Source organism: Bufo bufo, chromosome 8 (genome assembly GCF_905171765.1).
Source record: "Bufo bufo chromosome 8, aBufBuf1.1, whole genome shotgun sequence".
NCBI classification, from domain to species: domain Eukaryota; kingdom Metazoa; phylum Chordata; class Amphibia; order Anura; family Bufonidae; genus Bufo; species Bufo bufo.
The window spans coordinates 7817512-7961690 of NC_053396.1; the positions used below are offsets into that span (position 1 = coordinate 7817512).

General features: G+C 46.4%; 6 protein-coding genes across 14 annotated transcripts in view; 4 read left to right on the forward strand and 2 right to left on the reverse strand.

Moving 5' to 3' along the window:
* Window positions 1-19538: 19538 nt before the first annotated feature.
* On the reverse strand, window positions 19539-23124 carry TMEM141 (transmembrane protein 141). 2 transcript variants are annotated; one of them, XM_040405216.1, is made up of 5 exons: window positions 23012-23124; window positions 22578-22644; window positions 22174-22257; window positions 20109-20216; window positions 19539-19604 (listed from the first exon to the last, which is right to left on the reverse strand). In XM_040405216.1, the coding sequence occupies exons 1-5, from the start codon at window positions 23063-23065 to the stop codon at window positions 19546-19548; spliced, it is 372 nt and encodes a 123-aa protein (XP_040261150.1). In that variant the 5' UTR covers window positions 23066-23124; the 3' UTR covers window positions 19539-19545. The 2 variants fall into 2 exon arrangements, with proteins under 2 accessions (XP_040261150.1, XP_040261151.1); XM_040405217.1 differs by lacking the exon at window positions 22174-22257 and having other exon boundaries at window positions 23012-23119.
* A 2702-nt stretch (window positions 23125-25826) lies between these two features.
* TRAF2 (TNF receptor associated factor 2) lies at window positions 25827-74958 on the forward strand. Of its 4 annotated transcripts, none has more exons than XM_040405206.1 (12): window positions 25827-25993; window positions 39560-39758; window positions 60761-60969; window positions 61137-61232; window positions 64338-64518; window positions 69965-70126; window positions 70211-70285; window positions 70666-70740; window positions 71653-72018; window positions 72521-72698; window positions 73105-73253; window positions 74597-74958. In XM_040405206.1, exons 1-12 carry the CDS (start codon window positions 25941-25943, stop codon window positions 74813-74815), a joined length of 1962 nt encoding a protein of 653 aa, XP_040261140.1. In that variant the 5' UTR covers window positions 25827-25940; the 3' UTR covers window positions 74816-74958. The 4 variants fall into 4 exon arrangements, with proteins under 4 accessions (XP_040261140.1, XP_040261141.1, XP_040261142.1 ...); XM_040405207.1 differs by having other exon boundaries at window positions 25831-25993; window positions 61137-61215; window positions 64420-64518; XM_040405208.1 differs by lacking the exon at window positions 25827-25993 and adding an exon at window positions 36074-36172.
* Window positions 74959-86190: 11232 nt separating this feature from the next.
* Window positions 86191-99306, reverse strand: FBXW5 (F-box and WD repeat domain containing 5). Of its 5 annotated transcripts, none has more exons than XR_005773871.1 (10): window positions 99201-99306; window positions 97393-97613; window positions 97116-97273; window positions 96866-97040; window positions 96273-96421; window positions 95755-96199; window positions 94252-94399; window positions 93874-94086; window positions 90681-90991; window positions 86191-86355 (listed from the first exon to the last, which is right to left on the reverse strand). XR_005773871.1 is itself a non-coding variant. In XM_040405213.1 (10 exons), the coding sequence occupies exons 2-9, from the start codon at window positions 97583-97585 to the stop codon at window positions 90760-90762; spliced, it is 1713 nt and encodes a 570-aa protein (XP_040261147.1). In that variant the 5' UTR covers window positions 97586-97613; window positions 99201-99306; the 3' UTR covers window positions 86720-87403; window positions 90727-90759. The 5 variants fall into 5 exon arrangements, 4 of the variants coding, with proteins under 4 accessions (XP_040261147.1, XP_040261144.1, XP_040261145.1 ...); XM_040405213.1 differs by lacking the exon at window positions 86191-86355 and adding an exon at window positions 86720-87403 and having other exon boundaries at window positions 90727-90991; XM_040405210.1 differs by lacking the exon at window positions 86191-86355 and having other exon boundaries at window positions 90398-90991.
* Window positions 99307-103443: 4137 nt separating this feature from the next.
* Window positions 103444-113201, forward strand: C8G (complement C8 gamma chain). Its single transcript, XM_040405215.1, has 7 exons — window positions 103444-103645; window positions 110419-110570; window positions 110687-110760; window positions 111739-111846; window positions 112047-112148; window positions 112251-112289; window positions 112969-113201. Exons 1-7 carry the CDS (start codon window positions 103511-103513, stop codon window positions 112980-112982), a joined length of 624 nt encoding a protein of 207 aa, XP_040261149.1. The 5' UTR covers window positions 103444-103510; the 3' UTR covers window positions 112983-113201.
* A 10166-nt stretch (window positions 113202-123367) lies between these two features.
* On the forward strand, window positions 123368-127061 carry LOC120977143 (lipocalin). The gene is made up of 7 exons (XM_040404919.1): window positions 123368-123587; window positions 124656-124795; window positions 124979-125055; window positions 125362-125475; window positions 125556-125657; window positions 126730-126755; window positions 126944-127061. Exons 1-6 carry the CDS (start codon window positions 123492-123494, stop codon window positions 126750-126752), a joined length of 552 nt encoding a protein of 183 aa, XP_040260853.1. The 5' UTR covers window positions 123368-123491; the 3' UTR covers window positions 126753-126755; window positions 126944-127061.
* A 10175-nt stretch (window positions 127062-137236) lies between these two features.
* The window catches only part of LOC120977515 (olfactory protein-like), a 7045-nt gene continuing 102 nt past the window's right edge, over window positions 137237-144179 (forward strand). Inside the window, exons 1-7 of the mRNA XM_040405502.1 lie at window positions 137237-137600; window positions 140589-140725; window positions 140820-140890; window positions 141217-141327; window positions 142025-142120; window positions 143374-143399; window positions 144171-144179. The exon at window positions 144171-144179 is cut by the window's right edge and continues 102 nt beyond it. Coding sequence (XP_040261436.1) covers window positions 137508-137600; window positions 140589-140725; window positions 140820-140890; window positions 141217-141327; window positions 142025-142120; window positions 143374-143393 — 528 coding nt within the window. The 5' untranslated portion in view covers window positions 137237-137507 and the 3' untranslated portion in view covers window positions 143394-143399; window positions 144171-144179. The remainder of the gene's footprint in view (window positions 137601-140588; window positions 140726-140819; window positions 140891-141216; window positions 141328-142024; window positions 142121-143373; window positions 143400-144170) is intronic.

Below are 144179 nucleotides of genomic sequence, written 5' to 3' on the forward strand. Positions count from 1 at the left end.
CAAAAAAACATCAGGGACAGATTGATCTTCTGCAGAAAGTATGGTGAATGGACTGCTGAGGACTGGGGCAAAGTCGTATTCTCCGATGAAGCCTCTTTCCGATTGTTTGGGGCATCTGGAAAAAGGCTTGTCCGGAGAAGAAAAGGTGAGCGCTACCATCAGTCCTGTGTCATGCCAACAGTAAAGCATCCTGAGACCATTCATGTGTGGGGTTGCTTCTCATCCAAGGGAGTGGGCTCACTCACAATTTTGCCCAAAAACACAGCCATGAATAAAGAATGGCACCAAAACACCCTCCAACAGCAACTTCTTCCAACAATCCAACAACAGTTTGGTGAAGAACAATGCATTTTCCAGCACGATGGAGCACCGTGCCATAAGGCAAAAGTGATAACTAAGTGGCTCGGGGACCAAAACGTGGACATTTTGGGTCTATGGCCTGGAAACTCCCCAGATCTTAGACCCATTGAGAACTTGTCAATCCTCAAGAGGCGGGTGGACAAACAAAAACCCACTAATTCTGACAAACTCCAAGAAGTGATGATGAAAGAATGGGTTGTATCAGTCAGGAATTGGCCCAGAAGTTGATTGAGAGCATGCGCAGTCGGATTGCAGAGGTCCTGAAAAAGAAGGGCCAACACTGCAAATACTGACTCTTTGCAGAAATGTCATGGAATTGTCGATAAAAGCCTTTGAAACGTATGAAGTGCGTGTAATTATATTTCACTACATCACAGAAACAACTGAAACAAAGATCTGACAGCAGTTTAGCAGCAAACTTTGTGAAAACTAATATTTGTGTCATTCTCAAAACTTTTGGCCACAACTGTATACACAAAATCCCGGTGACAGGTTCCCTTTAAGATCCAGTCATGCTAAATAGGATTTTTTGCCATTTTTCAAGTGGTCTTAAACTTTTGATCAGGACTGTATTATTCGATGTATATTTTAAAAGTTATCCCCTATCCATCACTGACCGCGTGAATCTGATTGTTAGACCCCTACTGATCCTTATAATGGGGGTCCCGTTCACCTGTCCTGAGGGAGGGGACAGTCAAGCATGCCCCCCCCCCCCCCCCCCACTCCATTCATTCACTATGGATTGCCGGAAATAATCTGCTGCCTCCCCTAGAAAATGAATGGAGCGTCAGGCGCGTTTTCAGGCGCTTCCTATGGACAGAGATCGGTTGTTGTAGTGTAGGTGTAGCCCCCGCCGAATTCAGAGGAATGTGAGGACGTGGAGTGGATGTGAGAGACTTACCGAGCAGCAGCACCTGAGCGCACCTCATCCAGCACACCGCCCTCCTGGCTTCATTCATTTTAAGGGACAGTCTTCTGCAGGTCCTGATGCGGGGGGCTGCGCTCTTTACCCCCTGGTACTTTGTCCTGTCAGATGAGAGTATGTGCTTCATACGGGGAGTGATTCGTGTAAGGCAGGACAGGAAGCGAGACCCGAGGCAGAACCCACAGCGGAAGAACTCATAGTGGTAGTGAGAACATCACCTACCTGACTGATTGTGTGAAGTATCCCTTTGAAGGGGTTTCCGGGTTAATGATATTGATGACTGACGGCTGATTAATGGTGTATCGGGGTATCGGACCCCCACTGATCTGATATTACCTGTCATGAGGGATAAGGGACTGGTGACATCACTGATTTATTGGACAGAAGGGTGATACATCACTATCATAAAGGAGGCCGGTGACATCACTATATTACAGGAGGCTGGTACTGGTGACATCACTATATTACAGGAGGCTGGTATTGGTGACATCACTGTATTACAGGACACAGTACCAGTGACATCACTACATAACAGGAGGCTGGTACCAGTGACATCACTATATTACAGGAGGCTAATACTGGTGACATCACTATATTACAGGAGGCTAATACTGGTGACATCACTATATTACAGGACGCCGGTACCATTGACATCACTACATTACAGGAGGCCGGTACCGATGACATCACTATATTACAGGAGGCCAGTACCGATGACATCACTATATTACAGGACGCCGGTACCGGTGACATCACTATATTACAGGAGGCCGGTACCGGTGACATCACTATATTACAGGAGGCCAGTACCGGTGACATCACTACATTACAGGAGGCCAGTACCGGTGACATCACTATATTACAGGAGGCTGGTACCAGTGACATCACTATATTACAGGAGGCCGGTACCATTGACATCACTACATTACAGGAGGCCGGTACCGATGACATCACTATATTACAGGAGGTCAGTACCGATGACATCACTACATTACAGGAGGCTGGTACCGATGACATCACTATATTACAGGAGGCCGATACCGATGACATCACTATATTACAGGAGGCTAGTACCGGTGACATCACTACATTACAGGAGGCCGGTACCATTGACATCACTACATTACAGGAGGCCGGTACCGATGACATCACTATATTACAGGAGGTCAGTACCGATGACATCACTACATTACAGGAGGCTGGTACCGATGACATCACTATATTACAGAAGGCCGGTACCAGTGACATCACTATATTACAGGACGCCGGTACCAATGACATCACTACATTACAGGAGGCTGGTACCGGTGACATCACTATATTACAGGAGGCCGATACCGATGACATCACTATATTACAGGACGCCGATACCGGTGACATCACTATATTACAGGAGGCCGGTACCGGTGACATCACTATATTACAGGAGGCTGGTAAAAGGTACATCACTATATTATAGGAGCTGGTACCGGTGACATCACTATATTACAGGAGGCCGATACCGATGACATCACTATATTACAGGAGCCTGGTACCGGTGACCTCACTATATTACAGGAGGCTGGTACCGATGACATCACTATATTACAGGAGGCCGGTACCGGTGACATCACTATATTACAGGAGGCCGGTACCGGTGACATCACTATATTACAGGAGGCTGGTACCGGTGACATCACTACATTACAGGAGGCCGGTACCGGTGACATCACTATATTAAAGGACACCGGTACCGATGACATCACTATATTACAGGAGGCTGGTACTGGTGACATCACTGTATTACAAGAGGCTGGTATTGGTGATATTACAGGACGCCGATACCGGTGACATCACTATATTACAGGAGGCCGGTACCGGTGACATCACTACATTACAGGAGGCCGGTACCGATGACATCACTATATTACAGGAGGCTGGTACCGATGACATCACTATATTACAGGAGGCTGGTACCGATGACATCACTGTATTACAGGAGGCTGGTATTGGTGATGTTACAGGACGCCGATACCGGTGACATCACTATATTACAGGAGGCCGATACCGATGACATCACTATATTACAGGAGGCTGGTACCGATGACATCACTGTATTACAGGAGGCTGGTATTGGTAATATTACAGGACGCCGGTACCGGTGACATCACTATATTACAGGAGGCCGGTACCGGTGACATCACTACATTACAGGAGGCCGGTACCGATGACATCACTATATTACAGGAGGCTGGTACCGATGACATCAGTACATTACAGGAGGTCGGTACCGGTGACATCACTACATTACAGGAGGCCAGTACCGATGACATCACTATATTACAGGAGGCTGGTACCGATGACATCACTATATTATAGGAGGCCGTTACCGGTGAAATCACTATATTACAGGACGCCGGTACCAATGACATCACTATATTACAGGACGCCGGTACCGGTGACATCACTATATTACAGGAGGCCAGTACCGGTGACATCACTACATTACAGGAGGCCGGTACCAATGACATCACTATATTACAGAAGGCCGGTACCAGTGACATCACTATATTACAGGACGCCGGTACCAATGACATCACTACATTACAGGAGGCCAGTACCGATGACATCAATATATTATAGGAGGCCAGTACCGGTGACATCACTATATTACAGGAGGCTGGTACCGATGACATCAGTACATTACAGAAGGTCGGTACCGGTGACATCACTACATTACAGGAGGCCGGTACCGATGACATCACTATATTACAGGAGGCTGGTACCGATGACATCAGTACATTACAGAAGGTCGGTACCGGTGACATCACTACATTACAGGAGGCCGGTACCGATGACATCACTATATTACAGGAGGCTGGTACCGGTGACATCACTACATTACAGGAGGCCAGTACCGATGACATCACTATATTACAGGAGGCTGGTACCGATGACATCACTATATTATAGGAGGCCGGTACCGGTGACATCACTATATTACAGGACGCCGGTACCGATGACATCACTATATTACAGGACGCCGGTACCGGTGACATCACTATATTACAGGAGGCCGGTACCGGTGACATCACTATATTACAGGAGGCCAGTACCGGTGACATCACTACATTACAGGAGGCCAGTACCGATGACATCACTATATTACAGGAGGCCGGTACCGGTGACATCACTATATTACAGGAGGCCGGTACCAATGACATCACTATATTACAGAAGGCCGGTACCGGTGACATCACTACATTACAGGAGGCCGGTACCGGTGACATCACTACATTACAGGAGGCCGGTACCGGTGACATCACTACATTACAGGAGGCCGGTACCGGTGACATCACTATATTACAGAAGGCCGGTACCAGTGACATCACTATATTACAGGACGCCGGTACCAATGACATCACTACATTACAGGAGGCTAGTACCGGTGACATCACTACATTACAGGAGGCCGGTACCAATGACATCACTATATTACAGGACGCCGGTACCGTGGCCCTACGTGACGGGCTCTATCACCTCTTCCCTGCTGCTCTGCATTGATTACATTTTCTAGTAGGATTTGTGGGACAGATAAACTGATGCGCGGTCCGTGTAGAAATATCAATTATTGTCTGGTCTTTAGACCATAAGGCGTCTTTTTTCATGCACTGCTAATTTACAATCACTTTTATTTTATTCTTCTTAGATGAAGTGCTTCATGCTACTTCTATTTCCAAACATAACTGAGGCGGTGTGATATATTCAGCAGAACTAGAGCCGTCAGCCATAGGCCTCTTTCACACTACAGTATGTCCATTTCAGTGTTTTGCGTTCCGTTTTTAACGGATCCGTTGTTCCGTTTTTTTGTTCCGTTGTGTTTCCGTTTCCGTTCCGTTTTTCCGTATGGCATATACAGTATACAGTAATTACATTGAAAAAATTGGGCTGGCCATAACATTTTCAATAGATGGTTCAGAAAAAACGGAACGGAAACGGAAGACATACGGATGCATTTCCGTATGTGTTCCGTTTTTTTTGCGGACCCATTGACTTTAATGGAGCCACGGAACGTGATTTGCGGCCAAATATAGGACATGTTCTATTTTTCAACGGAACGGAAAAACGGAATGCATACGGAACACATTCCGTTTTTTTTGCGGAACCATTGAAATGAATGGTTCCGTATATGGACCGCAAAAAAACGGACCGCAAAACGGAAAAAAAAAACGTAGTGTGAAAGAGGCCTTAGTGGATTCATCAAGAGTGTGTAAGGTGTTCTGTTCTGTTTCACAGCAACACTCCGCAACTTTGTAGCAGTAGACCGCAGCGTCGAAGTAGCGGAGCGCGGAGGTGACTGATCGGTGGCCGGTCCTAAACCACATCCTGTACAGGCAGGGGCCACGCTGCTCTCTTCAGTTATACAGACCCCGTGGGCCGACGTGTAAGTGGCAGAAGAATAATCAGTAGTGGGTGTAGTGTCAGCTGTGCGGAAACCCTTCAATCTGTGAAATTCCTCTAACCCGGCATCCAGTAATCCGGAAAATCCAGCAGTGAAGACTTGTTTTATTGGTGTTCAGGATAACCGATCTACCCCTGGGGAGCTGTCAGAATTCAGATCTCAAGGACACGGATGTAGCAGTGCTGAATGGTTCATGCACATCCACTTCTGTATATTCAGGACGCGGTCAGTCCCAGCACCGCACCATGATACAAAACGAGCGTAGAGTGAAAAGAAAGTGATTTCATGGACACAGACGAGGTCCGAAGGTGGGGGGCAAAGGAGGTGTCAGGTGTGATACAGTCTGCTGAGCTGTGTATCTAATCCTATCCTGTGATACAGTCTCCTGGGTTGTGTATCTAATCCTATCCTGTGTGATACAGTCTGCTGAGCTGTGTATCTAATCCTATCCTGTGTGATACTGTCTGCTGAGCTGTGTATCTAATCCTATCCTGTGTGATACTGTCTGCTGAGCTGTGTATCTAATCCTATCCTGTGTGATACTGTCTGCTGAGCTGTGTATCTAATCCTATCCTGTGTGATACTGTCTGCTGAGCTGTGTATCTAATCCTATCCTGTGTGATACTATCTGCTGAGCTGTGTATCTAATCCTATCCTGTGTGATACTGTCTGCTGAGCTGTGTATCTAATCCTATCCTGTGTGATACTGTCTGCTGAGCTGTGTATCTAATCCTATCCTGTGTGATACTGTCTGCTGAGCTGTGTATCTAATCCTATCCTGTGTGATACTGTCTGCTGAGCTGCTGTATCTAATCCTATCCTGTGTGATACAGTCTGCTGAGCTGCTGTATCTAATCCTATCCTGTGTGATACAGTCTGCTGAGCTGCTGTATCTAATCCTATCCTGTGTGATACAGTCTGCTGAGCTGTGTATCTAACCCTATCCTGTGTGATACTGCCTGCTGAGCTGTGTATCTAATCCTATCCTGTGTGATACTGTCTGCTGTGCTGTGTATCTAATCCTATCCTGTGTGATACTGTCTGCTGAGCTGCTGTATCAAACCCTATCCTGTGTGATACTGTCTGCTGAGCTGTGTATCTAATCCTATCCTGTGTGATACTGTCTGCTGAGCTGTGTATCTAATCCTATCCTGTGTGATACTATCTGCTGAGCTGTGTATCTAATCCTATCCTGTGTGATACAGTCTGCTGAGCTGTGTATCTAATCCTATCCTGTGTGATACTGTCTGCTGAGCTGTGTATCTAATCCTATCCTGTGTGATACTGTCTGCTGAGCTGTGTATCTAATCCTATCCTGTGTGATACTGTCTGCTGAGCTGTGTATCTAATCCTATCCTGTGTGATACTGTCTGCTGAGCTGTGTATCTAATCCTATCCTGTGTGATACAGTCTGCTGAGCTGTGTATCTAATCCTCTCCTGTGTGATACTGTCTGCTGAGCTGTGTATCTAACCCTATCCTGTGTGATACTGACTGCTAAGCTGTGTATCTAATCCTATCCTGTGTGATACTGACTGCTAAGCTGTGTATCTAATCCTATCCTGTGTGATACTGTCTGCTGAGCTGTGTATCTAATCCTATCCTGTGTGATACTGTCTGCTGAGCTGTGTATCCAATCCTATCCTGTGTGATACTGTCTGCTGAGCTGTGTATCTAATCCTATCCTGTGTGATACTGTCTGCTGAGCTGTGTATCTAATCCTATCCTGTGTGATACTGTCTGCTGAGCTGTGTATCTAATCCTATCCTGTGTGATACTGTCTGCTGAGCTGTGTATCTAATCCTATCCTGTGTGATACTATCTGCTGAGCTGTGTATCTAATCCTATCCTGTGTGATACAGTCTGCTGAACTGTGTATCTAATCCTATGCTGTGTGATACTGTCTGCTGAGCTGTGTATCTAATCCTATCCTGTGTGATACTGTCTGCTGAGCTGTGTATCTAATCCTATCCTGTGTGATACTGTCTGCTGAGCTGTGTATCTAATCCTATCCTGTGTGATACTGTTTGCTGAGCTGCTGTATCTAATCCTATCCTGTGTGATACAGTCTGCTGAGCTGCTGTATCTAATCCTATCCTGTGTGATACAGTCTGCTGAGCTGTGTATCTAACCCTATCCTGTGTGATACTGCCTGCTGAGCTGTGTATCTAATCCTATCCTGTGTGATACTGTCTGCTGTGCTGTGTATCTAATCCTATCCTGTGTGATACTGACTGCTGAGCTGTGTATCTAATCCTATCCTGTGTGATACTGTCTGCTGTGCTGTGTATCTAATCCTATCCTGTGTGATACTGACTGCTGAGCTGTGTATCTAATCCTGTCCTGTGTGATACTGTCTGCTGAGCTGTGTATCTAATCCTATCCTGTGTGATACTGTCTGCTGAGCTGCTGTATCAAACCCTATCCTGTGTGATACTGTCTGCTGAGCTGTGTATCTAATCCTATCCTGTGTGATACTGTCTGCTGAGCTGTGTATCTAATCCTATCCTGTGTGATACTATCTGCTGAGCTGTGTATCTAATCCTATCCTGTGTGATACAGTCTGCTGAGCTGTGTATCTAATCCTATCCTGTGTGATACTGTCTGCTGAGCTGTGTATCTAATCCTATCCTGTGTGATACTGTCTGCTGAGCTGTGTATCTAATCCTATCCTGTGTGATACTATCTGCTGAGCTGTGTATCTAATCCTCTCCTGTGTGATACAGTCTGCTGAGCTGTGTATCTAATCCTCTCCTGTGTGATACTGTCTGCTGAGCTGTGTATCTAACCCTATCCTGTGTGATACTGACTGCTAAGCTGTGTATCTAATCCTATCCTGTGTGATACTGACTGCTAAGCTGTGTATCTAATCCTCTCCTGTGTGATACTGTCTGCTGAGCTGTGTATCTAATCCTATCCTGTGTGATACTGTCTGCTGAGCTGTGTATCTAATCCTCTCCTGTGTGATACTGTCTGCTGAGCTGTGTATCTAATCCTATCCTGTGTGATACTGTCTGCTGAGCTGTGTATCTAATCCTATCCAGTGTGATACAGTCTGCTAAGCTGTGTATCTAATCCTATCCTGTGTGATACTGTCTGCTGAGCTGTGTATCTAATCCTATCCTGTGTGATACTGTCTGCTGAGCTGTGTATCTAATCCTATCCTGTGTGATACTGTCTGCTGAGCTGTGTATCTAATCCTATCCTGTGTGATACTGTCTGCTGAGCTGTGTATCTAATCCTATCCAGTGTGATACAGTCTGCTAAGCTGTGTATCTAATCCTATCCTGTGTGATACTGTCTGCTGAGCTGTGTATCTAATCCTATGTGATACAGTCTGCTAAGCTGTGTATCTAATCCTATCAGGTGTGATACTGTCTGCTGAGCTGTGTATCTAATCCTGTCCTGTGTGATACTGTCTGCTTAGCTGTGTATCTAATCCTATCCTGTGTGATACTGTCTGCTGAGCTGTGTATCTAATCGTGTCCTGTGTGATACAGTCTGCTGAGCCGTGTATCTAATCCTATCCTGTGTGATACTGTCTGCTGAGCTGTGCATCTAATCCTATCCTGTGTGATACTGTCTGCTGAGCTGTGTATCTAATCCTGTCCTGTGTGATACTGTCTGCTAAGCTGTGTATCTAATCCTATCAGGTGTGATACTGTCTGCTGAGCTGTGTATCTAATCCTATCCTGTGTGATACTGACTGCTAAGCTGTGTATCTAATCCTACCCTGTGTGATACTGTCTGCTGAGCTGTGTATCTAATCCTATCCTATGTGATACCTCTGCTGAGCTGTGTATCTAATCCTATCCTGTGTGATACTGCCTGCTGAGCTGTGTATCTAATCCTATCCTGTGTGATACTGTCTGCTGAGCTGTGTATCTAATCCTATCCTGTGTGATACAGTCTGCTGAGCTGTGTATCTAATCCTGTCCTGTGTGATACTGTCTGCTGAGATGTGTATCTAATCCTATCCTGTGTGATACTGTCTGCTGAGCTGTGTATCTAATCCTATCCTGTGTGATACAGTCTGCTGAGCTGTGTATCTAATCCTGTCCTGTGTGATACTGTCTGCTGAGCCGTGTATCTAATCCTGTCCTGTGTGATACTGTCTGCCGAGCCATGTATCTAATCCTGTCCTGTGTGATACTGTCTGCTGAGCCGTGTATCTAATCCTGTCCTGTGTGATACAGTCTGCTGAGCTGTGTATCTAATCCTGTCCTGTGTGATACTGTCTGCTGAGCCGTGTATCTAATCCTGTCCTGTGTGATACAGTCTGCTGAGCTGTGTATCTAATCCTGTCCTGTGTGATACTGTCTGCTGAGCTGTGTATCTAATCCTGTCCTGTGTGATACTGTCTGCTGAGCTGTGTATCTAATCCTGTCCTGTGTGATACAGTCTGCTGAGCTGTGTATCTAATCCTGTCCTGTGTGATACTGACTGCTGAGCTGTGTATCTAATCCTGTCCTGTGTGATACTGTCTGCTGAGCCGTGTATCTAATCCTGTCCTGTGTGATACAGTCTGCTGAGCTGTGTATCTAATCCTATCCTGTGTGATACTGTCTGCTGAGCTGTGTATCTAATCCTGTCCTGTGTGATACTGTCTGCTGGGCTGTGTATCTAATCCTATCCTGTATGATACTGTCTGCTGAGCTGTGTATCTAATCCTCTCCTGTGTGATACTGTCTGCTGTGCTGTGTATCTAATCCTCTCCTGTGTGATACTGTCTGCTGAGCTGTGTATCTAATCCTATCCTGTGTGATACTGTCTGCTGAGCTGTGTATCTAATCCTATCCTGTGTGATACTGTCTGCTGAGCTGTGTATCTAATCCTGTCCTGTGTGATACTGTCTGCTGAGCTGTGTATCTAATCCTATCCTGTGTGATACTGTCTGCTGAGCTGTGTATCTAATCCTATCGTGTGTGATACTGTCTGCTGAGCTGTGTATCTAATCCTATCCTGTGTGATACTGTCTGCTGAGCTGTGTATCTAATCCTGTCCTGTGTGATACTGTCTGCTGAGCTGTGTATCTAATCCTGTCCTGTGTGATACTGACTGCTGAGCTGTGTATCTAATCCTGTCCTGTGTGATACTGCCTGCTGAGCTGTGTATCTAATCCTGTCCTGTGTGATACTGCCACTCACTGCTGTTGTGGTCGTACAGTAAGGCCGCCTTCACACGCTCCGTTCACCTGTAAACTGCAGGAATCCGGGTTTTCTGCCCAATTAAAATGAATGGATCTAATTTTTACTCAGGAAATTTTCTGCAACTAAATCTGCAGCGTGTGAAGGCGCTGCTCCCGTCCGGTGAAGTCAGGATCTACTTTGGGGCCCCCCCAGGAGTTACTAATGCTATAGCACAGTATAGCGCCATCCTCCACCATACTTTATACTGCATGTCCTGAGCTGACGGTGGATACAACATCTCTAGGTGGACGGACTGACCCTCTGAGACTCTGGTCCCCCCCCCCCCCAGATTAGGATGGTATCTCCTATATGCACCAAGATGGAGGATCTGAGTGGTGAAGGTGACTGCAGAATACAAGATGTTCCATCTCGTAATTTCTATGTAAAGAAGGAAGGAAGAGACGGGTCATTAATACAGGAAACACAACTGCGGGTACTTGACCACAGCCGCTGTGAAAACTAGCCTGGTCTCACTTTCCCTTTAAGTCATGATTCTTAAAGGGCCAGTAATCATTATATTGTGCACTATTATCAGACTTGGAAAGCTGGATGATTACCGGTGTGGTTATGATTTTACCAGGGCTTATTACTCCTGATTGGCGTATTCGTGTCCATACCTCCTACGACCACCAGAGGGCGCCCCATCCCTGTACACAACCACAAATCACAGATTTGGTGCCAGATATTAGCGTGTAGGAAAAAAAGTACACATTCCTCTAATCCAGAATATCTGGTCGCCCGGCATTGGAGCCCATATATACCTGTCAGAAGGAATACTACTAGAGTATTAGACCAGTGTGGCCCTCCCGCTGTAGTAACAGTACAACTCCCAGCATGTACGGACAGCCGCAGGGCCCAGTAAGTACCAGTAAGATCATAGGTATCTTGTGGTGTGGACAGGGCCCCTAAATGCTGAGGGCCCCAGATCCACCTGGGACATGTCTATTATCACACGACATTATAGTCGCCCCCTAACTGTTAGCAGATTCACCCCTGACTGGGCGATAGGAATCCTGCAGATGTAGCAGAGCTGAACCTATCACTATAATCGCTGGTCGTGCACTTGGGGGCCGATGCTTTTCCTGCCTCTGCTTTGAGATTTGAAGCGCCACAAAATTTTCTGTGCCGAATTAAAATCGGATGTTGTTAGGTCACTGATGATAACGTACTGAGGGATTGCTCTTTAAGCAATAATCTACAATAATCCATTTTACTGCATTCTGAAGAACAGCCACAAGGTGGCGCCAGTCTTCATCCTTTCATTGCTCCAGGTATAAAATGCTTCTATTGTTGGGGATTTGGAGGGGAGTGAAATTTGCACCCAACGCAGGAGGGAAGATCTGCGAGGTGCACCCCCCTCCGCTACAAAATACCTAATAAAATGTGCATTTACCCATGAACCTCTCTTCCCTGCAGGTGTTTTACAGAAGAAGCTGTAGATTTCAAGCCACAACTGGAAACTTTGCAAGAAGAATTAGAAAACTGTCAAGAATTTCTTCTGGGGAATGAGCATACGCCGACATCAACAGGTAAGTGTTTTTCTTTACGCCGACATCAACAGGTAAGTGTTTTTCTTTACGCCGACATCAACAGGTAAGTGTTTTTCTTTACGCCGACATCAACAGGTAAGTGTTTTTCTTTACGCCGACATCAACAGGTAAGTGGTTTTCTTTACGCCGACATCAACAGGTAAGTGGTTTTCTTTACGCCGACATCAACAGGTAAGTGGTTTTCTTTACGCCGACATCAACAGGTAAGTGGTTTTCTTTACGCCGACAGCAACAGGTAAGTGGTTTTCTTTACGCCGACATCAACAGGTAAGTGTCTTTCTATAACTTAAAAGGGTTTTCCAAGATTGCTCTGGATAGGTCATCAGTATCGGACCGGTGGGGGTCTGACACCCAGGACCACTATGACCGCTCATCAGTCGTGTGGTCTCGGAGCAGCTCAGCCCCATAGAAGTGAATGGGGCTGAGCCCGATACCAAGCACAGCGCCGTACATTGTATAGTGGCCGTGCTTGGTATCGCGCTCAGCCCCCATTCACTTCTATGGGGCTCAGCTGCTCCGAGGCCACACGACTGATGAATGTGTCGTCACCGGCCAAGGAAAAGCTGAGAGAAGGCCACGGCACTCACAGAAGTCCCCCTGATCAGCGGGGGTCCCAGGTAGTAACCCCCGTGGTAGTAAAGTCTCGGAAAACAGCTCTAAATACCTGAGGGTCACTGCCTCCTGAAATAATCTGTGTTGCTGGGGAGCCCTGCTTCTTCCATCATTTAGTCTGTGGCCACCCCTTTGTCTCCACGACCCCGTTTACATGCGGCTCCATCCGCACTGACATCAGCATGCTCCTCCTGAAATAAATCAATATAAATATAGGCTGGCTCACAGTATTTTTGCTTTAAAATTTATTAATACATTAAATCACAACAGGCTAACTGTGTCAGTATCAGCGTACATATATAGACAAAAATGTGTAAATAGGTATATAAGTGCGGAGCTCACGCACAAAACCTAAATAGACGGAGTAGTCCTAGGAATAAGACCTAATGGCTAAAGTTGGGCTGCAAGGGGTATTCTGTTGGACCAATCATATGTTCATGCTTTCAAATATCAATTTGCCGTGTAGTTGGAACTGGAGATTTTGCTTTGTCCCGATTATATTTTTCTCACAGAAGGACTCTGTGTTGAGATGTTGTCTGACAAAATAGAAACCGCACTTGTTCCACTTAGTAGGGCTCCACTTACTTATTGTTAGCGGAGCAAACCATCAGAGCCGCTCTCTCAGCGTCCCACGTGTCCAGCCAGGTAGTCGATCGCTGGTTTGTGACGCAGGAGTCTGAACCGTCAGACCAGCGGAAGCTGGTACAGCTGAGTTGAACCGGTATTGTCTGAACTCGTCAGGTCAGAAAAAGTGAACAGGATTTACCTTGTATTTGCGGCAATGCCAGATATAGCAACACAATGTCAGTCCACTTGGTGAGTCCTTAGTAGATAAGATCTTTTGCAGCGGTGTGGGAAAAAATAATTGAAGAAAGTCCTCTTGCGTTTTTTTAAAAAACCGCACTAATAGCCAGGTCTTAATACACACTAGACGCGTTTCGGAACCAAGTTCCTTCCTCAGTAGATAAGTGTATAATGCTGAATACAGACACAGGTTGTTACTTTATATACCCTGTTTGGGTTTGTTAAAAAATGTGGGTCGGATGGCGGACTGGGCTGAACAGCACAGCCGTAATCTTCACCTTCAATGACAGACACAACTTATCTACTGAGGAAGGAACTTGGTTCCGAAACGCGTCTAGTGTGTATTAAGACCTGGCTATTAGTGCGGTTTTTTAAAAAAACGCAAGAGGACTTTCTTCAATTATTTTTTCCCACACCGCTGCAAAAGATCTTATCTACTAAGGACTCACCAAGTGGACTGACATTGTGTTGCTATATCTGGCATTGCCGCAAATACAAGGTAAATCCTGTTCACTTTTTCTGACCTGACGAGTTCAGACAATACCGGTTCAACTCAGCTGTACCAGCTTCCGCTGGTCTGACGGTTCAGACTCCTGCGTCACAAACCAGCGATCGACTACCTGGCTGGACACGTGGGACGCTGAGAGAGCGGCTCTGATGGTTTGCTCCGCTAACAATAAGTAAGTGGAGCCCTATTAAGTGGAACAAGTGCGGTTTCTATTTTGTCAGACAACATCTCAACACAGAGTCCTTCTGTGAGAAAAATATAATCGGGACAAAGCAAAATCTCCAGTTCCAACTACACGGCAAATTGATATTTGAAAGCATGAACATATGATTGGTCCAACAGAATACCCCTTGCAGCCCAACTTTAGCCATTAGGTCTTATTCCTAGGACTACTCCGTCTATTTAGGTTTTGTGCGTGAGCTCCGCACTTATATACCTATTTACACATTTTTGTCTATATATGTACGCTGATACTGACACAGTTAGCCTGTTGTGATTTAATGTATTAATAAATTTTAAAGCAAAAATACTGTGAGCCAGCCTATATTTATATTGATTTATTCCTCTTTTTCAGCTGGTAAACTGAAAGGCTGTGCTCCAGTAGGTTGCTGGTGGAGCCTTTTCTAAATATTTGTTATTTCCTCCTGAAATACTCTGTGCTGCTGGGGTCCTATTTCCAATCCATACCTTTGGTGACACTGTCCCTGTCACATGCAGCCTTTTCCAAACTGACGTCCAAAAAGATCGATGATCTGTGTTCAAGATATCTGATCGGTGGGGGTCCGACTCCCAGGTGGTCGTAGGGGCTGCGACACTAGTGCAAGCGATGCGAGGTCTTCCTCGGCCTGTGATGTCATGGCTGTCGGTCACATGGCCTTAGTGCTACTCAGTCCCATTCAGGTGATGGGATTGAGCTGCAATACAATGGACAGCACACGTCTGAGCACTGCGGACCCTGACAACAGCTGATCAGCGGGGGTCCCTGGTGTCTGACCCCCACTGTTCTGAAGATAGGTCATCAATATTTCATTCCCACAAAATCCCTTTAAGGGAGTAATTAAATATTAGATTATATTTTATTGATTAATTGTTTTCAGTGGGAACAGAAACAAGGGGGTCGAGATGACAATCCCTGAGATTTGATAAAATACTTTGTTGCAGTATCACTTGTGGCCATTAGGTGGCAGTAGAATTCTATTATATGTTGTACATACGAAGACGTTTTCCTCTGATTTAGGAGACATTTTTTTTTTTTACTTATATTTGTAATTTTACAACTGTGGCAAATGTAAAATAAAATAAAATCCTGTTGAGTAAATTTCTGACATAAGTCGGTCACGTGGCCTAAGTGCGGCTCAGAGCCATTCATATGAATGGGACTCAGCTGCAATACCAGGCACAACCACTATACCATGTATGGCGCTGTGCTTGGTAGAGGATCACTGGGGGTGCGGGGGTCGGACCCCCGTTGGTCTGATATGGATGACCTATCCTGAGCATACGCCATCAATATAAGAATCCTAGAAAGACCCTTTAAAGTAATGGAGGGTCCTACTGGTTGCTGTTGTTAATATTCATCTTCGTCTCTTCCCTGGACTCGAGCCCATGTCCACCTCCTGATGGTTCACCTAGAAAATTCTATCCATTCAGGTTTAAGGTATAACCACCAAGATCCCTTCAACATCTCAGAGCCGTTATATCTGGTGCTAAAATGTATATTGTTGGAATATTCAAAATAGAAAAATAATATCTCCCCCCCCCCCCCCTAAATAAAAAAAAATAGGCCACAGCAAAATCTTAATTTATTCCCCCTCTAAGTTCCTCCTGCCACTAGGGGGAGCGTGTGAGCGCACGAGTTACCATTGAGAAGGATTGGAGCATTATACCTTCATGTGCAGTGATCGCCCTCTAGTGGTGGCTGCTGGCAGAACGTTATCGTGGTGTGCACTGTTTGTTTTTGCATTCTCAGGGGAGCAGCGGTACCTGCCCCGACCCCTCACACTGGAAATCACTGAATAGCAGGGGCCTAACCGCCATCCTGAGGAGGATGCAATTTATAATTCTGCTTAAAGGAAACTTTGAACCTTTGCTTCAATAAAATATATAAAAAAAAGAAATTGCACTGTGGCCTTCTCACGAATTTTACGGATGACCCACAGGACTTCTGGGGAAAACATTCTACTGTTTGTGGCTGGTGGAGGGAGCGCCATGGTTTGTATTATAGCAGTTATATTCTTGTACATAGGAGTATTATAGTAGTTATATTCTTGTACATAGGAGCAGTATTATAGTAGTTATATTCCTGTACATAGGAAGCAGTATTATAGTAGTTATATTCTTGTACATAGGAGCAGTATTATAGTAGTTATATTCTTGTACATAGGAGGTAGTATTATAGTAGTTATATTCTTGTACATAGGAGCAGTATTATAGTAGTTATATTCTTGTACATCGGAGCAGTATTATAGTAGTTATATTCTTGTACATAGGAGCAGTATTATAGTAGTTATACTCTTGTACATAGTAGCAGTATTATAGCAGTTATATTCCTGTACATAGGAGCAGTATTATAGTAGTTATATTCTTGTACATAGGAGGCAGTATTATAGTAGTAATATTCTTGTACATAGGAGCAGTATTATAGTAGTTATATTCTTGTACACAGGAGCAGTATTATAGTAGTTATATTCTTGTACATAGGAGCAGTATTATAGTAGTTATATTCTTGTACATAGGAGCAGTATTATAGTAGTTATATTCTTGTACATAGGAGCAGTATTATAGTAGTTATATTCTTGTACATAGGAGGCAGTATTATAGTAGTTATATTCTTGTACATAGGAGCAGCATTATAGTAGTTATATTCTTGTACATAGGAGCAGTATTATAGTAGTTATATTCTTGTACATAGGAGGCAGTATTATAGTAGTTATATTCTTGTACATAGGAGCAGTATTATAGTAGTTATATTCTTGTACATAGGAGGCAGTATTATAGTAGTTATATTCTTGTACATAGGAGCAGTATTATAGTAGTTATATTCTTGTACATAGGAGCAGTATTATAGTAGTTATATTCTTGTACATAGGAGCAGTATTATAGTAGTTATATTCTTGTACATAGGAGCAGTATTATAGTAGTTATATTCCTGTACATAGGAGCAGTATTATAGTAGTTATATTCCTGTACATAGGAGCAGTATTATAGTAGTTATATTCTTGTACATAGGAGCAGTATTATAGTAGTTATATTCTTGTACATAGGAGCAGTATTATAGTAGTTATATTCTTGTACATAGGAGCAGTATTATAGTAGTTATATTCTTGTACATAGGAGCAGTATTATAGTAGTTATATTCTTGTACATAGGAGCAGTATTATAGTAGTTATATTCTTGTACATAGGAGGCAGTATTATAGTAGTTATATTCTTGTACATAGGAGGCAGTATTATAGTAGTTATATTCTTGTACATAGGAGCAGTATTATAGTAGTTATATTCTTGTACATAGGAGGCAGTATTATAGTAGTTATATTCTTGTACATAGGAGCAGTATTATAGTAGTTATATTCCTGTACATAGGAGCAGTATTATAGTAGTTATATTCTTGTACATAGGAGCAGTATTATAGTAGTTATATTCTTGTACATAGGAGGCAGTATTATAGTAGTTATATTCTTGTACATAGGAGCAGTATTATAGTAGTTATATTCTTGTACATAGGAGCAGTATTATAGTAGTTATATTCTTGTACATAGGAGCAGTATTATAGTAGTTATATTCTTGTACATAGGAGCAGTATTATAGTAGTTATATTCCTGTACATAGGAGCAGTATTATAGTAGTTATATTCTTGTACATAGGAGCAGTATTATAGTAGTTATATTCTTGTACATAGGAGGCAGTATTATAGTAGTTATATTCTTGTACATAGGAGCAGTATTATAGTAGTTATATTCTTGTACATAGGAGCAGTATTATAGTAGTTATATTCTTGTACATAGGAGCAGTATTATAGTAGTTATATTCTTGTACATAGGAGCAGTATTATAGTAGTTATATTCTTGTACATAGGAGCAGTATTATAGTAGTTATATTCTTGTACATAGGAGGCAGTATTATAGTAGTTATATTCTTGTACATAGGAGCAGTATTATAGTAGTTATATTCTTGTACATAGGAGGCAGTATTATAGTAGTTATATTCTTGTACATAGGAGCAGTATTATAGTAGTTATATTCTTGTACATAGGAGCAGTATTATAGTAGTTATATTCTTGTACATAGGAGCAGTATTATAGTAGTTATATTCTTGTACATAGGAGCAGTATTATAGTAGTTATATTCTTGTACATAGGAGCAGTATTATAGTAGTTATATTCTTGTACATAGGAGGCAGTATTATAGTAGTTATATTCTTGTACATAGGAGGCAGTATTATAGTAGTTATATTCTTGTACATAGGAGCAGTATTATAGTAGTTATATTCTTGTACATAGGAGCAGTATTATAGTAGTTATATTCTTGTACATAGGAGCAGTATTATAGTAGTTATATTCTTGTACATAGGAGCAGTATTATAGTAGTTATATTCTTGTACATAGGGGCAGTATTATAGTAGTTATATTCTTGTACATAGGAGGCAGTATTATAGTCGTTATATTCTTGTACATAGGAGCAGTATTATAATAGTTATATTCCTGTACATAAGAGCAGTATTATAGTAGTTATATTGTTGGATATAAGGAGTACTATTATTATGGGACTTTTTCTTGTCACATATTGAAGAACCCCCTCTTCTTTCTAATAATACACATATGACACATACTGGGAAACAGATTTATATAAATATAGAGTTACGGTATTCACACACACACATATATGACAGGTATAGCTATGTATTCATCACTCCCTACTGTATAGGGACTTTTACAGCAGTAATTATATTCCTTCTTTTGAACTTCCTTATCACTTGTCCTCTTGGAGGAAGTCCTGTAGGTGAGAGGATTATTTTGGGATTTCCTCGCTGTTTGTGCAGAATTAACAATGAGGACCGTTTGCAGATTTCCCATCTGTGATCAGGATGTAAATCGCTCTTTGATTTGTTCCCCGTGTTTATTTCTGCAGTATGAAAAGTCCCTAGATTTTTTGGGGGGGATTTATTCGATTGTGTCGCCATATTTGTTCTGCTTTGTGGTATCTGATATCTGCTGTTGTCCTAAAAGAAAAAATAGAGTGAAAATCAATGCTGTCCCGGGGTGTAAAGCACTTACTGACTGTGGAGCGAGGCCAATACACCAGAATTCCGGGGCATTTTGGTTGTAAATCTGTCCCTAGCGCAGGGTCTTAGGGGGATGGAGCCGGATCCAGGGGTTCAGATACAAGCAATGAAAGAACTGCTGTCATGCTTCACCCCCTAAGGTCCTGCCCTTTGCACAGTACAGTGTATACATTTTCCTTGTACTGTTCCTTTAAATTAGAGTGCATTTAAAGGGCAAGGTCCCATCAGTGATCAGCGCCAAGAACAAGGGGTGTTGTGTCTGGTTGTAGTGCACTGAAATGAATGGCAGGTTTAGACCCAGGGACCCTCCTACTGAAACCAATAGGGCTGTGTGATGCACATATGACAGATTTATACCCCTGTGCTCCAGGTCAGTGAGCTACGTCAGGGCATGTGCTCCTCCAGCAAGGCGCATAGGGGCGCCTATATCTATACAGCTACCTGCTTGATGTAGCTGAGATATCTGCCCCTTCTCCAGGTAGATCCACAGGTCAGTGCACTTCTCCGTTTCTCTCTTGGTCACTACGTAGCTGGCCACCGACCCTGCAACTGAAATCGGGTTCAGATTTAGGAAAGGACGCCATCATGGAGGCGAGCAGCAACACCACCACCACCGCGGGCCGTAGGCTGGAGCTTCCTGTTCGGCTGGATTCACATGACTGTTATTCATGGCTGTTTTGCATCCAGGTTGCAGCAGTTTTTTTTTTAATTGCCATTAAAAATGGATGAATTTAATATTTATATATATATTATTATTTTTTTAAACCCTAGTATACATGCCCCCCCATAGCATCTCCTGGACACCCAATGGCTCCCATAGTGCCCCCCAGTAAATGCCCCGTTAGAGCCTGTCAGTATAAGTAATACTCCCTTGTCTTGGTGCCTCCCATTATCTAAAATGCCACCCCCCTGTAGTTCTCTCCAAAATGTAAAGTGCCCCCCTTAGTGCCTCCCAGTATAGGTAATGACCCCCCTTAGTGCCTCCCAGTATAGGTAATGACCCCCCTTAGTGCCTCCCAGTATAGGTAATGACCCCCCTTAGTGCCTCCCAGTATAGGTAATGACCCCCCTTAGTGCCTCCCAGTATAGGTAATGACCCCCCTTAGTGCCTCCCAGTATAAGTAATGACCCCCCTTAGTGCCTCCCAGTATAGGTAATGACCCCCCTTAGTGCCTCCCAGTATAGGTAATGACCCCCCTTAGTGCCTCCCAGTATAGGTAATGACCCCCCTTAGTGCCTCCCAGTATAGGTAATGACCCCCCTTAGTGCCTCCCAGTATAGGTAATGACCCCCTTAGTGCCTCCCAGTATAGGTAATGACCCCCCTTAGTGCCTCCCAGTATAGGTAATGACCCCCCTTAGTGCCTCCCAGTATAGGTAATGACCCCCCTTAGTGCCTCCCAGTATAGGTAATGACCCCCCTTAGTGCCTCCCAGTATAGGTAATGACCCCCCTTAGTGCCTCCCAGTATAGGTAATGACCCCCCTTAGTGCCTCCCAGTATAGGTAATGACCCCCCTTAGTGCCTCCCAGTATAGGTAATGACCCCCCTTAGTGCCTCCCAGTATAGGTAATGACCCCCCTTAGTGCCTCCCAGTATAAGTAATGACCCCCTTAGTGCCTCCCAGTATAAGTAATGACCCCCCTAGTGCCTCCCAGTATAAGTAATGACCCCCCTAGTGCCTCCCAGTATAAGTAATGACCCCCCCTTAGTGCCTCCCAGTATAAGTAATGACCCCCCCTTAGTGCCTCCCAGTATAAGTAATGACCCCCCCCTTAGTGCCTCCCAGTATAAGTAATGACCCCCCCTTAGTGCCTCCCAGTATAAGTAATGACCCCCCCCTTAGTGCCTCCCAGTATAAGTAATGACCCCCCCCTTAGTGCCTCCCAGTATAAGTAATGACCCCCCTAGTGCCCCCCCATTCTGCTGGTCCCGATAAAAAACTAAAATACTTGTATCATCCACCTGCGTGCGCAGGAGCACTGGGTTCTGGAGGCAGCAGGACCTGCCACTCCCAGTGTCATCATGTGATGTCATCGCGCTGGTAATGCAGGTCCTGCTGCCTCCAATGGGGAGCGAGTGTCCCCTCGTGTTCAAGTGGCTGAAGTATCCCCCCCCCCCCCCCGTCTAATCGGCCGTTAAAAAGCGCAGGGTCCGCCTGGCCTGGTCCGATGTGAACAGCTTCATAGACTTTAATTGGTTCTAAAAACAGCCATTATAAAAACCCAGCAATGTGAATGAGCCCTTACGGCGCCTTTTCGTCTGTATGAGGGGGCAGCATGAGATGCTAGCTGTTGGTTCGCCAGTAGGGGGCGCCTATGATGGGGGTCCTCACCGCTCTTTGTACCCTGCTGTGATTACGGTTCACCCGATCGCGGTCATTGCTCACAATGACTTGGCCGCTAGGGGCAGTACCCACAGTTTTGCACTTTTCGCTTCCCCCTCTGTGCGCCTCTAGGTGGCGTCGCGCTGCGGACGTCTATAGTTTCAGCTCTGTTCTGGCTTACCCACGGACAGGAGTATATTCCACTGCAGGGGATACGGAAGGCGTTTTTTGAACACACTCTGGAGCACCAGTGCGGCACCTGTCCCTGGGAACACAGACAGGAAGAGGTTAAAACAAGACGATGATGGCGGTGGCCCAGGGGCCCCCTCTGCTAGCCCCCATTCCCGTTGATCTGTAATAACCCGTGTGCGGATACCCGAAGTCATTGGGAAATCCGGAAATGGTTGTCTGTGTGTGGTTTAGGGAATTGCCGGTTGTGCGATTGCCTAAATGTCTTTCCTGCTTTACAACAGAACTGCATTTTCCCCTCTGAACCATTCCAAAATCCTGACATGCGCCAAAGAATCGCCCCACGTGGGGTTAACAGGCGTGAACCGTGGCTCCTGCGTCCGTGTTAGGAGTTACCTGTGATGAAGGTGACCACCCCCTTCATGAACGCCTGCGACTGGCACGCTGCGTACCCTTGTAAGCCCTAAAAAAAAAAAAAGACAGGTATTATTGACCCCCATCCGGAAAATTCCTCCCCAGCGAGTCGCGCTGCCGCTCCCGGTGAGTCAGCCATTCCGCGTGTCTGAACGGTGACTTAAAGCCGAGTCACACAAGGGACTTCCAAGCCGAATCATTGTCTGATGAAAAGCTGTGCAACAAGTCTCCTCTGCTTGCTGTCAGTGAATAGGAGCCTGCATGCCCGACTGGTCAGTCCCATCAGCAGCAGGAACCTTTCTGCTGATTGATACAGTCTCCTTGTATCAGAGTGGAGTCACAGGGGATTGTCTAGACTGGATACAATTGTAACAAAGCCTCAGCTGTGAGAAGGTAAATGCTAGCTCAGGACTCACTGGGTGCTTTGCAGCCAGCTGGTCGTCCACTCTGGAGAGTCCGAGGTTCACCATCGCGCTCCCTCCAGCGTCAGTACTTCCGGGCACAGGCGGTCTCAGCAGCGACACCTGGTGGCGAGGAGGACAGAGGCAGCCAACATTGTCTTAGAGGGCAGCTTATTGTCACTGGGGGTCATTGTCACTGGGGGTCATTCACACTGGGGGTCATTAACACTGGGGGTCATTTACACTGGGGGTCATTAACACTGGGGGTCATTAACACTGGGGGTCATTAACACTGGGGGTCATTTACACTGGGGGTCATTTGCACTGGGGGTCATTTGCACTGGGGGTCATTGACACTGGGGGTCATTAACACTGGGGGTCATTCACACTGGGGGTCACTAACACTGGGGGTCATTTACACTGGGGGTCATTTGCACTGGGGGTCATTGACACTGGGGGTCATTAACACTGGGGGTCATTTACACTGGGGGTCATTTACAACGGCGCAACGCCTGTTTTTGGCATAAAAAAAAGTTGCCTTTTTTAAATTTTTTGAGTGTAGAGGCGGCCGACTTCCAAATTTATCAGCATTTACGCCTGGAAACAGGACAGGATACGGACCGCCGCCGGTGGTGATGCACCTGCGTTAGGGCTCGTTCACACGAACGCGCGCTGCCCGTTGCCGTATTGCGAAACCCGTTCCGTGTGCATTCCGCATCACGGATGCGGACCCTTTCACTTCAACGGGTCCGCAAATCCGGGGAGATGCGGAACGGAAGCACCACGTAGTGCTTCCTGGGGTTCCGTTCCCTGCCTCCGCACCGCAAAAAGATAGAACATGCTCTATCTTTTTTGCGGAACGGAAGGATCGCGGACCCATGCGGCTGGGCTGCGGTCGGTGCCCGTGAATTGCGGACCGCAATTTGCGGTCCACAGCACGGGCTTCACACGGTCGTGTGAACGAGCCCTCAGGCCTCTTACACGTGACCGTGTGGCTTTTTTTAGTATTTTACTGTACGCAAAAAACGGATCCACAAAAAATACGGATGACGTCCGTGCGCATTCTGTTTTTTGCGGAACGGAACAGCTGGCCCCCGATAGAACAGTCCTATCCTTGTCCGTTATGCGGACAATAATAGGACATGTTGTATCTTTGAACGGAAATACGGAAACAGAAGTCATACGGAGTACCTTCCGTTTTTTTGCAGAACCATTGAAATGAATGGTTCCGTATACAGAATGCAAAAAAAGGAACGTAAACGGAACTTAGGCCTCTTTTTTTTTTCCATTTACGGGCCGTTTTTTGCGTTCCGTATACGGAACAATTTATTTCAATGGTTCCGCAAAAATAAACGGAATGTACTCCGTATGCATTCCGTTTCCGTATTTCCGTTCCGTTGAAAGATAGAACATGTCCTATTATTGCCCCGCAAATCACGTTCCGTGGCTCCATTCAAGTCAATGGGTCCGCTAAAAAAAAAAACTGAACACATACGGAAATGCATCCGTATGTCTTCCGTATCCGTTCCGTTTTTGCGGACCCATCTATTGAAAATTTTATGCCCAGCCCAATTTTTTCTATGTAATTACTGTATACGCCATACGGAAAAACGGAACCGGAAACAAAAAACGGATCTGTTAAAAACTGACCGTAAAACGCTCTTTGTAAAGGGCCCCCACTGTGAAGTATTGTATCTCTTCCTCCATTCACATCCAGAGCTGCCTTCAAAATTCTGCTAATTGCCCCTGGAACGCATAGATGGGCTGTAGGGCGGGAGCTAAACTGCTGTCTGTTTCCAAGGGCAATCAGCAGAATTTTGAAAGCAGCTCTGGATGTGAATGGAGGAACGGACACAATACTACACAGGGTCAGTAGGGTGCCCTCTACCCTTCATAGTGCTGGGTGGGCATTCTTCACTGAAACTGGAAGACCCCTTCAAGCTGTTCCTTTATACAATTTTGCAATATACTTTCTGTACTCAAGATCTCTGCTTGCTGTCATTTTGTTGCAGAATTTTATACGGCGAGAATCTACCTTGAAAATGACTTCTTTTGCCCCTTTTCTGAGTTATAAGATGTTTCGTTCTCTGTTCGCATCTAAAGCAGTGCATTGTGGGAGCTCAGGTGACAGATGCAGAGTTAGTGCCGGGCTGTCACCTGGGCTCCCACAATGCACTGCTCCCCGGTAACCAGCAGGATTCCGGATTTCGCTTTAGATGTGAACAGAGAACAAAACGCCTTGTGTGACTGAGGGGCAAAAGAAGTCACGTTCTCACTCCATAATATTTTGGGACAGGGTCCTACTGAATGACAGCAAGCAGTGATCTTGAATGTAGAAAGTATATAGCAAAACTGTACAAAGCAAGGATGTCAAACCCGTGGCCGCCAGCTGTTGCAAAACTATAACTCCCATCATGCCTGGACATCCTACAGCAGGGATCAGAAACCTTAGGCGCTCCAGCTGCTGTGAAACTACAACTCCCAGCATGCACACTTACTTGCCTGTTCCTGTAACTCCCATAAAAGTAAAAGGAGGATACTGGGAGTTGTAGTTTTGCAACAGCTGGAGGGCCGTGAGTTTGACACCCATCGTATAAGGTAATCGGGTTCCAGTGAAGTGTCTTCCATGGAGGATCTGGAGGCAGGTTGTGCAATCCTCCCTCGCAGCGCTTTCAGCACCGGCGGCTGCGTGTTTTCCGTATGTGTCACGCGTTTTGCGTCACTTCCCTTGCGACGGGAATAGTCATAGATTTTGCTGCTTATACGCGGCCGGCAATGGCGTGCTCTGCTCATCGTACGCGGTTATTACTAAGGTGTGATGGAAACACGGCGTTATCTGGTACGGAGCGGGCGCGCTGCAGCTCAGCTCTGCTGCATCTGTTAAGAAGTGTTTGTCACCGACGGCTCGTCAAATCGTTGGAATTTCTTGTACGTTCTGGAAAGTATGGTGTTAGCGGACGTCCCTGCGCGTGCGCTCTGCCGCAGCTCTCGGGGGAGGTAAGTTCCCCCAGGACCATCTTCCACGAAGTGAGGCGCGAGCCTTGGGCTGGGGTCTGTGGAGGTGACGCATTTTATAGCACAGAATGGCGGGGGGGGGGGGGGAGGTGTAGGCGAGGGAAGAGGAGTCACCTGGATGACAGCATGGCCGCTATGAGGTGTCTACAAAGCGGTTGTCAGTTCCCAACCCCCACACAGTGGGACCGGCACATAGCTCACCCAGTCCGGGAGGGTCTGCGTTAGGTTTGGGGGGGGAAGGGGGGGGTCTGGTTTTAAAAAGTCGCAAAATATGTTTGCAATCTTACGACAGACCTGACGATGCACAGCGGGCGCCTGCTAATCCCCTCGTAATAAGTCTCCCCCGGGGGCTCAGCACAGTATCACACGGCAGGCTTAGATACAGCCGACAGGAATGGATAAGATAGACTTAGATACCTGCTCAGCAGGCAGTATCACACAGGATAGGATTAGATACACAGCTCAGCAGACAGTATCACACAGGATAGGATTAGATACACAGCTCAGCAGACAGTATCACACAGGATAGGATTAGATACACAGCTCAGCAGACAGTATCACACAGGATAGGATCAGATACACAGCTCAGCAGACAGTATCACACAGGACAGGATTAGATACACAGCTCAGCAGACTGTATCACACAGGATAGGATTAGATACACAGCTCAGCAGACAGTATCACACAGGATAGGATTAGATACAGGGCTCAGCAGACAGTATCACACAGGATAGGATTAGATACACAGCTCAGCAGACAGTATCACACAGGATAGGATTAGATACACAGCTCAGCAGACAGTATCACACAGGATAGGATTAGATACAGGGCTCAGCAGACAGTATCACACAGGATAGGATTAGATACACAGCTCAGCAGACAGTATCACACAGGATAGGATTAGATACACAGCTCAGCAGACAGTATCACACAGGATAGGATTAGATACACAGCTCAGCAGGCAGTATCACACAGGATAGGATTAGATACACAGCTCAGCAGACAGTATCACACAGGATAGGATTAGATACACAGCTCAGCAGACAGTATCACACAGGATAGGATTAGATACACAGCTCAGCAGACAGTATCACACAGGATAGGATTAGATACAGCAGCTCAGCAGACAGTATCACACAGGAGAGGATTAGATACACAGCTCAGCAGACAGTATCACACAGGATAGGATTAGATACACAGCTCAGCAGGCAGTATCACACAGGATAGGATTAGATACACAGCTCAGCAGACAGTATCAGACAGGATAGGATTAGATACACAGCTCAGCAGACAGTATCACACAGGATAGGATTAGATACACATCTCAGCAGACAGTATCACACAGGATAGTATTAGATACACAGCTCAGCAGACTGTATCACACAGGATAGGATTAGATACACAGCTCAGCAGTCAGTATCACACAGAATAGGATTAGATACACAGCTCAGCAGACAGTATCACACAGGATAGGATTAGATACACAGCTCAGCAGTCAGTATCACACAGGAGAGGATTAGATACACAGCTCAGCAGACAGTATCACACAGGATAGGATTAGATACACAGCTCAGCAGACAGTATCACACAGGATAGGATTAGATACACAGCTCAGCAGACAGTATCACACAGGATAGGATTAGATACAGCAGCTCAGCAGACAGTATCACACAGGAGAGGATTAGATACACAGCTCAGCAGACCGTATCACACAGGATAGGATTAGATACACAGCTCAGCAGACAGTATCACACAGGATAGGATTAGATACACAGCTCAGCAGACAGTATCACACAGGAGAGGATTAGATACACAGCTCAGAAGACAGTATCACACAGGATAGGATTAGATACACAGCTCAGCAGACAGTATCACACAGGAGAGGATTAGATACACAGCTCAGCAGTCAGTATCACACAGGAAAGGATTAGATACACAGCTCAGCAGGCAGTATCACACAGGATAGGATTAGATACACAGCTCAGCAGTCAGTATCACACAGGGTAGGATTAGATACACAGCTCAGCAGACTGTATCACACATGATAGGATTAGATACACCGCTCAGCAGACAGTATCACACAGGATAGGATTAGATACAGGGCTCAGCAGACAGTATCACATGGGGTAGGATTAGATACACAGCTCAGCAGACAGTATCACACAGGATAGGATTAGATACACAGCTCAGCAGACAGTATCACACAGGAGAGGATTAGATACAGGGCTCAGCAGACAGTATCACACGGGGTAGGATTAGATACACAGCTCAGCAGACAGTATCACACGGGGTAGGATTAGATACACAGCTCAGCAGACAGTATCACACAGGATAGGATTAGATACACAGCTCAGCAGAAAGTATCACACAGGAGAGGATTAGATACACAGCTCAGCAGACAGTATCACACAGGATAGGATTAGATACACAGCTCAGCAGACTGTATCACACAGGATAGGATTAGATACACAGCTCAGCAGTCAGTATCACACAGGATAGGATTAGATACAGCAGCTCAGCAGACAGTATCACACAGGATAGGATTAGATACACAGCTCAGCAGACAGTATCACACAGGAGAGGATTAGATACACAGCTCAGCAGACAGTATCACACAGGATAGGATTAGATACACAGCTCAGCAGAGAGTATCACACAGGAGAGGATTAGATACAGTAGCTCAGCAGACAGTATCACACAGGATAGGATTAGATACACAGCTCAGCAGACAGTATCACACAGGACAGGATTAGATACACAGCTCAGCAGACAGTATCACACAGGAGAGGATTAGATACACAGCTCAGCAGACAGTATCACACAGGATAGGATTAGATACAGCAGCTCAGCAGACAGTATCACACAGGAGAGGATTAGATACACAGCTCAGCAGACAGTATCACACAGGATAGGATTAGATACACAGCTCAGCAGACATTATCACACAGGATAGGATTAGATACAGCAGCTCAGCAGACAGTATCACACAGGAGAGGATTAGATACACAGCTCAGCAGACAGTATCACACAGGATAGGATTAGATACAGGGCTCAGCAGACAGTATCACACAGGATAGGATTAGATACACAGCTCAGCAGACAGTATCACACAGGATAGGATTAGATACACAGCTCAGCAGACAGTATCACACAGGAGAGGATTAGATACACAGCTCAGAAGACAGTATCACACAGGATAGGATTAGATACACAGCTCAGCAGACAGTATCACACAGGAGAGGATTAGATACACAGCTCAGCAGACAGTATCACACAGGATAGGATTAGATACACAGCTCAGCAGACAGTATCACACAGGATAGGATTAGATACACAGCTCAGCAGACAGTATCACACAGGATAGGATTGGATACACAGCTCAGCAGACAGTATCACACAGGAGAGGATTAGATACACAGCTCAGCAGACAGTATCACACAGAATAGGATTAGATACACAGCTCAGCAGACAGTATCACACAGAATAGGATGAGATACACAGCTCAGCAGACAGTATCACACAGGATAGGATTAGATACACAGCTCAGCAGACAGTATCACACAGGACAGGATTAGATACACGGCTCAGCAGACAGTATCACACAGGATAGGATTAGATACAGGCCGGCTCCAGGTTCACGTGGGCCCCCTTTTGGCATTTTGCAGAACACATCTGGCAATGAAGCTCCATGTGTTATAGATGGTACCAAATACAATAGACAGAACCCGCTGCAGAGCGGATATGTGTGAATCAATCCTTATGCCCCTACTTTTTAGCCCCTCAGGTCTACTCAGTATCCGTCTTTATTGTAAACCCTCTAAAGAGAAACAGACGTTGAATATGAAAACAAATTTCAATATGGATGCTGATAGCACTGTGCTGCTGCCCGTCCCTGTGCCCCAATATGGATGCTGATAGCACTGTGCTGCTGCCCGTCCCTGTGCCCCCGATATGGATGCTGATAGCACTGTGCTGCTGCCCGCCCCTGTGCCCCAATATGGATGCTGATAGCACTGTGCTGCTGCCCGTCCCTGTGCCCCCAATATGGATGCTGATAGCACTGTGCTGCTGCCCGTCCCTGTGCCCCCAATATGGATGCTGATAGCACTGTGCTGCTGCCCGTCCCTGTGCCCCCAATATGGATGCTGATAGCACTGTGCTGCTGCCCGCCCCTGTGCCCCCAATATGGATGCTGATAGCACTGTGCTGCTGCCCGCCCCTGTGCCCCCAATATGGATGCTGATAGCACTGTGCTGCTGCCCGCCCCTGTGCCCCCAATATGGATGCTGATAGCACTGTGCTGCTGCCCGCCCCTGTGCCCCCAATATGGATGCTGATAGCACTGTGCTGCTGCCCGCCCCTGTGCCCCCAATATGGATGCTGATAGCACTGTGCTGCTGCCCGCCCCTGTGCCCCAATATGGATGCTGATAGCACTGTGCTGCTGCCCGCCCCTGTGCCCCAATATGGATGCTGATAGCACTGTGCTGCTGCCCGCCCCTGTGCCCCCAATATGGATGCTGATAGCACTGTGCTGCTGCCCGTCCCTGTGCCCCTAATATGGATGCTGATAGCACTGTGCTGCTGCCCGTCCCTGTGCCCCCAATATGGATGCTGATAGCACTGTGCTGCTGCCCGTCCCTGTGCCCCCAATATGGATGCTGATAGCACTGTGCTGCTGCCCGTCCCTGTGCCCCCAATATGGATGCTGATAGCACTGTGCTGCTGCCCGTCCCTGTGCCCCCAATATGGATGCTGATAGCACTGTGCTGCTGCCCGTCCCTGTGCCCCCGATATGGATGCTGATAGCACTGTGCTGCTGCCCGCCCCTGTGCCCCCGATATGGATGCTGATAGCACTGTGCTGCTGCCCTACTGCGATCAGCAGTGCAGCAGCCTCAGGTTTGCACGGGCAGTGTGGAGGAGAATCCGAGTAAGGCCTCCTGCACACGAACGTGTGAAGCCCGTGCTGTTGACCACAATTTGCGGTCCACGGCACGGGCACCGTCCGTGGGGCAGCCGCTTGGGGATCGTGGACCCATTCACTTGAATGAGTCTGCGATCCCTCCATTCCGCAAAAAGATAGAGCATGTTCTATCTTTTTGCCGCGCAGAGGCACAGAACGGAACCCCAGGAAGCACTTCGTAGTGTTCCGTTCCACATGTCCGTATTTGCGGACCCTTTGAAGTGAATGGGTCCGCATCGGTAAAGCAGACTGTACACGAAACTGTGCCTGTGTATTGCGGATCCGCAAATGCGGTCTGCAATACGGCAACGGGCAGCACACGTTCTTGTGAACGAGCCCTAATTTAGTACCTGCACACACAGCTCCTGCCTGTCATTACTGATTACCACAGGGCTGTACTGGGAGAGGGTATGGAAGAGAACTACAAACATCCCCAAACATGGCGCCCGCTCGCACGTGCAGTGGGCGCCATTGTCGCAGGGTTTCTGCTATTTTAAATACACGCACCCCTGAACCCTGACCACCGCACTCTGTCATACACACACCCCTGACCAGCGCCCCCTGCGTTACACTCACCCTTGACCACTGCCCCCTGCGTTACACTCACCCCTGACCAGCGCCCCCTGCGTTACACGCACCCCTGACCAGTGCCCCCTGCGTTACATGTACCCCTGACCAGTGCCCCCTGCGTTACGCGCACCCCTGACCATCGCCCCCTGCGTTACACGCACCCCTGACCAGCGCCCCCTGCGTTACACGCACCCCTGACCAGCGCCCCCTGCGTTACACGCACCCCTGACCAGCGCCCCCTGCGTTACACGCACCCCTGACCAGCGCCCCCTGCGTTACACGCACCCCTGACCAGTGCCCCCTGCGTTACACGCACCCCTGACCAGTGCCCCCTGCGTTACGCGCACCCCTGACCAGCGCCCCCTGCGTTACACACACCCCTGACCAGCGCCCCCTGCGTTACATGCACCCCTGACCGCCGCACCCTGTCATACAAGCACCCTGTCATACACGCACCCCTGACCGCCACACCCTGTCATACACGCACCCCTGACCGCCGCACCCTGTCATACATGCACCCTGTCATACACGCACCCCTTGACCGCCGCAACCTGTCATACACGCACCCCTGACCGCCGCACCCTGTCATACACGCAGCCCTGACCGCCGCACCCTGTCATACACGCACCCCTGACCGCCGCACCCTGTCATACACGCATCCCTGACCGCCGCACCATGTCATACACGCACCCCTGACCGCCGCACCCTGTCATACACGCACCCCTTGACCGCCGCACCCTGTCATACACGCACCCCTGACTGCTGCACCCTGTCTCACACGCACCCCTGACCGCCGCACCCTGTCATACACGCACCCCTGACTGCCGCACCCTGTCTCACACGCACCCTGTCATACACGCACCCCTGACCGCCGCACACTGTCTCACACGCACCCCTGACCGCCGCACACTGTCATACACGCACCCCTGATCGGCGCACCCTGTCATACACGCACCCCTGATCGCCGCACCCTGTCATACACGCACCCCTGATCGCCGCACCCTGTCATACACGCACCCTGTCTCACACGCACCCCTGACCGCCGCACCCTGTCATACACGCACCCCTGATCGCCGCACCCTGTCATACACGCACCCTGTCATACACGCACCCTGTCATACACGCACCCTGTCTCACACGCACCCTGTCTCACACGCACCCTGTCTCACACGCACCCTGTCATACACGCACCCCTGATCGCCGCACCCTGTCATACACGCACCCTGTCTCACACGCACCCCTGATCGCCGCACCCTGTCATACACGCACCCCTGATCGCCGCACCCTGTCATACACGCACCCCTGATCGCCGCACCCTGTCATACACGCACCCCTGATCGCCGCACCCTGTCATACACGCACCCTGTCTCACACGCACCCCTGATCGCCGCACCCTGTCATACACGCACCCCTGATCGCCGCACCCTGTCATACACGCACCCCTGATCGCCGCACCCTGTCATACACGCACCCCTGATCGCCGCACCCTGTCATACACGCACCCTGTCTCACACGCACCCCTGATCGCCGCACCCTGTCATACACGCACCCCTGATCGCCGCACCCTGTCATACACGCACCCCTGATCGCCGCACCCTGTCATACACGCACCCCTGATCGCCGCACCCTGTCATACACGCACCCTGTCTCACACGCACCCCTGATCGCCGCACCCTGTCATACACGCACCCCTGATCGCCGCACCCTGTCATACACGCACCCTGTCATACACGCACCCTGTCATACACGCACCCTGTCATACACGCACCCTGTCATACACGCACCCTGTCTCACACGCACCCTGTCTCACACGCACCCTGTCTCACACGCACCCTGTCTCACACGCACCCTGTCTCACACGCACCCTGTCTCACACGCACCCCTGACCGCCGCACCCTGTCATACACGCACCCTGTCATACACGCACCCTGTCATACACGCACCCTGTCATACACGCACCCTGTCTCACACGCACCCTGTCTCACACGCACCCCTGATCGCCGCACCCTGTCATACACGCACCCCTGACCAGCGCATCCTGAGTTACAGGAAGTAGGTAGGAAGTGGGCGGCTGTGTAAGATTGCTGCATGGTAAGTAGTATTAGCCGCACACACGAACAGCACCCACAGGGTTATTTCACAAAAGGGTGAAGAGTTTGGAGAAGTGAACAATATAGGAGAACGTGGCTGATTTGAAAGAAACTCCAATTCATCTCACCTTCCGATTCAGTTCTGTTCTCCTAGATTGTTCCCTTCTCCAAACTCTTCACCATTCTGTCAATAAGGGCTCATTCACACGACCGTTGGTGTCCCGCGCCCGTGCTGTGGTCTGCAATGCACGGGCACCGTCTGTGGGGCAGGCGCATGGTGATCGCAGACCCATTCTTTGGAATGGGGTCCGCGATCCCTCCGTTCCACAAAAAGATAGAGCGAGTTCTATCTTTTTGCAGTGCGGAGGCACGGAACGGAACGAAACCCCAGAAAGCACTCCGTAGTGTTCCGTTCCGCATCTCCGGACCCATTGAAATGAATAGGTCCGCATCCGTGATGCAGAATGACAACGGAGCGGTGCCCGTGTATTGCGGATCCGCAAATGCGGTCTGCAAACTGTGCAGGAGGCCTTAGTGGTGAAAATTATTAGCGCCCCCCCCATTTTTGACTGTGGTATCTTATGTGCCCCCCCCCTATATATTGTTCCTAGAGTCGCCACTGCTGATCGCATACATCTTAGGCTTCTTTCACACGGGCGTGTGCTGCCCGTTGCCGTATTGCGGACCGCATTTGCGGATCCGCAATACACGGGTGCCGTTCCGTGGGCATTCCGCATCACGGATGCGGACCCATTCACTTCAATGGGTCCGCAAATTCAAGTGAATGGGTCTGCGATCCGCTGCGGCTGCCCCACGGTTTACGCGTTTCGATCAATACTTGGTCTTAATCAGTTATGATTCAGACCAAGTAGTGGTCAAAACGCGTAAACTCAAGGGGTGCCATTGTGCAGAGGGGTACACTGTATGTGATTCACATTTTTGCCAATAAAGTCAGAGCTGCAATCCCTAATGCATTCTGAATGGAGAGCGATCCGTTCAGGATGCATCAGGAGGTCTTCAGTTCCGTCCCTTTTACGGTATTTGGCCGGAGAAAATACTGCAGCATGCTGCGGTATTTTCTCCGGCCAAAATACCGGTACACTTGCCGGAATGTCGGAGCCGGCATTGATTTCCATTGAAATGTATTAGTGCATTAAAATTACTGCATTAACGGATCCGGTCTTCCGGTCTGCGCATGCGTAGACCTTTTAAAATGTGAAAAAAAAAAATATACCGGATCCGTTTTTCCGGAAGACACTGGGGAGACGGATCCGGTATTTCAATGCATTTGTCCGACAGATCCGAATCCGGATCTGTAGACAAATGCAATCCGTTTGCGTCCGGATTTCCGGCAACGGAACTGCTTGCCGGAATCCAACAACGCAAGTGTGAAAGGGGCCTAATTACATCTCTGCTTGAGGCTTCTGTGACTATTAGGAATATACCAATACAGGCCACTAGGTGGCAGCATTGCACTGCTATATTCCAAATGAAGTGTTCAGTGATGGCTAGTGTCACCCAAAGCGACTTCAAAAATGTTTTTTAAAAAAAGTTTTTACAAATATAAAACATTTTTTTTTTCAAATCACCCCCCTTTTCTTAAAATAAAAATACTTAACCAATATAAAAAAATAAACATCATGGGCATTGCACAATTAAAATATAACAGTATTAATAATGGCATACGGCAAATGGTGTAACGGGAAAAAAATAAAAACAGCCAATTTGCCATTTTTGGTCACTTCAACTACCCAATAATTTTTTTTTATAAAAAGTGATCAAAAAGTCGCACACACCTCAAATTGGTATCGCTGAAAAGAACAGTCGTTGGGCGGAGTCAGGGGTGTGGCTTAGTGTAACTGACAGTTGAAGGCTGCTGTTACCCCTCCTCCGGAGTATGTGGGGTCCGTTGTAGATCTCTGTGGGGGGGATCTGTTCTAGGTCTATCTCTGTGTGGGGATCTGTTCTAGGTCTATCTCTGTGTGGGGATCTGTTCTAGGTCTATCTCTGTGTGGGGATCTGTTCTAGGTCTATCTCTGTGTGGGGATCTGTTCTAGGTCTATCTCTGTGTGGGGATCTGTTCTAGGTCTATCTCTGTGTGGGGATCTGTTCTAGGTCTATCTCTGTGTGGGGATCTGTTCTAGGTCTATCTCTGTGTGGGGATCTGTTCTAGGTCTATCTCTGTGTGGGGATCTGTTCTAGGTCTATCTCTGTGTGGGGATCTGTTCTAGGTCTATCTCTGTGTGGGGATCTGATCTAGGTCTATCTCTGTGTGGGGATCTGTTCTAGGTCTATCTCTGTGTGGGGATCTGTTCTAGGTCTATCTCTGTGTGGGGATCTGTTCTAGGTCTATCTCTGTGTGGGGGTCCGTTCTAGGTCTATCTCTGTGTGGGGGTCCGTTCTAAATCTCTGTGTGGGGATCCGTTCTAGATCTCTGTATTTGCAGGTTAGGCTCCTCCCCTTCCGGCTGCCCCGCCCTTCCTCCTTCTTTACTTTCGCTTCTCCCGTCACTGCTCCGGTTTCTCCGCCGACATTCGGTGAGTCTCTGTGTTTTCTCCCGCCTGGTTTGCGGTGTGTGGAGGCCGCGGAGCCTCGGGCTGGAGTAGCCGGTCCCCGGGAAGCTGAGGAGACGGGCGGCCCCCCCCCCCCCGCCACTACGACTCCTAGTTTCCACGTAGCTGCTTTCAGTTTCTGTCATATTTTTGCACTGTAACTACAACCCTCATCGGGAAGCTGGTGACCTTGGTCGTTCCCTGTCACCCTGCACACTTGTGGGACTACAGTTCTCAGCATGCCTAGTATTTTTCACTACAACTCTCAGCAGGCGCTGACGGACTTATCCTGCACACCTGCGTGGATCTACAATTCTCAGCATTCATCCTTTTTTTTTTTACTTTTGAAGACCATTAACTACAACTCCCAGCAAGTCTGCACACTGTGGGACTATTACTCCCAACATATCCAAAATCCTGTGGTAAATTTGTCTTTTAGCTTCTACCTTGGCAACTCCCAATGTCCACTGCTGGCTGTCAGAACATGTTGGGGGTTGTAGTGGCATGTTAAAGACCATAACCTACCATGAGGTGTTGGGGATGATGGCAGTTGTAGTCCCATGGTGAATTGTCATAAGTGGAGTTTTCTGGCTTCGCCGCCGCTTATCTCCGCTCACCTTGGACCCGGTGGCATAAATGGTTGTGCAACAAGAGATAAGGGGTTCTCCGAGGAGATAAGTGGCACCTGGTGGAACTTACCTCCCCTGACAGCCAATGTTTCCCATTGAAAACACATGCATGCTCAGCCGAGCTGAGAGTGCATGTGTGCTGCCCGCATCTTCTGCGGCCCTGTTGAAATGAATGGGTCCGCACCCGTTCCGCAAAATTGCTCGTTGCTTTGCAGACGGCCGCCCCCGTCCCTCCCCCAAGTGTGGGGAGACCACACTTTTTTTGTCTTGCGGAAATGTGCAAAGGAGGAACCTCTGGTTATAGCAAGTCTTCGTTCTGATGCACAGAGCCGCCTGGTGACCTGAAAGGGGGGACCCCGACTGTGTGATGTACGTATCCTCTGATATGGCAGGGTTTGTCCTGAGGAGACTAGTGTATTACAGGGGACCGTCAGCAGTTGTGACCATGCTGAACTGCTGACAGCACTGAGCTGGGGAGAGCAGGACAGATGGCGCTTTTATTATAAGGAGTAGTGTGCATATGAAGGTTTATTCTGCTTCTGCAAGTGCCCAGGGGGCGGAGCTCTCTGTAGCATCCCACGAGCCTGGCATGTACCAGCCTGACCAGTCCCTATAGACCAGTGTTTCCCAACCAGCGTGCCTCCAGCTGTTGCAAAACTACACCTCCCAGCATGCCCGCACAGCCAAAGGCTATCCGGGCATGCTGGGAATTGTAGTTTTGCAATAGCTGGAGGCACGCTGGCTGGGAAACACTGCTATAGACGTCCTGGGAGCGTGCCCCTCGCATTGTGCTCAGATCGTGCTGTTTTTACAGAAATACAGCTTTGCTTTTTTTTCTTTCTTTTTTTAAATAACTGATTGCGATGTGTGTAGATGTCCCGACGCTGACTGACGCTGTATTTCCCCTTCCTTTCTCCATTGCCCCCGTCTTCCTGATGACCGGCATGTGATTTGCATGTCTTATGACTTGTCCTATGACTTATGGTGTTGATGGTTTCTATACAGTGACTGAGGCTCAGGAGACGCTCTAAAGGAGCGCAAGACTTGTACAGACCACATACTTCTCACAGCTGAGGGTTTGTTGCAGTTGTATCCAGTTGAGGCAGTCCTCTGTGAACTTAAGACCTGCATCTCTTGTCAGTTCCTAACATTTAACCTGCACCGATACATTGCATCAGCCCCCTTTAAATTGGACGGAGTGTCGCCGATCCATTCATTTCTATGGGAGTTCTTGACATAGTCCATAGAAGTGACCGGAGCGGCGGCCACGCATTTCCCACCAGTCGCTCTGTGCGGGTCTGGGGCCCCTGTTCTTGTGATCGGTGGGGCTCCCAGTGATAGAACCCCCACCTATCTAATAGTTATTCCCTGTCCACTGGATAAGAGAGAACTTTCTGTAACCGGAATAGAGCCCCCGAGGCTTCTGTCTCCAGAAGATTTAGCACAGGAAGAAAGCATGGCTGCAAACTGTTTGTAGTCTGTTACCATGGAGACCCATAACTCTGAAGAGGAGCTGTGTAGTCAGAATGAAGATTTAGGCTATTTTCACACTTGCGGCAGTGTGATCCGGCGGGCAGTTCAGTCGTTGGATCCGCCGATCTGGACGTAACTGAAAGCATTTGTGAGACGCATCCGGATCCGTCTCAAAAATGCATTGCAAGAACGGATCCGTCTTGCATTTTTTTTTCACATTTTTAGACGCCCCATGCTCCCATTCATTTCTATGGGGCAGACGGCAATAGCTCGGCTATTTTCGGCGGCCCCATAGAAATGAATGGAGGGCGGCTGCACATGCGCAGTGCGCTCTCCTTTGCTTTCGGGGCTCCGTTCTCGATATAGGTGGGACCCGCACCTATAAGACAATGGGGGCATATCCTAGCGATATGCCCCCATTGTACATGATGAGACAACCCCTTCAAAGGGGTTTTCTTCCTTGCTACGAAGTCTCGGTAAGCGCGCCCCCTAACCGTCCCCTCTTTTGTTAGATTGACAGCCTGCAGCGCGGCCGGAGTGGCACAAGTCTCGCGCCGGAGTGCAACAAGTAACAGCGGCAGCCAGAGACAGGATGGCGCCTTACCAAGGAGCGCACAGTGCATGCGCGAGACTTAAGCGATCCCGGCCGCGCTGCAGGCTGACAATCTAACAAAAGGGGGGGGCGGTTAGGGGGGGCGTGCTTACCTAGACTCGAAGCAAGGAAGCTCCCGCGAGATTGTATCTGTAGCGGCGTTTCTTAGACTCTTCTCTGGTCAAGCATGTAAGATATGACGCTTTTCTGTTAATTGGCATAAAAGGCGGGAAAGCGTTATAGGGCGATAAAATAGGACAGGTTAGTCGGAACAGACATTTATAGGACACTTCATCATTATCCCAAATTCTTATGAAAATATATTCAGCACATACTGCAAAGAACTAACTGTACCAAGTTATTATATGTTTTTTGAGTCTGTCGGTCCATTTTATAACGACTCCGACTCCACCGGAGAACCGTCCCTTTAAATCCCCACCCCCTGCCCATTGCTGTACTCTGGACTACGGGACAGGGCCATGCTTTAGTCCGCTTTTTGTAATATTATTGTCCCTGTAGAAGCCCCAAAAATCATTCAATCACAGGGTCACCCAGGCTTCCTGGAACTGCATAGCCCCCGCGGGGAATCGGATACAGCATAGCCCTTCGCTACATCTCCCCCCTCTCATATATATATTTTTCATATTTTGATAAAAACATTTTTTTGTTCTTTTGCAGATTGTCGGCTCATATAAGGGAATGTCTCAGAATTATTCCTGGAAACGCTGACACATCCACGTGCCACATGGAGCATCTCACGTATATAGAACACATGAGTGGTAGATCACATCTTCCCTTATCAGAAGGTCCGAAGAACCATTACTTATCCATCTGCCTGAAGACACGTCGCAGGACAAGGAGTGAACCGGCCTCGGAGGTAATGGGAAGCTTGCTGGGCAAAATGGTTGAATAAAATGGCGTTTGATTGGATGACGTGACCCGGTGTCATGGATGCCTTCCCGTATGTCCTCGCGTGCACGGCTGTACTACAGCTACGTACGGCGTCCAAGATGGTACCCGTGGCAATCTGCGTGGGTCACTGTTTCGCTGAACGTTGTCTTTTCCGTACAGTCCGTAGTTCTAGGGGTTAAATGTCTTCAAGCATCCAGATATCCCAGACCTAGGCTGACCCTATTTTTTAAACCTTGCTGTGTCATGCTTCCTTTGTAAATTGCAGCTTCTGAATCATTGAATGACTATGCTCAGAGTCAGAGGGGGCGGGGTCACTACAGGATATCCTGGCAGTGTCCAATCAGCACGGGTCAGATCAGAGCGACCCCTGCTGATTGCTATAAGGAAGAGGTGCATAGAGAACAGCATGACCCATCGTCTGCTGTCGGCTCCATTCCCCCAGCTGTGAGTATCTCTGGATGGAAATATGCATGTTCATTGACAGCAAGCAGAGATCTTTGTTTTAATTGTCACTGTCTATTACCTGCTAATCTTATGTTGTGAATTGCTGTGGAATATGTTAGTGCTATATACAAATATATATATATATATATACACATACACCCCTTAGTGACCAGCCTGTTTTGGGCTTTACTGTTTTTATTTTTTCATTGTCGCCTTCTAAGAGCTATAATTTTTTTATTTTTCCATCTATGTATCCATATGTGGGCTTGGTTGTATTTTTTAATGGCGCCATTTTGGGGCAGACATAACTCTCTGATTAACTTTTATTAACCCTTTCGGGGAGGGGGATAGATACTGGTAGCACTTTTTGATAGCTTTTTGTTCCATTTTTTTGGTGGCGAATAAACTAAAAGAAGCAATTCAGTTTTTTTTTTACGGTGTTCGGGATAAATTACATAATTGTGTAGTGTGTGTCATTACGGACATGGCGATACCAAAACTGTGGAGGAGATTTTATTTTTGCAATTTTTTAAATGGAAAAAAGCATGTTTTTTTAAAAAAAAACTTTTAAACTATTGAATAGTCCCACAAGGGGACTGTAATAGACTATCTTTTGAACACTTCCTATTCCTTTAGGTCTCCTGCAAACGAACATGTGCTGCCCGTTGCCGTATTGTGGACCGCATTTGCGTATCCGCAATACACGGGCGCCGTTCCGTGGGCATTCCGCATCACGGATGCGGACCTTTTCATTTCAATGGGTTCACAAATCCGGACATGTGAAACGGAAGCACGGAACAGAACCCTACAGGGTCCCATATCCCGAGGGTCCCTATTAGGGCGTGTGATTTGATTCAAGAACCCTACAGAAGCACTACGGAGCGCTTCCGCGGGGTTTCATCTCGTACTTCCATTCTGCAAAAAGAACATGTCCTATCTTTTTGCGGAACGGGCAGATTGCGGACCCATTAAAGTGAATGGATCCGCTGCGGCTGCCCCACGGTCGGCCACAGGGCGCACACGAACAGGAGGCCTTAGGGCAGGAATGCCCAACCTGCGGCTCTCCAGCTGTTGTAAAACTCCCAACATGCCCTGCTGCAGGCAGTACTGGCATGCTGGGAGCTCATTTTTTGCAGGATGTGTTGACTTTTTGATAACTTTTTATTCAATTTTTGAGGAGGTGAAGTGATTAAAAAATGGCGATCCAGCCATTTAGTGTTTATTTTTTTTTTAATGCCATTCGCGATATGGGATAAATATTTTAATAGTATCAGTGTTTTTGGATGCGTCAGTGCCTATGATTATTATAATAATTTTTTTTTTTAACAAAGCGTGATCTGAATTTTAGTTTTTATTATATTTTTAGAAAATTTGTAAGTGCCTTACATCATGCAACATCATTGCTGTTTCTATTTATCAATAGAAATAAATCCATGGACAAATAGAAGATTGTGTGTATTGCTGTGTAGCGCTGCCACCTGCAGGCCTGAATTGGAATATACCTGTAAAAGGCCTCGGAGCCTCAGCACGCTCCGGTCTTTCACTGACAGAACTGCAGCGCTTCCGAGTTTTGCTCTTTCAGATGCGGTAATCACATTTGACAGCTGCATCTGAGGGTTTAAACGCCTGTGATTAGCATTATCGCTGATCGCAGCCATTAGCCTCTGGTGTCTTGTCTATTAAACAGCAGAACCCCCGCAGCTGTGGCACCTGCTGTACTTGTGAGCGGGTGCAATTTTTAAAGACCAGATGCTCCATCATGTATGGCAGAGGTCCGGCAGAAACTGTGGCGGCTTTTTCCAGTGTCTAAATCTGAACATCGTCTTAGGCCTCATTCACACGATCGTATTTCATACCAGTGTCTGTGGATTGCACATGGACCCTTTCGTTTCTGTGGGTCCGCCAAAAAAAAAAAAAAAGACTGCACATGCAAGGTATCCGTGTGCTGTTCGCATCTGCGAGTTCTAGTTCTTGTCCGTATTGCAGTCAGGCATCTTCATTTCTACTGCAGACTGCACACGGAAGGTGTCCTTTCTTTGTGGATCCGTGGTTTGTGGACTGCATGAGGCCTAAGAGTGTGCGAGGAGGTATAGTGTGAATAGCCACAGAAGGGGGGGAAGGAAAACAAAGACCAGCGCTCGGGGAACCCCCCCCCCAGAGCCAGACATAAGAATGGAAAAGTGGTTGAAAACCAGGTGTGAGGGCTGCGGATCGCAAAAACAGATAAAAAACAGAAGTTCTATATATATCATGTAAGATGGGGGGGGGGGGGGGGGTCTCAGTGGCCAGACCATTGCTGATTCTGTGAATAGGGGTAAGTTGCTGTAATGGGACAAACCCTTTCATAATCTGGACCACCATGGGTGCAGGTACATTCTGTGCAGGGTTGGTTTGTAGTCTGTTGCCATGGAGACACGGGTTTGCTTGTGAGCTGTAGACTTAAAACGGCTAGAGTCTTCATTACAGGGTATGGAATCATTTTAACAGACCTGTTTTGATAAAAAAAATAAAAACAATTTTAGCATATGCTACTGCTGCAGCAGCATTACGCAAAAAGCAATCTTTAGTTTCTTCACATAACTTTTTCCCTTAGTTACTGCTGTTTAAACATTTACAATATGAGGACCTTCTCAAGATAGCTCCTCTGCCAGTTCTCTGAGGCCAAAACTGCTTTCCCTCACTTCCCATACACACTTGCTGTAGCCAGCAGCTCCCTGCCAGCCAATCAGATTGGATTACTGAGACACGCCTCCTCACTCTGAAGCCTAATGCAGGCATGCAGTGTGGAGGACCTCCCCTCCGTCTTCCTGTCTTAGCTGGAGACAGACAAGCCCTAGCAACTGTCTTTTAAGGGAGACATGGAAAGGGACAGGGGACATTAACGCTTTCGCTACGTCGCTGGAGCGATGTGAAAACATGGCGCCTGCTCGCACGTGCAGCGGGCGCCATGGCCGACAGGTGTCTGCTGTTTCATACAGAAGAGACCTGCGGCTAATTACCGTGACCGGCAATAATGCCGATTGTGGTAATTAATGGCTTTAGATGCCGTGATCAAGCGAGATCTTTTGGGTTATTGTTCCCTGTCTGCAATTTTGCCTATTGTACACCCGGGGGTCTGTTTTGCCTATTGTACACCCGGGGGTCTGTTTTGCCTATTGTACACCCGGGGGACACCGATTCGCTTCTTAAAACTATCAGGGCTACTATGAACATTGAGCAGTCCAAAGAACCGCAGTCAATTCCAGATCAAATGTTCAGGGGCCTGGCTGATAAGAAAAGACGTGTTTTCCCAGTCCATGAAAGCATAAAAAAATTAATTGCAGATGAATGGAAGGACCCTGAGAAAAGATCAGGAGTCTCTAGGGTGTTCAAACGTAAATACCCATTTAGCAAGGCGGATTTGACCCATTGGGATAAGACCCTCAGGGTGGACGCCCCAGTCGCCAGAATTTCTAAGAAGTCCTCCCTCCCCTTTGAGGATATAGGCCTCTTACGGGACCCAATGGATGAAAAATGCGAGTCTATTCTGCAAAAATCCTGGGAAGCATGTACTTCCATGTTAAGACCCAGTATTGCTGCCAGAACCCTGTCGCTATGGCTATCTCGGTTAGAGGAACATCTACTTGCAGGTACTCCTAGTGAAGATATCCTGGCCTCCCTTCCAGTTCCTATCAGATGCCTCGGTTGACCTGATCAAGCTTTCCGCCACATCAGCGGTCCTGTCAAACTCAGCCAGGAGGTCATGGCTGGGGGATAATACTTCAAAAAACAAGCTTTGTAATATTCCCTGTGAGGGCGACAGACTTTTTGGTTCGGTTTTAGATGACATCTTAGACAAGGCACCTGATAGAAAGAAGGGCTTCCCGTCAGAGTCCAGGTTCTTTCAGCATCCTCGTTCCTTTCGTACCCAGCGAAAGGGCAGGCCTGACCAGAGAAAGAGAGAGGGCTCGGGTTCCTGGCAGCCATCTAGGGGCAGAGGAAGGGGTTTCCTATTTAACCCTGACAAATCAATGACGCCAGGGAACAAGTGGGGGGGGGGGGGGGGGGAGACTAAAAAAAATTCTTTCAGCGTAGGAAGGAATTTCAAAATCCCCCTGGGTTCTAGATCTGATACGTTACGGTTACAGAATAGAATTCTCTCCCCCCCCTTCCCTCCAAAGAGGTTCTTACTAAACAAAAGAATGAAGGAAAGAAATCACTTACTTCTAGAATCCCAAATTCAGACTCTATTATTAAAACAGGCGATTATTCCTGTACCTCCGGATCAGGAAAAGAAGGGCTACTATTCACCAGTCTTCCTGGTGAAAAAACCGAATGGCACCTATAGAGCCATTATAAACCTGAGAGATCTAAACAAACATGTCAAATACAAAAAAATTCAAGATGGGAACAATAAGAAAACGACCTGGTGGACTTTGAGCAGAAGACCTCTAAAGTCAGGGGAGTGGTCCTTAAACAAGAGGATATTTCAATTGATATGCGACAAATGGGGGGTCCCAGTCCTGGACCTCTTTGCCTCCAGAATAAACAGACAGGTGGATCAATTCTTCTCCATATCTTTCGAGGACAGTCCGCTAAGGGTGGACGCGTTCGCAGGTCCCTGGCCGAAGGGCCTGTTGTATGCTTTCCCTCCAATATCCCTAATTCCCGTAACCTTGTCAAAGATAAGGGAGGACAAATGCCGGGTAATCCTAATAGCCCCATACTGGCCCAAAAGAACATGGTTTCCCCTTCTGCTAGTCCTCTCGGGCGGGAAATTCTGGTCTCTTCCTCAGATCCTGGACCTTCTTCTTCAGGGCCCGGTCCATCATCTGGATGTCCGACAACTAATTATGACAGCATGGATGCTGAACGCTCCATTCTGAGAGCCAAGGGACTGTCAGACGCCGTTATTAACACCCTACTAAATAGTAGAAAGCCGGTCACCTCTAAAATGTATCTGAGTCTGGAATGCCTTTCTCTGTTTCATAAGACACCTGGGATCCTGCTGCCTTGCCAGACGTGAAAATAATCCTCGACGACTTCCTACAGAAAGGTCTAGAAGACAGATTAAGGGTCAGTACTCTAAAGGTCCAGGTGGCGTCCCTCTGTGCTTTTCTGGAAATTAAGCTAGCTGACGAAGATTTAATCAGACGTTTCTTTAAGGGTGCCCATAGATTAAACCCAATGTAGTTCTTTCGGTACCGATGCCTCTAAGTGAGATCCCTCTTAGTTTACTCTCCCTGAAAACAGCCTTAATTGCGATCACCTCAGCGAGGAGAGTGGGAGAGATCCAAGCCTTGTCTTGCCGTCCGCCATATTTAACGATTCTGGATGACTGAATAGTTTCGAAACATGAACCTTCCTTCCTGCCTAAGGTTTTTCCAAAATTCCATTACCTACCTTCTGTCCACAGACTAGGTCCAACAGGGAAATTAAATACTTGATATACTTAAAATAAATACTTGAAATAATAATCTTGATATCGGAAGATGCGTCTTGGCTTACCTAGAAGCCACCAAGGACATAAGAAAATCGAATAGCCTACTAGTCCAGTATGCAGGATAAAACAGGGGCCAAGGACTGGGTGGATTTGATTTAAATCACTAGTCAGTAAGGCTTGATTTAAATCATAGTTTTCTGCATAAAGACAAATTTTTGCTGGTATAACTTATAATATGCAAGTAGATGAAGATTTAAACAACTTTTCATATTAGTTTGATTAGGTTGATTCTGCGTTCAGAGGTTTATAGAAGTTAGGATTAAGGTATTTTTCTCAACTCTGTTCATGTTATAACATTTTTGCTGTGAAGAGGCGGCATGTGATCTCTGCTGAGTCAAATTCAGTTTTGAGAACTGCAAAAGTAAACCAGGCATCTGTGATAATATCTTGTAGGCAGAGAAACTGCCCAATAATCTTACAAAAACCTCTGGAAGAGCATGACATTGTGAATGGATTAATGGAATTTATTTACCAAAAAAATTAAACATATTCAGCCTTATTCTACATAATTAAAAAACTAATCTTTATTTTATGATGCAATAACCTTTGGATGGTAATATATATTTTCCTCCAAAAAGCATTTTATATAAAATCCAATTTAAAATAAAAAAAAATCCAATTATATATATTTTTAAATCATTGATTTTTATCCACCCTGGCCAAGGAGCTTCGAAAATAACTTTTGCCCGCTGGATTAAGATGACCGTTGTCAAAGCATACAGGGAGAGGGTGTTACTCCTCCCTTGCAGTTGAAGGCCCAAACTCAACCAGGGCAATTTCTACCTCCTGGGCGGAAGGTGCCTCTCTGGCCCAGATATGTCAGGCTCCCACCTGGTCCAGTCCAAGTACCTTCTTCAAACATTACAGACTGGATGTTATCTCCAATAGGGACCTTTCCTTTTGGTTGTAAAGTTTTTTTTTGTCTGCCGTGGTCCTCCTCCCTAATATTTTTTGGTTACTCTTAGTCCTCCTGCTTAGTGCCGTTGGGGAGGCGTATGGAAAAGATTATAATTCTACTTACCGGTAATTGAATTTTCCATTTAGCCTCCACAAAGGCACTGGGATTTCCCGCCCTTAAGTTGAATTATTATAAATCCAGGTTTGTTTTTTGCTTCGTTTTTTTGTTGCTATGTTCTATTCCCTTTTTCTTCTCTTGTTAAAGGAAGCATAAATAAATTTGCCTGTTCAGCATCATCTTGAGTTTCTTGGATACTGGACAAGGTAAAGGAGAGGAGGCTTTTAAATGAATGTCTTCCACATTGTTTCCTGTCCCTGGGAGGCGGGGGGACCTCCCGCTTAGTGCCTCATCTTTTCATATAATAAAAAATAAATACCTAAATAACAATAAATATAAACATGGGTATCATCGCAGCTGAAAACACCCATACTATTAAAATATAATAAAAAAAATTCCAGTATGGCGTAACGGAAAAAAGGGTAAAAATGGCCAATTTGCCATTTTTTCATTGCTTCTCTTACCCCAAATTTTTTTTTTATAAAATGTGATCAAAAAGTCAGGCACTCTAAAATGGTATCAATAAAAACTACCCATTGTTCCGTAAAAAATTAAATCAAAGTTTAAATTTATTTTTACACTATTTAGACATAAAAAAAAACTACACATATGGGTTATCGTTGTAATCGCACTGACCCAGAGAATGAAGGGCACGAGTCAGTTGTGCCGTAAACGAAACGCCGTGGGAACTAAACCTGTAAAACGGAGGGATTGCGTTTTTTTTTTTCCAATTCCACCCCATTTGGAATTTGTTTACCGCTTCCCACTACATTTTATGCCATAATTAATGGTGGCATTAGAAAGTACAAACTGTCCAGTAAAAAATAAGCCCTCGTACAGTTATGTGACCGGAAATATAAAAAAGTTATGGCTCAAGGAAAATGGGGAAGAAAAATGGAAACTAAAAAAACCTCCTGTTGCCTAAGGGTTAATGAAAGCTGTTTTAAGGTCTTTTGACAATCAGGCAGGTTATATGCCTCGCTCTAATAAACTAGCAAATAAAAATATGACAGTTACACTTTAACGGCTTTTGAGTGGGTGCAGGAGCAGAGACCCCCACCCGCTGTCTGCTGGGCTCTCGCCGAGCCCTGCAGCCCGTTCTTCTCAGTCGGGTCTCGGCTTCTAGGCCCCCAACTTCTGAAGCGTCGCTATGGCAGGTGAAATGTCTGTTACACTGTTAGGGCCAAGCCCCCCCCCACCCCCCCCCCACATCCCCATTTAGAAGATTTGTCTTACTTTATATTTTAGATGCGTAGTCACAATTGAAAAGATGATTGCAAAAGTATTTCCCCTTGAAATACAGGACTTTCTGCATCCCTTCCAGCAGTAAAGTGCATTGCTCAAGAGCTGATCCCAGAAATGCACGTGTGTGAACTGTGCGCTGTGCTAATCTTATCGGACCACTTCCTGGAGTGTGGGGGTCGGACCCGGGCGGGCGGTCATTGATTGCTGCTGAGCGAATCTACCTGTCCTATAGTCGGCTTCTTCCCAGATAAAGCAATGGTGAACCTTCACCCGTCGGCCTCTCCCAGCTTCATGTGGCTGATGACAGCGAGCCTCCGAAGCACGATAGCCGAGCCGCGTTTCCTTCTAGCTCAGATGATCGGTCTGGACTTTCCTGGCCCTGTTATTTGCATGTTTTATATCCTCATTATTTGAATGAATACAGGATGATTTGGCTGCTATTCTGAGAAGGGTATTACAAAATTGATGGGGATAGTAGTCTGAGACCTCTTCCTGCACTCACCACTTAGCCTGTACGTGACTAGGTCTGATGGGTGTCCTGAACTTACCTCTATAAAGCAGACCGAGGTGGAAGGGAACGAGACGTGTATACGGTATGCCGCGGGGGGAGGGAGGCGTACGCGCTGCAGAAGGGTATGCCGCGGGGGGGGGGGGGGGAGGAGGCAGGCATACGCACTGCAGAAGGATATGCCGCTGGGGAGGGAGGCGTACGCACTGCAGAAGGGTATGCTGCTGGGGAGGGAGGCGTACGCACTGCAGAAGGGTATGCCGCTGGGGAGGGAGGCGTACGCACTGCAGAAGGATATGCCGCGGGGGAGGGAGGCGTACGCACTGCAGAAGGATATGCCGCTGGGGAGGGAGGCGTACGCACTGCAGAAGGGTATGCCGCGGGGGGGAGGGAGGCGTACGCACTGCAGAAGGGTATGCCGCTGGGGAGGGAGGCGTACGCACTGCAGAAGGATATGCCGCGGGGGAGGGAGGCGTACGCACTGCAGAAGGGTATGCCGCGGGGGGAGGGAGGCGTACGCACTGCAGAAGGGTATGCCACGGGGGAGGGAGGCGTACGCACTGCAGAAGGGTATGCCGCGGGGGAGGGAGGCGTACGCACTGCAGAAGGGTATGCCGCGGGGGGGAGGGAGGCGTACGCACTGCAGAAGGGTATGCCGCAGGGGAGGGAGGCGTACGCACTGCAGAAGGGTATGCCGCGGGGGGAGGGAGGCGTACGCACTGCAGAAGGGTATGCCGCGGGGGGAGGGAGGCGTACGCACTGCAGAAGGGTATGCCGCGGGGGATGGAGGCGTACGCGCTGCAGAAACGGTACACTGCAGGGGATGGAGGTGTATGCGCTGCAGAAGGGTATGCCGCAGAGGAAAGAGGTGTACGTGCTAAAAAAAAATCCTTGTGGGGGGAGGGGGATGTTGGAGTACACCCTGCAGAACGGTACACACGTCCCGCAGAATGGCACACACAGCGGGGAGAGAGGCATTACGCCCTGCAGAACGGTACGCTGCAGCGGATGGAGGCATACACGGCGGGCAAGTGAAGCATACGCGCAGCAAAGTCAATGAGATTTGCACAAATCTTTCCTCCTCCATAATTTGCTGCAGAACTAAATGCAGATTTTTCTTGTGGATTTTGCTGTGGATTGAAAGGGAATTTTGTCCACTGCATGGGCGGGTGGTTGAGACCCTCCAGGACTGCTGAAGATGGAGCGCCTCCCTCTGCCATGTCCAGCAGAGATGAATGGACTGGTAGCACTCGACCGCAGCTGCTTTTATATAGAGAGACACGAGACCCCTGTTCTTGTGATCGGTTTTGTGGGGGTCACAGCATTTGGACCCCCATCTATCAAACTCTTGTCCCCACATTCCTGGGATAGGGGAGAAGTTTAAATCTTGGCACATTCCCTCTAATGTATGAGATTAAAGTCCAAGGAAAGTGTGGGTGCAGCTGTGAGGGGGGTCTCTATGGAAAATGATGTGACCCTGAGAAGTCGGAGGTTGTGGTTTCCGGAGCTCCGGTGCAGCACAAGAGGGTCCTGGAGGCGGAAACTAGAGGTTCAGACACCATTCTGTGTGTTCATTGACGAGGTGTCCTGTCTGATCCAGGAAAACAATATAAGGGATCTTTTACATGAGTGGATGCTGTGCGGGTAATCCGCTGCGTGAAAGAGAGCCAAGCCCCGCTCCGGACAGCAGAGACACGGAGCAGTAACGTGATTGATGATGCTCTGCGCCTCTCTGTGATCTTTTTACTACAAAATCACAATGACCACTTTATCTCACTGTGATTTTGTAGTAAAAAGATCAGAGGCGCACGGAGCATCATCAGCCATGTTAATGCTCCGTGTCTCTGCTGTCCGGAGCGGGGCTTGGCTCTCTATCACGCAGCGGATTACCCGCACGGCATCCACTCGTGTGAAAGAGCCCTCGGTGTCCTGCCCGGAGGCTGGACGGCCGGGACGGGGACATCATCTGCTTTCTGTTTCAATTTGAGCGTATCTCCAGCCTCGTATGAGATGTTCTACTTTCTCTTTTCTTTTTCCTACAGATTGTTGGTTGAAGCTGTGGAATCTCCTATACATGAGTAAGTAATATCTCCTGATGTCTGCCCTCGTATGATTGTGTGTCCTTATTTCTCACTGCTCGTTTAGTTGCTTGCAGTTTATAATCATTCTTCATGAGCTTGTGCACATCAACTAATCTGAACAAGCACAGCTGCAGTGTAAAGCATGGGTGTTTAGAAGGGCTTTTTCAGGTAGCTGTTAGACTCCAGTTAGACAATGTGGCCAATCTGCAGTATGTGTGCAGTATATACGGTTTGTTGAGATGTTAGAAAATACCATGTGACACTCTTTCTCGCCTTCTTCCCCTCCCCTGCAACGCTCTCTAGACTGCTCTCCCATAATGCCTTCCCAGGGTCCACGCTCTGTCGCCGGGCTCCCCCTCCCCGCGACGCACGCGCTCTCTGTCGCCGGGCTCCCCCTCCCCGCGACGCACGCGCTCTCTGTCGCCGGGCTCCCCCTCCCCGCGACGCACGCGCTCTCTGTCGCCGGGCTCCCCCTCCCCGCGACGCACGCGCTCTCTGTCGCCGGGCTCCCCCTCCCCGCACTTTATTTTTTATATATATTTTTTTTTTACTTGTCAACTTGTACTTAGTGGAATGAATGGGAGTAACAGGCATTGTGACTGATAATTTCATGATTTTCCTATTCCATGACGTAAAGTCATGATTTTATTAAAGACACGGAGGCTCCTATTGCTATAACTTCCTTTACTGTTACCATAGCAGCAAAGAATGAATATGTCAATCACAAAAGAAAACCATAGTAACCGACTCCTCCCCACCATCCCAGCATATAATGACTCCACGCTCTGGGATCATCCTCTTTCTTTGAGCAGCTATTCCAACTGCAGAACTCTCCGGAAACTGGACATCCCGGACCCCAACCGACATTCTTTAACATTAGAACCAAACTCTTCAACAGAAGGAGAAACGGTCGTTGATGGTATAACGAAACCAACACCGTACTCTGAACCGGAATTGCAGAGAAAGCGACAACTCAGCCTGTAGGATGAAAAACATACCGAAATAGAATCACAAGGCAATGGAATGAAAATCAAAACATTAATTCCAAATCAGAAATAAATAGTACAGGAACAAGGTCATAAACATAGCAATGGAAAAATAAATACACATTAAGACAAACCAAGTCAGGGTAGGAAGGGCGGGCAATACTCGCCTCCGTGTCTTTAATAAAATCATGACTTTACGTCATGTAATAGGAAAATCATGAAATTTTATCACAAGACACGGAGGCTCCTATTGCAAGTTTAAAGCTGAGAAATGACAGAATTAAAAGCATGCGTAGCGGGACGAAAATAAAATTCACGAAAAGTGGAAACCCTAGACCAGTCCGCCAAACGCATGACGTCCTCCAGACGGGCTCCTGAGACCGACATAGAGGTAGCAAAGGCACTGCGGACAGAATGAGCCGTAAAGATATTGGTGTCAATACCTGCCTGACTCATGATCTCTTTGACCCAGCGTGACAGGGTCACACTGGAGACAGGAGCATAGGGTCTCCTAAAAGAGATAAACAGATTAGGAAAAGTAGAGACACGCAGGGAAGCAGTATGAGATTCATACTCCTGTAAACATGCAACCGGACAAAGTTGTGGGGACTGCGGAAAGCAGGATAAGAGACTGAGCGAATGCCCGTCTTAGTACGTCTGGAAATGTTAAATAGAACACCTTCTGGGGTAAAAGACCGCGCATCGTAGTCCAGGGCCCGGACATCAGAAACCCTCTTACAAGAGATGAGGCATAACAACGTAACTAACTTCGCTGAAAGCTGGCGAAGGGACAACTGGTCATTAGAAGACCCATGAAGATAAAAAGTTCAAAACTAACCCCACATCCCAAGTTGTAGAGAACCGAGGTCTGGGAGGTCGAGCCAGACGAGAGCCTTTTAACAAGCGACACACCAGAGGATGTTGACCCGCAGGACAACCCTCAAAACCCTCGTGCCTAGAGGATATCGCTGATCTGTAGAGGTTTATCGTACGATAAGCCTTACCAGAATCATACAAGGAAGACAAGAATGACAAGACTGAAATTACAGGGGCTCGAAGGGGATCCAGATCGCGCTCTCCGCACCAACGAGCCCAAGCGTCCCAGGCGGCTCGATAAGCCCGTCTGGTTCCGGGAGCCCATGCGTTTTCCAATAAGAAAACAGTTGTGTTCGAAACTCCAGACAGTGAGCCGGAACACCCGAGATCCTGCAAGCAAGAAGGCGAAGTAAACCTGCTCGAATAAGGGGGTGGGACTCCCCCGACGGGTCTCGCAGCAGAAAGGGGAGATCCGGAAGGAGGAGAGGAGGCTGCACCAACAGGTCCAGAACCAGAGGGAACCAAGGTTGAGATCGCCACAGAGGCAGAACTAAAACCAACTCCGCCGCTTGGCGCTGAACTTGAAGGAGAACCCGAGGGATCAAAGCAAATGGGGGAAAGGCATACATCAACGCTCCCTTCCACTGCTGCAGGAATGCGTCCACTGCTTCTGCCAGAGGATCCGGTCGCCAGCTGAAGAACCTGGATATCTGGGCGTTCAAACGATTGGCAAATAAATCCACCGAAGGAGGACCCCAGCGAGATGATATAGCTAGGAATACCTCCTCGTCTAACTTCCAATCGCTGGAATCCGAGAAGTAACGTGAATTCCAGTCTGCCAACGTATTGTGGAGGCCGGGAAGATGCTCCGCTATCACTACGATACCCTTGGCGAGGCAGAATTCCCAAAAGTCCTGAGCTAGGTAGGTGAGAACCGAGGAACGTGTTCCGCCCATCCCGTTGACGTATCGGACCGCGGAAACGTTGTCCCATGCCCCAGTCTGATACAGGTAGTGAGCGTGCCATTGGCGAAACTGCGAATCGCCAGAGACCCTGCCAGCAACTCCAGGCCGTTGATATGGAGACGAGACTCCTCGGAGGACCAGGGGCCTCCGGTGGAAATCCCATTGCAGTGGGGCTCCCCAAACCGCGCAAGCTGGCGTCCGACTCTATGATCAAGTCCGGTACCGGACCGAATAGGGCCTTGCCATTCCAGACCGATAGGTTCTGGATCCACCACCGTAGCTCGTCTGAGTCCAGAGTGATCATGGTCCGAGTACGTGGCCCCAGTCCGGAGATGGGCAATCTTGAGCCTCTGAAGGGCCCGGTAGTGCAAGGGTGCTGGAAAAATGGCCTGGATAGATGACGCTAGAAGTCCTATTAGGCGTGCCAGGTGTCGCAGTGACAATTGAGGTAGGAGAAGCGCATGTCGCAATTCTTTGCGAATAGATCGGACCTTGGACAGAGGGAGATGAAGGGTCATGGAAGTGGAGTCTATTTGGAAACCCAGAAACTCCATAGACGTTGATGGCGTGAGACAAGATTTCTCCTGGTTTATGATAAAACCTAACCCTGAGAGGAGACTGGTGGCCATGGAGAGGTGTTTGTGGAGAAGGGACGGACTCTGTGCCATGATAAGAATATCGTCCAGATAAATTATCATGCGTACCCCTCTGCTGCGTAGCCAAGATACCACAGGTTTCATCACCTTGGTGAAACACCAAGGGGCGGACGAGAGGCCGATGGTAGGCAGGTGAAACGCCAAATTTGGTCTCCCCAAAGAAAACGAAGTAGATCCCTGGAGGCGGGGGCCACCGGGACCGTGAGATACGCATCCTTGAGGTCGAGTTTGACCATCCAATCGCCCGGGAGGAGCATGTCCCTCAAAAGATGGATGCCTTCCATCTTGAAGTGGCGATACTGTACCAGCGAGTTGAGGGATTTCAAATTGATAACTGGGCGCATTTGACCGCCTTTTTTCTGTACCAGAAACATATTGCTGATCACACCAGTGGTGTGAGGGATGGCACGTTCTATCGCCTGTTTGTGGACTAAGTCTTTTAGTTCCCTGTGTAAGTGGTGTCGAAGCGACTCGGACAAGTGAATGGGATGGGGGGCGGGAAGAAGATTTGGGGAGGCTACCAAGTCTATGGTGAAACCCTTTATGGTGTCCAGCACCCACCGGTCTGAGGTGATCTCGGACCAGGCATTGAAAAAGAGACGGAGTCTGCCCCCGACACAATCTGTTGAAGAATACAACGTTAGAACGGGTTGAGTACTTACCAACTGGTCGTCGATAGGAGGGAGCTCCACGGAAACTTCTGGAACGTCCTGTAGCGCCCCGGGAGGGGAAAAAGGAAGGTTGGTGCCTGGGATCCTGGAGTGAGGATCTATAGCTGAAGGAGCCTCTTCCCGTGCCTCGGGAATGAAAATCGGACCGGCCGGACAGACGGCCCCTAGAACTGCCAGCCCTATTGGAGAAACGGGTGTTAAATACCCTTTTCATAGATGTTAGAGCTTTGTCTAGGGCCGTGAACGCTCCGACATATCTACCCAACTCCTTTATAAAGGAGTCCCCAAATAGAAGGCCCTGGGCATTCTTGCCCGCCTCAGATAAGGCAAGGTTGGAGAGTTTTGGCTCCACCTTCATCAAAATGGCTTTCCGCCTTTCTATGGCCATTGAGGTATTTACATTGCCAGCAATGCAGATGGCCCTCTGGATCCATCCCCCCCAATTCGATGGGGTCGACAGATCTACACTCTGCCTTGGCGGATTCCGCCATGTCGAAGATCCTGGCCAGGGGACCCGTGATGTCCAGGAGTTTATCCGAATCTAGCCCTTTCTTCGGGTTAAACCTTGTTTTGGTCAGGAATTGGACCATCTTCGGGTCCACCGTAGGTGTCTCACACACCTTATTGGGAATAAGAGGGCGAGGGCATTCCGCTCGCAACTTGTTGCGGGATTCCTTACTTAAAGGAGTGCGGATTTAGCTTCCAAATACTGAGCTACGTGAGTGGCGGGGAGCCATTCTGCGGAGCGGGGATGATGGAGCTCGTCCGGATTGAATAGAGGGGTGCCCAGGGGATCAACCAGAATGTCGTCTAGTGAGGACTGACCATCTTGCCTAGTAGCCACAGGTATGGGTGGCGTGGGATCGGGCATTAACTCTAGAGGATCAACTGCCACATCCTCAAGTTCGTCTACTGAGTCATAGTGTGACTCGTTCAATGCCTCCTCAATCGATTCCTTGTCTGAATCAGATAGTGGCTCAGGTAGAGTCCTGGCCGTTTCCATGCGCGAGAGCGTTCTGCCTGTCGCGTGCAGGCTCTTTTTCGCGGGACAACCGCGTGGTCATGTGATGGATTACCATCGGTCATAGAGGTTCTGGAGGCTGATGGCCTGTTCAGGTCAGAGACTGACTGTGAACACAGGGCCTGGGATATAGACTGCAAGAGTGCTGAGGACATAGAGCCCATAGCAGCCATGATCGCAGTAGAGATAGATTGCTGCAGCGCAGCGTTTTGTACCTCCTGTAAGGCATCATCCCTGCGGCTGATTAGCGTAGAGGGGATAGGAGGGGTAATGGGGGCACCCTGTCTAGGGGTAGAAGAGGCACTATGGCGAGACATGAGAATGATGGCAGGAGTAATTCACCCCAGACCACCAAAACTAGCACAACAGACCTGTAAAGGAGAGAAAAAACATAATGAGGGGCTGAACAAAGAAAAGGGAGTGATAATAGGCGCAGGGGGTGCTCACTCACCGACAATACCGGCACAGAAGGACCCAGAAGGAGCGTGGTGTGTGCGCGAAAGGTTCCGATGCTAGACGCCGAGATCCCGCGAGATCTCAATAAGATGACGTCAGGGAACGAGCGGCCTACGGAGCGGCAACAGAAGTGGCCGAAATCTCGTGAATCGCAAGATTTCGGGAGGGGTGGACGGCTCTGAGGCCTAAGAAGGCGGCCGAAGTCTCAGGTATCGCGAGACCACGGCCGGCCGAACTGGTAATGGGCGCAGAGAGGAAAAACCGGCACAGTGTAACGGTAAGCGCCGAGACAACCAAAATAAGATGGGCCTAACCGACAGAGTGGTAGGGAAGGGAGGTAATAAAACTGGGTCAGCAAGGATAAGCTGAAACGAGCGGAACCATAAGGGGAACCAGCAAGCAAAAAACCAGGAAAAGAAACCTGGAGACAGCAAATAAATAGAGAAGCAATGAGGGCCTGCAAAGTAATATTCTTAATACATTAAAGGCAAAATATTCTTAATACATTAAAGGCAAAAATTAAGCACTATCATAGGAGGTACTTATCTGCCATGGTAGCAGCAAAGAAAGAGGATGATCCCAGAGCGTGGAGTCATTATATGCTGGGATGGTGGGGAGGAGTCGGTTACTATGGTTTTCTTTTGTGATTGACATATTCATTCTTTGCTGCTATGGTAACAGTAAAGGAAGTTATAGCAATAGGAGCCTCCGTGTCTTGTGATAAAATTGAGGAGGAGAATATGAATAAGCCCAGGCCTCTTATGGGGAGGTGTCAGCAGAAATATCACTGAAGGCAACTACCTAAAACTTAACTTTTAATTTAAATATCATTAAAATACGTCCAGTAAAACACATTCAAACCGGACCAATAAAGTCGCAGTACAGCAGTAAAGTCCAAAAAGCAGTCGCATAGGGACGGTCAGCAGCAGAATAGCACAAATGGAATAACAGGTCGATAGAGAGATTTTCTGTCCCTATATTTACCCTAAAAAGATCTGCTCAGCCCAGAGATACGCCTTGATGGTAGCAGTACTCCGTCCACGTCCCTACGCAGCCCTATCTGATACAACATACGTAATCCCTTATCTGATAGTGTACAGTAAAACGCACAGTTCCTTATCTGATAGTGTACAAAGTCCCAACGCATTTCCTCTTGTAATAAGCAAGGTCCATCAGGGCACATATAGTGTCAGTGTAATAAGATACCTGACGACAGAAAATAGGAATACAAAAGATAGGTAACAAAAACCGGAGCGCCCCAAACCTGCAATGGCCTGTAGTGATGTAAAGAGACAATAATAGGTCTCTAAAGCAATTACCAAATATGATAATTGGGCAATTCAAAAAGTGACCCACAGATACAGACCACTCATCTCAAAATAGTTCACTTATCTGACAGAGATGGAATGGACGTCGTCCTCACACAGACCAGCGTGCGGCTCCATTAGATCTAGGGAACATTCTCACTTTTAAATGTTAAACCCTGGGCGGGTTAAAGCCCCATAGGTGCATCCAGGCTTCCGGATTGCCCATCCTGCACAGGTAATCCGTCAGGATCCTCCCTATGTCATCGCCCCTATAGTTATGCCTTCCACTACAAATGTAAGTGGAATGCAAACACCTGTGTGGCAGGTTAAATGGCCCCAATAAGAAAGCGCCGCGCGGGATCGCGTTGATGCGCGATATAATCCCGCAATATCTCACCAAATCGGCACACAGGGAGTACGGGCGTATTGCGATCACGTGATCGCACAAAGATGGCCGTGCGTTCCACCAGTATCGATGTGGACTGCAAGACTCTAATGGCAGGGGAAAGGTACATATTAACCCCCTAACCGCCACATTGTATATGAAGGCCAACTCCAACAGACATAAGATGGTCATTCAGTATGCCAAGTTTACAAGGATGGGGGCAACCGAAAGATTAATAACGGGCCGTCCGTCCAATCTAAATGACCACGAGGCGTTTATTACAAGGGGAAATGCGTTGGGACCTTGTACCAGCGCTGTGGAGTCGGTAGATAAATATTCCGACTCCTCAGTTTTATGTACTTCCGACTCCGACTCCTCTGTATTAATATGCGAATGTATTTTATACCTTCCTTGAGGGAAAGAAACGCAGCCTACCACAGGACTACTGGCTGGGAAGCTGCTTTCTCCTTTGTGTGCTGATCTTCTGCTGAAGATCGGGCAGTGGCGGGATCCAGGACGGGGCATTTAATGTAAAACATGATTCCCCTAGTTAGAATCCCATAGTCATGTTTAACGTTTAAGCTACAAATCTGAGTTTACAAGTTTTTATAGCCTTAGCTGAATGACAGCAGTTTTTCCAATGGTTTACAGCTTCAGTCTTGAACTATTGGCCCTCCATTCCCTTCACTTATACAAGTGTCTCTAGTCCTGCAAAAAACATATTTATTTAATCCCTTATCAGTGAGAGGCGAGGTTACACATGGACGATGCGTTCCCTGTAAAAGCAGAACACAACACTATGGAAAGTATAAGTATTGCAGCTCCTAATTGTGCGTTGCGTGCCATTTAGTGAAGCATATGAAAAGCTTCTTCATGGTCACTTAACGTGTTCGTTTTGCGGTTACGTGAGGCACTGCATGCATTGGCCTTTATTCTTACAGTAGAGAAGTCATTAATTATAACTTTTTGTGAATTGGGACATTTAAACTTTCTTTTTTTTTTTTTATTCCAATCTAAATTTAGTAGGAGTCGGAGTCGGTGCATTGTTTGCCGACTCCGACTCCCGGTACCCAAAATTTCCCCCGACTGCGACTCCTCGACTCCGACTCCACAGCCCTGCCTTGTACACTGTATCAGATAAGGAGTTGGGACCTTGTACCCTGTATCAGATAAGGAATTGGGACCTTGTATACTATCAGATAAGGCTACTTTCACACTTGCGGCAGAATGATCCGGCAAGCAGTTCCGTCGCCGGCAAAACATATGCCAACTGTGGCATTTGTAAGACTGATCAGATGGCATTTGTAAGACTGATCCGTATGACAAATGCATTGAAATGCCGGATCCGTCTTTCCGGTGTCATCCGGCATAATGGATCCGGCATTTATTTTATTTTTTTCAACGGATCCGGCACTAATACATTCCTATGGGGAAAAATGCCGGATCCGGCATTCAGGCAAGTCTTTATTTATTTTTTGGCCGGAGATAAAACCGTAGCATGCTGCGGTTTTATCTTTTGCCTGATCAGTCAAAATGACTGAACTGAAGACATCCTGATGCATCCTGAACGGATTACTCTCCATTCAGAATGCATGGGGATATGCCTGATCAGTTCTTTTCCGGTATTGAGCCCCTGTGACGGAACTCAGTGCCGGAAAAGAAAAACGCTAGTGTGAAAGTAGCCTAAGGGATTATGTATGTTGTATCAGATAGGGCAACAGGGCTGCGTAGGGACAGGGTAGCCGAGGTACGTGGACAGAGTACTCCTGCCATCAAGGCGTATTACTGGGCTGAGCAGATCTTTTTAGGGTAAATATAGGGACAGAAAATCTCTCTATCGACCTGTTATTCCATTTGTGCTATTCTGCTGCTGACCGTCCCTATGCGACTGCTTTTTGGACTTTACTGCTGTACTGCGACTTTATTGGTCCGGTTTGAATGTGTTTTACTGGACGTATTTAATTTAAAAGTTAAGTTTTAGGTAGTTGCCTTCAGTGATATTCTGTCTGTGTGAGCTTATATTTAGGGATTTTGTTGCGGTGTCAGCTGACCCTCCTGCATCCTCGGGGCTCTGTGATATGGGTCATTGGCGTGTGACCTGACGTCATTCTCACAAGGTCACTTACCAACACGTGACATTCTCCCGCACCCTGTCATCTCTTCTCCATAGCCTCAGTACTGCTTTCTAGGTGCTCCTGCCATTTATATTACTAGATGATTAATGGGTAAACAATGAGCTAAAGAAGATATCTTCCTCCACACCTCTCCCACAGAGGAATGTGACCCGTCGGTAGGACGCCATGCTGCAGGGTGGCGCTTTGCTATTGTTTAGGGTAGATTTGCTGTTGCGGGGCGGTAGCATTGCAGGATAATAGGAGGCTTGAGGCTGTTGGCTGTTACCATGTTGTTGTATCTCGCCACATCACGGGGTATATGTAACCCCCTGGAGGCTGGAGATGACTTCTCACAGCTGAGTGTTTGGTACAGCAGTCTCCAATCTGTCCTTCTGTACTCATGCAGGTCAAATGCAGCAACCAGGCTACTAAGCTGGATCGCCTACACTGGATTCAGTTGTAGCAAACCCTCAGCAGTTGGGCTGTAGAGGGTTCTCAGCCATGCGGATGAAAATTAGAATGTTGCCATTTGCGGACAGCAAGCAGAGGTCTTGGAAATGGAGAGGAAATTCATTACACAAGGATTTACAGGGCACATTAAATATGCATGGCTTACAAGTGTGCAAGGACAGAAATGAGTAGTGGTAGCGCCATCTTGTGTACAAGCAGGACTACAAGTCTCAGCCGGTCCAGTCTGCCTCCTGCTGGGTGTACTCCTTGGCCCAGCCTGTTTCGTCTTGTCGGCGTCTTAATCTTGTTGTGGCAAAACTGTTATGGCTCTTGTAAGTGATCCTCCCTTCTTCCCTGCCTCCAAGGGCAATCCTCACATGGCCTCTGCAACTGTCCCCATCTCTTCTCCGCCTGGATCCATAGACACAAACCAACCCGGATTCAAGAAGGAAATCCTCAGGGTGAAGTTAGAAGGGAAGTACCTGTGCTCCGACTGCAAGAATATCCTGAGGAGGCCCTTCCAGGCCCAGTGCGGACATCGCTACTGCTCCTTCTGTCTGAGAAACCTTATCAGGTGAGCCGGGACCCCCACTATTGCAGGGTTAGAGATGGGGGGATGTATAGACTGAAGAAGGGTGACAACTGCTGTCCTGAGATGTGTTCAGCATGGTTGTCATCCGCGCTGGCTGCTCCTTCGCTCCCATTGTACGGCTAAATGTGCCGTCTCTGATTGTCCCTCAGCTCCGGACCACAGAAGTGCGCAGCCTGCATCCAGGAAGGTTTATTCGAGGAAGGAGTCTCCATTTTGGAAAGTACCACAGTAAGTGGCAGCATGAACTGAAATGCAAATGACATCCCAGTATGATGTCTGAGGCGGCTATACTGATCAGCCATGACATTCGCTGATCGGTGAATAAACCCACCACAGCGTCTGTCGGGGGGAATTATCGGACAGTAAGTGAACAAGTGTAAGCATGTGAGAGGCACCGACACTGGGTCACCTCTAGAACCGCCGATCTTGTGGGGTGTGTCTGATATCTGGTGTTTAGTACATACTAAAAAGGTTCATTATAGCAGTTATATTCCTGTATATAGGAGCAGTATTATAGTAGTTATATTCTTGTACATAGGAGGCAGTATTATAGTAGTTATATTCTTGTACATAGGAGCAGTATTATAGTAGTTATATTCTTGTACATAGGAGGCAGTATTATAGTAGTTATATTCTTGTACATAGGAGCAGTATTATAGTAGTTATATTCCTGTATATAGGAGCAGTATTATAGTAGTTATATTCTTGTACATAGGAGCAGTATTATAGTAGTTATATTCTTGTACATAGGAGCAGTATTATAGTAGTTATATTCTTGTACATAGGAGCAGTATTATAGTAGTTATATCCTTGTACATAGGAGGCAGTATTATAGTAGTTATATTCTTGTACATAGGAGCGGTATTATAGTAGTTATATTCTTGTACATAGGAGCAGTATTATAGTAGTTATATTCCTGTACATAGGAGGCAGTATTATAGTAGTTATATTCTTGTACATAGGAGGCAGTATTATAGTAGTTATATTCTTGTACATAGGAGGCAGTATTATAGTAGATATATTCTTATACGTAGGAGTAGTATTATAGTAGTTATATTCTTGTACGTAGGAGCAGTATTATAGTAGTTATATTCTTGTACATAGGAGGCAGTATTATAGTAGTTATATTCCTGTACATAGGAGCAGTATTATAGTAGTTATATTCCTGTACATAGGAGGCAGTATTATAGTAGTTATATTCTTGTACATAGGAGCAGTATTATAGTACTTATATTCTTGTACATAGGAGCAGTATTATAGTGGTTATATTCTTGTACATAGGGGGCAGTATTATAGTAGTTATATTCTTGTACATAGGAGCAGTATTATAGTAGTTATTTTCCTGTACATAGGAGCATTATTATAGTAGTTATATTCTTGTACATAGGAGGCAGTATTATAGTAGTTATATACTTGTACATAGGAGGCAGTATTATAGTAGTTATATTCTTGTACATAGGAGCAGTATTATAGTAGTTCTATTCTTGTACATAGGAGCAGTATTATAGTAGTTATATTCTTGTACATAGGAGCAGTATTATAGTAGTTATATTCTTGTACATAGAAGCAGTATTATAGTAGTTATATCCTTGTACATAGGAGCAGTATTATAGTAGTTATATTCCTGTACATAGGAGCATTATTATAGTAGTTATATTCTTGTACATAGGAGCAGTATTATAGTAGTTATATACTTGTACATAGGAGGCAGTATTATAGTAGTTATATACTTGTACATAGGAGCAGTATTATAGTAGTTATATTCTTGTACATAGGAGCAGTATTATAGTAGTTATATCCTTGTACATCGGAGCCGTATTATAGTAGTTATATTCTTGTACACAGGAGCAGTATTATAGTAGTTATAATCTTGTACATAGGAGGCAGTATTATAGCAGTTATATTCTTGTACATAGGAGCAGTATTATAGTAGTTATAATCTTGTACATAGGAGGCAGTATTATAGTAGTTATATTCTTGTACATAGGAGAAGTATTATAGTAGTTATATTCTTGTACATAGGAGCAGTATTATAGCAGTTATATTCTTGTACATAGGAGCAGTATTATAGTAGTTATATTGTTGTACATAGGGGCAGTATTATAGTAGTTATATTCTTGCACATAGGAGGCAGTATTATAGTAGTTATATTCTTGTACATAGGAGAAGTATTATAGTAGTTATATTCTTGTACATAGGAGCAGTATTATAGCAGTTATATTCTTGTACATAGGAGCAGTATTATAGTAGTTATATCCTTGTACATAGGAGCAGTATTATAGTAGTTATATTCTTGTACATAGGAGCAGTATTATAGTAGTTATATCCTTGTACATCGGAGCCGTATTATAGTAGTTATATTCTTGTACACAGGAGCAGTATTATAGTAGTTATAATCTTGTACATAGGAGGCAGTATTATAGCAGTTATATTCTTGTACATAGGAGGCAGTATTATAGTAGTTATATTCTTGTACATAGGAGGCAGTATTATAGTAGTTATATTCTTGTACACAGGAGCATTATTATAGTAGTTATATCCTTGTACATAGGAGCAGTATTATAGTAGTTATATTCTTGTACATAGGAGCAGTATTATAGTAGTTATATTCTTGTACATAGGAGCAGTATTATAGTAGTTATATTCTTGTACATAGGAGCAGTATTATAGTAGTTATATTCTTGTACATAGGAGGCAGTATTATAGTAGTTATATTCTTGTACATAGGAGCAGTATTATAGTAGTTATATTCTTGTACATAGGAGGCAGTATTATAGTAGTTATATTCTTGTACATAGGAGCAGTATTATAGTAGTTATATTCTTGTACATAGGAGCAGTATTATAGTAGTTATATTCTTGTACATAGGAGCAGTATTATAGTAGTTATATTCTTGTACATAGGAGCAGTATTATAGCAGTTATATTCTTATACATAGGAGCAGTATTATAGTAGTTATATTCCTGTACATAGGAGCAGTATTATAGTAGTTATATTCTTGTACATAGGAGGCAGTATTATAGTAGTTATATTCTTGTACATAGGAGCAGTATTATAGTAGTTATATTCTTGTACATAGGAGGCAGTATTATAGTAGTTATATTCTTGTACATAGGGGCAGTATTATAGTAGTTATATTCTTGTACATAGGAGCAGTATTATAGTAGTTATATTCTTGTACATAGGAGCAGTATTATAGTAAATATGAAAGCATTTAGTGGGCAAGTGAAAGTAAAAACTCTTTGAAGGGGATTAAGATGAAAACAAATGAGAGAAAATGTAGTCATTATTTAGGATTGTATATGAATTGTACAGGATTGTAGCGGTATACTTTGGGGTGTGTGATATTTCTGTTTTATTGAACAGGTTTTTTCCTTCAGGTTTAGTAATGTCTCTGTTCCGTTGCTCATCCTCTCTCCTTTCAATATTCAGGCATTTTCAGATAACGCTGCCCGCCGGGAGGTGGAGGGTCTGCCCGCTGTCTGCCCCATCAATGGCTGTGACTGGAAGGGGACTATCAAAGAGTATGAGGTGAGCCCCGCGGTCCCTGCTCTCTAACCATGTTATGGACTTAAAAACCGAAATCTTTATTCCTTATGATTGGATTACAGAGTAAAGAGGCCTCCAGCTACATTTGGGTTTAAACTGAGAGCAAGAAATTAATAAAGGGGGTGGAGTTTATCTCTGGCTAGGTGACAAGAGCTCCTCCCCCTTCTACCTGCAATTAAAGGGGTTTTCTAGGAGTAAAATACAGGCCATCAGTATTGTTCTCCCTGGAAAACCCTTTTAACAGTAAGCAAAACCGAGCCTCGCCTTTAGTTAAACTCCACCTTGGAGGCAGCCATGGTCAGAAAGGTCTTACAGCACTCAGACACAGAGAACCTGCTGCTGCATCCCCCTCCTCTCCCCTCATCCCTACTGATACATAATAAAAATTGTAACCTGACATAGACCTTAACCCCTTGAGGACCCTAGGATTTTCCTTTTTTGTGTTTGTCGTTTTTCACTCCCCGCCTTCCCATAGTCATAACTTTTTTACTTTTCCATTCACATAGCCTTATGAGGGCTTTTTTTTTTGCGGCACAAGTTGTACTTTCTAATGGCACCGTTTTCGGTTGCTTACCATGTAGTAGGAAGTGGGAAAGAATTCCAAATAGGGTAGAACTGGGGAAAAAACGCAATTTTTTATTTATTTATTTTTTACACGTACACTATGCGGTAAAATTGACCTGTTATCTTCATTCTCCAGGTCAGTACGGTTACAGCGATACCGCACTTGTATAATTTTTCTTGCGTTTTAATACTGAAAAAAAATTACAACCATATTCTGACCCCTATACCTTTTCTGTAGTTATGTGTACAGGCCTGTGTCGGGCTCATTTTTTGCGGGACGATCGGTTCTTTTCAGTGATACCAATTTGAAGTGTGTGCGACCTTTTGATCACTTTTTATAAAAAATGAAGTGACAAAAAATTGCAAATTGTCTGTTTTTATTTTTTTTCCCGTTACACCATTTGCCATTTACTATTGTTATATTTTAATTGTATGGGCATTTTTGCACGCGGCGATGCCCATGATGTTTATTTTATTTAATTTTTTTTATTGGTGAAGTATTTTTATTTTACGGAAAGGGGTGTGATTTGAACTTTGTTTTTTATTTTTATTTTTTTAAAGTTACCTTGGGTGACAATAACTGGCAATCATTTGATTGCCCATAGTGTTCAGTGATGGCTAAATAGCCATCATTGAACACTTCATTTGCACTATACCAATACAATGCGGCCACCTAGTGGCTTGTACTGGTATAGTCATCTAATTGACTCTGAAGCCTGCTTGAGGCTTCGGTCAATTAGTGCTATGTAACAGGTTCCCCGATCTCAGTCAGGGAACGCTGTTGCCGGACCGGAAGCGTGCAAATTCCAGTTCCGGGTTGATCAAATGCCGTGGTCACATTTGACCACAGCATCTGAAGGGTAAGATGTATGCGATCAGCCTTATGGCTGATCGCACACATGTGCTGCGGGTCGCTGCTATTTAAAATAGCAGAAACGCCGCGGCTAAGGTGCCCGTTGCGGGTGCCATGTTTGGGGACGGGATTTAAGGTCCTTAAGGGGTTAAACAAGTAGCGTGTTCAGTAGAGGTCACTGTTTGTCGCACAGGGTGTTGCACAAGTGATTGCACTTTGTGTTGTAATGCATTGTGTGTACATGCCTTGTTGTTGAAACTTTATGAAACGTCACGTGATCGCCTCATTATAATTAGGGATGAGCGAATTTTATATTTTGAAGTTTGTGGCGAGGACTCCAGCATAACGTAAACCGGACGGATCCGTTTTGCAGCCCATAGACTTCTATTATGACGGAAAGAATAACAGAATGTCTCTAAAGGCATTCCGTCATGGAATTGCGTTCTGGTTCGTGGTAACGGAATCCATAACGCAATTCGCTAAATACCACAACACGAACTTCAAATTATGAAATTCTCTCGTTCCTAATTATGTTTCACATTGCGGCATCATTTCCTGGCAGGTCTCTCCAGCACTGTGGTGATGACACACTTTTGCAAACTCTTTTGCAGCATCCTACCGGTTGTGACACTTAAAGGGGTTATCCGAGACTAAAAAATGCCCCCCATATGCCCGGCCCCTCACACTGATTCTACTTACCTGGCTTCCTGCGCCGTCGCTGCTGCTTCTTCCCTTGTGCTGAAGAAAACGCCCTTTGTTGGGAGGGGGGGTGTCAGCCAATGGCAGGCGGTGACGGGGATGAGGGTGGACCCTGCCTGCCTTTGGCTGTGGACCCTGTTCATGATTTAAAGGGGTATTGTCATCTCAATATGTATGGTGTGTCACAAGGGTTAGCCACAAATGTCAGGTAGGTGCTCCCATCTCTAGAACGGGGCCTCTGAAGTTACAGTGGTCCTGAAACCTGCTAATCCAGAAAGAAAGTGTTTGCTGCCGGTTCAGCAGGGTTATCACCCCTTAGTCCGGCACTGGCGCACATCTCCGCAGCTCCTGCTGATGGGGTCAATAAATGCATTGGGTGCGCCTGAATTTCCAGCACAGCGGTGGTCTTCTGCAGTCAGATGCATAGGTCATGTCTGACCTTTTGGCTTAAAAATAAGGCTACTTTCACACTAGCGTTCGGGGCTCCGCTTGTGAGCTCCGTTTGAAGGCTCTCACAAGCGGCCCCGAACGGATCCGTACTGCCCCAATGCATTCTGAGTGGACGCGGATCCGCTCAGAATGCATCAGTCTGGCAGCGTTCAGCCTCCGCTCAGCAAGCGGACGCTTGCAGCGTTCGGGTGTCCGCCTGGCCGTGCGGAAGCAAACGGATCCATCCAGACTTGCAATGTAAGTCAATGGGGACGGATCCGTTTGAAGTTGACACTATATGGCTCAATTTTCAAACGGATCCGTCCCCCATTGACTTTCAATGTAAAGTCTGGACGGGTCCGTTCAAGCTACTTTCAGACTTAGAATTTTTTCTAAACTATAATGCAGACGGATCCGTTCTGAACGGACGCAAACGTCTGCATTATAGGAGCGGATCCGTCTGAGCAGACACCAGACGGACCCGCTCTGAACGCAAGTGTGAAAGTAGCCTAAACTGCATATTTTATTTTTTAACGATGCGCGGTTATTGCTTTCCTTATCTTTATGTCTTCAGAGTAAAGTTGACAACTAGATAACATCTTCATAAAAAGTTCCTTTTCATGTACCGCCTTGTCCTCCGGTCACATCCAAAGCTTGCTGGCGGCCTCGTTGTATGTGCACATGGAGGGGCAGATGTAAGCTGACCTGGGGGGTGAGTCTGTGGCGGATTATACCTGATGCGTAGAGGTGGCGGCTGATTGGCTGCTGGCGTGTAACTTCCTGTTGGAGGAGGGGATGGCAGAGACGTGTGGGGGCGTGACATGCGCTGGTGCTGGAGGCTTTGTTAGGAATTGATGTAGCAGTGAGCACTCTGCGGATGGCGCTATTGGCACGAGGACCGCCTGCTCTGAGCACCGCCATCAGGTTTTCATTGGTGGTGCTGGGTGGAGAGGATACTGAGGGCGTAGCTTGGGTTTTCTAGGATAATGAGGGGGGGGGGTCATTGGGGATTTATATTTCTATTATTTACTGCCTCCTGATTAGTAGGAACTTTTAGTATTTTGTGCCTTTTCTTCTAGGAGAAGCTGTGAGCTGTGGCCTTGGGCTCTGGCTTGTTTGGCTGTTGATGCTTCTTTACTGGTTTAGCAGGTTTGACCTGCTGGCAGCGATCCAGAAGTCCCGTACTGGAAAGTACCTAAAATACCATTGTGCAATTGGAGGAGGAGGGAAAGCCGTGTTTTTATTTGAACGTCTTTCCGCCCATTTTTCTTATCCAATTTTTACAGATTGCTAAGGGCAGGGCAATGTGGTGAGGAGTCGTAGTCCTACATGAAGGTTTAGGCAGTGAATGAAGCGAGGCACACCAGCAGCACAGAGAGTTTCAGGAGAGGAGAGCATTGATCTCCTGGGGTGCAATGACTTTGCCCAATAATGTGATATTCCTGAGGGTAGGGGATGCAAGTGTCAGGGTCGGTGCTTGGAAGTGGGGGGACAGGATCTCCAGCAGCACAGAGCATTTCAGGAGAAGCGTGCTAATCTTGTAGATGGTAACTGCAAAGGCTTTCTATGATCGGAGTGGGGGGGGGGCACGTATCCACAGCAGCACAGAGTATTCCAGGAGAGGAGTGCACTAGTTTTGTAGATAGAGGTGGTTAGAGGCAGTGTGTGTGATTTTAACGAATGGGTGGGGGGGGATCATGACAATATCCGCAGGAGCACAGAGTATTTCAGGAGAATACACTGGTCTTGTAGATGGAGGTGGTAGAGGCAGTTTATGATTTGAATGAAGAGTGGGAGCATGAGCAGTAGTAGGAGTGGAGTTCTCAGCAGTTCTCACGTCTAGGAGCAATAGACTCCTGCTGCACCCTGAACCCTCCTGACATATTTCTGTCTTCATCTTCTTTTATGTCCCCTGTGAGCTCCACCTGCCAAATGACAACTCCCATCATCCCGTGTAGCCAGGCCTCTCCCACCCGTCATCCTCTAATATCTATGGATCCACCCTGAGGTCTAGTGCGCAATGTGTGAAGGGTTAATGTTCAGTTTTGTCGGGGCGTGTGAAGGGGCGCCGCTCCCTGTATTGTGTATTCAGTCATAGACAATGGCTGCTGTGTTGAGTTGGTTTTCATATCGCCTTTCATGCGGCTTCTACAGTTACAGGTGTCCCCCACACCCTGTAGACAAGTGCGTCACATTATGATGGTATAGACCTAACGGCTGTAGGGCAGATGTCGGGTCTGTACAGCACATGAGAAGGAAGGAAGGTTTTAAGCTTTATATATATATATTTTTTTTGCATGTCCCGGCAGCTTTGTTTTTATGCTTTTAACCCCTTAAAGAGGCTGTGTCAGCATGATCAACTCTAGGGCTGGTAGGACTCATCATGCTGATTAAGGCCCCTTTCAGATGAGCGAGTTCCACACACAGGACCCGCAGCGTTGAGTATTCAGCAGCTCCTGTCCTGACCTCCCAGCACTGACGTATACACTACTTACTGTAGCCTTACCACACTGAGGAAAGCAGATTTCTATGCTTAGAAAGCTAATATACATATTACTGCTTTATTCACAATATATGGAGTAGATTTCTATGCTTAGAAAGCTAATATACATGTTACTGCTTTATTCACAATATATGGAGAGTGGATTTCTATGCTTAGAAAGCTAATATACATATTGCTGCTTTATATGTTTCTAAAGAAACCACTGATATTGTTGGAAGCTTCCACATTTGCACTGTTAATATTGCACATTGGTCGGTTTCCTTTAAGTTTCTTCACGATATGTAGATATCCTGACATTCGCCCCACCCTGTCCCGTTTCTTGCTATCAGTTGCCTCCAGATCCCCCAGCATCGTAATACATGCCATCTGTTCTCTTCCAGGCCCTTCATGAAGGCAAGTGCCTGCACATGCTGGTACCTTGTCCGGCGTGCAAGACGCTAATCAGGGCGACTGATCGAGAATGGCACAATGAGCGAGAATGCCCCGAGCGCAAACTGAACTGCAGATACTGCAAACTCTCCTTCTACTTCCCAGAAATTAAGGTACCGGAGGGTCTTGCCCCTGTCAGATGTGGTCTAAGGGGACACAGACAGGTGGGCAAACGTGACGTCTTCTGTCTCTTTCAGGCTCACGATGAAATCTGCCCCAAGTACCCAATGACTTGTGACGGCTGCGGAAAGAAGAAGATCCCCAGAGAAAAGGTATTTATTCCACTGGAACTGGCTGCTGCGTAGATGTAGGCCCGGGTGACCGATAGGTGCATTATGAGAGCCTTGCAAAGCATTTCGCTTTGATCCGGACCCACATCATGTGTTCTACTGAGGTCACCACCAAAGCTGCATTTAGATTTCTGTTAGTTGCTACTTGGAATCCATTCGCTTTGTTGAGACAAGCCCGTATAGCTTAGTATATACTGTAGATCCAGTTCCTCTCCCCGCCATCCTCTGTACGTGCCGCACAATACATGACAGCAGCACACGTCAGCCCATTTTGCATTTCTGTTTAGTTTCGGCCTGGTCTATGCCGTCGCCATCGTCCTCCTGAATTTGCATTTCTCTGTGTGTAACGACTTCTCTTTTAGTTCCAGGACCATGTAAAGACATGTGGCCGGTGCCGAGTACCATGCCGCTATCTAGTCGCCGGCTGCACAGAGATGGTAAGTGCTGTTCCGTCTGAGGCTACATGGCAGACTATGCTGTATGCAGCCCCAACTGAAATGACTCCTTGCCAATCCCGCTGGAGCAACCACCCCCATCATTATCACGGAGTGGTCTGCTTTTGGGGCTTTTTGCAGCAGATTCTTCCTTGTAGTGCATCTCCTGAGCTAACGTGGTGGCCATGTAGCTCTTGCCTACAAGTGGGTAACTGTTCCGAGTAATCATAGCTCCATTTTACACTTCAGATGGGGGATGCACGTCCATACAGAGCCCAGTCCGCTACGTGGAGGGGGGTGACCTGCAGTAAATTAGCTGAGTTCACATTTCAGCTAAGCAGTCACCCCCCTTGCGACGCCAGGTCAGTGGATTCTGCCAATATATGGTAAATAACCAGGGATCATGGACTGAACCAACTATTAGCAAGAGCGGGGGAGGACTTATTGAAGCCTAAAAAAGCAGGACAATCTATGACATGCCTGCTGTTACTCCTGTGGTCTCCATCCTATCATTGGACTGATGGAATAGTGCAATCTGCTGTGATATTTCATCCATAGACATTCGGCAAAAAAAGTATATGTATGCTTTAACATGGGAACCTATGGGCGTCAGATGCCACTCTATACCCTTGTATTGGGGGCATCAGTCAGGAAATCAGCCCAACATTTACCTCCGATGGGCACTGTGAATGCATGGCGAATAGACCCTAGGTTACTTGGGCGACTGTGCCCTCCTGTCATTGCTTGGAGATGCAGGTGCCAGCGATATCCTTTAGCTGTGTGGAAGTGGAGGAGGCGCCTGCATCTGAAAACAGGAGGAGATAGTCCCCATCTGAGGAGACGCAAGGTTCTTGTGCCTCCATGTCAGTGCTTGTGGACGGCGCCGTAATCGCTGTCCATCCTTCTTACTCCCAGGTGGAAAATGACAAGTGCTTAGAACACGAGAATAAGTACTTGGCCGAACATTTGGCGCAAGTGTGGGAGTACATCCAGCCGCGCAGAAAGGAGCTGAGCGACATCACTCATCGTATGGGAATGATCTCCGTGCAGGGCATCCCCAACTCGCTCAGCAGCCTGTCCTCCGTGGCATCAATGGCGGCTGACGTCTCCAAGGCTCCTGACCTGCTGCGCCAGTTTGAAGTGGTGGACAAAAAGAGCGTGATCCTAGAGAATATCGTATGTGTCCTCAATAAAGAGGTGGAGAGATCGAGCATGGCCTTGGAGGAGGCTATAAGGCAGCGCAGGACGGACCAGGAGAAGATCGACACCCTTAATGCGAAGGTCAGTGTTCAGTTAGGGCGATACATGGCTGCCAAGTGATGCACTGCAAGGAGCCCTGCTCTGCATCAACTGGACTTACAGGGTCTGGACAGGTTTTTAGCCTCTGGATCTAAGCAAGAATCTTCCCATTCACTTATAGCAAACAGAGATCTTGAAAATGGCAAGGAATTAGATCACAGGTCATCTTGCGAAGGTGCAGAGTATTATATAATGATTATGATTTGTATACATTAGCTGGTTTACTTTGGGGTGGAGCTGTATACAGGACACGGATGTGCATTTAGGGGCCCGACAGGAAACACTGGTATGGGTCCCTATCAGTTCAGTTTGTGCACAGACCTGATCGCGGTTGCACTTAGAATAGCAAATTTTGCTCTTGCACTTGTCTTAACCGCTTTCGGGGCCCCCATAGCAAATCCCCTCCCCCCTTGGGTTTTGCTCTCGATGTAGCTTGCAGCACTCTGCTCTTTCGTCTAGTGAACATGTGATGCCTTTCTTCTAGGTACGGCAGTTGGAGCGCACGCTGGGTCAGAAGGAAGTGCAGCTGGCAGAGCTGGAGACCCGGGTTCAGGAGGCGGAGCTGTCCACGTATGACGGGATATTTATCTGGAAAATTACTGATTTTGCAAAAAAACGTCAGGACGCCATCGTGGGCCGATGTCCGGCCATGTTTTCTCCACGTGAGTCACTGGGAAGAGTTTAGCTCATTAGGTAGAACTTACACTTCACAATGATATGAAATGTCTCTTGCGCCGCTCAGTCTAGTGGCGACAGGAAGCAGAGCTCTTTTCCTTCCGCAGGTAAATCTATGGGGAGAGAAACAAAAATACTAAAGCAGAATATTCCGTTTTGGGCGAAGTCTCATTATTATGTAACCATTCTGCAGAATATTTTCGTTGAACTCTCCATTGTGCTGTTCCTCTGTTATTCCTTCTGGAATAATATGAACATAATGCCAACTGGGAGATGCCGTTCTCAACGACGATTGGTTGGCATCATCACAGTCTGGCAATTACTGCTGGTGTGGGAGTCTCCGTGTGTGTTTATGATGTTGATGTCTAATATATGTGCATCTATTCAATTCAGCATTTTACACCAGCAAATACGGCTACAAGATGTGCTTACGGATCTATCTGAATGGAGACGGCACCGGGCGAGGAACTCACCTTTCCCTTTTCTTTGTGGTCATGAAGGGGCCAAGTGATGCTTTACTGCGGTGGCCATTTAATCAGAAGGTCAGTGATGTGTCAAGTAGGGCTGAAACGATTACTCGAATTAATCGATTAACTCGACACAAAAAAATCCTCGAATCGATGATTCGTTTGTGCCATGTGACCACAGAGTGTGAGTGAAGAGCTTGCTATTACTCACGTTCCGTGGTCACCCGCCTGCTCGCACAACGCTGCACTGGATCCTGACGTACACACATCGTCAGGACATTTAGTTTAGTAGATGGCTAGGAGGGGGAGTGGGGGGAGCTGGTTGCATTGGGGGAGGAGCGGATGGCACTGGGAGGGGGAGCAACTGATGACATAGGGGAGCTGATGGCACTGGGCGCGGGGGGAGATCTGATGGCACTGGGGGCGGGGGGAGAGCTGGAGGCACTGGGGGCGGGGGGAGAGCTGAAGGCACTGGGGGCGGGGGGAGAGCTGAAGGCACTGGGGGCGGGGGGAGAGCTGAAGGAACTGGGGGCGGGGGGAGAGCTGAAGGCACTGGGGGCGGGGGGAGAGCTGAAGGCACTGTGGGCGGGGGAGAGCTGATGGCACTGGGGGCGGGGGGAGAGCTGATGGCACTGGGGTGGGGGAGAGCTGATGGCACTGGGGTGGGGGAGAGCTGATGGCACTGGGGTGGGGGAGAGCTGATGGCACTGGGGTGGGGGAGAGCTGATGGCACTGTGGGATAGTGGAGCTGATGGCACTGGGGGAACTGATGCACTTGGGCTGATCGCACAGGGGGGAATGAAGGGTGTTGGGGACTGATGGCAGGAGGTTTTATGAGTTTTTATAAAGGAAAACGGTATTAGTTAATTTTTTCTTATTGGAATACTCGATTTATCGTAAAAATAATTGGTAGAATACTAAATTACTTAAATAATTGCTTACTGCAGCCCTAGTGTCAAGTATGATATAGTGAAATTTGCAGGGCCAAAATCACAACAACACACAAACGTTGCAAGTGAGACCCCCAGGTTCCTGTGTAAAGCTCATTAAAGGGAGTCTGTCAGCAGTTTTGACAGCACTAGGACTGAGCAGAGCCGTACAAACATTCCTTTTGCAGAGATTTTATTTTCTGGTGCAGTATGAACATGACCCTTTATCCTGCAAGTGCAGCGGAGGCGGATCTCTGCACTGAGCTGCGTCACAGCCCCTTCCCTCTGCTGTAGTGGGGTCTCCTGGTTGACGTCTGTAGCGGTCACTCAGAACAGGGGGGGGGGGGGGGCACTATCCAGTGCCGTCAGCAGATTTACACAGTCCAAACTGCTGACACTCGCTTGGGGGCCAACCATATGGGGTTAGAGATGGTGGGTGTGATTTATTTTAATGTGTCTGCTGAAGATCGTGTTTTTTGTTCTTCACAGGTCACCTTGATGTTGTTGGATCAGAATAACCGTGAACACGTCATAGACGCCTTCCGGCCGGACATCACGTCCTCGTCTTTCCAGAGGCCAGTAAGCGAGATGAACATCGCTAGCGGGTGTCCTCTCTTTTGTCCCCTCTCCAAGCTGGATGGCAAAAATTCTTACATCCGGGAAGATAACATATTCATCAAAGTCATTGTAGACCTCACTGGTCTCTAGAGCGAGATGAAATCCACGGAGGTGGAATTATTCCTTCTGTGTCAGTGAAAGCTCTGAAGCCGCTCTGTAGAGGAGAGCGACGACGCCAGCCAAGAGCAGCCTACAGTTAGGCCTCTTTCACACGGACGTTGCGGAAAAATGTGCGGGTGCGTTCCGGGAACACCCGCGATTTTTACATTGTAATGCGTTTTGCACTCGCGTGGGATCAATGTTCTGTAGATTGTTTTTATTTTCCCTTATAACATGGTTATAAGGGAAAATAATAGCATTCTGAATACAGACTGCATAGTAAAACATCGCTGGAGGGGTTCAAAAAATTTTTAAAAAAATTTAACTCACCTTAGTCCACTTGTTCGCGGCCCGGCATCTCCTTCTGGCTTCATCTGATCTCTGTGCAGCAACAGGACCTGTGGTGACGTCATTCCGGTTATCACATGGTACATCACATGATCTTTTACCATGGTGATTCACCATGGTAAAAGATCATGTGACGTACCATGTGATGACCGGAGTGACGTCATCAAAGGTCCTTGAGCTAGAATGAATGCTCACCACAGGTCCTATTCAGTAAAGGGGACAGAAGTGATACCGGGCTGAGCGATCAAGTGGATTAAGGTGAGTTAAATGATTATTTTTTTTTTTTTTAACCCCTCCAGCGCTGTTTTACTTTGCATTCTGTATTCAGAATGCTATTATTTTCCCTTATAACCATGTTATAAGGGAAAATAATAATGATCGGGTCTCCATCCCGATCGTCTCCTAGCAACCATGCGTGAAAATCGCACCGCATCCCCACTTGCTTGCGGATGCTTGCAATTTTCACGCAACCCCATTCATTTCTATGGGGCTTGCGTTACGTGAAAAACGCACAATATAGACATGTTGCGATTTTCACGCAACGCACAAGTGATGCGTGAAAATCACTGCTCATGTGAACAGCCCCATAGAAATGAATGGGTCAGGATTCCGTGCGGATGCAATGCGATCACCTCCCGCAACGCATCCGCGCGGAAAACTCGCTCGTGTGAAAGGGGCCTTAGGCCTCTTTCACACGAGCGTGGCGGATCGGCTCCGGATGCGTTCAGTGAAACTTGCACCATTTTACAAGCAAGTTCAGTCAGTTTTGTCTGCGATTGCGTTCAGTTTTTTCCGTGCGTGTGCAATGTGTTTTGATACGTTTTTCACGTGCGTGATAAAAAACTGAATGTTTACAAACATCTCCTAGCAACCATCAGTGAAAAACGCATCGCACCCGCACTTGTTTCCGGATGCAATACGTTTTTCACTGAAGCCCCATTCACTTCCATGGGGCCAGGGCTGCATGAAAAACGCAGACTATAGAACATGCTGCGTTTTTCACGCAACGCAGAACTGATGCGTGAAAAAAAGCCGCTCATGTACACAGACCCATTGAAATGAATCGGTCAGGATTCAGTGCGGGTGCGATGGCGTTCACGTCACGCATTGCACCCGCGCGGAAAACTCGCTCGTGTGAAAGGGGCCTTAAGGTTACAAGTGTCCTCGAGGTGCTGTGTCCTCTGCATCCATGGGATCAGTGTTAGAGCTCTCACATCCATGGTTCCTAGTTACCTTGGGGGGTTTGATGTGGCTTCATCTTCCATCCATGATTTTCCCTGTTACCATTTTTAACTTGGTGAACAGGTTAGGGAATAAATGACAGAGTCCCCTCTCCGGCAGTCTCTTCAGTCTCATTGCGCATAGTCACCAGCTATTCGTGAAGGATACCATGTGTTACCAACCCATTTCTTATTTTTTTCCTCTTGCTGTTCCTCAGGGCAGGCTCATATTTGAGGATGGCTAGTTCTGTACTCTGTTCACATTACGTTAGAGCCTTCTGTCAGACCTATACACGGAGTATTGCCCTACAGAAGGCACCGGAGTGTGCTCCTCTATAGCCAGAGGCCTATGTCCCCCATAGATCCCCATGCTGGCCTGACGGAGGTCTAAAAGGCAACCTTTATGTATCACAAATGTAAGCACGGCCTTGTCTTGGGGGGCTGCTCCTCAGGATGAAGCATAGCCAGATCCAGCTTCATGAAGTCTATTACTAGCCCTAAAACCTCACCAGTTCCGTAGCAGATACGCAGAGCCATCCCATAGATGCGGAGGACACGCACCCTAAAATGTAGTGTTACGTCTCTTGCCTGAGCCCCGGGCTCAGCACCCTCAGTTCTGTCCATTATCTTGGTCCTTCCCCACACGTCCCCCTGCTTCCTATTAATATGCACAGGACAGATTTAAGGTAGGATGGGGCATTTGTTGCCCTCTGAATCCTAATGCCGATCAGTCTGTGATATGTGCAATATCGGACTGTTCACCCAGTGGCACAAAGGCCTGTGAACACTGATCGCATCCACGTGGAAATGGGTGGAAATGCCCCTCAAGTCTCGGGCCTGTGCGGTGCAGATAGGTGGCATCTAACTCTGCCCGGCACTGATCACATGGGAGCAGGAAAAGAGCTTTATATCTTTTCAAGATGATCTCAACTTCTAGTCATCTGGAGGGAGAAGGCAGCCACAGAAATACCAGTTTTCAGTTTTTTTTTAGTTTTTTTTTAACCTTGCACCTCCATGGCGGTCATGTCGACCCCCCCCAAACAGTGTGAAAATTGGCTGCTATCGATCACTCAACTATTAAATTGGACCTTTATGACTTGTCTATCATATGCCCTAAAAGTGAGAGGGGGGGTGAGCTGGGACCCCCCTTCCCCTAGAGGTATATTCACATGCAGCAGAACTGTTGCAAGAATTTCTGCAACTGAAAAAATCCCTTTCATGGAAAGACTTCATGTGAAGGGGACGGTCACAGAAATGTCTACAACACATCAGCCGTGTGTGAACATACTCTGATTCGGATTCAGATATGATGGACATGTCTGACGTGTCTATTATGGGACCCCTCACTTTTTTTTTATGAATTTGGAGGACTGCTTAGCACGGGCCCTGGGCTCAGGCACTAGGAGTGAGACTGAGGACAATAGTAGTCACTGTATAGAGGTCTAGGAGCTATTGTTTTTTTTTCTCCATATATAGGCCAGCTTACTATGTTTGCTGGTTCTATAAAATGCCCCAATGTGTATACTGGGACCCCATTAAAACTGAAGGTCGGAGTCTCTTGCAGTAACAGGCCGTACTCTGGGACCCCCTTTCTTCTGGAAGCCGTGTTCGGGGGGCGACCCTCTAAAGGGGTTATCCCGTAATGAATATTGATGACCTATCTTCTGGATAGGTCATCAATATCAGATCAGTGGGGGGTCCAACACCCGGTACCCCCTGCTGATGGAAGGCGCCACGGCCTCTTTCTAGATCGGTCACATGGCCTAGTTGCAGGTCAGCCCCAATGCACAGCACATCCTCTATATAATGTACAGTGCTCGGAAAGCTGACGGGAGCCGACTGTGCTTCGGGGAGCGCAGCAGATCCCTGAAACGGCTGTTCCGATCTGATCCTGAAGGTAGGTCATCATTGTCTATCACTGGATGATCCTGAGGATAGATAATAGTGGAATGGGTTATGGTCTGCCTACTGGAACCCCCACTGAAGGTACTGGTGGGATCCCAGTGGTCACAGTATAATTATTATACTATCTATATGTTATATATGCTTCGTATATGATGATTAAATGCAGGTAACTCTGGCGTCCGCTGCGACGGTCACACCGGAGCCTCTGAGCTATTATAGGCTGCAGTTTACTCGATGTTGTGATGTATGGGGGCCCAAAACAAGCTCCAGTAGCGGTGCCTCCCCCATTGTAGGAAAAGGTGGTCAGAACAAATAGGAACACCTTGTTGATGCCTCGGTCAGGCTGTGGAGGTCTCGCCGTCTTTGGATAGCAGGGTTCATCCATCCTGATGTCGTGGAGGCAGATATTTGTTGTGGACTGAACCTGACGCAGGGTAATCTGGCTGCTCCCAGAGCAGATGAGCATCGACCACATTGATATATGGGGGCAGAAGCTTCAATCCCGTCGGCCCCATTATCTGACCAGACCAGAGGAGACACCAGGGCCATGGCTGCCACCCTGCATGTACTCATGATTCCCATGAATATGGACCTATGGCGGCATCACATATCGGACTTTGATATGAACACCGCACATTTTGGAACTAATGGAACTGAATAATAATCTTAGATGGAACTTCTACAAAAACTTTGATGGACTTATGAAGGAGAAGATTGTCTCCCGTGAATCTGTAAGTTACTTGGGTGTAGCAGGCACCAGCCAGGCTGATTGTTTCCTCTGGTTGGTGGTAGATAGATTTTGTTTGGAAGTTTTCTGTAGTAGTCGTATAAGGAAACGTTCTGCAGTCTTTATTTGTTCACTGACAGCAAGCAGAGCTCTTCAAACAATGAAACCTCGAAGCTGAAAGTCGCAGAGCATTTCATTACACAACAATAGAACTTTCTATAAGAATTGATCTCATGAAGGTGGGGTGATCACGGGGGGGAGAGGGGGATGGTACGTGGCTGACGGAGATTATACAGCTTCATTCTAGATAATTGTCATAAATGAAGTAACAAGGACGTGAGGCGGAGGTCTCCGCGGGGGACGGACGGACAACTGACCTCTGCATTTCTAAGCCTGGGGGTAGTCCTGATATTGTCTGTTAGGTCCCAACAGCTGCCAGCATGAATATTTCTAAAATTTTTACAGATTTTTATGATTTATTTGAAGTGTAACTGTCACATATTTTTTTTATTTGCTAGTTTATTAGAGCTAGGCATGTATACCTGAGTTAGTCTGTCAATGATTGCCAAAAGATCTGTAATTACCTTATAATAACAGCTTTCATTAATGTCCTCTGTCCCTTTCCACTGCTCCCTTAAAAGACCGTTGCTAGGGCTTGTCTGCCTTCCCTTTAGTGTAAACAGAAGACAGAGGGGCGGTCCTTCACACTGAGTGCGGAGGCGTGTCTCTCTGTAATCCAATCTGATTGGTTGGCAGGGAGCTGCTGGCTATAGCAAGTGTCTATGGGAAGTGAGGGAAAGCAGTTTTGGCCTCAGAGAACTGGCAGTGGAGCCATCTTGAGAAGGACTTCATATTGTAAATGTTTAAACAGCTATAACTAAGGGAAACACTCTTATGTGAAGAAACTAAAGATTGCTTTATGCATAATTCTGCTTCAGTAGTAACGTATGCTAAAATAGAGTTTTTGATAAACCCTTTAAGGCTGGTAGAAGTTTATCAAAACAGAATGAGGGGGAATTATTAGTTTTGTATTCCAAAAATAAAAAGGAGTTATGTAGCATGAAAAGCTGCCGGGAAAAGAGTCACTGTATCCGTTACATGTGCTGTATGCATCGCACGCGATATACTATAGTGGCATGTAATAAGCTCACAGGTCTCCTCCGATACCACAGGGGAGATGAGCCATATATTTAGGAAGGATGTCACTTTACATAATTGTAATGTTTGTCTACTGAACTACAGAGTTAAAAAAAATGATTTTTATAATATTGCCGCTTCAACACAGGGGGAGATAAGCAGCGCATACATGGCCACTTATCTCCGCACACACAGAGGTCTGTCAGGATAAGTAGTCGGTGGTTATTTGTACACGTCATGACCCTCCTCAATGACTTTCCCATATATAATGAAACATTCTGCTTGCTGTCTGCAAATCGGGAGATCCTGAGGCCAAAGAGAATCCAGAATACAGGCACATAACGTAGAAGCTTGCACGATCACTAAAGAGACATTATAACTGGTGACCCATCCCCAGGATAGGACATCAGTATCTGGTGGGGGTCCTACACCCGGGCCCCCCACCGATCAGCTGTTTGTGAAGGCAGTAGCACCGCGGCTTTCTCAGTTTTTCCTAGGCCAGTGATGTCACATTCATCGGTCACGTAGCCTAGGCACAGCTCAGCCCCATAGAAGTGAATGCTGATCTGCGGGGGTCTCAGGTTTTGGACATCAGTAAAAATATCTCGGAAAATCCTTTTAAGCCCTTTAAATGTCACTTACTTGGTGTTATAAACCCGGCACGTTCTCATCACAAGGGGAAAATGGCCGGTGGGTGAAGCAAGCCCATGAGGGACCCCTCGTATCTTACCAGTGTCACTGTGATAGATCTCCAGGGGCCCAAGCAATGTATAAGCTTAGATATATGGGGGGAGAATAAACAAATGGTGATCCGGACTTTTTATCTGCATTAGTCGGGTACAGTCCGGGGTCCTGGTGACAGACCCTCTACAGGTGATTTGTGCTTTCAGGGAGACAGCAGCTCTGTGTGTGAACCGGGTGTCTTGTGTATTAGTGCAAGCGATGACAATAAAATAATTAACTGCACCAACCTCGAGTGCTGTCCTTACTGCAAATGAATCTGGGACCCGCCATCTCTCTGTAGATTGTGGTTACATCAGTAGTGTATCGCTATATGTATGAGCAAGTCACAATGTCCTTTATTAGCAGACTTAACTTTTTTGCTTTCTGAGAGCCTTTTTCTTTGATCTGCATCTGAGGAAGAAATCAAGGGCCCCAACAGTGACTGTCAAGGTAAGATGGACGCTTTCTATCCGTATTAGGTTAGCCGTGCAGCATCTGAATGTTCTATATACTGGTGTAATGCTGGGGATGGAGTTCTTTATTCTGGTCTATGGGGGCCGCATTTTAGCAGTTATATTCTTGTACATAGGAGCAGTATTATAGTAGTTATATTCTTGTACATAGGAGGCAGTATTATAGTAGTTATATCCTTGTACATAGGAGCAGTATTATAGTAGTTATATTCTTGTACATAGGAGCAGTATTATAGTAGTTATATTCTTGTACATAGGAGGCAGTATTATAGTAGTTATAGTCTTGTACATAGGAGCAGTATTATAGTAGTTATATTCTTGTACATAGGAGCAGTATTATAGTAGTTATATTCTTGTACATAGGAGCAGTATTATAGTAGTTATATTCTTGTACATAGGAGCAGTATTATAGTAGTTATATTCTTGTACATAGGAGGCAGTATTATAGTAGTTATATCCTTGTACATAGGAGCAGTATTATAGTAGTTATATTCTTGTACATAGGAGGCAGTATTATAGTAGTTATATTCTTGTACATAGGAGGCAGTATTATAGTAGTTATATTCTTGTACATAGGAGGCAGTATTATAGTAGTTATATTCTTGTACATAGGAGCAGTATTATAGTAGTTATATTCTTGTACATAGGAGCAGTATTATAGTAGTTATATTCTTGTACATAGGAGCAGTATTATAGTAGTTATATTCTTGTACATAGGAGCAGTATTATAGTAGTTATATTCTTGTACATAGGAGACGGTATTATAGTAGTTATATTCTTGTACATAGGAGCAGTATTATAGTAGTTATATTCTTGTACATAGGAGGCAGTATTATAGTAGTTATATTCTTGTACATAGAAGGCAGTATTATAGTAGTTATATTCTTGTACATAGGAGGCAGTATTATAGTAGTTATATTCTTGTACATAGGAGGCAGTATTATAGTAGTTAGTCTTGTACATAGGAGCAGTATTATAGTAGATACAGTGGCGGAAATAATTATTTGACCCCTCACTGATTTTGTAAGTTTGTCCAATGACAAAGAAATGAAAAGTCTCAGAACAGTATCATTTCAATGGTAGGTTTATTGTAACAGTGGCAGATAGCACATCAAAAGGAAAATCGAAAAAATAACTTTAAATAAAAGATAGCAACTGATTTGCATTTCATTGAGTGAAATAAGTATTTGAACCCTCTAACAAAAAAAGACTTAATACTTGGTGGAAAAACCCTTGTTTGCAAGCACAGAGGTCAAACGTTTCTTGTAATTGATGACCAAGTTTGCGCACATTTTAGGAGGAATGTTGGTCCACTCCTCTTTGCAGATCATCTCTAAATCCCTAAGGTTTCGAGGCTGTCTCTGTGCAACTCTGAGCTTGAGCTCCCTCCATAGGTTTTCGATTGGATTAAGGTCCGGAGACTGACTAGGCCACTCCATGACCTTAATGTGCTTCTTCTTGAGCCACTCCTTTGTTGCCTTTGCTGTATGTTTTGGGTCATTGTCGTGCTGGAACACCCATCCACGACCCATTTTCAGTTTCCTGGCAGAGGGAAGGAGGTTGTCGCTCAGGATTTCACGATACATGGCTCCGTCCATTTTCCCGTTTATGCGAATAAGTTGTCCTGTGCCCTTAGCAGAAAAACACCCCCAAAGCAAAATGTTTCCACCCCCATGCTTGACGGTGGGGACGGTGTTTTGGGGGTCATAGGCAGCATTTTTCTTCCTCCAAACACAGCGAGTTGAGTTAATGCCAAAGAGCTCTATTTTGGTCTCATCAGACCACAGCACCTTCTCCCAGTCACTCTCTGAATCATTCAGGTGTTCATTGGCAAACTTCAGACAGGCCTGCACATGTGCCTTCCTGAGCAGGGGGACCTTGCGAGCCCTGCAGGATTTTAATCCATTGCGGTGTAATGTGTTTCCAATGGTTTTCTTGGTGACTGTGGTGCCTGCTAATTTGAGGTCATTAACTAACTCCTCCCGTGTAGTTCTAGGATGCTTTTTCACCTTTCTCAGAACCATTGACACCCCACGAGGTGAGATCTTGCGTGGAGCCCCAGAGCGAGGTCGATTGATGGTCATTTTGTGCTCCTTCCATTTTCGAACAATCGCACCAACAGTTGTCACCTTCTCTCCCAGCTTCTTGCTAATGGTTTTGTAGCCCATTCCAGCCTTGTGCAGGTCTACAATTTTGTCTGACATCCTTGGACAGCTCTTTGGTCTTTCCCATGTTGGAGAGTTTGGAGTCTGCTTGATTGATTGATTCTGTGGACAGGTGTCTTTTATACAGGTGACTAGTTAAGACAGGTGTCCTTAATGAGGGTGACTAATTGAGTAGAAGTGTCTAACCACTCTGTGGGAGCCAGAACTCTTAATGGTTGGTAGGGGTTCAAATACTTATTTCACTCAATGAAATGCAAATCAGTTGCTATCTTTTATTTAAAGTTATTTTTTCGATTTTCCTTTTGATGTGCTATCTGCCACTGTTACAATAAACCTACCATTGAAATGATACTGTTCTGAGACTTTTCATTTCTTTGTCATTGGACAAACTTACAAAATCAGTGAGGGGTCAAATAATTATTTCCTCCACTGTATATTCTTGCACATAGGAGCAGTATTATAGTAGTTATATTCTTGTACATAGGAGCAGTATTATAGCAGTCATATTCTTGTACATAGGAGCAGTATTATAGTAGTTATATTCTTGTACATAGGAGGCAGTATTATAGTAGTTATATTCCTGTACATAGGAGCAGTATTATAGTAGTTATAGTCTTGTACATAGGAGCAGTATTATAGTAGTTATAGTCTTGTACATAGGAGCAGTATTATAGTAGTTATATTCTTGTACATAGGAGCAGTATTATAGTAGTTATATTCTTGTACATAGGAGGCAGTATTATAGTAGTTATATTCTTGTACATAGGAGACAGTATTATAGTAGTTATATTCTTGTACATAGGAGCAGTATTATAATAGTTATATTCTTGTACATAGGAGCAGTATTATAGTAGTTATATTCTTGTACATAGGAGGCAGTATTATAGTAGTTATATTCCTGTACATAGGGAACAGTATTATAGTAGTTATATTCTTGTACATAGGAGCAGTATTATAGTAGTTATAGTCTTGTACATAGGAGCAGTATTATAGTAGTTATATTCTTGTACATAGGAGGCAGTATTATAGTAGTTATATTCTTGTACATAGGAGACAGTATTATAGTAGTTATATTCTTGTACATAGGAGCAGTATTATAATAGTTATATTCTTGTACATAGGAGCAGTATTATAGTAGTTATATTCTTGTACATAGGAGGCAGTATTATAGTAGTTATATTCCTGTACATAGGGAACAGTATTATAGTAGTTATATTCTTGTACATAGGAGCAGTATTATAGTAGTTATATTCTTGTCCATAGGAGCAGTATTATAGTAGTTATATTCTTGTCCATAGGAGGCAGTATTATAGTAGTTATATTCTTGTACATAGGAGCAGTATTATAGTAGTTATATTCTTGTACATAGGAGCAGTATTATAGTAGTTATATTCTTGTACATAGGAGCAGTATTATAGCGGTTATATTCTAGTACATAGGAGCAGTATTATAGTAGTTATATTCTTGTACATAGGAGGCAGTATTATAGCAGTTATATTCTTGTACATAGGAGCAGTATTATAGTAGTTATATTCTTGTACATAGGAGGCAGTATTATAGTAGTTATATTCTTGTACATAGGAGCAGTATTATAGTAGTTATATTCTTGTACATAGGAGCAGTATTATAGTAGTTATATTCCTGTACATAGGAGGCAGTATTATAGTAGTTATATTCTTGTACATAGGAGCAGTATTATAGTAGTTATATTCTTGTACATAGGAGGCAGTATTATAGTAGTTATATTCTTGTACATAGGAGCAGTATTATAGTAGTTATATTCTTGTACATAGGAGCAGTATTATAGTAGTTATATTCTTGTACATAGGAGCAGTATTATAGTAGTTATATTCTTGTACATAGAAGGCAGTATTATAGTAGTTATATTCCTGTACATAGGAGGCAGTATTATAGTAGTTATATTCTTGTACATAGGAGCAGTATTATAGTAGTTATATTCTTGTACATAGGAGCAGTATTATAGCAGTTATATTCTTGTATATAGGAGCAGTATTATAGCAGTTATATTCTTGTACATAGGAGCAGTATTATAGTAGTTATATTCTTGTACATAGGAGCAGTATTATAGTAGATATATTCTTGTACATAGGAGCAGTATTATAGTAGTTATATTCTTGTACATAGGAGGCAGTATTATAGTAGTTATATTCTTGTACATAGGGGCAGTATTATAGTAGTTATATTCTTGTACATTGGAGCAGTATTATAGTAGTTATATTCTTGTACATAGGAGCAGTATTATAGTAGTTATATTCCTGTACATAGGAGGCAGTATTATAGTAGTTATATTCTTGTACATGGGGGGGCAGTTTTATAGCAGTTATAGTTTTGTACATGGGGGGCAGTATTTTGTGGTCTTGGGCATTCTATGGATATACTGTGGTAGTAACTGAAGCTGCTATGACAGGGTTGTTGCTCTATATCATGGATTTTCACTGACATCAGATACAATACACTTTATTTTTTATTTTTTTTAAAAACACATTTATTGATCAGGTGATGAAACAAACTGAATACAACAGAACACAAAGCGTAGTGTGAGCTGTGGGGTTATATGGGGGCAGCACTTATTTTATGTGACTCTGGATGCAGTAGTTTTACCCTACACAGAATTCGGATGAATAGGGATTCGGTATTTTCTGGGGTGTCCCGTTCACACAGCTCGATATTCACAGCCTGGGGGACTGGAACTTGTCCTGGGAAAGTAGAAAAAATTTATCAAAATTGTTTTTGCTGTTTCCACAGGACAGGATCTGGTGCTCAGGAATATCCCGCTCTGTCAGGAGATTTATATCTAGACAACCCTTTTGGTGAGTGACCCCTTTAAACTCTAGATTTCTTTTTTGTTTTTTTTCAGGGGCCGCAAGTTAATGAGGTAAATCTGTCTAAGTTTACACCAGCTACCGGCCCCTTTGTCTTAGGCCTCATGCACACGGCCGCCGTGCTGGTCTGCATCCGAGCCGCAGTTTTGGCGGCTCTGATGCGCACGCTTTCACTTCAATGGGGCCGCAAAAGATGCGAACAGCACACGGAATCCGTTGCTCTGTTCCGTGGTCCGCAAAAAAAAAAAAAACCTGTCCTATTCTTGTCTGCGTTTAGCGGACAAGAATAAGCAGTTATATTAGTGGCTGTCCGTGCCGTTGCCGCCGATTTGCGGACTGCAAAATACACAACGGTCGTGTGCATGAGGCCTTATAGTTCCTCACTGAGGAAAAAGATCTGGTTGCTGTCAGTGACTGAGACTATTTAGCATTCACAGGCAGCAAACCTTACAGTCCTGCTCTCTGGATCTGGCGTAGCCGGATGTTACCGCAATGACTAATATCCTCATTGCCTATAATGGGATCCCGTGGAGATCCAGTCACTACCTGTCAAATGGCGGGATTCAGCTGGACAAAAAATACTGCAGACAAGTTATTGTCCGGCTGAATCCCGGCATATTTGGCAGGTAGTGGCCGTATCCCATTATAGTCAATGGCGCTGACGGGAATTGCGGTAACATGTGGCTACACGGCATCCAGAGAGCTCCGGCAGGCCGCAAGTGTGAAACTGGCCTTATAGCATACAGTTGTGTCCAGTAAGGACTGCACTGATACACTGTAACAGATTAACTGATCTCTGCTCACAGAGCAGTGTCCAGACTGGAAAGGACTGGAAATACCTCTCGCCTGGGAGCAGCACTAGCGCTGTACAAGCTCTGCTGCCATTCACTGACTGCAAACAGATTTAGAAATTAGTGGGAAACTGTATTAGCAATTTGTAGAAAATATCTTTCTGATTAATTTACAAAAAACTGGAAAAACCCCACTAAGCCGTTTTCACATCCAGCAGAGATTCGATGTAGATTCCAAACTGAAAAGCTGCAACAGAGAATAAGAGCGAGTTCAGACACTGCCGATTCTGCACCACATTACAGGACAATACACGTGGGTGAGGGGGCACACCCGGACTGACGGCACACCCTACATTGTGTGTATCCGGCAAAGGGTGAAACGACAGAAAAACAGACTAGTGCCATGTGGATGACAGGATCTGAACGTTCAGTCCTAGAGGTGGGGGTTGTAGGTGACGTGATACATGGAGATTATTTTGCCCATTGGCCTGTAAAGGGTTAATGGCGGAGAGATAACAGATGGATGACAGGAAGCAGCTGCTCTGTGACTATAGGGACCCGGCTTACTGCGTTTATATTATACGTCAATGGAAACTTCCCCCGAGCGGTCGGTCAATATCTGACGTCAGGGCCCCAACTGAGTAGTAGTATTGTTCTGTCTATTTAAAGGGATTCCTCAGGACAGGTAATATCGAATGTTTGGGGGTCCAGTCCGGTGAGCTCCACGGCCCCTTCTTAGGCCAGTGATGTCATGTTTATCAGTCACATGGTCTAGTTCAGGGGTAGGCAACCTCCGGCACTCCAGCTGTTGTGAAACTACAACTCCCAGCATGCATATTTACTCTGCACTTCTCCAAACTTCTATAGAAATGAATGGAGCATGCTGGGAATTGTAGTTTCACAGCAGCTTGAGTGCCGAAGGTTGCTGATCCCTGGTCTAGTTGGAGCTCAGTGCCATTCAAGTGAATGGGGCTGAATTGCAATACCAAGCACTGCCACCCTTCAAACTGGTGCTGGGATTAGGACCAATGACGGAACTGATATTTATGACCTATCCAGAGGAGTTCCGTAAAACCCCTTTAGCAGCTGCTGCAGAACCTCTTGATGCATCAGTAGTGAATTTCCAACCAGTCAATGGCGCACAACCTATGTGGTCACATTGCTCCATTTAAACCCCTAATATTGTGGATCGGCTACTGCTGCCACCTAGTGGAGGGGTCTCTTCCGCATAGTGCAGGCATCGGGGACACAGTCCCTGCACACGTGACCAGGGCTCAGATGTTTCACCATCCAATTTCACACGGACAAGTGCAGTCGGGGGAAAAAAACGTTCTCGTCACGGCCACATTTCACAGACCGACGGCCGCTCGGCTGCACTGTACTCACAGCATCATCGTGATCTATGGCGCCGAGGCTGGAACTCACAGCATCATCGATCACTACAATGCTGTGAGCTCAGGTCACCTGACCATACTAATAATTAGCTGTATAGGTTAATTTCATATAGCAATCTGTTGCCATGGAGACACAGCTTACAAGGTATCTAGGAGCACGTTCACTTGTACAAACCATTATGTTTATCCTCATGGATCCAAGATAATCATTTGCTTTGTGTATACAGCTCCTCTGCAGATCTGTCTGTATGGTTACACATTTCCAGTATTTCACAACTTTCTAAAATACCTTATTTCAATTCCTTACCATTTAAATGTGTTTGGTGTCAGTGAATGAAAACAAGCCAGATTTGCAGCTTCTGAATGTAAAGTTTTATGTAAAGAGACTGTATACAGAGGAAATCTAGGGCAGCTCATAGACCTAGTGAGCGTCTTATTTATACTGGGATTAAAGTGTACCTCTGCCCGCACCGCTGCTCTGCTAAACCCTGGCGCACACACTGGTCTGGACGTGTTCTTAGACCAAACTGCAAACATGGCTTTTAGTCTGTGACTGAAACCTCTGGAGGTGTCTGACCCGTCTCCTCCCTGGTAAAATCCACAGCATTCAAGGCTGTAGCAGAGCAGTGACATGGGAGCTCCTGTACTTAATCCGCTTTGCTATAAGCGGAGTGAGCGCAGGAGCTCCTATAGCGCTGCTCTGCCACAGCCTCAAATGCTGTGGATTTTACCAGGGAGGAGACGGGTCACACTGCCATCCATGTTAGCGGTTTGGTCTAAGAACACATCCAGGCCCCTGTATTGCAGCCAGGGTTTAGAAGAGCAGCGCTCAGGTCCGTATTCCTGTGTACAGCAGCGCAGAAGAGTATGGATTCTAAAGCGCAACAGGCAGCTATTTCACTAAGTATTAAAGGCTATGTACACCTTTTACATTATGCTCATTTTGAGCTAAAAATCTTTTTTTTTTTTTTTCCTTCCAATTGGTCTTTATTAAAAATGTTGAGCTCCTTTCTCTGTGCAGCCTTGAGACTCTCCCGTAGTCTGCTCTGTATTTTTAAGCAGCTCAGCGCCGGCGCCTGATCTCTGACCTCCTAAACACACTATTTCTGAGTTCTTATCTTACTGATAAGTGTAGGTGACACGATACATGGAGATTACACAGGCGTTTTGGGTTATTCAATGACCGGCATAAAGTGAAAGTACCGGTCACACAGCTAGAAAAACAATTCACCCTTTTGTGACAGGGCGGCTGAATATTTAGTCCAAAATAAGTAAAATGCAGTAATAAGTTGTCCCTAGCCTTTAAAGTACACTACAAAAATAATTTCCATCACATTTAGCACAGGTTTTATTGAAGTCTGTGGTTTGGGTACATAAGTGTTAACATGAAACTGGACTCCATTAAAGGGGTTGTACAGGATTCTACTACATGATGGATGGAGCTGCAGTGTAACGTGCTGAACCTGAGGATAACCCCACTACATCAGTGGGCAAGGCTACAATGCCCTTACACCAAGTATTGGCATTAGGGATGAGCGAATAGACTTCAGATGAAACATCCAAAGTTGATTCACATAATACGTTGTTTGAATACTGTATGGAGCGAGTGCTCTGTACAGTATTAGAATGTATTGGCTTTGATGAGGTGAAGTTATTACTTCGAAGTTTTGTGAGACTTTGCATAATAACTTTATAAATCAATTTCTACTGTTAAAAAAAAAATTCAGGAAATGTTTTTTTTACTTTAGAAATTTATGAAGTTATTACCTAAAGTTTTGCGAGACTTCGCGAAGCAATAATTTCGGCGCCAATACATTCTAACACTGTACGGAACGCTCCATACAGTATTCAAACGAAGTATAATGCGAATTGACTTTGCATGTTTCATCCGAAGTCGTTTCGCTTTTCCCTAATGAGCACTCCAGCTGTTGTGAAACTACAACTCCCAGCAAGCTCCATTCTTGGCTATGAGATTTCTGAGAACAGCTAGGCAAATGTGCATGCTGGGAGTTGTAGTCCACAACAGCTGGAGTGCTGAAGGTTTCTGCTCCCCGTCTTACACTCTAGTTTATAGTATCCACCATGGATAGAAGAAACAACTCGTCCTCTGCCTCACTACATCCTGCACGTTATTACTGGGCCGGGGGTCCCAGTAACGGACACCCACTGGTCATACCTCTGTAGTAACTGATGTGGAGCTGTCAGAGCATCAAGTGTCATAGGATGCAGACCAAAGTGAAGGCCTCGATAAGTTCTGGGGGCGACGCAGGGAGCTCCTGGAACGCCACACCTTGATCGTATAGTCATCGCTGGCGCTCAGCAGAAGCTCCTGATCTACAGGACAGAAAGCCACAGAATTGACCACGTCCTCGTGGGGCAGGTGGGCCAAACAGGCGTGGTAGTGGCGGTCCCAGATGTATCCACAGCGATCCTCTGCTCCACTGAAATGAGGAAGAAGAGTAAATCAGCTGGGGACCAGAATATATACAGGATCACATCTATAATCTGAAGAGCAGAGGCAGCCACCTACAAGACGTCTCTGTATAAAGAAGGGTTAGTGGAATCCGGAAGTCTCTATTGTTTACAGCGACCTGCCACTAGGGGGAGCTCAGATATAGCTCTTACTGGAATCAAATGTGTATGCTGTGAGCTCCCCTAGTGGTGGCAAAGAGGATTTCAGCTTTCAAATTTGTGAAAGGAAGAAGATTTGGAGCTTCATCCCCTATAAAGATACAGTATGGGATTGGTCAGAATTCAGATGAAAATTATACTGGTCCCATTACCTATAATAAAGATATTCCACATTAATAAGGTGGTGCTGCTGCTCTGTCTACTACTTGTTACAGCGATGGCGGGAGGGCGTGAAACCCATCTAACACAATGCAGCCGCTCGGAGCTGCCCTCTCTCACTTGTTTATTTCCACCCCCCATTTCCATATTGAAAAATGGCAGCAAAATTACAAAGTTAAAAAAAAAGTCACTTTTTACATGCAGAATTCCTCCAGACTTTATTAATTTATCTGTGGATAGAGATTTGCTCAGCTTCGGAGTATATTTATAATGTGGAGCTGAGGCGACCACTCTTCATAGAGGATAAAATGTTATTAATTTACTCTAAGCTCCTCCATAGACCAGTGATCTGAACTACAACACCCAGCATGTCCTGACTATCAGTGTCTGTCAGAGCCTCATGGGAGATAGTTTTGCAAAAACTGGAGTGCTCTCTATGACTACCCTATAATGTAATAGAGGATATAAGCGAAGAGCATGAATGATGGCAGCTTACCCGTAATGATAGCTGAAACCGTCCGCAATATAAAAATCTGCCAAAACTGCGTCCACACGTGATACCTTTTACCCACAAAACTAGGAGCCATTTGCCGCCGCATGTGGGCTATGTTTTGGTCGTATGCAGCAGCATTTGGACCATCGGTCCTTACAGTGAATTACACCCTATGCAAAGGGGTATCTCCCAGAGAAAGAACCATCTCACTAGCGCCAGGTTTTGGTAGTGGCTCCCTGCAAGTGAGAGTCCAACAGCTGGTCACCTTAAGGCTGGTTTCACACGGACGTTGCGGGGAAAAAAGATGCTGATGCGTTGCGGAAACTTGCTAGATTTTTTTTTCCCCGCGAGTGCAAAGCGTTTTCCGCGCGCTTGAGAAAAATCGGCTTGTTTGGTTCACAGAAGTTCGGGTTCAGTATTCTGTAAATTCTATTATTTTCCCTTATAACATGGTTATAAAGGAAAATAATAGCATTCTTTAATACAGAATGCTAAGTAGAAGGTCACTTGAGGGTTAAAAAAAATAAAAATAAATTAACTCACCTCCTCCAGTTGATCGCGTAGCTGCCGATCTCCTGTTCTTTCTTCAGGACCTGTCAAAGGTGACGTCACTGAGCTCATCACATGGTCCATCACCATGGAGGAGGTGAGTTAATAATTTTTTTTTTTTAACCTTCAAGTGACCTTCTTAGCATTCTGTATTAAAGAATGCTATTATTTTCCTTTATAACCATGGTATAAGGGAAAATAATACAGTGAATAGACCTTCATCCTAGCAACCATGCGTGAAAAATCGCACCGCATCCGCACTTGCTTGTGATTTTCACGCAGCCCCATTCACGTCACAAGTGATTCGTGAAAATCACCACTCATGTGCACAGCCCCATAGAAATGACTGGGTCCGGATTCAGTGCGGGTGCAATGCGTTCACCTCACGCATTGCACACGCGCGGAAAACTCGCCCGTGTGAAAGGCCTAAGGAGAGCCAGTACCCCCTCTAAGGAGAATCGGATCAAAAGCCCAGCTCTGCGGATCGACTAAGGCTGGGTTCACACGGGGGCGTTGCAGGAAAATGTGCGGGTGCGTTACGGGAACACCCGCGATTTTTCCGCGTGAGTGCAAAACATTGTAATGCGTTTTGCACTCGCGTGAGAAAAATCGCGCATGTTTGGTACCCGAACTTCTTCACAGAAGTTCGGGTTTGGGATCAGTGTTCTGTAGATTTGTATTATTTTCCCCTATAACATGATTATAAGGGAAAATAATAGCATTCTGAATACAGAATGCATAGTAAAACAGCGCTGGAGGGGTTAAATAAAATAATAATTTAACTCACCTTAGTCCACTTGATCGCGCAGACCGACATCTCCTTCTGTCTCCTTTGCTGAACAGGACCTGTGGTGATTATTCATTACATGAACAGGACCTTTGGTGACGTCACTCCGGTCATCACATGATCTATCACCATGGTAAAAGATCATGTGATGACTAGAGTGACGTCACCAAAGGTCCTGTTCATGTAATGAATGCTCACCACAGGTCCTGTTCAGCAAAGGAGACAGAAGGAGATGCCGGCTGCGCGATCAAGTGGACTAAGGTGAGTTAAATTATTATTTATTTTTTTAAAACAGCGCTGGAGGGGTTACTATGCATTCTGTATTCAGAATGCTATTATTTTCCCTTATAACCATGTTATAAGGGAAAATAATAAGGATCGGGTCTCCATCCCGATCGTCTCCTAGCAACCGTGCGTGAAAATCACACCGCATCCGCACTTGCTCCGCATTTTCACGCAGCCCCATTCACTTCTATGGGGCCTGCGTTGCGTGAAAAACACAGACTATAGAGCATGCTGCGATTTTCACGCAATGCACAAGTGATGCGTGAAAATCACCGCTCATGTGAACAGCCCCATAGAAATGAATGGGTCGGGATTCAGTGCGGGTGCAATACGTTCACCTACCGCATTGCACCCGCGCGGAAATCTCGCCCGTGTGAACGCAGCCTAATACTTCTCTACTGCCTCGGTTCTGCACTCACCTGGCCACAAAGTCTTGGCTGACGTCTAGGAAGATGAAGAAGCACTCGTTATTGGGGGTGTACGCTCTGTGGGCTCGCAGAGGCTCCTTCACCTCCCGCAGGGTCTTAAGGTCAAAGACTCGAAGTTCTATTTCCTCGGCAATGGGCGGTGGATACATGGGATTAGAGATCACGCAGTCTTTCGGCCAGGAGCGGCTATTTACATACAGATACCTACAAAGAGCAGAAAGCACTGTCTAGACTAGTGGTCGCCAGCCGTTGCAAAACTACAACTCCCAGCATGTGGCAACAGCTGGAGGTCACTGGTCTAGAAGAATAATAGTATCACATAGATGATTAAGTAGATCAGAAGTAATTAACAGCAGATTGTGATCTGACCTGTGATCCGGGGAAAGACCCATGCCTATAATGTGCCCGTGAATGTTAATGACATGGTCAAGGGAGTCAAAGAACTCATTGGGGCCCCGCTCCTCTCCCAGCACGGGCCCTTCTGTGGTCATCTGATGAGGAAGAAGCTGCTTAATCCCTGCGAAAGAAAAAAAAAAACAATGGGTTGAGATCAATGGAATAGTGTCAGAATATACAGAGCCATCTTGTGGCAGAACACTGTTACTACAAGCACATAGAAGTAAATGGAGCCCGTCAGCAGGAAGACATTCAGTGCACCTTTGCGCCCGCCGCCAGCCCCTTCCTCTCCTTGATTGACAGGGCCAGGTGAGAAGACTATGCAGGAATCTGGCTCTGTCAATCCAGAAGTAGGAAGAGCAAGAGTGCACAGAGTTGCTCAGGTCGGCCCTTAGGTTACGGCCACAGGGTCAAGTTTCCAGATGCCGTTTTAAATGCCAAAATCTGGAGTGGATCATGAAAGTATAAAGGACAGATATGACTGCTCTTTTTTTTTTTTTTTTATTCAATCCTGGTTTTAGCTTCTAAACGGGCATACAGAAACCTAACCGCGTGGCCGTACCCATAGTGCAAGGGTTACATTCAGCAGACCTATCCTATTCCTACACGGCACAGTGCATGTCCTGCTGACACACTCCCTTTAAAGATTAAATTGCAGACAAGATAAAAATGAAATGACAGCTACACTTATATATACCCCCCCCCCCCAGTACACATTAGGTTTTGTTTTCTATTATATCTTATTAGGGAATTGTTAAATTTCATTACTAAATACACTTTAAAGAGTTCCCTTAGCAACCCTAGAACTGAGCATCACTTAGGAAATTCCTCCTGCCTTCTACTAAATGCTGAAGAGGTTCCTGTAGGATGCAGAGGCAGGCCCTTCAGCCTGCCTCCTGCCATACGTATCTATTTTACCAAACACTCAAGTTACATGCTTCCATACTTTGTTTCATAGTCCGTCAGCGCAGATGCAGCATGTAACAATTATTAGTAACATAAATTAGACATGCATGGCGGGGAGACTAGGGGCAAGCTGAGAAGCCTGCCTCTGCAGGATTTAATAAACCACTACAGAAGCAATTATCTATTCTTAGCAATAGCCAGTAGGTTGCTATTGGAACACTAGAGGGTATTTATTTAATTTTTTATTAAAAGGAAAAAAATTTTTTTTTACCCGATTCCCTAATAAAGTATTAGGAACTAGAAGAAAAATAAAAAGACAATTACAAAAGGGTTATTCCTGTAAGGGCATTTACAGCATGGCCACAGGATCACACCTCTCGGATCTGCTCTTATCAACATGTGCCGCTCTACTACTCGTAGGAGTGAATGGAGACCGCCATGCATGCCTCCTTTCCATTCCCTGTGTTAGGGCCCTATTCATGAGATCAGAAGGGGGTCCCAAAGGTGAGATCCTGTGCCATAAATGCCCTGTTACGAGTATAAAATAATCTGCAACAGCAGCCTGCTTACCGATCTGATGAGGGGAGTAGGTCAGAGAGCCGGTAGTGAAGATGAGGTATTTCTCGCTTCCCTCCCCGGCCTGCGGTCCGTCTGACTGTCTTGTCCTGTATTTTGCATACCACTGGGCCACCTTAGTCTCAAACTGCTCCTCAGTGAGTGGAGTCTGCGGCGCCCCCTGCTGTTCTTGGACATGGTCATCCATTAAAAACTGAAGAGCAGCAGTGATCTGAGCATCTTCTTCCACAATGTCCCTTCCTCGCTCGTCCTCCGCGGCACTTTCCTCTTCCTTCTCTGGTAGCTGTGGAGGACAGTGTTCCGCCTCCTTGCCCTTATTCCCAGCCCCCGCCAGTACATCCGGGGAATCGGCCACCATGATCATACGGATAGTACTAGCGTTCAGGTTCTGGATTTTGAAGAGTCGCTTCACCACATTAAGGTTCTCGGACTCCACGTCCTAGAGAAGGAGGTCATGTGAAATATACATTCCCTGCTCCAGCCCCCGTCCTCCCAGTTCCCTATGTACATACCTGAAAGGCCTTGTTCAACCACAGCACGGAGCAGGAGGTGACCCGGCCCATGCGGTGCAGGTTCCCGGAGATTAGGTGCGTGTTATTGAGCCAACAGCCAAACACGTCGTAGGGTTTATTCCTTACTCTGGACAGAAGGTTAAATCCATCTGTGGGTGGAGAGCAATGCACAACAGCGAGGTATTACAGAAGGTCATGGCCCACGCTAAATCTAAAGGAACACTCCAGACAAAACTGATGATGATGTGTCATTCCTAGTGCAGAGCCACAGGGGGGCGGAGCATGACAAAGTCAAGCTCCACCCCCTCACATCAAGTTCAGTTTTCCTCTTCTGTCAAAATGGTAAAAATTCTATAAGTTGTATCCGATTCTGGGTATCGACCACTGTGGCTGCCATTTTAGCGATATATTCCCTTCCTCCTACATATCTTAAAATTTTGCTTTCAGGACTCTAGGAAAGCTAAGTATTACCCAGTGCAGGAGCTTTGACAGCGTCCATATTGGTTGTCACCAAGCTTCATCAGAATCAGACTTTTTTTTATAATTTTACAACATAATCTACAAACACATTAATAAGCCTGAGAGGCGTTTACCGAGACTGAAGACGGCTATTTCTCCTGCACACGAGTTGTGGGGTCCCACGTAGACCCCGGACACCAGGAGGAGCGTGTCGTCAGAATTAAACTGTGAAAACTGGGTGTAGTTCCAGTGGTGAGGCCTCATGTTTGCGCTGTGCTGAAGGGTTATGGGGTGTCTGGTGTTCCAGATCTGCAGGACAAGCAGACGATGTGGTAAGTAAAGCTGTGGGAGGTCTGGATGCAGCGGGAGCAGGGGGGTCCTCACCTTCACCGTGCAGTCCTTAGAGCAGGAGGCGCAGAGTTCTCCGGAGCGGGAGAAGCTGATGTGCAGGACCTGGTCTGTGTGCTCCTGCAGCCTCTCCACCTCCACACATGGGACACTGTCACAGAGACGCTGGAACTCCTCATACCAGGAGTCAGAGCCTGTCATACAAACAGCGTGTCACTGTATGAGGAGGAGGAATATCCACCGCGTGCATTAGGACAGGTCTCCCCCACGTCACAAAGGAAGCAGCGTGAGAGGAGGGGACCCTGTGCCTTACCTGGGTACCGGTGGATGTACCGCTGCACCTGGTAATGTCTGTAGAACAGCTCCTTCCACAAGAAGTCATCTCTGGACACCTGGTACCAGCGCCGGCACACCAGACCAGCAGACAGTAGATCTACAGGCCCCAGGTTCAGGAATATCTGGTAGAGGATGCTGTCAGGGAGGAGGGAGGGCCCAGCGTCTTCCATTGTGTCATTCTGTCGTCTTCAGCCCGTCCTGAAATACAACCACATGGAGACATGAGATGATGGGTGCTGCCTACAGGTATACAGGGTACAATGCTCCTATATACAATAGTTATGAGGTGCAGTACACAGTATATACAGGTACAGCACAGTGTATGCAGGGTCAGTGTATACGGTTATATGAGGTACAGCACAGTGCATGCAGGGTCCGTGTATACAGTTATATGGGGTACAGTGCATGCAGGGTCAGTGTATACAGTTATATGAGGTACAGCACAGTGTATGCAGTTATATGAGGTACAGCACAGAGTATACGGGGTGCAGGGTCAGTGTATACAGGTATATGGGGTACAGCACAGAGTATGCAGGGTCAGTGTATATAGGTTACAGCACAGAATATATGGGGTGCAGGGTCAGTGTATATAGGGTACAGCACAGAGTATACGGGGTGCAGGGTCAGTGTATATAGGGTACAGCACAGAGTATACGGGGTGCAGGGTCAGTGTATATAGGGTACAGCACAGAGTATACGGGGTGCAGGGTCAGTGTATATAGGGTACAGCACAGAGCATACGGGGTGCAGGGTCAGTGTATACAGGTATATGGGGTACAGCACAGAGTATGCAGGGTCAGTGTATATAGGTTACAGCACAGAATATATGGGGTGCAGGGTCAGTGTATATAGGGTACAGCACAGAGTATACGGGGTGCAGGGTCAGTGTATATAGGGTACAGCACAGAGCATACGGGGTGCAGGGTCAGTGTATACAGGTATATGGGGTACAGCACAGAGTATGCAGGGTCAGTGTATATAGGTTACAGCACAGAATATATGGGGTGCAGGGTCAGTGTATATAGGGTACAGCACAGAGTATACGGGGTGCAGGGTCAGTGTATATAGGGTACAGCACAGAGCATACGGGGTGCAGGGTCAGTGTATACAGGTATATGGGGTACAGCACAGAGTATGCAGGGTCAGTGTATATAGGTTACAGCACAGAATATATGGGGTGCAGGGTCAGTGTATATAGGGTACAGCACAGAGTATACGGGGTGCAGGGTCAGTGTATATAGGGTACAGCACAGAGTATACGGGGTGCAGGGTCAGTGTATATAGGGTACAGCACAGAGTATACGGGGTGCAGGGTCAGTGTATATAGGGTACAGCACAGAGCATACGGGGTGCAGGGTCAGTGTATACAGGTATATGGGGTACAGCACAGAGTATGCAGGGTCAGTGTATATAGGTTACAGCACAGAATATATGGGGTGCAGGGTCAGTGTATATAGGGTACAGCACAGAGTATACGGGGTGCAGGGTCAGTGTATATAGGGTACAGCACAGAGCATACGGGGTGCAGGGTCAGTGTATACAGGTATATGGGGTACAGCACAGAGTATGCAGGGTCAGTGTATATAGGGTACAGCACAGAATATATGGGGTGCAGGGTCAGTGTATATAGGTATATAGAGTGTATACAGATGGGGTACAGCACAGAGTATACGGGGTGCAGGGTCAGTGCATACAGGTATATGGGGTACAGCACAGTACACACGGTCACTGTCCGTCCACCTCCTGCCCCCACATCTCTTCCCCGCAGCCCGGCCCCAGCCTCACCTGCACTTCCGCATCGTCGCTGTCTCTCTCTCCTCCCGGCCTCTCTATGATTGGTGGCGCTCTGGCCCGCCCCCCGCTGCTCTATGGTTGGGGGGCGGTGGACAGATATAGCGGCGGTGCAGCCTCCTGACACTGAGCACCATGTAAGTCCATGCCGCACACAGGCTCTAACTCACTACAGTCAGGGAGTGCTGCCACCTGGTGGCCAAGACTCTGTAATGCAGGGAACAAGAATTACAACAACAAAGCGTTTGTGATGCGACTAAGATTACAGAAAAATTAATATATTGAATCAATTATTAACCCCTTAAGGACTTTTTGGTGCACATGACCAAGCCCAGAGGGAAAGTGGCCTGCAGGTGGCTACCAGGCTTCAGTTGGTTTCTTATACACATCATTTGTATTTTTAATGTTTTTCATGAATTTTGAGGAGACTTTATCGCCAGTAATAAAATAACTTGCAGTCATCGTTCTGAGGGGAATTCGGGTGAAAAGGGCATTCAAATAGAAGTGGTGGGCACACAAATGGGCATCAAGGTGAGCACAAAAGAGTGAATTAAAGGGTTAAATGAATGTGAGCCACTGATTGGGCACTGCCAAGATACAGAGGGTAATGCCCTGTATTGTATGTGGTGGAGTTCAGCCTGGAGCACAAGAACTGGCATCAAAGCGGGCAGAGGGGCACTGTATACTGTGAGAACCTGCCAGGCAGATCCCAACTGAATCCGATGTGAGGCATTGTCCTCTGTATGTTGGCAATGTGAGATCAGTGTCCCAAATTAATTTAACCCTTTAAATCACACTCATGCCCATTTGTGTACCTCATGTCATTTCTGTTTTCGTGACGCTATGAAGTGATTTTCCCTCAGGACGATTGCTGCTTCCCGGCTACAAACCTGCCTCCTAACTCATCAAGAAGAAAAAATACAAATGATGTGAATAAGAGGCTAATTTCAGCCTCGTCAGGTGGTAACTGCAACCCGCATCCTCAACTGCAACCCGCATCATCAACTAACCCTAACCCGCATCCTCAACTGCAACCCGCATCCTCAAATGCAACCCGCATCCTCAAATGCAACCCGCATCCTCAACTGCAACCCGCATCCTCAACTGCAACCCGCATCCTCAACTACAACCCGCATCCTCAACTGCAACCCGCATCCTCAACTGCAACCCGCATCCTCAACTGCAACCCGCATCCTCAACTACAACCCGCATCCTCAATTGCAACCCGCATCCTCAACTGCAACCCGCATCCTCAACTACAACCCGCATCATCAACTAACCCTAACCCGCATCCTCAACTGCAACCCGCATCCTCAAATGCAACCCGCATCCTCAACTGCAACCCGCATCCTCAACTGCAACCCGCATCCTCAACTGCAACCCGCATCCTCAACTACAACCCGCATCCTCAACTGCAACCCGCATCCTCAACTGCAACCCACATCCTCAACTACAACCCGCATCCTCAACTACAACCCGCATCCTCAATTGCAACCCGCATCCTCAACTGCAACCCGCATCCTCAACTGCAACCCGCATCCTCAACTACAACCCGCATCCTCAACTACAACCCGCATCCTCAACTGCAACCCGCACCCTCAATTGCAACCCGCATCCTCAACTGCAACCCGCATCCTCAACTGCAACCCGCATCCTCAACTGCAACCCGCATCCTCAACTGCAACCCGCATCCTCAACTGCAACCCGCATCATCAACTAACCCGCATCCTCAACTGCAACCCGCATCCTCAACTGCAACCCGCATCCTCAACTGCAACCCGCATCCTCAACTACAACCCGCATCCTCAACTACAACCCGCATCCTCAATTGCAACCCGCATCCTCAACTGAAACCCGCATCCTCAACTGCAACCCGCATCCTCAACTGCAACCCGCATCCTCAACTGCAACCCGCATCCTCAACTGCAACCCGCATCCTCAACTGCAACACACATCCTCAACTGCAACCCGCATCCTCAACTGCAACCTGCATCCTCAACTGCACCCGTATCATCAACTGCAACCCGCAACATCAACTGCAACCCGCAACATCAACTGCAACCCGCAACATCAACTGCAACCCGCATCCTCAACTCTAACCCGCATCATCAACTGCAATCCGCATCCTCAACTGCAACATGCATCCTCAACTGCACCCGCATCCTCAACTGCACCCGCATCCCCAACTGCAACACGCATCCTCAACTGCAACACGCATCCTCAACTGCAACACGCATCCTCAACTGCAACACGCATCCTCAACTGCAACACGCATCCTCAACTGCAACACGCATCCTCAACTGCAACCCGCATCCTCAACTGCAACACGCATCCTCAACTGCAACACGCATCCTCAACTCTAACCCGCATCCTCAACTGCAACCCGCATCCTCAACTGCAACCCGCATCCTCAGGCCTCCGATCCAGTTGGGTATTACAGTGTGGGGGGCACAAAGAAGGCACTATTACTATAGGGGGCAAAAAGGAGGCATTATATTACTGTGTGAAGGCACAAAGGAGGCATTATATTACTGTGTGAAGGCACAAAGGAGGCAGTATTACTTGGGGGGCACAAAGGAGGCATTATATTACTGTGTGGAGGCACAAAGGACGCAGTATTACTGTGGCGGGCACAAAGGAGGCAGTATTACTGGGGGGACACAAAGGAGGCAATATTACTCTGGGGGGCCCAGAGGAGGCATTATATTACTGTGTGGGACATGAGGGAGGCACTATATTACTATGGGGGGCACAAAGGAGGCAGTATTACTGTGTAGGGAGCACAAAGGAGGCAGTATTACTATGGGGGGCACAACGGAGGCAGTATTACTGTGTGGGGGGCACAAAGGAGACAGTATTACTATGGGGGGCACAACGGAGGCAGTATTACTGTGTGGGGGGCACAACAGAGGCAGTATTACTGTGTGGGGGGCACAACGGAGGCAGCATTACTGTGTGGGGGGCACAACGGAGGCAGTATTACTGAGTGGGGGGCACAACAGAGGCAGTATTACTGTGTGGGGGGCACAACGGAGGCAGTATTACTGAGTGGGGGCACAACGGAGGCAGTATTACTGAGTGGGGGGCACAACGGAGGCAGTATTACTGAGTGGGGGGCTCAACGGAGGCAGTATTACTGTGTGGGGGGGCACAACGGAGGCAGTATTACTATGAGGGGCACAAAGGAGGCAGTATTACTGTGTGGGGGGCACAACGGAGGCAGTATTACTGTGTGGGGGACACAACGGAGGCAGTATTACTGTGTGAGGGGCACAATGGAGGCAGTATTACTATGAGGGGCACAAAGGAGTCAGTATTACTATGGGGGCACAAAGGAGGCAGTATTACTGTGTGGGGGGGCACAACGGAGGCAGTATTACTATGAGGGGCACAAAGGAGGCAGTATTACTGTGTGGGGGGCACAACGGAGGCAGTATTACTGTGTGGGGGACACAACGGAGGCAGTATTACTGTGTGAGGGGCACAATGGAGGCAGTATTACTATGAGGGGCACAAAGGAGGCAGTATTACTATGAGGGGCACAAAGGAGTCAGTATTACTATGGGGGCACAAAGGAGGCAGTATTACTATGGGGGCACAAAGGAGGCAGTATTACTATGGGGGCACAAAGGAGGCAGTATTACTATGGGGGCACAAAGGAGGCAGTATTACTATGGGGGCACAAAGGAGGCAGTATTACTATGGGGGCACAAAGGAGGCAGTATTACTATGGGGGCACAAAGGAGGCAGTATTACTATGGGGGCACAAAGGAGGCAGTATTACTATGGGAGCACAACAGAGGCTCTATTACTGTGTGGGGGGGCACAAAGGAGGCAGTACTGTGTGAGGACATAAAGCAGGTACTGTTACTGTGTAGGTGGAAAAGGGACACTACTGCTGTGTGTCACAATGGCGGCACTATTACTGAGTGGGGCACTATGGGTGGCAGGTTTCTGTAGGGGGGGTTGGAAAAGCGATGAATCAAAGAAAAGCATTTAATTCTGCAGAATGGTTCATGGTTGAGAGAAGTCGTCATGGTGGACTGGGCTGAGTACAGATCTTATGGATGTGCAGCTGGTGTCAGTACAACTCCCCCCTTCCCCCCATATCCTCCTGTGGCAGCTAGGGGGTCTTGTGGCTCCGCCCCGGTGGGAGGACTGAGGCCCTGACCTTTGGGGCCACACAAAGCTTGTCAATTCCTGCAAACAGATAAGGATTTCCCAACCACCCAGCAAACACTGGCCGTGTACACAGCTCTGCGCCGCCGGGGAGGGCTTCATTATAGCTCAGGCTCCCGTCCACCATGTCACCCCTGAACGTCGCCCTCGTCGTCACGGTCCTCTGCATCCTTCCTTATACCTGGGGGCAAAGAAACAAGAAGCCCCCGGAGAGTCCGATAAACAAGATACAGAGTGCGGCCAACTTCAACATCAAGCAGGTGAGAGTGCGGGGGAAGGGGCTGGAGCGGGGGGCCAACACCGACCTCAGTCCTAGGCAATGGGGGGCTCCATCTGAGGCCGTACCAGCCACCACTGATGCCACCTTCCAGGGGCCGCAGCATCTTATGATAAAAAGGAGGATTTTCAGCGCTTGTTGTATGTAGTTTCCTTGCGATATCTTTATTTTTCAAAAACAACTTCACAAATAAGGACCAATTCGCACCCTCCTGCACAGATGACGCGTTTCGAACTTTGGCGTTCATTGTCGTAACCGTGTGTGGCCCCTGTCGCTCCGGTTTAAGGATATTCAGTCCGCCCCCCCCCCCCCCCCCTCACGAAGGTAGAAGGGAGGGAGGGAACAGACCACCCCTCCCCCAGAAGCCGCAGCCTGTTTCTACCACCTATATAAATAGCTTACATTCAATATAAAAACTGCATAGAAAAAAGAAAAATCCACCTAACAAAATAGAGAAATAATAGACATATATATAAAGAATAAATATAAAAATATATGCAGTTCATACAATGACCACATAACAATGTAATTAGATGCCTGATTAGCAATCTATAGCTCGGTGTGAAAAAAATACTAGAAACGGCATAAAGATGCTATAAACGGTACCGGGGAGCAGATAACGCGTGATAATAAATAAACATTAGTTCCTCTTATTCAGCCCTAGGGGGCGTCTGGCGTTCAATCGGAGCCTCCAATATGCCTCCCTTTGTAGGATGCGGTTTTTTATATTACCGCCTCGAATCGGGATTGTCACTTTCTCAATGGCATCTAATTACATTGTTATATATCTTTTATCCTGTGGGATCTGCATATATTTTTATATTTATTCTTTGTATATATGATTATTTTTTCTCTATTCTGGTCGGTAGATTTTCCTTTTTTCTATGCAGATTTTATATTGAATGTAAGCTAGTGAAACAGGCTGCGGCTTCTGGGGGAGGGGTGGTCTGTTCCCTCCTCCCTTCGGGAGGGTCGGACTGAATATCCTTAAACCGGAGCGACAGGGGCCACACACGGTTACGACAATGAACGCCAAAGTTCGAAACGCGTCAACTGTGCAGGAGGGTGCGAATTGGTCCTTATTTGTGAAGCTGTTTTTGGAAAATAAAGATATCGCAAGGAAGCTACGGTACATACAAGCGCGGGAAATCCTCCTTTATATCGTTTGAACTGTGGAATCTACTTGATTCGTTCCGTGCACGCGTAACAGATTAACGCCTCTTTTACACGACCGTATGGCTTTTTCAGTGTTTTGCGGTCTGTTTTTCATGGATCCGTTGTTCCGTTTTTTGTTTCCGTTTCATTTCAGTTCCATTTTTCCACATGGCGTATACAGTAATTAAATAGAAAAAATTCGGCTGGGCCTAAGATTTTCGATAGGTGGTTCAGCAAAAACGGAACGGATACGGAAGACATACGGATGCAATTCCGTATGTGTTCCGTTTTCTTTTTTGCGGACCCATTGACTTGAAACGGAGCCACGGAACGTGATTTGAGGGCAATAATAGGACAATAACAACGGAACGGAATGCATACGGAGTACAATCCGTTTTTTTTTTTTGCAGAACCATTAAAATTAATGGTACCGTATACGGACCGTAAAAAACGGCCCATAAACGGAAAAAAATAAAAAGCGGTCATGTGAAAGACGTCTAAGGGTGAGCTGGACTTTCATATATACAGCCGCATCTCATGGTGTCCAACCCTTGGAAACTACAACTCCCAACAGCTCCAGCTCCAGGTGCCAAACATATACATCCTGTGTGCAAACCATAGACTACGTCCTAGTGATGTCACATGACCGTCACATGACCTCACCGCCCTGCACATTAGATACACAGACCAGGAGACTGTATCACACAGGATAGGATTAGATACACAGCTCAGAAGACAGTATCACACAGGATAGGATTAGATACACAGCTCAGGAGACTGTATCACACAGGATAGGATTAGATACACAGCTCAGCAGTCAGTATCACACAGGATAGGATTAGATACACAGCTCAGCAGACAGTATCACACAGGATAGGATTAGATACACAGCTCAGCAGACAGTATCACACAGGATAGGATTAGATACACAGCCCAGGAGACTGTATCACACAGGATAGGATTAGATACACAGCTCAGCAGACAGTATCACACAGGATAGGATTAGATACACGGCTCAGCAGACAGTATCACACAGGATAGGATTAGATACACAGCCCAGGAGACTGTATCACACAGGATAGGATTAGATACACAGCTCAGCAGACAGTATCACACAGGATAGGATTAGATACACAGCTCAGCAGACAGTATCACACAGGATAGGATTAGATACACAGCTCGGCAGACAGTATCACACAGGATAGGATTAGATACACAGCTCAGCAGACAGTATCACACAGGATAGGATTAGATACACAGCTCAGCAGACAGTATCACACAGGAGAGGATTAGATACACAGCTCAGCAGACAGTATCACACCGGATAGGATTAGATACACAGCTCAGCAGACAGTATCACACAGGATAGGATTAGATACACAGCTCAGCAGACAGTATCACACAGGATAGGATTAGATACACAGCTCAGCAGACAGTATCACACAGGATAGGATTAGATACACAGCTCAGCAGACAGTATCACACAGGATAGGATTAGATACACAGCTCAGCAGACAGTATCACACAGGATAGGATTAGATACACAGCTCAGTAGGCAGTATTACACAGCAGAGGATTAGATACACAGCTCAGCAGACAGTATCACACAGGATAGGATCAGATACACAGCTCAGCAGACAGTATCACACAGGACAGGATTAGATACACAGCTCAGCAGACAGTATCACACAGGATAGGTTTAGATACACAGCTCAGCAGATAGTATCACACAGGATAGGATTAGATACACAGCTCGGCAGACAGTATCACACAGGATAGGATTAGATACACAGCTCAGCAGACAGTATCACACAGGATAGGATTAGATACACAGCTCAGCAGACAGTATCATACAGGATAGGATTAGATACACAGCTCAGCAGACAGTATCACACAGGATAGGATTAGATACACAGCTCAGCAGACAGTATCACACATTGCAGGATTGGATACACAGCTCAGCAGACAGTATCACACAGGATAGGATTAGATACAATGGCTCAACAGACAGTATCACACAGGATAGGATAAGATATAGAGCTCAGCAGACAGTATCACACAGGACAGGATTAGATACACAGCTCAGCAGATAGTATCACACAGGAGAGGATTAGATACACAGCTCAGCAGACAGTATCACACAGGATAGGATTAGATACACAGCTCGGCAGACAGTATCACACAGGATAGGATTAGATACACAGCTCAGCAGACAGTATCACACAGGATAGGATTAGATACACAGCTCAGCAGACAGTATCACACAGGATAGGATTAGATACACAGCCCAGGAGACTGTATCACACAGGATAGGATTAGATACACAGCTCAGCAGACAGTATCACACAGGATAGGATTAGATACACAGCTCAGCAGACAGTATCACACAGGATAGGATTAGATACACAGCTCGGCAGACAGTATCACACAGGATAGGATTAGATACACAGCTCAGCAGACAGTATCACACAGGATAGGATTAGATACACAGCTCAGCAGACAGTATCACACAGGAGAGGATTAGATACACAGCTCAGCAGACAGTATCACACCGGATAGGATTAGATACACAGCTCAGCAGACAGTATCACACAGGATAGGATTAGATACACAGCTCAGCAGACAGTATCACACAGGATAGGATTAGATACACAGCTCAGCAGACAGTATCACACAGGATAGGATTAGATACACAGCTCAGCAGACAGTATCACACAGGATAGGATTAGATACACAGCTCAGCAGACAGTATCACACAGGATAGGATTAGATACACAGCTCAGCAGACAGTATCACACAGGATAGGTTTAGATACACAGCTCAGCAGATAGTATCACACAGGATAGGATTAGATACACAGCTCGGCAGACAGTATCACACAGGATAGGATTAGATACACAGCTCAGCAGACAGTATCACACAGGATAGGATTAGATACACAGCTCAGCAGACAGTATCATACAGGATAGGATTAGATACACAGCTCAGCAGACAGTATCACACAGGATAGGATTAGATACACAGCTCAGCAGACAGTATCACACATTGCAGGATTGGATACACAGCTCAGCAGACAGTATCACACAGGATAGGATTAGATACAATGGCTCAACAGACAGTATCACACAGGATAGGATAAGATATAGAGCTCAGCAGACAGTATCACACAGGACAGGATTAGATACACAGCTCAGCAGATAGTATCACACAGGATAGGATTAGATACACAGCTCAGCAGACAGTATCACACAGGATAGGATCAGATACACAGCTCAGCAGACAGTATCACACAGGACAGGATTAGATACACAGCTCAGCAGACAGTATCACACAGGATAGGTTTAGATACACAGCTCAGCAGATAGTATCACACAGGATAGGATTAGATACACAGCTCGGCAGACAGTATCACACAGGATAGGATTAGATACACAGCTCAGCAGACAGTATCACACAGGATAGGATTAGATACACAGCTCAGCAGACAGTATCATACAGGATAGGATTAGATACACAGCTCAGCAGACAGTATCACACAGGATAGGATTAGATACACAGCTCAGCAGACAGTATCACACATTGCAGGATTGGATACACAGCTCAGCAGACAGTATCACACAGGATAGGATTAGATACAATGGCTCAACAGACAGTATCACACAGGATAGGATTAGATACAATGGCTCAGCAGACAGTATCACACAGGATAGGATAAGATATAGAGCTCAGCAGACAGTATCACACAGGACAGGATTAGATACACAGCTCAGCAGATAGTATCACACAGGAGAGGATTAGATACACAGCTCAGCAGACAGTATCACACAGGATAGGATTAGATACACAGCTCGGCAGACAGTATCACACAGGATAGGATTAGATACACAGCTCAGCAGACAGTATCACACAGGATAGGATTAGATACACAGCTCGGCAGACAGTATCACACAGGACAGGATTAGATACACAGCTCGGCAGACAGTATCACACAGGATAGGATTAGATACACAGCTCAGCAGACAGTATCACACAGGATAGGATTAGATACACAGCTCAGCAGACAGTATCACACAGGATAGGATTAGATACACAGCTCAGCAGACAGTATCACACAGGATAGGATTAGATACACAGCTCAGCAGACAGTATCACACAGGATAGGATTAGATACACAGCTCAGCAGACAGTATCACACAGGATAGGATTAGATACACAGCTCAGCAGACAGTATCACACAGGATAGGATTAGATACACAGCTCAGCAGACAGTATCACACAGGATAGGATTAGATACACAGCTCGGCAGACAGTATCACACAGGATAGGATTAGATACACAGCTCGGCAGACAGTATCACACAGGATAGGATTAGATACACAGCTCGGCAGACAGTATCACACAGGATAGGATTAGATACACAGCTCAGCAGACAGTATCACACAGGATAGGATTAGATACAGCAGCTCAGCAGACAGTATCACACAGGATAGGATTAGATACAGCAGCTCAGCAGACAGTATCACACATGATAGGATTAGATACACAGCTCGGCAGACAGTATCACACAGGATAGGATTAGATACACAGCTCAGCAGACAGTATCACACAGGATAGGATTAGATACACAGCTCAGCAGACAGTATCACACAGGAGAGGATTAGATACACAGCTCAGCAGACAGTATCACACAGGATAGGATTAGATACACAGCTCAGCAGACAGTATCACACAGGATAGGATTAGATACACAGCTCAGTAGGCAGTATCACACAGCAGAGGATTAGATACACAGCTCAGCAGACAGTATCACACAGGATAGGATTAGATACACAGCTCAGCAGACAGTATCACACAGGATAGGATTAGATACACAGCTCAGCAGACAGTATCACACAGGATAGGATTAGATACACAGCTCAGCAGACAGTATCACACAGGATAGGATTAGATACACAGCTCAGTAGGCAGTATCACACAGCAGAGGATTAGATACACAGCTCAGCAGACAGTATCACACAGGATAGGATTAGATACACAGCTCAGCAGGCAGTATCACACAGGATAGGATTAGATACACAGCTCAGCAGACAGTATCACACAGGATAGGATTAGATACACAGCTCAGTAGGCAGTATCACACAGCAGAGGATTAGATACACAGCTCAGCAGACAGTATCACACAGGATAGGATTAGTTACACAGCTCAGCAGACAGTATCACACAGGATAGGATTAGATACAGCAGCTGGAGGTGACTGATATGTACACTACATTTGATCATTTGTGTTTATCGCTGTATTACAATATAGCATTGGCGGCACTGATGGGAGTTGTACTCTCAGTTCTCAGGGATGAGTATATTATTGGCGGCACTGATGGGAGTTGTACTCTCAGTTCTCAGGGAGGAGTATATTATTGGCGGCACTGATGGGAGTTGTACTCTCAGTTCTCAGGGATGAGTATATTATTGGCGGCACTGATGGGAGTTGTACTCTCAGTTCTCAGGGATGAGTATATTATTGGCGGCACTGATGGGAGTTGTACTCTCAGTTCTCAGGGAGGAGTATATTATTGGCGGCACTGATGGGAGTTGTACTCTCAGTTCTCAGGAAAGTGGTATCTTCTATCAGTCGCTTCGGACTGTAATTACCTGAAGACAAACAACCATCGGGTGGAGGCCACCATCATTCAGGCCTCGCTGTCCAAGAATGCTCGGGGAGCGGAGACGATGGCCGTCAGCACCTTCCGGAAACTGTAAGGAAACCATCAGCAGGCAGATCTGTATACGCTGCTGAGGGCGGATACGGCATATATGTCAGTCCAGCAGTGTGAACAGGCTCCATAACGGTTCATGTCATCTTCTCTCTCAGGGACGGGATCTGTTGGGAGATCAAACATTCTTATCAACCGAGCAAATCCGCCAAGGGCAGGTTCACCCTGAAAGGTTGGTTATATGGGGGACGGGTTAAAGGGACACTCCGCCTTTATATAGTCAGCAAGCCCCGCTTCATGTCTGTTATATACGCATCACAAAAATTCCTGTTTTTTTCTGTTTTTGTGACAGGGTAGAAAAAAATCTGCTGGAAACTGTCAATAAGTAGGATAGCGGATTGTGAAATAATCTCTAAATAATAATAAAACACCAACATACTGGGATTCAGTTCATCACCATTTTACACTGCTTGCAGTCAGTGAATGGAAACTGTCTGGTTTATTTTCAGAGATTAAAAATCTATACAGACCATATGCTTGGTACAGCTCAGGGTTTGTTACAATTGCATCCAGCCACTATGAGCTAAACACATCAGCAGCGTGGGTCTCTCCCCTGTTCTGATAGTTTGTTACAATGTATCAGTGCAGGAGACAGGTATTGTCTGCAGCGGGTACAAAGCTTCAGCTGTTAGAAGCATTAGGTCAGAGCAGGTTTTTTAGTTTCTGGATATAAAGACTTGTTCCCATGCACTGACAGCAAGCAGAGATACTGAAACACAAAGAACCACCATATATCACATCTGTAAACAGCAGCTTGCAAGAGATCAAAAACCACACTGAAAATCTAATGAAATGTCAGGTGGACCATCCCTTTAAGGGCTCATGCACCCAATCAGATTTTTCTTCCATTTCTGTTCCGTTTTTTTTACAGGTCTATATGCGGAACAATTCATTTCAAAGGGGCTTGAAAAAAAAAAAACGGAAATGTCTCCGTGTGCATTCCGTGTCCGTATGTCCGTCCCCAAAAAAAAAATATAGAACATGTCCTGTTCAGGCATTGTTACAATGGATCTGCAAAAAACGGATGCAACACGGATGTCATCCGTTTTTTTTCCTTGCGGACAGCAAATTACATACGGCCACGTGCATGAGCCCTAAGTGTGAGTTTTGCATGTTTATTATATAGTATAAATGTGTTCCTTCTCCTTAGCGCGGGGATACGTAGGGTCGCTGGACATGGTCGTGGGGGAGACGGACTACCAGAATTACGCCATATTGTACTACCAGAGGAGGAACAAGATAACCCTTAAACTCTATGGTCAGTAGATATAAGAAGCACCCAACCCCCCTCCATACAACAACCTGCTCCATTCACATCCAAAGCTGACAACAGTTCAGCTCCACCCCCTAACAGATCGTCTGTCTCGTTGTAGCAGGAATCCTGGGGACTCAGCTTTGGCTGTGAATGGAGAAGAAAACACCAAATAAGTGATTTCTATGTCGTATATATTTTTTTAGGACGTAAAAACTCAGTGAGTGACGACATCTACCGGAAGTTCGACGATCTCGCCGGGAAGCAGGGAATAGACCTGGAATATATATATCCCTTCCCGTCATATGGTGAGTGCTGTGGGGTGTGGCTACTACATGGGGCGGGGCTTAGAGGACCACTCCCAGCCGCCATATTGTTTCCTGACCGACTGCGGTATTTTTGTTTTACAGGGTTCTGCGAGGCGGCGGATCAGTTCCATATTCTCAACGGTAAGTCCTCACTCTCAGGCCGGTCCCTGCAGCTCAAGGGTCGGCGCTCCAGCTGCTGTGAGACTACAACTCCCAGCATGCACACTTGCTCAACAGTTCTTGAAACTCCCGTAGAAGTGAAGGGAGCACGCTGGGAGTTGTAGTTTCACAGCATTTGGAGTGCCGAAGGTTGCTGAGCCCTGCTATAGACTATGGGACTACAGGGCACAACTTCTTTGTATAACTCCCAACATTTTACAATTATTTTAAGCCCCACCCCCTTTGTGTCCGAAAACACCACCTTAATTGCAAAAAACACAAATTTGCACAAGCCCGACCTCTTTGTATACAGGACACAATGTACGTCCCATGGGTTTCCACCACTCTCTCCATTCACATACAAAGCAACTTGGGAAACTCTGGTTGCCCTTGGAAACAGACAGCAGCTTAGCCCCTCCCAAAGTCAGACATGTGACCAAAGAGCTGGGCTCTAATTTGATAAAGGTCTCGTGAGCTCCCACAATGCACTGCTCTCTGATATTGTAAATGCTGAAGGTTCACTTTAGCTTTAGATGTGAACGGAGCAGAAGAGTCAGGATCCGCACAAAACAGACGGAGGATTTGTAGATTCTAATTCTAGACAGATGTCGATCAGGAGAAGTGGAGTTCTCCTTTAATTTTTCCTTCTTTTCTGTTTTAGAAGTCCCCCGATAACAGCTGGATCGTCTGTATATATGGGAGGCCAGGACTGCATAGGCCTCACTATGTTTCCCTATAGGCGGTGGCTGGACACCTAAAATCATGACATTTCCTGCAAATATAATCCCTTTTTTTCAAATACTTGTGTGAGGCCTGAGCTGTTTCTGCATTGGATAGCACATGCTGGCATAAAAACATGACAGTGCCTGATAGGGGTTGTCATCCAGCTATAAATCTGCATTGTTACTTTCCTTTCAACTGTTTGGTGTCAGTGTTAACAGAAATTCTAGCATTCTATTCCTGAACCAGGAAGCTCAGGATGAACAGTGAAGAAATCAGACACAGCTGTGAGGAAATATTGCAATGATTCCTATGAGCTGTGTGTTCTGTAGGGTGAGTCCCTTTAAGAAATAGTGCACATTGTTCTGAGCCTGGATTACTCCCAGCAGGAGCGTCCCCGTCCTCAATCGCTTCCCCCAGCTGACCGCAGCACGCTGGGCCCCGAGGCGCTGACACCTGCCCACAAAAGCCTGGATCATTCCTCGAAAAACAAAACATGCCTGTGTTTCTCAGTAACTTGGGGTCAACGGGTGCAGAGTCGCAGACCTCTGTCCCGAAATTTCCCTTTAAATCGAGCCTTAAACCCCCTCCGCCCCGTTTTCCCCTGCAGGCTCCGAGCTTTCATAATCAGAGCTGGAATTTGTGGATGCACGCAGCTTTATATAACTTATGTAAACAGATGGAGCGGCTGCACCAGAGTTCAGGCGGGGGACAGCGCTGTATACCCTGCTGTACATGTACCCCTCAAATACCTGGGGGTGCAGCACCAGGGGAATTACTGGAAGCTCCTATAACTGGTGTCCCCAACTATGACACGTCATTTACAGCAGTGGTCTCCTGAGAGAGATGCTCTGGACCCCCTCATACTCCAAGGGCTAGGTGTATCAGCAAATTCTCCATCCCATCAGGTACTTACTGCATAGCTATATAGAGCCACCACTAGAGGGAGCTAAGGAGATTGCTGCATACAGATATATACATTTACCACTAGAGGGAGCTGAGGAAATTACTGCATACAGATATATACATCCACCACTAGAGGGAGCTAAGGAGATTACTGCATACAGATATATACAGCCACCACTAGAAGGAGCTCAGAAGATTACAGATATATACATCCACCACTAGGGGGAGCTCAGGAGATTACTGCATACAGATATATACATCCACCACTAGGGGGAGCTCAGGAGATTACTGCATACAGATATATACAGCCACCACTAGAGGGAGCTAAGGAGCTTACTGCATACAGATATATACAGCGACCACTGGAGGAAACTCAGGAGATTACTATATACAGATATATATATCCACCAGTAGAGGGAGCTCAGGAGATTACTGTATACAGATATATACAGCGACCACTAGAGGAAACTCAGGAGATTACTATATACAGATATATACATCCACCAGTAGAGGGAGCTCAGGAGATTACTGCATACAGATATATACAGCGACCACTAGAGGAAACGCAGGAGATTACTATATACAGATATATACATCCACCACTAGAGGGAGCTAAGGAGCTTACTGCATACAGATATATACAGCGACCACTAGAGGAAACTCAGGAGATTACTATATACAGATATATACAGCCACCAGTAGAGGGAGCTCAGGAGATTACTATATACAGATATATACAGTCACCACTAGAGGGAGCTCAGGAGATTACTACATACAGATATATACAGCCACCACTAGAGGGAGCTCAGGAGATTACTGCATACAGATATATACAGCCACCAGTAGAAGGAGCTCAGGAAATTACTACATACAGAAATATACAGTTACCAATAGGGGAGCTCAGGAGATTATTACATACATATATATACAACCACCACTAGAGGGAGCTCAGGAAATAACTACATACAGATATATACAGCCACCAATAGGGGAGCTCAGGAGATTACTACATACATATATATACAACCACCACTAGAGGGAGCTCAGGAGATTGCTAGCTACAGATATATACAGCCACCAGTAGAGAAAGCTCGGGAGCTTACTATATACAGATATATACAGTCACCACTAGAGGGAGCTCAGGAGAATTCTACATAGATATATATATATATAGTCACCACTAGAGGCAGCTCAGGAGATTACTACATACTGATATATACAGCCACAAACTAGGGGAAGCTCAGGAGATTACTTGCTACAGATATATGCAGCCACCACTAGAGGGAGCTCGGGAGATTGCTAGCTACGATATATGCAGCCACCACTAGAGGGAGATCGGGAGATTGCTAGCTACGATATATGCAGCCACCACTAGAGGGAGATCGGGAGATTGCTAGGTACGATATATGCAGCCACCACTAGAGGGAGCTCGGGAGATTGCTAGGTACAATATATGCAGCCACCGCTAGAGGGAGTTCAGAAGTTTACTATGTACAGATATATGCAGCCACCACTAGGGGGAGCTCAGGAGATTAATATATAGAGATATATATACGTTCATCACAAAAGGGAGCTCAGGAGCTAACTGCACACAAATATATAAAGCCACCACTAAAGTAAGCTCACATGTTTACTGCATACACATATATACAGTCACCACTAGAGGGAGCTCAGGAGATTACTGTATACAGATATATACAGCCACCACTAGAGGGAGCTCAGGAGCTTACTGCATATAGATATATACAGTCACCACTAGAGGGAGCTCAGGAGATTACTGCATATAGATATGTACAGTCACCACTAGAGGGAGCTCAGGAGATCACTACATACAGACAGGGCCAGCTCCAGGTTTATGTGGGCCCTTGGACGATAAAGTATCAGTGGGCCCCCTTGTGGAATTTTGCACAACGCACACGGCAATGAAACTGTATGTATTATTATTATAAATGAAAAAAGGGACCAGCTGTAATTTTACCCTTTTTGCATACATACACCTTTTTGATTGCTTTTTATTCAATAATAAAGCTCACCATAATATCTCCAAGTAGTAATAATTCTCCTTATAAGGTGACAGTAGAAAAATGCCCCCTGATGTGTGGCAGTTAAAAAAATGCCTCCTAATAATGTGAATTCATACAAATATGCCCCCATTCTGTGTTCCAGTACAAAAAATACCCCCTCTTACTGCCCCCAGTTTAGCTAATGTCCTCATAGTGCCCTCCATAATGTGCCAGTATAAAATACCCCTATATAGTGCCCCCGGTATATGCTTTCATAGTATTCCCCATAATGTGTGCCAGTATAAAATGCCCTTCCCCATAGTGCCCCCATAATGTGCCAATAAAAATGCCCTTATATAGTGCCCCCAGTAGATGCCCTCATAGTGTTCCCCATACTGTGTGCCAGTATAACATGCCTCTATATAGTACCCCAAGTAGATGCCCCCATAATGCTCCTCTTCCCCCCTTCCCCATAGTACACCCCATAATGTGTGCCAGTATAAAATGCCCCTATTTAGTGCCCCCAGTAGATGCCCTCATATTGTCCCTCATAATGTGCCAGTATAAAATACTCCTTAGTGCCCCAGTAGATGCCCTGATAGTGCTTCTGTCCTCCCCTCAAGAGATTAATATATACAGAAATATACAGCAGCCACTAGAGGGAGTTCAGGAGTTTACTATATACAGATATATACAGCCACCACTAGGGGGAGCTCAGGAGATTACTATATACAGATATATACAGCCAGCACTAGGGGGAGCTCAGGAGATTACTATATACAGATATATACAGCCACCACTAGGGGGAGCTCAGGAGATTACTGCGCACAGATATATACAGTCACCACTAGAGGGAGCTCAGGAGATTATTACATACAGATATATACAGCCACCACTAGGGGGAGCTCAGGAGATTACTATATACAGATATATACAGCCACCACTAGGGGGAGCTCAGGAGATTACTATATACAGATATATACAGCCACCACTAGGGGGAGCTCAGGAGATTACTATATACAGATATATACAGCCACCACTAGGGGGAGCTCAGGAGATTACTATATACAGATATATACAGCCAGCACTAGAGGGAACCCAGGAGATTACTGCATACAGATATATACAGCCACCACTAGAGGGAGCTCAGGAGATTACTGCATACAGATATATACAGCCGCCACTAGGGGGAGCTCAGGAGATTACTATATACAGATATATACAGCCGCCACTTGGGGGAGCTCAGGAGATTACTATATACAGATATATACAGCCGCCACTAGAGGGAGTTCAGGAGATTACTATATATAGATATATACAGCCACCACTAGGGGGAGCTCAGGAGATTACTATATACAGATATATACAGACGCCACTAGAGGGAGTTCAGGAGATTACTATATACAGATATATACAGCCACCACTATAAAGAGCTCAGGAGATTACTGCATACAGATATATATACAGACACCACTAGGGGGAGCTCAGGAGATTACTGCATACAGATATATACAGCCGCCACTAGAGGGAGTTCAGGAGATTACTATATACAGATACATACAGCCACCACCAGAGGAAGCTCAGGAGATTACTGCATACAGATATATACATCCGCCACTAGAGGGAGCTCAGGAGATTACGGCATACAGATATATATACAGACACCACTAGAAGGAGCTTGGGAGATTACTGCATACAGATATATATACAGACACCACTAGGGGGAGCTCAGGAGATTACTACATACAGATATATACAGCCGCCACTAGAGGGAGCTCAGGAGATTACTGCATACAGATATATATACAGACACCACTAGGGGGAGCTCAGGAGATTACTACATACAGATATATACAGCCACCACTAGAGGGAGCTCAGGAGATTACGGCATACAGATATATACAGCCGCCACTAGAGGGAGCTCAGGAGATTACTACATACAGATATATACAGCCACCACTAGAGGGAGCTCAGGAGATTACTACACACAGATATATACAGTCACCACTAGAGGGAGCTCAGGAGATTACTACATACAGATATATACAGCCACCACTAGAGGGAGCTCAGGAGATTACTACATACAGATTAGACAGCCACCACTAGGGGGAGCTCAGGAGATTACTGTATACAAATATATACAGCCACCACTAGAGGGAGCTCAGGAGATTACAGCATACAGATATATATACAGACACCACTAGAGGGAGCTCAGGAGATTACTGCATACAGATATATACAGCCGCCACTAGAGGGAGTTCAGGAGATTACTATATACAGATACATACAGCCACCACTAGGGGGAGCTCAGGAGATAACTATATACAGATATATACATCCGCCACTAGAGGGAGCTCAGGAGATTACGGCATACAGATATATATACAGACACCACTAGAAGGAGCTTGGGAGATTACTGCATACAGATATATATACAGACACCACTAGGGGGAGCTCAGGAGATTACTACATACAGATATATACAGCCGCCACTAGAGGGAGCTCAGGAGATTACTGCATACAGATATATATACAGACACCACTAGGGGGAGCTCAGGAGATTACTACATACAGATATATACAGCCACCACTAGAGGGAGCTCAGGAGATTACGGCATACAGATATATACAGCCGCCACTAGAGGGAGCTCAGGAGATTACTATATACAGATACATACAGCCACCACTAGAGGGAGCTCAGGAGATTACTACATACAGATATATACAGCCACCACCACAGGGAGCTCAGGAGATTACTACATACAGATCTATACAGCCACCACTAGGGGGAGCTCAGGAGATAACTATATACAGATATATACAGCCGCCACTAGAGGGAGCTCAGGAGATTACGGCATACAGATATACATACAGACACCACTAGAAGGAGCTCGGGAGATTACGGCACACAGATACATACAGCCGCAGCATCGCGATGTATGTTCCATAGCACACACCACACTACACATACAGGGCTTCCTATACATCCTACATGTCCCGGGTGTTATGAGGCTGAGCCCCATGCACGCATTTCAGCCTTTTACCACCCAGATTTTGGAAGCTTGGTCCTTGTATAATGAGATTATCGGATAATCGGCGTTGCAGTGTGAAAAGAGCCCGCGCCGAAGTGAAGCATTCCAGCGTCTCTAACAATCCATATTATAATAACCCTAACGAGATCATTTCTACGTCCCCTGGGGAACCTCAACTCGACCCAATGATGGAAGCCCCAGGGGAACGTAAATCCTTTTATAATATAACGGAAAATGTTATGCAAAGCTGATTATTCTGATTCATTAGGGAATTTGGGGGGGGGGGGGGAGGGGGGGGGGGGGTCTACAGGAGAACGTGACCTCGGTCACATCACTCTGGTTAAATAACTGCTGCGTGTAACTATGGTTCTTGGACTGGGACGCACTAGGACGTCCATGTTTAAAGGCGGCAGATGCAACATGGAGGGCACATTGATCCAGCAGAGCTATTATCCTGAAGATAGTCTTTGAATAACACACTGTCATTGGGGGATCTGTGGATGACACCGTTATGGGGGATCTGTGGGTGACGCACTGTCATTGGGGGATCTGTGGATGACACTCTTATGGGGGATCTGTGGATGACACTGTTATGGGGCTCTGTGGATTACACTGTTATGGGGGGGATCTGTGGACGGCACACTGTTATGGGGGATCTGTGGATGACACTGTTATGGGGGATCTGTGGATGACACTGTTATGGGGGATCTGTGGATGACACTCTTATGGGGGGTGCCGGTCTTTCTTCTCCATTACTCTTATGGGGGGATCTGTGGACAGCACACTGTTATGGGGGATCTGTGGATGACACTCTTATGGGGGGTGCCGGTCTTTCTTCTCCATTACTCTTATGGGGGGATCTGCGGACAACACACTGTTATGGGGATCTGCGGCCGATACTGTTATGGTGGATCTGTGGATGACACTGTTATGGGGTTCTGCGGACGACACACTGTTATGGGTTATCTGCAGATGATATTGTTATGGGGGATCTGCGGACGACACACTGTTATGGGGGATCTGCGGACGACACACTGTTATGGGTTATCTGCGGACGACACACTGTTATGGGTTATCTGTGGACGACACACTGTTATGGGTTATCTGCGGACGATACACTGTTATGGGGGATCTACGGACTACACACTGTTATGGTGGATCTGTGGATGACACTGTTATGGGGGATCTGTGGATGACACTGTTATGGGGTTTTGCGGACGACACACTGTTGTGGGGGATCTGCGGACGACACACTGTTATGGGGGATCTGCGGACTACACACTGTTATGGGTGATCTGCGGACGACACACTGTTATGGGGGATCTGTGGATGACACTGTTATGGGGTTTTGCGGACGACACACTATTATGGGGGATCTGAGGATGACACATTTATAGGGGATCTGCGGACTACACACTGTTATGGGGGATCTGCGGATGACACACTGTTATGGGGGATCTGTGGATGACACACTGTTATGGGGGATCTGCGGACGACACACTGTTATGGGGGATCTGCGGACGACACATTGTTATGGGGGATCTGCGGGCAACACACTGTTATGGGGGATCTGCGGACGACACGGTTATGGGGGATCTGTGGATAATACTGTTATGGGGATCTGCGGACGACACACTGTTATGGGGATCTGCGAACGACACACTGTTATGGGGGATCTGCGGACAACACACTGTTATGGTGGATCTGTGGATGACACTGTTATGGGGTTCTGCGGACGACACACTGTTATGGGGATCTGCGGACGACACACTGTTATGGGGGATCTGCGGACGACACTGTAATGGGGGATCTGTGGATGACACACAGTTATGGGGGATCTGTGGATGACACTGTTATGGGGGATCTGTGGACGGCACACTGTTATGTGGGATCTGTGGATAACACACTGTTATGGGGGATCTGTGGATGACACTCTTATGGGGGGATCTGTGGACGGCACACTGTTATGTGGGATCTGTGGATAACACACTGTTATGGGGGATCTGTGGATGACACTCTTATGGGGGGATCTGTGGACAGCACACTGTTATGGAGGATCTGTGGATTACTTCTGTTATGGGGGATCTGTGGATGACACCTTGTTATGGGGGATCTGTGGATGACACATTTTTATGAGGGTTCTTTAGATGAAACTGTTATTGGGGGATCTGTGGATGACACTGTTATGGAGTATCTGTGGATGACACACTGTTATGGGGGATCTCTGGATGACACACTGTTATAGGGGGATCTTTGGATAACACACTGTTGTGGGGGATCTGTGGATAACACACTGTTGTGGGGGCTCTGTGAATGACACTGTTATGGGGATCTGTGAATGACACTGTTATGGGGATCTGTGGATGAAACTGTTATGGGGATCTGTGGATGACACTGTTATAGGGGATCTGTGGCGGACACACTGTTATAGGGGATCTGTGGGTGACACTGTTATGGGGATCTGTGTATGACACTGTTATGGGGGATCTGTGGATTACACTGTTATGGGGGATCTCTGGGTGACACTGTTATTGAGGGATCTGTGGATGACACATTGTTATGGGGGATCTGTGGATGATACTGTTATGGGGGATCTGTGGATAATACTGTTATGGGGGATCTATGAATGACACACTGTTATGGGGGATCTGTGGGTGACACACTGTTATGGGGGATCTGTGGATGACACACTGTTATGGGGGATCTGTGGATGACACACTGTTATGGGGGATCTGTGGATGACACCGTTATGGGGGATCTGTGGCCGACACACTGTTATGGGGATCTGTTGATGACACTGTTATGGGGGATCTGTGGGCGATACATTGATATGGGAGATCTGCGGACGACACACTGTTATGGGTTATCTGCGGACGACACACTGTTATGGGGTATCTGCGGACGACACACTGTTATGGTGGATCTGCGGACGACACACTGTTATGGTGGATCTGTGGATGACACTGTTATGGGGTTCTGCGGACGACACACTGTTATGGGGGATTTGCGGACGACACACAGTTATGGGGGATCTGCGGACGACACACTGTTATGGTGGATCTGCGGACGACACACTGTTATGGTGGATCTGTGGATGACACTGTTATGGGGTTCTGCGGACGACACACTGTTATGGGGGATCTGCGGACGACACACTGTTATGGGGGATCTGCGGATGACACACTGTTATGGGGGATCTGCGGACGACACTGTTATGGGGCATCTGTGGATGACACTGTTATGGGGTTCTGCGGACGACACACTGTTATGGGGGATCTGCCGACGACACTGTTATGGGGGATCTGCCGACGACACTGTTATGGGGGATCTGTGGATGACACTGTTATGGAGGATCTGCAGACAACACACTTATGGGGGATCTGTGGACTACACACTTTTATGGGGGATCTGCGGACGACACACTGTTATGGGGGATCTGCGGACGACACACTGTTATGGGGGATCTGTGGATGACACTGTTATAGGGGATCTGTAGATGATACTGTTATGGGGGATCTGTGGAGGACACACTGTTATGGGGGATCTGCGGACGACACACTGTTATGGGGATCTGTGGATGACACACTTATGGGGGATCTGTAGATGATACTGTTATGGGGGATCTGCGGATGACACACTGTTATGGGGGATCTGCGGACGACACACTGTTATGGGGGTTCTGCGGACGACACTGTTATGGGGGATCTGCGGACGACACACTTATGGGGGATTTGTGGATGACACACTTATGGGGGATCTGTGGATGATACTGTTATGGGGGATCTTTGGAGGACACACTGTAAGGGCGCATTCACACGACTGTGTGGCCGTGTGCAAAACACAGATACTGGCCGTGTGAGTTCAGCAATTTGCAACAATAATAGAAAATGCCTATTCTTTTCCGCAATAGGGCATGCTCTATCATTTTTTTGCTGGGCCACGGAACGGAACCACGCGGTGTGCTGTCTGCATCTTTTGCGGCCCCATTGAAATGAAAGGGTCCGTACCCGTTCCGCAAAATTGAGCCCTTATGGGGGATCTGTGGGTATATACCCCAGGCGGGGGCTTTGTGTCAGCACTATATGATGGTCATTTGAATTGTATACCCGAGGAGGGGTCTTTGCGCAGTATATGGTGGTCACCACAGTACAGGGGGCTTTTTGTGTGTCGCACGGCCCAGGCACATGCAGCACACAACCCCATATGCAGCACTTACACGGATCAGGATTTTGGCCCCTGCAGGGTCTTTGTTATTCGGCCTAATGAAGCCAATGTGCTGCGCAGCTGGAAAAGGCAGAAAAACTGATGACACCTTTCTGCCCCTGCACACCCCCGCCCCTACCCACTGGGCACATTCCATAACATTCTCTGCAGGGGGCACGTGGGGGGTGATGTTAAGACTTGCCAGCCCCAGCCCCCGGGCCAGCACCCAGCTGTGGGATTGTCCGGTGAACCTCTATATAAGCGCGGAGGGTCCAGCATAAGCACCAATACAAGGAGACGCAAGACGACCACCTAGGACCATGAAGGGACTTGTGCTCAGCTTCGCCCTCGTCGCCCTGTCCGCCCTGTGTGTCTACGGGGATGTGCCCATACAGCCGGACTTCCAGGAGGACAAGGTGAGTCACAATCTCTTACTGCACAAGGGCTACTTCAGTACTGCTATATACATGCAGATATAGCAGAGCCGAGTTTACTATTTGGCAATGTAGGATTTACATAGGACTGCAGGGAAACCTAATCGGAATATCAGCACTTTTCTGATAAACCGTGTGCTTCAATTTCTTACCGTGTTCAAGATCTCTGCTTACTGTCAGTGCATAGGGATGTTCTTGTTTACACTTTGTAGACCTAATAGTTCCCACAGCTGAAGGTTTGTTACAGTTGTACCAGGTCTAGACAAGCAGCACAAATCTCCCTTCTGTTCAGACTTTGTTACAATGTATCAGCCTGTGTATATTACTTATATCTAGTCTGGATACAATTGCAGCAAACCCCTTAGAAGTCTTAAAGGGATATGTCCAGAATCAACATTTATCACCTATCCACAGGATGGGTGAAAATGTCTGATCGCCGGTGGGCCAGATTTTGGAATCCCACCGATCAGAAGAACGGGGGTTTCATGTCCCCCTTTCCTTTTCACGTCCCTCCCCCCCCCCTCAGTAGTGAGGAGAAGTTTGAATGGAGGGCGGCCGGGCATGTGCTCTACTGGTTGGCAACTGGACTGCCGAAGAAGAATGCGCTTAGGTGCATGCGCAGCGGCCACTCCATGCATGCTCTTCCTCACTGCCAGAAAGGGGTGCACTAAGGAGGAAAGGGGGCCCCACACGATCGTGTGATCTGTGGGAGATCCCAGGGGTGTGAGCCCCAGTGATCAGACATTTATGACCTATCCTGGTTATAAATGTTGGTTTCGGGAATAGGATGAAAGTAAGAATTCTTCCCATATACTGACAGCAAGCAGAGATCTTGAAAATGTTAAGACACAGTCTAGAAAAAAGAAAGTTGCAGAACTTTTCCTAGTACAATATACATAACTAATGCAATGATATGAGTGATGTTGCCCGCGGCAACCATGCAAGGATACATTTTTTAAACAGACAACACTGACCGGTTGCCGGGGGTAACACCACCATTTTTCCCTAGCATTAGGTTTCTGCGTGTAACTAACGACCCTCCTTGCTCAGATTCTAGGGAAGTGGTACGGCATAGGCCTGGCCTCCAACTCCAACTGGTTCCAGTCCAAGAAGCAACAGCTTAAGATGTGTACGACCGTCATCACCGCCACTGCTGATGGGAACCTCGACGTCGTCGCCACCTTTCCCAAGTGAGGCGCAGCTTAGAGCTGGGGGGAGCGGGTGGTGGGTTTACGGTCACTGAATATCATCCGTTTCTTATTCCTATCTGTCCCTGGGAAAGCTGGATGACAACCCATATTGGCCGACATTATGGTTGTAACTGGGGTTGTCAGCCGACTTTCAGATTAAGCCTTATTAATGAAATATTCCAGGCTGGACCAATGTGAAAAGAAGAGCATGACCTACATCAAGACGGAAGAGCCCGGACGCTTCCTGTCCAAGAGTCCACGTAAGTCACACCACGTTGCAGGGGGGACGAGCCACGAGCTACTGCAATGTAGAAACCATACTGTCACCGGGAATAAAGGGGAACGCTTCCCTCCAAATCATCTGATCTCTTAATTTCAGCCCCGTTTTACTTTCCTCTCATAGGAATAGCCTTGATTCCCCCACAGGGGAGATAAGCGGCTGCAGGACACACACAGGGCGCCGCTTATCTCCAGAAATAACTACAGGTTAAAATGTAATATCTAAAAAGGGCCATGGACAGTTCGCCATAGAAATAATGAGGGCTCAAACTGCTTCCTCCTCCAAGGCTACGGCAGCAACCACGTCATCCGCGTGGTGGAGTCCAACTACGACGAATACACCCTGATGCACACCATCAAGACCAAAGGCAACGAGGTCAACACCATTGTGTCTCTGTTTGGTAAGTGCCCCCCCCTGAGATCGCCGCACTCGTCTGTCCGATCGTCCCGCCATGTGAACGCCTCTCACCCTGTCTTACAGGAAGAAGCAAGACCCTGAGTGCCGACCTCCTGGATAAATTCCAGAAATTCGCTAAGGAACAAGGACTGACCGACGACAACATCCTCATTCTGCCTCAGACTGGTAATATAGGATAGAGAGGGGCTAGGGCACACAGCCGGCAGTACACGGGCGCCTGCGCAGGGCACCCGACGTGACCACTGAGCAGTGACAGGCTGGGCGCTGGCAGTCCTAGAGTAATAGCTGCAGTGTCCCCATGACAAGCATTATGTATGTCCTTAGAAGAAGAGCCCCATGACAACCATTATTTGCCCACAGAAGCCTCTCCTAAGCCAGTGCCCCATGCACTATGAGCCCACAGCAGCTACAGTGCATCTCCACAGCCAGTGTGCCCCCATGACAACAACTATGTTCCCATAACAGTTAGGGTGTGCCAGAGCGCCCCTTATGACAACCACAATGTCCAAAAAGTTCATGGCCAGCGCGCCTTCACATCCAGTGTGCCCCCATGACAACAACTATGTGCCCATATCAGCGACTGTGCAGTTTCAAAGCCAGTGCTCTCCCATTATAAAAACTACTTTGAGCCCATAGCAGTGCCAGTGCGTCTTCACAGACAGTGTGCCCCCATGACAACCACTATGTCCCCACAGCAGCAACAGTGCGCCTTAACAGCCAAGTGTGTCCCTATGACAACCACTATGTCCCCACAGCAGCAACAGTGCGCCTTCACAGCCAAGTGTGTCCCTATGACAACCACTATGTCTCAATAACAGCTCGTCCCAAAGTTCAATGTCATTCACAGCAAATGTCTTCAATATGTCTCTGTAGTCATTTTGCTGTCCTTTTACAAGTAGCATGTCCCCATGACAACTACCATATCCCCATAGCGAATTCATCGTCCCTTTGCAGCGTTTGCCCCCATGACAACTACTTTGCCTCCATATTACTATTGGTACTCTTTTAAAACCAGCATGCACCCATGACAACTACTATGTCCTCATGGCAGTGGTAGTGCCCCTCCATAGCCACAGTGCCCCCATGACAACCCTTATATCCCCACAACTGTTTCAATGCTCCTTCACAGCCAGTATGGCCCCATAATAACCAATATATCACCCCAACGACAGCTCGCCCTCTATACGATTCCCCGCTGCTGCCTGCTCTTAAATATTCTTCTGTTTTCTCCTCACAGATAGCTGCATGTCAGAAGTGTAAGAGGTGAGTACTGCAGACCCCATGAATGGAGACTATAAGACCCCAGTATAGCGCAGTCTACGCGGGCAGTTAGAGGGGAAATTATGAATATTTTCCAGTATCAGTCAGTTCTGCAGGACCACCGACTCTGGACACTGATCACACAGATGGCGGTTTTCTAATTCTTGTACAATTCTCTTTTTTCCTCCCAGAGAGAAGAGTCAGTACCTTCATGTCTCCACTAGATGGCGTCTATGATATAGCTGGAGTTAGCACGCTACTGTAATGTCTGTACATGTCTGCACACAATAAACTGCATGATTCCCCACAGCCGCCTCCTCTTGTACATTATGACGCCGGCGCTCGGGACACGCATGATGTCCACCTCTTACCAGCGCAGCGCTGGGGGCATGAGAACGACGTCTGTACCTGCTGCCTTCAGAAATCAGTATGTCCCGAAGATTGCAAAGTCAGAAATGGCAAGCAGCAGACCCAGGGGCGGACTGGGAGCTTAAAGTGGCCCTGGGGAAAAAAATACTAAAAGTGGCCCCGTTTTGTAGTCATGTCCAAATTGATGCAAGGCAAGGTCAGCAATACCATATTGCGGCACATTATACAAATACCACAGGCGATCACAAAAATACATCCCCAAAAACTTTCACTGGCCGTGAGAGGGGCCCAGGCGCCCCCCTGGGCATCGGCCCACCGGGAAATTTCCCTGTAAGGTCTATGGCCAATCCGCATGAGTGGACAGGTCATGGATCTCCACATGATCAGCATGTCCTTCTCCTGAAGTACTCTGTGCTGCTATGCATTATTTCAATACGGACCCATCATCCAGTATGTTATATGGCTGACCCATGACCTGAGGTAGCCTCCTTGTAACCTCAGGGGTATCAGGTGTTATCACTAAGAGCAGGGGGAAGCTGCCAAGTTGTTCTACCTCCTCAGATAAGAAGCTGGAAGAACCAGAACCTGATAAGAAGGATAATGTGAACAGGATTTAATGGGGAGGTTGTAATACAATCTGCACTGGAGCCTTGAGGACGTGACCCTATCATACACCTATGGCCTGTTCCATTCACTGGTCGCAGGCACCCCCATGTCCTCCTCTTATCTGCAGAGCTGCAGCTTTAGGATTATAGGAGACCACAGGCGGCACACTGGCGCCAGCCATAATACCGCACCGCAACAGGAACTCCGGGTACCATCCTACAGTTTATTATCCATGTTCCCAGGCGCCAAAATAATCTCCCTGAACTCTAAAAATATAGAAAATATTAAGAAATTAGACCCAATTATCAAGCTAATACCACAGACAGCAATGGAGTCTGAGATCTACCTCCTGTATCATCTTTTTGCAAAGGTGGATTATCAAAGGGTGTTTTGGGTGGCCGCCCGGGCCCGAGACTCCTAAGGGGCCCATGGCCACCCATAATGACCATCATTGTTCCTGGACCCCACATTTGAATACTGCAGTAGGGAACAGGGGTCGATGGCTCCCGTCCCTGCCGTTCATCCTCATAGGCTTATGGCATTACTCATTACTATTGAGAGCACTATAAATACTGAAGAGCTACAAGATCGCATTATAACTACTGGAGGCACTACAGAGGGCATTATAACTACTGAGGGCATTATAACTACTGGAGGCACTACAGAGGGCATTATAACTACTGAGGGCATTATAACTACTGGAGGCACTACAGAGGGCATTATAACTACTGAGGGCATTATAACTACTGGAGGCACTACAGAGGGCATTATAACTACTGAGGGCATTATAACTACTGGAGGCACTACAGAGGGCATTATAACTACTGAGGGCATTATAACTACTGGAGGCACTACAGAGGGCATTATAACTACTGAGGGCACCACAGACAGCAATATAACTACTGAGGGCATTATAACTACTGGGGGCACTACAGAGGTTATTATAACTACTGAGGACACTACAGGCAGCATTATAACTACTGGGGGCACTACAGAGGTTATTATAACTACTGAGGACACTACAGGCAGCATTATAACTACTGGGGGCATTGTAACTACTGGACGCACTACAGGAGGCACTACAGGGGGTATTATAACTACTGGGGGTACAAAGCATTATAACTACTGAGGGCACTACAGACAGCACTATAACTACTGAGGGCATTATAACTACTGAGGGCACTACAGACAGCAATATAACTACTGAGGGCATTATAACTACTGGGGGCACTACAGATAGCAATATAACTACTGAGGGCATTATAACTACTGGAGGCACTACAGAGGGCATTATAACTACTGGAGGCACTACAGAGGGCATTATAACTACTGAGGGCACTACAGACAGCAATATAACTACTGAGGGCATTATAACTACTGGAGGCACTACAGAGGTTATTATAACTACTGAGGACACTACAGGCAGCATTATAACTACTGGGGGCATTGTAACTACTGGACGCACTACAGGAGGCACTACAGGGGGTATTATAACTACTGGTGGTACAAAGCATTATAACTACTGGGGGCATTATAACTACTGGACGCACTACAGGAGCAGGGCCAGACTGGGGATAAAAACCAGCCCTGGAAAAAGTTGCACACCAGCCCCACAGCGTTGCATCATTATTTACTTGTTTATAAAAGGAGAAAGCATTCATTTTAAAACACGTGTGTAAACACGAATATGAACTTTTCCCCACGATAGCTCTTTTGTAGAACCCCCATTGTTCATATTATCACAGTGTTTTCCCAACCAGGATGCCTCCAACTGTTGCAAAACTACAACTCTCAGCATGCTCAGACAGTGTTTTACCACGCCCCTTGACCCGCCCCTTTTTTGTTGGCCACCTATTTAATGATTGTTGCATGCAACATTTTACTTGACCAGCTATTTTAGATATTCTACGGAAGTCCTGTTACAATCCCCCCCAATGAGCCTTTCGACCAAATAATACAAATATTTATAAAATCTCACCCATATGCTGCAAAAAATAAATAAATCTGCAATGTAAAATCAATAATAAAGATCAACTACAAACATAAACATATTTCACATGAAAACAGTTACTTGGCTTGACCCTTGGGGATCTCGGACGCCACTTCCGCACTTTGGCCGGGGGCTCGGCGGAGCTGATGTTGTGCTTTATCCTAATGAGAAAGATTTCATAATAAGGATTTGGAGAAGGGGCAGTGGGGTCGCAGAGCAGGGAGAGGCTGGTGCTGCTACTAGGGGGTCATACCATGGGGGAGTAATAAAACCCACCATAATGCCCCCCAGTAGTAATAATTCTCCTTATAATGTGCAAAACATACCCCTTTGTAATGCCCCCAGTTGAGCTAATGTTCCCATAATGTGCCAATATAAAATACCCCTTCTCAGTGCCCCCGTAGATGACCCCATAGTGCTCCCCCCCTTCCCCATAGTACCCACCATAATGTGTCCCAGTATAAAATGCCCCTATACAGAGCCCCCCATATAAAATACCCCTTCTTTTTAGCCTCAGTAGATGCCCCTATAGTGCCACCCAATAATCTGCCAGTAATAAGTGCCCCAATAGATGCCCCCAATCATGTGCCAGTAAGCTGTGCCCCCTCAGATGCCCCCAATCATGTGCCAGTAATAAGAGCCCCCCCACCATCATGTGCCAGTAGCCAGAGCCCCCCCATATCATGTGCCAGTAGCCAGAGTGCCCCCCTATCATGTGCCAGTAGCCCCCCCCTTATGTGCCAGTAGCCGCCCCTTATCATGTGCCAGTAGCCGCCCCCCTTATGTGCCAGTAGCCGCCCACCTTATGTGCCAGTAGCCGCCCCCCTTATGTGCCAGGAGCCGCCCCCCTTATGTGCCAGTAGCCTCCCTTATCATGTGCCAGTAGCCCCCCTTATCATGTGGCAATAGCCCCCCTTATCATGTGCCAGTAGCCCCCCTTATCATGTGCCAGTAGTCCCCCCATCATGTGCCAGTAGTCCCCTTATGTGCCAGTAGCCGCCCCTTATGTGCCAGTAGCCCCCCTTATCATGTGCCAGTAGCCCCCCTTATCATGTGCCAGTAGTCCCCCTTATCATGTGCCAGTAGTCCCCCTTATCATGTGCCAGTAGCCCCCCTTATCATGTGCCAGTAGCCCCCCTTATCATGTGCCAGTAGTCCCCCTTATCATGTGGCAATAGCCCCCCTTATCATGTGCCAGTAGTCCCCCCATCATGTGCCAGTAGTCCCCTTATGTGCCAGTAGCCGCACCTTATGTGCCAGTAGCCGCACCTTATGTGCCAGTAGCCCCCCTTATCATGTGCCAGTAGCCCCCCTTATCATGTGCCAGTAGTCCCCCTTATCATGTGCCAGTAGTCCCCCTTATGTGCCAATAGCCCCCTTATGTGCCAGTAGCCCCCCTTATCATGTGCCAGTAGCCCCCCTTATCATGTGCCAGTAGCCCCCCTTATCATGTGCCAGTAGCCCCCCTTATCATGTGCCAGTAGTCCCCCTTATCATGTGCCAGTAGTCCCCCTTATGGGTCAATAGCACCCTTATGTGCCAGTAGCCCCCATCATGTGCCAGTAGCCCCCCTTATGTGCCAGTAGCCCCCTTATCATGTGCCAGCCCAGTAGTCCCCCCTTATCATGTGCCAGCCCAGTAGTCCCCCCTTATCATGTGCCAGCCCAGTAGTCCCCCCTTATCATGTGCCAGCCCAGTAGTCCCCCCTTATCATATGCCAGCCCAGTAGTCCCCCCTTATCATGTGCCAGCCCAGTAGTCCCCCCTTATCATGTGCCAGTATATATTGTACCTATATAAATAAAATAAAAAACACTTATACTTACCTCCAGCGATGCGATGCAGGCCTCTTTCGGCCTGTGTCCCTCGCTGACGTCATCGCGCCGCCTGCACCGGCCTCTGGTAGGCTGCCAGCACTAGGCCGGCAGCCTATCAGAGGAACAGGAGGGGACACACCTCTCCCTCCCCTGCCGCAGCATAGACATCTGTATCGCCATCCTGAAGACCAGCGATACAGATGACTATGGAGATGAGCGCTTCCACAATGGAAGCGCTCATCTCCTGCTGCTGTGCCCTGCCGCCGGCCGCCCCCACTTGTCACCAGGGCCGCGGCCTTGCGGCACTCAGGCCTGCCGGCCTACCGGGAAATTTCCCGGTATCCCGGCAGGCTAGTCCGGCCCTGTACAGGAGCCAATACAGGCGGTATTATAACTACTGGTGGTACAAAGCATTATAACTACTGGGGGCATTATAACTACTGAAGCACTACTAGGGGCATTATAAATATTGGGGCATTATAACTACTGGAGGCACTACAGAGGACATTATAAATACTGGGGGCACTACAGACGGCATTATAACTACTGAAGGCACTACAGGGGGCATTATAAATACTGGGGGCACTACAGACGGCATTATAACTACTGAAGGCACTACAGGGGGCATTATAAATACTGGGGGCACTACAGATGGCATAACTACTGGGGCATTATAACTACTGGAGGCACTACTGGGGGCATTATAACTACTGGAGGCACTACTGGGGACATTATAACTACTAAAGGCACTACTGGGGGCATTATAACTACTAGAGGCACTACAGGGGGCATTATAACTACTAGAGGCACTACTGGGGGCATTATAACTACTAGAGGCACTACAGGGGGCATTATAACTACTAGAGGCACTACAGGGGGCATTATAACTACTGGGATACTACAGAGGAACATTATAACTACTGGGGGCAATACAGGTGGCAAATAACTAGTGGGGGCATATTATGACTACTGGGGACTTTACAAGGGCATTATACCTACTGGAAGCACTTTAGGGGGCATTTTAACTACCGGTAGCACTATAGGGGGAATTATAACTGCTGGGGACCCTTTACAGGGGCCTTATTAGTACTCAGGACTCTATAGGGATGTCTTACAGAGGGGCTTTATGACTACTGGGGGCACTGTGGGGGCATTTTTACTACTGAGAGCAGTAAAGGAGCATTATACTGGAGGTACTTTGGGGGGCATTATTATTAGTGAACGCAATATGGAGGGCACTCTTGGGGAGCATTATTCATATTGGTTGCACTATTACTAATGAGGATCTGGGAAAGAATTATGATTGATGCGACTTTACTATTACTCTATCATGTCCTCTCTGTATCTAAAACTGAACCTCTCAAAAACTGAACTTCTTGTCTTTCCTCTATCTACTAACTCACCTAAACTTGATATTTCAATTTCGGTCTGCAGCACTATTAGTTACATAGTTACATAATTAATACGATTGAAAAAAGACAAACGTCCATCAAGTTCAACCAAGGGAAAGGTGGGGACGCGAATCCCAGAAGGAAGTGAGACTCCGATTTCTACACGTTTTCATAAGCATTAATGTTTTTTACTTTGAAGAATTCATAATCCTGTGCAACATGCCCGCTGTCTTGGGGCCACATTTGACTCTGATCTTTCCTTTGTTCTCCATATTCAATCACTTACACGCTCTTGTCGTCTGCACCTCAAGTGCATCGCCAGAATCCGCCCTTTTCTTACGGTGGAAACGGCAAAAACTCTTGTTGTTGCCTTGATTCATTCACGTCTTGACTGCTGCAACGCATTACTAATCGGTCTCCTTCACGCTAAACTCTCCCCTCTTCAGTCTGTCCTAAATGCTGCAGCCAGGCTCATCTATCCATCCAACCGCTACACAGATGCTACTAGTCTGTGCCAGTCACTTCACTGGTTGCCCGTCCACCACAGAATACAGTTCAAACTTCTCACCCACAAAGCTCTCCACAGTGCTGCACCTCCATACATCTCCTCCCTCATCTCCATCTATCACACTACTCCTGCTCTCCACAGTGCTGCACCTCCATACATCTCCTCCCTCATCTCCATCTACCACCCTACTCGTGCTCTCCACAGTGCTGCACCTCCATACATCTCCTCCCTCATTACCATCTACCACCCTACTCCTGCTCTCCACAGTGCTGCACCTCCATACATCTCCTCCCTCATCTCCATCTACCACCCTACTCGTGCTCTCCACAGTGCTGCACCTCCATACATCTCCTCCCTCATTACCATCTACCACCCTACTCCTGCTCTCCACAGTGCTGCACCTCCATACATCTCCTCCCTCATCTCCATCTACCACCCTACTCGTGCTCTCCACAGTGCTGCACCTCCATACATCTCCTCCCTCATTACCATCTACCACCCTACTCCTGCTCTCCACAGTGCTGCACCTCCATACATCTCCTCCCTCATCTCCATCTACCACCCTACTCCTGCTCTCCACAGTGCTGCACCTCCATACATCTCCTCCCTCATCTCCATCTACCACCGTACTCCTGCTCTCCACAGTGCTGCATCTCCATACATCTCCTCCCTCATCACCATCTACCACCCTACTCGTGCTCTCCACAGTGCTGCACCTCCATACATCTCCTCCCTCATCTCCATCTATCACACTACTCCTGCTCTCCACAGTGCTGCACCTCCATACATCTCCTCCCTCATTACCATCTACCACCCTACTCCTGCTCTCCACAGTGCTGCACCTCCATACATCTCCTCCCTCATCTCCACCTACCACCCTACTCCTGCTCTCCACAGTGCTGCATCTCCATACATCTCCTCCCTCATCTCCATCTACCACCCTACTCGTGCTCTCCACAGTGCTGCACCTCCATACATCTCCTCCCTCATCTCCATCTATCACACTACTCCTGCTCTCCACAGTGCTGCATCTCCATACATCTCCTCCCTCATTTCCATCTACCACCCTACCCCTGCTCTCCACAGCGCTGCACCTCCATACATCTCCTCCCTCATCACCATCTACCACCCTACTCCTGCTCTCCACAGTGCTGCTCCTCCATACATCTCCTCCCTCATCTCCATCTACCACCCTACTCGTGCTCTCCACAGTGCTGCACCTCCATACATCTTCTCCCTCATCCCCATCTACCACCCTACTCGTGCTCTCCACAGTGCTGCACCTCCATACATCTCCTCCCTCATCTCCATCTACCACCCTACTCGTGCTCTCCACAGTGCTGCACCTCCATACATCTCCTCCCTCATCTCCATCTACCACCGTACTCCTGCTCTCCACAGTGCTGCACCTCCATACATCTCCTCCCTCATCTCCATCTACCACCCTACTCGTGCTCTCCACAGTGCTGCATCTCCATACATCTCCTCCTCACCTCCATCTACCACCCTACTCCTGCTCTCCACAGTGCTGCACCTCCATACATCTCCTCCCTCATCTCTGTCTACCACCCTACTCCTGCTCTCCACAGTGCTGCACCTCCATACATCTCCTCCCTCACCTCCATCTACCACCCTACTCCTGCTCTCCACAGTGCTGCACCTCAATATATCTCCTCCTCATCTCCATCTGCCACCCTACTCGTGCTCTCCACAGTGCTGCACCTCCATACATCTCCTCCCTCATCTCCATCTACCACCCTACTCGTGCTCTCCACAGTGCCGCATCTCCATACATCTCCTCCCTCATCTCTGTCTACCACCCTACTCGTGCTCTCCACAGTGCTGCACCTCCATACATCTCCTCCGTGATCTCCATCTACCACCCTACTCCTGCTCTCCACAGTGCTGCACCTCCATACATCTCCTCCCTCATCTCCATCTACCACCCTACTCGTGCTCTCCACAGTGCCGCATCTCCATACATCTCCTCCCTTATCTCCATCTACCACCCTACTCCTGCTCTCCACAGTGCTGCACCTCCATACATCTCCTCCCTCATCTCCATCTACCACCCTACTCCTGCTCTCCACAGTGCTCCATCTCCATACATCTCCTCCCTCATCTCCATCTACCACCCTACTCCTGCTCTCCACAGTGCTGCACCTCCATACATCTCCTCCCTCATCTCCATCTACCACCCTACTCCTGCTCTCCACAGTGCTGCACCTCCATACATCTCCTCCCTCATCTCCATCTACCACCCTACTCCTGCTCTCCACAGTGCCGCACCTCCATACATCTCCTCCCTCACCTCCATCTACCACCCTACTCCTGCTCTCCACAGTGCTGCATCTCCATACATCTCCTCCCTCATCTCCATCTACCACCCTACTCGTGCTCTCCACAGTGCTCCATCTCCATACATCTCCTCCCTTATCTCCATCTACCTCCCTACTCCTGCTCTCCATAGTGCTGCACCTCCATACATCTCCTCCCTCATCTCCATCTACCACCCTACTCCTGCTCTCCGTTCTTTTAGCGACCTAAGACTAATAACCTCCATAATTAGTTCTCCACCTTCAAACGTGCCTTAAAAACCCATCTTTTCAGGCAGGCTTATCAAGCTACCTAAACTGACTATTCCCCACCTAAACCTCCCCCCACCAACTCCTCTGGCCTGAGCTCTATCCTCTATTAGTCCCAAACCCGAAGCAGATCGGCCGGCACCACTCCTGTCAGTTCAATAATGGCTCAAATCCTACTTATCACAATCAACTACCTGATGTGTCACCCCCAATTCCTCATAGATTGTAAGCTCTTGCGAGCAGGGCCCTGACACCTAGTGTTTCAGTTGTATATTAGCCAGTTCGTTTTGTTTCGTACATGAACCCTATGAATTTGTAAAGCGCTGCGGAAGATGGTGGCACTAAATAAATAAATTGTATTCTTTATTATTCTTATTATTATTATGGGCGTCCTATCTGTATGGTACTATTATTTCTGTAGGATAGTATCTGGTGGGCACAGTACTGGGGGAGCAGCGGAATGACAATGTTAAGGCACAAGGAGAGGGTGGACGATGGAAAAATTAGGAATATAAGATGTTTGTATGGCAAACTCTTCGGGCTCATGCACACAACCGTATGCCCTCTGAGACATACGGTCTGTGAGCGGGCCATATGTCCCGGAGCGGCATACATCGTACGCACGGGAGCGCACAGCATCATAGGTTACTATGAGGCTGTGTGCATCGGGCCGCCCGCGGGGCTATTGTCCCGCACTCATAATATCATATGAGTGCGGGACAATAGCCCCGTGGGCGGCCCGACATGCACAGCATCATTGTGATCTATGATGCTGTGCGCTCCCGTGCGCACGATGTATGCCGCTCCGGGACATATGGCCTGCTCACGTATGTCTCAGAGGGCAAGCTTGAGGAACAGCCCAGGGCGTTTGTGCCTCCACCATGCTTTAAACAACAGCTCTGCTTCTCAAATGCCACATGTGGTACAAAGGCCGAGGGGAGACACCTCAGTAATGAGGAGGAGCCTGGAAATACGATAAAGTAGTAAATAAACCATATCCAACCAGGCCGCATATGATGGATGTCGGTGATACTATCTCAGAGGCCTTGATTCCCCCCATGAAATGAGGACCTGCATCCGCAGTGGGGCAGATTCTTGTCAGCTCTGTAAGCCCCCACTATAGTGCCCCCGAAACCTAGCATGTGTCTAGGAAACGGCGTTCAAAGCAGGACAGTCACTTATATTCTTTATAATTGGGGCTAAAAAGGAGGTTAAAATACAGAACCTAGCAAAAACGCACAAAGCTCTGAGGCTCGCAGAAGAATACAGATCAACATAACAGATCATGGATTAATCTCGAGTTTTTGGCAGCTGCTGCTCCTTCAGTGGAAACTGATCCCTCATTAGCACAAGTGAAGGCTTCAGGTCGCCCCTTACATAATGCACTTACCTCCAACAATGGCTTTTTATCTCCGGCAATCTTCTCCTGTGTATAAATACAGACACTGGACATCAATATCTCACATCAAACCATCCTCGCAATTGCAACCATGCTCCAAATTACAGCATCCATCCTGCTTCTCCTCTTCATCCAGTGTCAGGCTGGGGATGTAAAGGTGCAAGACAATTTTGACACAAACAAAGTAAGTGAAATTAATAACTTGTTCTACAAATTTAGAAAAACAGATTCCACCTTTAGAAAATGAAAAAATCCTCTGATTGGTAACCATTCTACTACTCCTATTACCATGAAAAGCTATGCTGGATATCTTATTATGCTAGCACTCAAAAGAATAATACTGCTCCTATGTACAAGAATATAACTACTATAATACTGCTCCTATGTACAAGAATATAACTACTATAATACTGCTCCTATGTACAGGAATATAACTTCTATAATACTGCTCCTATGTACAAGAATATAACTACTATAATACTGCTCCTATGTACAAGAATATAACTACTATAATACTGCCTCCTATGTACAAGGATATAACTACTATAATACTGCTCCTATATACAAGAATATAACTACTATAATACTGCTCCTATGTACAAGAATATAACTACTATAATACTGCTCCTATGTACAAGAATATAACTACTATAATACTGCTCCTATGTACAAGAATATAACTACTATAATACTGCTCCTATGTACAAGAATATAACTACTATAATACTGCTCCTATGTACAAGAATATAACTACTATAATACTGCCTCCTATGTACAAGAATATATCTACTATAATACTGCTCCTATGTACAAGAATATAACTACTATAATACTGCTCCTATGTACAAGAATATAACTACTATAATACTGCTCCTATGTACAAGAATATAACTACTATAATACTGCCTCCTATATACAAGAATATAACTACTATAATACTGCCTCCTATGTACAAGGATATAATTACTATAATACTGCTCCTATGTACAAGAATATAACTACTATAATACTGCTCCTATGTACAAGAATATAACTACTATAATACTGCTCCTATGTACAAGATTATAACTACTATAATACTGCTCCTATGTACAAGAATATAACTACTATACTACTGCTCCTATGTACAAGATTATAACTACTATAATACTGCTCCTATGTACAAGAATATAACTACTATAATACTGTTCCCTATGTACAAGAATATAACTACTATAATACTGTTCCCTATGTACAAGAATATAACTACTATAATACTGCCTCCTATGTACAAGAATATAACTACTATAATACTGCTCCTATGTACAAGAATATAACTACTATAATACTGCTCCTATGTACAAGAATATAACTACTATAATACTGCTCCTATGTACAAGAATATAACTGCTATAATACTGCCTCCTATGTACAAGAATATAACTACTATAATACTGCCTCCTATGTACAAGAATATAACTACTATAATACTGCCTCCTATGTACAAGAATATAACTACTATAATACTGCCTCCTATGTACAAGAATATATCTACTATAATACTGCCCCTATGTACAAGAATATAACTACTATAATACTGCTCCTATGTACAAGAATATAACTACTATAATACTGCTCCTATGTACAAGAATATAACTACTATAATACTGCTCCTATGTACAAGAATATAACTACTATAATACTGCTCCTATGTACAAGAATATAACTACTATAATACTGCTCCTATGTACAAGAATATAACTACTATAATACTGCCTCCTATGTACAAGAATATAACTACTATAATACTGCTCCTATGTACAAGAATATAACTACTATAATACTGCTCCTATGTACAAGAATATAACTACTATAATACTGCTCCTATGTACTAGAATATAACTACTATATTACTGCCTCCTATGTACAAGAATATAACTACTATAATACTGCTCCTATGTACAAGAATATAACTACTATAATACTGCCTCCTATGTACAGGAATATAACTACTATAATACTGCTCCTATGTACAAGAATATAACTACTATAATACTGCCTCCTATGTACAAGAATATAACTACTATAATACTGCTCCTATGTACAAGAATATAACTACTATAATACTGCTCCTATGTACAAGAATATAACTACTATAATACTGCCTCTTATGTACAAGAATATAACTACAATAATACTGCCTCCTATGTACAAGAATATAACTGCTATAATACTGCTCCTATGTACAAGAATATAACTACTATAATACTGCTCCTATGTACAAGAATATAACTACTATAATACTGCCTTCTATGTACAAGAATATAACTACTATAATACTGCTCCTATGTACAAGAATATAACTACTATAATACTGCCTCCTATGTACAAGAATATAACTACTATAATACTGCTCCTATGTACAAGAATATAACTACTATAATACTGCCTCCTATGTACAGGAATATAACTACTATAATACTGCTCCTATGTACAAGAATATAACTACTATAATACTGCTCCTATGTACAAGAATATAACTACTATAATACTGCTCCTATGTACAAGAATATAACTACTATAATACTGCTCCTATGTACAAGAATATAACTACTATAATACTGCTCCTATGTACAAGAATATAACTACTATAATACTGCTCCTATGTACAAGAATATAACTACTATAATACTGCCTCCTATGTACAAGAATATAACTACTATAATACTGCTCCTATGTACAAGAATATAACTACTATAATACTGCTCATATGTACATAAATATAACTACTATAATACTGCCTCCTATGTACAAGAATATAACTACTATAATACTGCTCCTATGTACTAGAATATAACTACTATAATACTGCCTCCTATGTACAAGAATATAACTACTATAATACTGCTCCTATGTACTAGAATATAACTACTATAATACTGCCTCCTATGTACAAGAATATAACTACTATAATACTGCCTCCTATGTACAATAATATAACTACTATAATACTACCTCCTATGTACAGGGATATAACTACTATAATACTGCTTCCTATGTACAAGAATATAACTACTATAATACTGCCTCCTATGTACAAGAATATAACTACTATAATACTGCCTCCTATGTACAGGGATATAACTACTATAATACTGCCTCCTTGCTTCATATATTTTTGCTCTCTCCGCAGTTTATGGGTAGGTGGTACGCATTGATGGCGGCATCCAACTGCCCCATGTTTGAACAAATGAAAGCTCACATGACCCGTCCTATCATGGTTTACACCTTGCATGGCGACACTGTGAAGACCAGCATTGCTTTCAAGGGGTAAGTGTCTGCCGTGGTCTTGGTGGTGAGTATAAGAAAGCGCTGACGATCCTCGGATACATTGTTTCTTGTTTATTTCCTCATTCTTCCTTAGACCTGAGGGCTGCATGCAGATGGATGCCATTATGGAGACCCTCGCCCCCGGGCACTACAAACACAAGTCTGGTCAGTATGTTATAAAGTTGCAGAATTAATCTTTAAGACTGGACTGGCCCTTTAATTAGAGGCACTGCATACATAGAGGCTTCGAGGGGAATTTAACACTATGTTGACTGGGCCCACTAGCAGCAGAAATATGGCCGAAACCACGACTGCTGGACGGAAACCTGGTCCTTTGTCCACGTCCCAATTTATTTCCTATTAGTGGGGGCTTGGTGGACAACCACATACCCGGCCATGGCTGTCCAGGCTCTTGCTGGGACTGGTGTGACTGGTGTGACTGGTGCTGGTACATACTGGTGTCTGCATTCAATCCCATCATTTCCACACAGCGGAAGGAGATAATGAACTCACCATCGTCCACACGAATTACGAGTCACATGCTATGGAATTTAGGAAGACCACCCATCCAGGAGGCACCTGTATAACCATCAATCTGCACGGTAAGAGACACACAGCACTGGTCAAAGGGGTTGACGTTCCCCCCATTAAAAAAAATATGACTTCCATTGTTAGAACTTCCAGCGATCGGCTTACGGACCATTTTGGCGGGTGTTCGATTTCCCTGCAGCGCCACCACAGGGAAGCTAAAGCATTACATGTTGTCCATTGAAATCAAACGGCGGTTCACGTGACGTATGGACCAGTGGCGTAGCTAGAAATGACTGGGCCCCACAGCAAATTTTTGAATGGGGCCCCATCCCACAGTAATTTTTTCGCATTCCCTTCCTTTTCATGCCGCCCCCAGTCCTGTGGCTAGTAATGATCGCTCTCTCAGACCGGGGTCGGCAGCTGCTCCATCCGTTTTCTACACTGTCTATACTGTATGAGGGGGCCCTGACTAAATCCTTTAGTCCTCCTCCTCCTGGATGGGCCCCTTCTGGGTCAGGGCCCCAAAGCAGCCGCTTCCCCTATAGCTACGCCCCTGGTATGGACGAGTCTTCCAGAGCTGCCCTCTGCCCGGGTCACTCAGCCTAAAAGGGGAATTTCTTAACCAACATCCCCTTTAAGATATCTCCTGGACCTCCCCGCACCCGCCTTGCCGAGTGCCATCCCTGGGTATAAACCTGGCACACCAATAGTGGGAATGGCGGATGTGCTGCTGTGGTGTAACTGGTTTTAATGGTTCTCCTTCCTCAGGGAGAGAAATTAATCTGCCAGAAGAAGTAAAAGCTAAATTTATGGATTACATGCACCATATGGGCCTCAGCGATATGACGATATTCAGTAAAGGAGGTAAGTAGGTGGGGGAGGGGTGATTGTGGGGCTGGAACTGGGGAATACCGTTATACATAGGAATATAGAGGATATGGGACTGTAGTATGGGAACATATAGGATTGAAATTTAGGAATGGAAGGTATAGGATTGTAATATGGGAATGTATAGGATTATATGGGAATGTATAGGATTATATGGGAATGTATAGGATTGTAATATGTGAATGTATAGGATTGTAATATAGGAATGTACGGGATTATATTACGGGAATGTATAGGATTATAATATGAGAATGTATAGGATTATAATATGGGAATGTATAGGATTATAATATGGGAATGTATAGGATTATAATATGGGAATATTTAGGATTATAATATGGGAATATTTAGGATTATAATATAGGAATATATAGGATTGTAATATGGGAATGTATAGGATTATAATATAGAAATCTATAGGATTATATTCTGGGAATGTATAGGATTATAATATGGGAATGCATAGGATTGTAATATAGGAATATATAGGATTATAATATGGGAATGTATAGGATTATGATATGGGAATGTATGGGATTGTAATATGGGAATGTATAGGATTATATTATGTGAATGTATAGGATTATAATATGGGAATGTATAGGATTATATTACGGGAATGTATAGGATTATAATATGAGAATGTATAGGATTATAATCTGAGAATGTATAGGATTATAATATAGGAATGTACAGGATTATATTACGGGAATGTATAGGATTATAATATGAGAATGTATAGGATTATAATATGGGAATGTATAGGATTATAATATGGGAATGTATAGGATTATAATATAGGAATGTATAGGATTATATTATGGGAATGCATAGGATTATAATATGGGAATGTACAGGATTATATTACGGGAATGTATAGGATTATAATATGAGAATGTATAGGATTATAATATGGGAATGTATAGGATTATAATATGGGAATGTATAGGATTATAATATAGGAATGTATAGGATTATATTATGGGAATGTATAGGATTATATTATGGGAATGTATAGGATTATAATATGGGAATGTATAGGATTATAATATAGGAATGTATAGGATTATATTATGGGAATGCATAGGATTATAATATGGGAATGTACAGGATTATATTACGGGAATGTATAGGATTATAATATGAGAATGTATGAACAGCTATGAGATTTTGGGGGATCCGTTTTGATGTTTCATCTTATTATGTCCTTTTTCCAATCTCCTTCACAGAGGAATGTATCCCCAAATGATTTTCGGTAAGTAGCATCTGATCGTTCACAGTCTGACAATCCAGAACCTGCTTCTGTCAAGGACTAAAGGCCTCCCATAGATAATTCCTTATTGTGGCTGAATTCACTGAATTTTAGTGGGTCCAGGCGACTCTCTAATGTATACGGGGGACTTTCAGCAGATAATGTTGGGTTAATGAAGGATCAGGCAAGTAGACTTTCAAGGTCCGATCCTTTCTTCTCAGGGAGGTGTCTGTCTCTTCTGCCATTACAAGCACATGCATGCTCGGCTGAACCGAGGGTGCGTGTGTGTCTATGAGGCAGGAGGATGAGCTGTGGAGGTGTACGGCGGCTCAACATATAGAAGATCAGACGTAGGGAGAACCAATGATGAGAGTACATTTTTACTAATAGGATGGCCCTATCTAGAGCTTTGGGGCCCCTGGACAGAGGGCCCAGCTGGAACTGTCTTTAGGATGCTAGTAAAAAGGGGAGTAGAGAATGAGCCCCTAATTCAAGGGGGTGAGGGAGAAAACCAGACTATGCGGTGAAGTGGAATGAAAAGGCCCCAAATGAAGGCCCCTCAAGTAAATGTTCTGTATGATTCTTCATAACCGTCTGATAATCCAGAATATCTGATAATCCGGCCGGGGCTGCTGCGCCCCTTCTCACTAATAACCCTGCTGCTCCTGACATAAGTGAATCTGAGTAAATAGCTTCTGCCAATATTGACTGTGTGAACAGCGGCTGCTCCCGGGACCAACGACCTCTGACCTCTGCCCTGTTTATGTTTTACAGAGATCGCAC

Coding starts and splice junctions, on each gene's coding strand:
- TRAF2 (XM_040405206.1), top strand. CDS start 25,941: ATGGTGTTAGCGGACGTCCCTGCGCGTGCGCTCTGCCGCAGCTCTCGG. Junction 60,970..61,136: donor TGTCTGAGAAACCTTATCAG/GTGAGCCGGGAC, acceptor ATTGTCCCTCAG/CTCCGGACCACAGAAGTGCG. Junction 73,254..74,596: donor GGTGGCCATTTAATCAGAAG/GTCAGTGATGTG, acceptor TGTTCTTCACAG/GTCACCTTGATGTTGTTGGA.
- TMEM141 (XM_040405216.1), bottom strand. CDS start 23,065: ATGGTGAACCTCGGACTCTCCAGAGTGGACGACCAGCTGGCTGCAAAG. Junction 22,258..22,577: donor GGTGGTCACCTTCATCACAG/GTAACTCCTAAC, acceptor CTGTGTTCCCAG/GGACAGGTGCCGCACTGGTG. Junction 19,605..20,108: donor ATCTCAGCTACATCAAGCAG/GTAGCTGTATAG, acceptor TTTTTCTTTTAG/GACAACAGCAGATATCAGAT.
- C8G (XM_040405215.1), top strand. CDS start 103,511: ATGTCACCCCTGAACGTCGCCCTCGTCGTCACGGTCCTCTGCATCCTT. Junction 110,571..110,686: donor GTCAGCACCTTCCGGAAACT/GTAAGGAAACCA, acceptor CTTCTCTCTCAG/GGACGGGATCTGTTGGGAGA. Junction 110,761..111,738: donor GGGCAGGTTCACCCTGAAAG/GTTGGTTATATG, acceptor CCTTCTCCTTAG/CGCGGGGATACGTAGGGTCG.
- LOC120977143 (XM_040404919.1), top strand. CDS start 123,492: ATGAAGGGACTTGTGCTCAGCTTCGCCCTCGTCGCCCTGTCCGCCCTG. Junction 125,056..125,361: donor CTTCCTGTCCAAGAGTCCAC/GTAAGTCACACC, acceptor TCCTCCTCCAAG/GCTACGGCAGCAACCACGTC. Junction 125,476..125,555: donor CACCATTGTGTCTCTGTTTG/GTAAGTGCCCCC, acceptor CCTGTCTTACAG/GAAGAAGCAAGACCCTGAGT.
- FBXW5 (XM_040405213.1), bottom strand. CDS start 97,585: ATGGAAGACGCTGGGCCCTCCCTCCTCCCTGACAGCATCCTCTACCAG. Junction 97,274..97,392: donor GTACATCCACCGGTACCCAG/GTAAGGCACAGG, acceptor TTTGTATGACAG/GCTCTGACTCCTGGTATGAG. Junction 90,992..93,873: donor AGCCAAGACTTTGTGGCCAG/GTGAGTGCAGAA, acceptor TCCTCATTTCAG/TGGAGCAGAGGATCGCTGTG.